The sequence below is a fragment of the Megalops cyprinoides genome, chromosome 22 (assembly GCF_013368585.1).
Source record: "Megalops cyprinoides isolate fMegCyp1 chromosome 22, fMegCyp1.pri, whole genome shotgun sequence".
NCBI classification, from domain to species: Eukaryota; Metazoa; Chordata; class Actinopteri; order Elopiformes; family Megalopidae; genus Megalops; species Megalops cyprinoides.
This window is the reverse complement of record NC_050604.1, coordinates 20,431,134-20,574,765: the sequence shown is the minus strand read 5'-3', so window position 1 is coordinate 20,574,765 and position 143,632 is coordinate 20,431,134. Positions and strand designations below refer to the sequence as shown.

The window sequence follows — 143,632 nt, the reverse complement described above, 5'->3', positions numbered from 1 at the left end:
CTTCTTGGATAGGCAGTTCATCCCAGGCGTTATTACGACATGCCAAATCCCAGTTTTTGGCGGATCACTGCTGGGCATGTTACACCACGTAACATACAGTATTATGCGCCCTCGTGACGTCGGGTTGGCTGAGAGCGTGTGCAATCGTCAGGAGCCATCTGCAACGTTTCAGGCATTCATTGTCTTCCAAAAAGCATGCCTCTGCACTAATTATGAACAATGTGGCTCTACATTTCAGCTACACATCCCCTGGCTTGACAAATGTTACCAATATAAATATGTAAATGTATTCGATATTTGATAAATTGTGATGCATTGCTCGTTTGTTTATGCAGCGCTCTGTACTGAAGCGATTTCACATTAGTGCACTATCATCAGGAATCCAAACACTGCATCTTAACACGTAGTCCTGTGTACTGAAAAGCAATCCAAATAAGAACCAAGCTGGTGTGAATGCACTTGTGTGCTTGCGTGTGTATGTGTGTGTGTGTGTGTGTGTGTGTGTGTCAGTGTGTGTCAGATGTGTTCTAAAGGAAAAGCTTTTAAAAACCCATTTTCCTTTTTATCAGTCGTAATACCAGTGTCATTGATTGTAGCATGTTCTTATTAATCTCCAAGATAACAACTTAACAACCAGCCCCAAGTGAGCACAGACCTCAAAGAAAGTAAAGCACTCCGGCCGTTAAATACAAACTAAAGCTGGCTCACGGAATGCAGTTTATTTTTGATGGTGGAGTTGATGACAGTTTTCATCTGAAGTCTAAGACAGGTCAGAATTTGGCAGAAGCGTGTCAGGGGGCCTTCAGGTCACTATGACTTTAGCTTTAAAGGTTTGGGCTGAAGAACAAAGAGTGGGATGTATTTGTGCTGTTGGTGCACAAAGCATTCAATTCTGGCCCTTCAATTGGTCAGTTATTCGACCCGCAGAGCTCTTGGTTTTGAGTTGTAACTTCCACACTTACATCTGCAGGCCATACATCTACCACAAATTCACACTTTCTTCCTTTCCCTTCATTTCAGACCATTTGCTGTGCTGTGTCTGTAAGTACTCAGGTTCTGTAAATGTAAACACCTCTCTCCCCTTCCTTTTTCTGTGATACATTTTGTGAGTCTCTGTGTACTAACTTTTAAGTATTTGTAATAAATGTTTTACTGCAAGGTGTGCCTACGATAAAAAAGCCGTTGCTGTATGATTGCACACTTGAAGTCTGCCATGATAGCAACTGTCAGGTAGAAACACCACAGCCTGACATATTAAGGAGCTTTTCAAAACATTAGTAAGGCAATTCAAAATAACATCAGAGATGCCAAATAAATACCTGTGCAAGCCACAGAAAAGTGTTTGGAGCATTGTGTGAAATTATCCCATTTTTTTCTATAAACTCTACAAAAACTGACAGCTGTTCTATACATAAAATCCCCTCACAAAAAGAATTCAATAGATTAAATTATGAAGTCTACAATTTAGGAGAATATATTTTCAATCTATGTCAAAATGAAGTGCATTTATTAAAAATTACATAGAAATTATTGCTACATATGCACTTTTATAGGTCCAGTGGCTCAGAACTAAGACATTTGTTCCAACTGTAGGCTGAGCCGTATGACCCAGGCGTGAACCTGGCTAGGTCATCTGCTGACAATGACAGTGGCAAAACAAACTGACTTCGTTCTGCCGGGGATAAGGGTGAGTAGGTCAGCCAAGGTCCCTGCTCTCAGAACCCTGCAACTCACCACAAGACACTTATAGTTTACTCAGGGAGCGTCAGAGAGACGTGCCTATTCTCAGTTTGGTGTCTGCTTCCTGTGGAACTGGTAGTCTGTGAAATACTGACAAGAGATGTATGTGTGTGTCAGAGGATTGCATTTGCCTTGCCCCATGCTCTGACACAAGTGCAAAGATGAAAAAGCTACGAAAATTGAAAAAAAATGCATGAATTATTGTGCATACATTGTTTTATATGTGTATACTGGAAAATACACTAATTATATACTGTACACTGTAAAATTCCAGCATAGTGTACGATGTACTAGTATACTGTCTGATTATATTGTACTGTTTCAAGGATTTATATTTTTTATAAAATGTCATACATGTTTTGCATATGTTGGAAAAAGCGGCCTCCATACATTTTGGACTACGTATTGCATCACATTCTAATATCACATTTATTATACATCTAAGTTACATCTACTGCACCACATGAAAAAATCCTTAATCTTTCAGGGGTGTCCTTTCCCATGGTTCCTGTCCCTGTTTAGCATTAGCTGGTGAGAGAACACTGCACAGTGATTGAAATTCAGCGAGGATGTTACCTTTCCCCCCACCCTCCCCATCAGCACCCCCCCCCCAGCCCTTTAAAGTTTAGATCAAAACTGGATTAACCTTTGATATGACAACATGCGAAAACAAGTGGAGAAAATAAGAGTGCCGTGTGGGTCCGCATATGAGAGGAAGCAGAAGTGCAAGGTGGAATCCAAACCCTTACGATGAGTCACGCGCACTACAACGTGACAGCCGACATCTGACAAACTAAAAATATGTGGAAATATATTAACTAGTGGTGCTTATTCATATATGCATTTATATACTTGTATAATGAATAGAAACTTGTAGAAAGGTATATTAATACAATATATTCTCGTGACTGGATAAATGAAGGTGGAAATAAGTGAAATGTTTTTCATTATATGGACTTTTTTAGGACATATTAAAAACATATTATACAACATATGCAGATTTCAAGATGCCTAGACAGATAAAAGTATAGATTTCTGGAAAGATAGACAGGCCTAACATATACTGTATTGGCCTATATAAACTCCACAATCTGTTACTCAAATTTGGCTCTCCAGAGATGCATCACAATTGAGAAGTCAGACAGTTGGAGCTTCTTCAACTCCCTTGGTGCTTTTCTCATCCTTTCAAGTTCAAAAACCTAAAAGCTTCAGAATTGGAGTAAGTTTCAAGAGTGGCAAGAATCCTTTCAAATATGTTTGAAGTCACAGCGACCATTTGCGGCGGCAAAGGTGAAACTTAAATTTTTCATTGTGAGGTTCATTCAAAATTAAGTCAAAGCCCGGAACCTCGCTATGTTGAAATAGAAGCCTGTAAAAGCTGTTGTTTACCGCATTCATCTTCCCCGTCGAAAACAGCCCACTTCACTGAGGCATTGCATCTGCAAAGGTCACGCTCATTTCAAAGAGCCGCTGGAGAAGCAGCTTGTTTTCACAGAGGGCTTATTTGGGAGTTAGTGAACTCCTGCAGGTGGGACTCATTAAAGGCTGTGCGGAGAGCATCAAGGTTATCTGCGACCAGGATGGGAGCGCTGATGACATCAACACCCTGGGGTCACGACCCCGGCACAGGCACCGAGCACTTTGAGCCGGCAAACCATCCCTATTGAAAAACCGCCGAGAGAAAATAAAGACTTTCCTTTGACAGACATGCAAAGAGGTGGGGGTGGGAGGTGGATGTGGGGAGGGGGGGGGGGGAGATTGAGGAGACCAAGGGCACACAGAGATAGCTTTGTATTTAAATTACTGCGCGTTTGACCTTTCTGGAAGCGGCTCTTTTTCCACGCTGCTCCCTCGTTCCGCCCGCTGAATTAAGTTTTAGATTTATGACGGTTCGCGCCGTGGCGGCGAGGTGCCGATCGGCGTCGTTCGCCGGCCCCCTCTCCAGCGCCGCAGAGGTCTGTCCGGGCCTGATTAGCTCCCATTGTGCTGGTCCCCTTGTTCTGGGAGCCATCTGCCGAGACCTGGAGCGTGACCAGGACGCCCCCTGTGCCATTGCAGGTATCCCGCCCCGCTCGCCCCCCTGTCTGGCAACCCATCTGCTCCTGTCATGATTGGGCGCTTTCCCAGGAAGTGGGAAACACCCACGGGCCTGCGCTCTCTGTCCCAGAACACATGGCCCTCTCTCTTTTTTTTTTTTTCCAGTATGTACATGGATTCTAGTGACCGCCAGCGCATTGCGGATGCCATTGTTGTGCTCCCAGCTACCCTCCCGCACCAAGCAGTTCTGAATTCCTGTGGGCAGCGTGTGAGAATCCACCATGGACAGCAGGGTGTGCATTCAAGCGCTCAAAGTCCATGGCACTGCCAACGCTGGAACGCACCCCATCACCGCCCCCCAGCCCTGTTACCCAACACACACACACACACACACACACACACACACACACACGACCACACACACACACACACACACAACCACACACACACACACAACCACACACACACACACACACACACAACCACACACACACACACACACACACAACAACACACACACACACACACACACACACACACAACCACACACACACACAACCACACACACACACACACACGACCACACACACACACACACACACAACCACACACACACACACACACACACACAACCATACACACACACACACACACACACACAACCACACACACACACACACACACACACACACACACACACACACACACACACACACACACACAACCACACACACACACACGACCACAAAAGGACACCGGGCACAGTGTTGGGGCTCATGCACTTTCACAAGGGGACGTGCAGAAGTGTGGTATGAACCCAAAAGGAACCCCGACTCCTAATTCGCGTCCAAACGAAGTCACGACTGATTTCACTCGCAGCCTTTTGAAGTGCAGAAGACTGCCACCAGCGTGGGGAGAATTTCATTGATGTTCAGGCTGCGTATTGGTGAGATCATGATAATAATGAATTGGGTGCTTAATGTAGCCGTGTTTCCCTTTGCTTTTCACAAAACCTCACCTCGTTATCTCTACAGAAAATTCTACTTCTTTTCTCCATGTATCGTATTTTATTTCTAATGGCTCAATTTGTGTCAATTTTCTGCTTTGCCAGCCCCAATGTAATGTAGAACTACACAAGTTAATATATGAAAACCATGACAACCAAAATCTAGTACAAAAAGAAATGTTTTTAAAGTGTAGTCTGTCACAATACACTGTAAATTTCAAAATATATGAAATTGCCCTACTTTCATATATTCAATATTAAATTACATACATTTAATAATTTATCTATTATAAACAAAATATATTTACAATATATCTACAACTGTGCCATGGCATGTTGCACAGTATACATATATACATACATATATATATATATATATGTGTGTGTGTGTATGTAAAATATTTTTTATATGGAGGTGTCAGTTATTTACATATTTTCACATGCATGAGAAAATAACTTTTTGATAATATTTAGGCTTTCCTGGTTTCACATATATTTGTCATTGTGTCATTCACTGTTCAAATATCTATAACAGATAACAGAAACAATATTAAAACTTTAAACAATATTATATATTTTAGCAAAATTATCGTTATAACAATCTAATATTACGGTGTGGAACTGGAGGCAGGACTCCTGACAGTAAGCGGTGCTGCTGTTACTTATTTGAAAGCTTGCCTTCAGCATTCAAATCTCACACAAAGGGAAATGGGCCGATGAGAATGAGATGCCCTTGCCACTCATAAATCGCTTACTCCTCTGTTGTTGATGGAAAGCTGGTCAAACCCTGGGTGGGTCACTGGCTTGAAACTTGCCCTCGAGTTAGTATCCACTTGTCCTACTTAGATGTTTCTCCCTCGCCTCAGTGACAGTTAGATAGTTCATCTGTCCCTCTCTCAGCAACGGCTATAATTTATTTTCACAGCTGTGAGAGTCACTTATTGATTGTCGTTGTTGCTGTCATCTGAACAGTAAGCCTCCTCCCCTGTTCCCATCACCCCTCAGTGCGGGCTCGCACATTGAAACTTTTTTTTTTTTTTTTTTTTGGTGGAGCTCTCCTTTCGCATGACAGACGCATGATGGGAAATCAGGAAAAGCCGTTGACACCGTGCACATGGCCTCAAGACGAATGGGGAGAGAGGGAGCAGGAAACGCATTATGCAGACGGGCGGAATGATGTCGACGCAATTAGGAGCCTCCAGGACGCGTGTGACAGGACACCGACCGGGCAGCTAACTGCAGCATCTCCCAGAGGGCTTCCCATTCGCCGCCGGTGACAGAGGAACGGGGGGGGGGGGGTTCAAACCAAGGGTAACTCCCAGCGCTTATCGTCTTCCTATTGTGTCGAGGAGAAAACGCAGAGGGGAACGGCACATTTCCTCTGAGTGACGCTGACATGTGATGGCGCGATCGGTTTGGATATTCCTGAAAGGATTTCAAGCACACCCAGTGGTCTGCAAGTCATTACATGATCCGGGGGGGTGGGGTGGGGGGGGGGGGGGGGCAAATTCTTCTGACTTCTTGAAGACAAAAAAATATAAACACACACTGCGTGCTTCAACCAAAAGCAGTCTTATTTCCAACAAAATTAATGCGGAAAGTCTTGAGCATGACTTTAAAGAGGACGTTACTTTTTTTTCTTGTTATTGTTTTACACCATTGCATTGCTATTCCTGGCGCAAGTTCACTCAGAATCCACAGAAAGACATCATTCAGGACACCAAGGCAGGATGTTTCCAGCTTGAGCAGCCATCTACCTCCCCCCTCCCCTGTAGCTGGATCACAAACTAATCCTATTATCACGCTTAAAAAAAAAAGTTCTTATTTTTGTTCCACTCACAGATATGCAAATTCTAATCTAAATGTCAAAAGCCCCAGGGCGCAAAGGTTAGATAATGCATTGCACTCATTCTGATCAGGTTCCATTGTTGTCCGTTGTGATAAGCGGAGCAACCTTGACACTCAGTGACCGAGGAGGGGATGTGAGAGAAGGTTTTGGGTGGCGGTGTGTAGTGTGTGTAGTGGTTAAGGATTTGTGACCAAAAGGTTGCGGGTTTCTTCCCCAGTTGATATGCTACAGTAAACATCTAAATGTAGAGATGGCTAATATGTAAAATATATAAAAAGAAAAGCAAGCTAGGCCAGCTGCCCTGGATAAGAGTATCATAAATAAATAATGTTTGAGATTGTGGACGCTATGCAGAGGAAGATGACCAAGTTGCCACATGTTTAGGTGTGGGAGGTGGGGTGTGGTGCCCCCTATGGCTCAGACAGAGAGCAGCAGGTTGATGTAGGAGAGGAATGAGGTTGGGGGAGGGGGGTGCTATGTCTGATTCCTACAGACAAATTTAACATTCTGATTGGAACATTATGCGAGCAGCTCTCACTGTGGCAGGGCAAACCGTTTCTCTGGGCAGGGAGTGAGAGGGAGCACCGCAAGGGACCCGGGGCCTGTAATTAGCCCGACCAGATAAAAAGAACAAGGCAAGACCCGGGACAGGAAACGGGCGAGGTGTGGAAGCACCAGCTCAGGCCTTTTATTATTCGCCCGTGGTCGCCACACGCCAAACCTTTCTGCCTCAGCCAGGGCCTTATTTTCCCTTCCTCTTTTCTCCTCCTTCTCCTCCATTTTCCGTCAGATCCGAGAGAGCCGAGGCACCCGCTTCAGGCAGATGAATTGCTCCCCCGTCCCCCCGGTTATTCTGTCATAGCTGGAATTCCAAATTAGAATATGATGGTGTCCAGACAGGTCCTTCATCTAACGGGGGCGAAATGTGTCTATTACGTTTTGGCAGGACATTAAAGCGACATTAACGTTGGAAATCCATCTTTGCGAGCCAAGTGCTCTCGGCTGCTGGAAGACAGCCGGTGATCCCACTTCCTGCCGTTAACGGCGGAAAAAAAAACCTTATTGAAACAAAGACAAAGGATGTTAAAAACACATTTAGACTCGAGCGTTGATGCCTGAATGTGAAACGCATATTTCTTGACCTTGCACCCCTGGGTTCTTTCAAGCTCGTAAACGCTGTCAGTTCAACACGTATAAGCACGAGGACTTGTACTGAACCAGCCAGATATTCTTGATCACACCTTACAAAGCAGTTCCTGCTCACCAAACAGCAATTAGACTTTAAAAACACATCCTTGACCCTGAAAATAAAGGGGACACTACTGGTAAGCACATTGAAATGCTTGAGTTGTTCCCTGGCACTTTAGCGGTCAGGTTTCAATCTTTAACTGGCGGCTCAAAGAAGACAGGAATTGCAAGGGAGTGGGGAGGAGTGATACCCCTGGGTGCTCCTCAGGTTTGAGAAGTCGATGTATTGATGAGCTTTAAGGAAACACCAAGGGTAAATCCTCTTCTGAGACAGCAAGCAAAGGGGGAGGAGAGAGAGACACTGTATTTGTTTTCCCTTCCCTCTTTTGAAATGTTAGCGGTTTTTGTCCACTGCCCCATGAATAATAAATGCTCAGCCATCATCAAGCAAAACCTCCTTTTCTGTCAAGGCTGATCGAACGGTTCCCAGCTGCAGCTCGAGCCTGGCCGTATTCTCTGGCGCTGGCATTGTCACGGCAGGTATTCTCCCTTCTCCGGTTTAAGCCCCAATTTCACTCCAGATGAACAGTGTGCAGATAATATTGGTGTATCAGTGTGGGACCTCCAAGGATATCCACATAGTCTGCTATCAAACTACAGAATGGATCGGCCTCGATATTAAGGAATAAGCATGGTGGGAGAGTAAGAGATTAACCCCTTTTAACCTTGACTTCAATTATGTGCGTGTAATGCGCAGTTCAGTGTATTTCAGTGTTTTAATGCCAAAGATTGAGAAAAAATGTGACATTTAATCGGCACAGTTTAGAACTGAACAATTGATATTATTGTAATTTTGACCTTCCGAGTTTTAATTTCACATGCCCAATATTCACAGTGCCTTTTAATACGGCATGCAGAAATATGCGCAGCCACAATGACCACGTGATGACAGCTGGCGAATGAGCCCTTGCATTCGCTTTCAGCAGGAGTTCTCATTATAGGCAATACGTTTGTTCTCCTCTATATGAAGCGCGCTCATTTTCGGGACGGAATCGCAATCATCAGAATCGCATGGTTCAAACGCGCAAAAGCTGGCGATGTATAACTGCGGAGTCCAATGCAAAAACAGCAACTGGCGCAAAATGAAGTTCATTCCAACACACAAAAGGTTTGAAGCAGCAGTATTCTGTAACTCTGTAACCTTGCACCAACGCGTCTCTGACATTAGCTCATATGTGATATTGAGAGCTTTAGCTCAAGGGTAGAGCACAGAAACGGACACTGCAAAGCTGTGATTTAAAACACACGGAGACCTGCAAATCCTTCAGGAACACAAACTTAAGAGAGCCACACTGACACAGTGCTGGGAGTAAAATGACACCTTGGGGCACGCAGGCACAAACACAGTCAAAGGGCCTCGTTTCAATTCCACACAGTTGTGAGAGCAGAGAAAGTGTGTTTAAACATGATAACGTGCAACTCCACGTTTGCCAGATCGCCTCTTTGCACATTTTGCAGACAAGAAAAAAAGTAGACAGCTAGACAGTAGACAGACAGTTGCAGACAGCATATATAGATATACTTTTTTGCATGTTTTTGTGGGGGGGGGGGGGGGGGTGGTACGCACTTTTCATCAAAAGGAAAAATAGCACAGTTTTACATGGACACTCGCTGCTCGGTATCTCTTTCTCCTGTGCCTTCAAAGAGTCCAACACAATGCATACTGCCAAAGCTCTGACTGCTTGAGTAACAACACACGTTGCATGCACAGAACACTTAATGTTAAAATGAGATGGACACGGTTCTTACCACCTACCAAAAAAGAAAAAAAAAAACAGGTAGAGCCCAGGTGATGGGCAAGGCACCGGGCACAAGACCCACTTCTCAAGAGGTAGAGCATGTGTGTGTGTGTGCGTGTGTGTACTGCACGACGGACGAGGCGGCCCTGACGAGCTCCCCTCTCCGGGCTGTTCTGTTTGTGTGTTCGCCTCACAAGATGCACGCTCCTGCTCCCTCTGTTCTCCCAGATCCCCCCCGAGGGAGACCCTGGTTGGATGGAAGCTCGGTGGGAGGCCTTCGGGTGGCAGGCTGAGCTGGAGGAAACTGGTATCTCTGCTTTTTTTCCAAAGTCCCCTGCTTTCTGAGTGTCTGCTGTGTGGCGATGAGTGTCGGGTGAGTGTGGGATCGCTGTGGAGTGCTGTTCACAGCACCGTGTACCTACCTCAGAGGGCTGATGCAGGGCTGAAGAGGAGGGCAGGGGACAGATGTTACTAGAAAAGCTAGAAAAAAAAACAATGGGGGTTAATTTACTCTGTTCGCTGTCGTGATTACTCTTGGTAAAATGAAGAATGAAGAATTCTCCCAACTTACCTGTTCCTGAGTATGTGGATGTGTGGTGGCGGGTGGTACTGCAGGGACCTCAGAACTTTTCTTCCAAGGGCTCTCAGTTTTTTCCCTTGGAGTGGACTGGCTGGTTTTAAATATATCACACAGAAAATAACATAATCACACAGAAAATATGTGTTTTCTGTTGAACTGTCTGACAAATAAGGGATTCTGACTTGTTTTAATACCAGTATGTTGGTTAACAACAGAGCTTTCTACAATAACATTCTCACTGGTAAACCCAGCAAGGTGCTAAATCTCGTTTAGGTGCTACTTTTCCTAAAACTCATAGTTAACTATATTGGCAGTGATACATCTAGCTAGCAGGCTAGCAAGCTATCTGAATTGGAAATTATTGTTAAAACTGTTTTTAAAGAACGGTGTTTTAAAGACTTTATCGTTTATTAACGTCATTGTACTATTACCAACATATAGATAATTGTTGATTTTGAAACAAAGAATACAAAAAAATTCACGCTTACTTGTCAGTAAACTTTATCGCTGCAAACAGAACACCATCCTCCACAGGCACGCGATGTCATCACGGTTAAATGGCGGGAGGCAGGCGACTGACCATAATGTGTTTCGTGTCTCGAGACTTTTGGATCTCATCGCGTTATATTCTTTACATTTTTTTCCATGATAAACTCGTTCATAAAATTAATTTACATCCAAGACCCCTCTGCAATTCCCTCGCGTTGGCGTGCCCCACAGTTTTAGAGACTTAAATTTAAATGGGTCGCACCCAGGTGCGCACCCTGTGCTAATTTACAAAGACCAACACTGTTTACCCGTAGTAATGCTGATGCTTTTATAATGTGTTTATAATTTATTAAGATTCTATAATGCACCAACCTATTTTTTCCCATACAATTCCACAAGTTTAGCTCCTGTAATGTGTAACGGCGACCTACGTAGACAATTGGCGTTGTAGAACCGGTTGCGACATTGGTTTGCAGATGCAGAGACGGGCAACTTGACGTCGATTAGCCACAGGACGTGGATTTGCGATGATCATTTCCTACACCCCCATGTCAGCGATGTAATTGGGTCTCATTAGTGCTCTTTGCCTACTCTCTGCGTGACACCTTTCTTTAGATGCCCTTGTATCGGTATATACTTTTGGTAACCGTTTATTGGAACACTACAGTGTGGATTCGGTCTGTTCTACCACAGACTGTCGGAGGATGCCCGGAGGTTTGGACCTGTTTTTAAGACTCATTAGAGCAATGGTTTTGAATATTTTTTTCATAATTCTTTCTATTATTTCCTATGCAAACGCTAGCCAGCATGTTGGAACAATGCTCAGGGTGGACCTTGTTCTTTGGCAAGCTGCAGGTGGATTTGAAATGCAGATTTCATGAATAACACTTTCAAACAATGGAATCATTAAGCACCCTGAGTGGATTGGACTCATTAGCAATTGGATTATAGAGCCCAGCATGGGCTATCCATTATTTAAGTATTTTTCATCTGTCTTATCCAAAGGTTAGTTCTGTGACCATGCAGATATTGCAATCACTGCCTTTTCAGGGTACATTTTGAGGTGACAAAATGTTCAAAACCCTGAAACAAAACACCGGTTTAAAAGGAAATTAAAACACACAGGCCCATGACTGTGGGGAATTTTACCAGTCTGAGCCTATATGAGATATTTTGTTTTGTTTTGTTTTTTTTTTTTTTTGTATTTTAAAGGAGACATTTAACGAGTTCAATTGTCAGAAAGAACCGAAAGGCTTTAAAAAGCACTGTCACAAGCATTTAAAAGAAGATGCAAAAGATTTCCGTTCGTCCTCTCAAGGCTCCTGACGGGCAGAGCGCTCGTCTGCCTCGCCTCATGTTGCATCACCACGAATTTTGACAGAAGCCTTTTTAATTAAAAGGCTTTTAAATAGATCTGTCTAAATGGCAAACTGAGTGATATCTCTGCTGTGGTGGGAGTTTTTTTTCCCCCTCTAGTGGCAAAGCATGCTGGGCAATAATGACCGTTCCGGAGACTGACGCCAGCGAGCGGCGCCTCCCCTTATGCCGTCCTCCCAGTTCATCTTTAATATTCCTCAGGCGGGATCTTCATATCGAAACCGCATTAATGCCATGACCCATGCGAGCAGTATGGGGTATGATGGGACGTTAATTGGTTTCTCAGACTCGTGTCCAATTTCGGCTCTAACGGGGAGATGGGAGGACAGCTGTGAGAGTTAACAAATTTATCGTGGGGCGGGAATGTAACTCGTGACAGGGCTCATGAAGCGAGGTGGGCCGGGGAGGGTTTCCAGCATAGATAAAGGAATGCTAACACCCCCTTCCAAAAGCAGACGTTGTCATTCATGAAACATTAATATATGATTTATCACAGCAAAGGAACAAAATGAGCGCATGAAAGCAAAGCGGGACATGAATGGCTTTGTTCTCAACATGGGTATCAAATTGGAAAGACTGATTTGTGCAAGCACGTGTACATGGCACCCTCCAAATCTTGAATCCTTGGCAGAAGCAAGGCTTTCATGTTCTCCTGCAACACGTGTGGCTGAAAATCGTGATTGGCACCCCTTTGAATTTGAGTTCATTTAGCACACATTAAGTCTCCTTCCACTCGTAGAGCAACATTCTTCTATACTGTGTTCTTCTATTCTTTGTGGTCAAATTTGTGTTCAGTGTGTTATATGACCTTAATTGAACAAAGCTGTTTGATTTTTATCAATTCTGTGATTTGTTTTAAACTCAGCTTCAGTGTGGACAACGTGTTACCTTGCATAGTGTGATGGCAGATAAAGTACCAGTCAAAAGTTTGGACACACCTGAATGGGAAACATGCATTCAAAGACATTTTGACCTAAAGACATGCTTAAATGCTTGACATTTGTTTTTTAGACAAATAGAAGTTGATGCCTATGTGTGAATTTCTTTCTAAGATAGTTTTGATTTGTTTAACACTTGTTGGTCACTATATATTTCCATTTGTGTTATTTCATAGTTTTGATGTTTTTACTATTATTCTAAAATGTGGAAAATAGTAAAAAAAAAAAAATAAATAAATAAATCTTCTTTGAGTAGGTGTGTCCAAAGTTTTGACTGGTACAGTAGGCAACAGATGTATGCATAAGAGGATAGGTGAATAAACTGCTGATCATTTTCACAGAGCAGCCTGAGGTGATCATTAAGTAAGACTAAGCGCAGCTGCTGATGCTTTCTGAAGTCTGATGCCAGGTCTGATTCCTGGGTGGGACATTGCTGTTAGCACCCTTGAGCAAGGCACTTAACCTGAATTGCTAGAGTAAACATCCAGCTGTATAAATGGATACATAACATGAAAGTTGTGTCTGTCACTCTGGACAAGGGAGTCTTCAAAGTAGGATAATGATAATAGTAATTATAGTGCTGATAATGATGGTAATGCTGATGGATTGTATTTACAAAGCACCGTGGATCTCAAAACGCTATGAAGTGACAGTGGAGGGACATAATACAACCTTCATGACTTCACCTGCCGGGATTACTGTATTAGTGAAACTTTGTGGTGTTCTGCGTCAGCACTCCTGTATGACCATCAATTTTGTTTCGATAGTTCTCCCCTCTTAGCACAAGATGTCCAAAGAAGGCTATGTCCAGCCCCCACAGTTGTTTTCTTGCCCTAAGCCATCACTCTTTTTGTTTTAAATGGTAATGTACATGCATGGGGGACCTGGAATTCTGTTTGTGAAGACCAGGTTTAGCTGGACCTAACAACAGTGAGATTGAGGTAGGCAAGTGGTTGACCATTTAGACCAGAAAGTGAGACCTGAGAGAACGATCCCTGTTACAGTTAAAGCGCGGTCGATTAAGTCACATGATCGCATGGGCCCTCTGAGTTAATCTGGCCAAGAAGAACAAAATGAATTCTCCAGTGCAGGAGGATTGGTTTTTAAAATCAGCTCACTGTTGCAGCCTTTTGTTTTTGAATGGTAGGCAAAAACAAATGTAATTACCATTAATTCTAAGATCTTTCATCTCTCACCAAGCACTGTACTTTCCTATTCTGTTCAAACTAATTTTTTTTGTGTTTTGTTGTATAACACAGTGTTCCATCAATTGTTCCTTCCTTCTCATTATTCCAAGAGTGTTTTTCTTTTTCCACAACATAAATGCGTCAGATAAATGAGTCAAATTGGTCTGCTTCTGTTTACTTCCCTCTAAGGTTTGAACACTATTCCCCATCCCCAATATTCACATCATTGGTATTCCTTGTGTCCCTCACATCTCTGATTGGCTTAGGGATTCCTGATTAATGTTCAGGATTCTACGTGGAGAATCTTGGCAGAACGGTTCCCTTTCACATCCAAATACCCTAGTTCCAGTCAGGAACATAAGGGCTGAGGTAACAGGGCTCTTACGTAAACACAGTTATCAATACAGCACACATTGTCTTTCTCTGGTTTGTCTCCTTTCTGAGGGGGGGGAAACACTATTACAGGGGTCATTCCCTCACCGTGACTCTCCCCATCTGTCCCAGAGCAGGTTACAGGAAAATGAGAATGTGCACTGTCCTGTCCTGATATATGCAATCCCTCACACTCCAGAAAAGGTGAGTTCAAAAACGTCCCAGAGCTGGAAGCAGGTTGCACAAATTAATTTACTGCGTCTAACGGGCAAAAGCCACCACACGGGTGATGGCGGACCACGCTCCTCGTAATTGGTTTCCACTGGCTGCTCAAATGAGGCTGGAAACAGCTGCCCCATTCCGAAAAAGTATTCCCATCAGAACCACACCAGGCCGCTGTTCTCCGGTTTTCTCTCTCCCCGACCGGGGCGAATCAGTCTCCCTGAAAGAAGCATTCTGGGTTAACACGTTGCGCCACGAGGGGTGGGGTGGGGGTGGAGTGTTAGGGATTCAGAGCCATCTGCACAGAGCATCGGCCTTTCAATTCATTACATTTAATGCTCCGTGTAGAGGCTTTTGTGATTATTTCTGAAATACTCCTGCTGTTTTCTGGACAGAATCTTATCGAGGGGGATGTGTTTTGGTTAGATAGGAGTAGTGCGCCGGACGATCCCTTTATATTAGGCGCATCCCATTTCAGCGCAGCCACCTAAGGCTGTTCTCATCATTTTCTGAGATTCATATTTTTACCAATTCTCCGGCACAATGAGAATGCATCTGGCATTGGGGCGACAGGGAGAAAATAATAAAAAGGATGATGATGATGGTGATGCCGATAAGCACACAGTAATTGCTCTCCCCTCCCCTTAATGGAAACGCAGAGACAAGAGGCCAAACCTTATCTGCAGCCAAACGAAATCAAACAAGCAGAAATACAAAAAGAGGGGGGTCAGAGGCAGAGCACAAGAGACACAGCAGCTGACAAACCCAGAAGGAGCCAGTCAGAGGAAAGGCAAAAGCAAACATGTCTAAAGGGCAGCTGTTTTTCTGACAATAGTTCACCTCACAGTTATAATTTAGCATGGAGAGCTAATTGGAGCTTAAAATGTGCATTCAAATGAGCACCTTCAGCAAGTATCTGCAACGGAAGCCCAGGGAGTACGTAGCTGCCAGCAGCAAGCACGCACCATGTCCGCAGCCCTTACGAGGAAAATGTAAAGGCTAAACATGTTCCCCGGGTTTTATTTTCTCACATAACTACCTTTGGTGCCAGCGTGCCACACGCCCAACGCACAGCTGGAGAGCAAAATTACCTTTCAGCAGGAGGATTAATCCGGCTTGCCCTTGGAGGCCGGTTTGCATTGTTTCAGCTTGGGTTGATTATGGGGGATAAAAAAAACTTTTTTGCATCAGAGCAGTTTGAGTATAGTGTGAGTGCTGCTGGGGTGGGGAGGGGGGGTCTGACATGGCTGGATATAGCCCCTGCAATGATGAGGAAGCTGTAGGACAGCTCTAGGCAGAGAGGCTCTGCTTTGCCTGAAAAAACAACCAGGGTTTTAAGGCATAGAGGCCATCAAATCAGCAGCCGCGGTAGCGGCTGCAATCTGCCACTTTTAGGCCCACTGCCTGCGACATTAATGCTCGCATCTCCTCAACATCCATCAAGCCAAATGGGGGGGGGGTGTCGATGAATGATTTAGGGCCAGCCAATCTCACAGCAGCCGAAATATAAATCCTCCAAATTCTAATCTACTGACATTATGAATGTATGCGAGGTTTAAAAATATATAATTTTTGAATAATTTAGCCCCCTGCTCTCTAAGACAAATGCGGGAATGCTGTTGCCGTCGTTCTGAGTTTGAAATAAGAAAAAAAAAAAAAAAAAAGGCTGCACTCATGTGTTTCAGCCTTTCTTCTTCAAGGTGTATAAATTGATGCATGTGGTGATGCATTATATGAAGACGTTAGGTCCTTTCAGGCATGCAGACTGCCGACAAAAATAACAGAAATATGGCTTTGAGTCACCCTGGACTCAGGTGAAACTCAACAGTTGAAAATTGGTGGACTTCAGGCTAGCATATGCTACAATCACAGAGTGCGTTAACTAAAATTTAGGTTTTACCACTTTTACTTTTAGATAGCTAGCTAGCCAGCCACATGGCAAATGATCATATTCACAGATTTTCATATTTTCCATTGATCTGTAACATTAAAAAATCCACCACTAGCAAGCTCAGTCTTTGTGGATATTTCAACGTATACTGTCAGTTCACAGTAACCATGTGGTCCGTTAATCAGTCCAGCAATAAAGTAAAGCAATGATTTATATAATTCAGACTCATTTCTCTTAATAATGCAACAAAAATTTTGTCCAGTTTTGTTTTTTTTTTTGGAAAATCAATAGAGCTGTGTTATAAATAGGAAATTGTGGTAATTTTTATGTCACATCCTCATGTCCTTATGTCATGTGGCTCAGGCTGCAGACATTGGGAAACAGTTGAAAGACTCAAAAGTCAAGGTGAATGAATAACTAACATGTAGGGACTTTTAGTTTCCATAGCAATTTTGTTAGAAATAAATAGAAATGTGACATGAACAGCACTGTTTTATATTTTAACAAATATATAGTGCAAACACTGTATAAACTTGAATCTGACCAGACTTGAGACTTGAAACTCAGGACCTGAGTCTAGATTCTGACAGCTTGTGCTTTGACTCGACCTGACCGTTGCAACATGGGAATTTACTTGAGACTCGACCATTGCGACTCTGGACTTGAGTCGAGACTTTTAGGTTAGCTGTTCAGACTCGCGTGGGACTCAAACAAGTGTGACTTGGTGCCGTTTCTGGCAAATAATAACAGCATGTGGCTTTTGACTGTCGGTCGTCCTTTTTTTTTCTTCAAGGCACAGAGGACAGCCACAGAAAATCATGTCCATTTACGTATACTATCTACCAGTAATAATAATAGGACATTTGAAAAAAAAATGCCTGGTTACTTTCTGTCACACCTCATGTCATGTCTGTCTGCCAAATGTCACAGAAATGAGAATAAGCTTTACCCCCTCGTGGAGACAGAGCCTGAACCATGCTCCATTATACACTAAATTCATGATGACTGCAGCCCAGTGGTATTTGACCAAAAAAAAATCTTTTGCTTCTTTAAATTATGTATTTCAAGATACTTATCATTTATAATTCAGACCATCCCATCTTCAGTTTTAATTCTTTAATTAAACTCAATTCAGAGACAGCAGAGGAACTGAACACTTTGCGAAAGTTCCGTGTTAGACTTCTACATGTATATACTGCCCCCATCTGGATGCCTTTAGTACTGTCATGTTGAAAGATACTGATGCATCGAAAATTACAAATGGGGCAGGGGCATAATTCAGTAGTTTCTGCTATACCGGCTTCATTAGAGTCGGTGCAAAATGTGCAATTTATATGAAAAATGGGGACCCTTTGATATTTGCTGTAGATAGGGCATAACACTATGGCCTGGTGTTGCTAAGCGATTGCTGTTTTCGAGCAAATCAAGGCACAGCAACCGGAGCAGGGGGGACATAAAATGTATTATTGTGAGAGGGGAAATTGTTTTTCTTTCATAATTAATGTTGTTTTCCGTTTGGTGGGTTTTAAATTTACCATCGTGCTGGTGTCAGATTTCCCATTACAACGGTAAATCACGCCAGCCTGCCGTGTCCTCCCCCAACAAGTGTGCTGGAAATTGGGAGCCTGAGATGGTGCATGAGGTTCAATGCCTCCCCCCCCTCCATTTTCCCATGGGTATTGTGGGGGCCGCTGCAGCAGGTACGGTCAAACTGTTCTTCGATCAGTGTACCGGATCGGTAAACATCAAAACCAGAAATTTACACGGGCAACACCTCTGCCGGATCATCAGACCACACATAAATCTAGGAAGAAAGAGTTGGAGAGAGAGAGAGAGAGACAGAGAGATACAGACATACAGATAAGTATATTTATTGTCATGGCAATAAGGCAATCTGAATTTAATAGAAAAATTGACAAAGACACAGAGAGAGAGAGAGAGAGAGAGAGAGAGAAAGAGGAGCAGATGGGAGGACAAGGAGAGAAAAAGTGAGAACGAGTAAGAGAGATGGCATGTGAAGTGCAGGAAAAGGTCGAGGGAGACAGGTACTGTATAAAGGAGGAGAGAGAGAGAATGAGAGGGCAGAGGAATAGGGAGGGTAGGTAGGAAAGAAGAGACAGGTATAGGAGGGAGAGACAGAGTAAAATGAGAGAACAGAAAAAGAAGAGACGAGCATAGGAGAGAGACGGAGCAAGACAGAGGAATAGAGAGGGTAGATAGGAAAGCAGGGAGGTATAGGAGGGAGAGACAGAGTAAAACAGGAGAATGGAGAAAGCAGAGACGGGTACAGGAGCGAGAGATGGAGCAAGACAGAGGCAAAGAGAGCAAGTGAGGAGAGGGAGGGAGGGAAGGAGGGAGGGAGGGAGGGAGGGAGAGAGCTGGGATGCAGCGATGCAAGAACAGAAGAGTGCCAAGAGCGATGGAGCTTCACACAGTTGGCACCTGCCTGGGAGTGAACTAACTCAAGAGAGCCCCCCTGAGAGGGCGAGAGTGTGTGAGAGAGGCAGAGGGAGAGAAGGAAAAGGGTGGGGGAAGTGGAAAACCAGAAATTATCAATGATGATTGCAGTCTCTCCCCCCCAAAAAAACATGCAAATACCGCGTTAAACTGCAGGGAGGCATTCTCATCATTACTATAAGATGGCTGAAGGTGGCCATTCTAATGAATGTCTGCGGGGAAACAGTCTCAAGCCAACGCATGCCCCTAGTCTGTATTCAACACTGCCCTGTCTTTTTTTTCCCCTCTGACAAGGAATGCTAATTTAACTGCATGAAAGACGAAGGAAAAAAAAACGGAAGGTCCTTCCGGTCCTGACTCCACAAAGCCCAGCTGTGAGTTTTCATTGTACCGTTCATCGGAACGTTTGGAAAGTGTCATCAAAGTGTTCCCAGTAAAAGAGCAGCGTCGACCTCCCGCAGAGAGCTAATTCGGCGGGAGGGGATGAGCCAGCGCCGAGCAACGAGCTGCAGGTGCGTTTGTTGTTATGTCTGCCATATGCTGCTCCGATTCGCTGCCTGGTTTTGATTAGGCCCGGGTCTCTCAGCATGCTGTTAAGACTGCGGCACATGTTTTAGGATAATTAGATATGCCTGATCACTGTGTATGCGGCTCAGGCGTTTGGTGTGGAGAAGTGATTTGAGAGACGGGGATTTAACCTGTACAAAAAGGTATCATCAATTTTTATTGCTAATTACTGCTGTTACGAATTTGCTTCGCAGACGCTCATCCACGCCCACTGGTATGGTTCACTTTTTATAACATAGGCCTATCTTGATGCACGTCCAAAAGCAATTCAAGTCCACTACTATGACAAATGGTACAACCGCAGTGTCCCATCCTGGACGTAGCCCTTTAACCGTTCTGAGACGTGAGACCACTTCTATTAACGACTTCAAAACACTTGCTTTGCAGAGTTCACTGAAGCGAAGCAGTAGCCTATCCATCATCGAAGGGAGACTTTGAATACGAAGAACACCAAAAGTGCTATTTCAACCCATGTGGCGGGTTTCCTGAATCTTTCTGTATGATGCTCGGACTAGCCAAAAAGACCAACTATGGAGTGCAACATTGGATAAATGTTAGCAAATAAAAAATGAGCTGAATCGGAGAGCACAAGAGCACACATGCATGACCATGATAAACCTACAGGTGGAGAATGGGGGCGAATGATGATGCTGATAATTATTATTATTATTATTATTATTATTATTATTATTGTCGATTTGTGAAAGGCCGTATGTATGAGAATTGAGCATTGTGGTGACCTTAGTCGTCAAAAATGTCCAAAAATGCCCTTGTTCAATTACCTAATGCCTGTTGACTCTTAGTAGAGACTGCACTAAATTGTCATTTTGTTAGCTGTCACATTCATTCCTCAAATCTCTGAAAGGACAACGGTTTGGAAACAGTGCTATGAATGAAATATATCCATCTTTATGTGTTCTCTAATTACCACTTTACTGTCGGGTGTACATAATTATAGTGAATATATTTAACTTTTACATTACATATAATTTGGTATTGCAACGTATACAGCTAATGTTCTCGAAACCTCACATTTTAGAAAATGTCAAAGATAGGAAAAGTAGCAATCACTTGAATGGTTTCTTTTGTACGACTCCTTCAAGTCATTGAATAGTTACAGTTTCTTCGGCATTGAATACCATCCTGTTAAGTGTACAACCCTCCAATGATGCCGTGTTAAACAAAAAGTGAAAACACTTCGGTATTCTGCATTACCCCATTGATTAAAGTTTTAAAAATCATACGGGTTTGGTAGTTGTGACCTTTTTCAGAGGAAACGATGATTCAGTGAAGTGTTGCATTTCTGGAGCCTCGGCGCTCGGAGAATGACGAATCTGTTTTCAAGGGGATGGAAGGAAATTCCATGGCTGTTTGTTTTGCACAAAGAACCTCTTTTGCGCCCTGATGAAAAACTGGCTGAGCTCTCAAATGACGTAGCACTCTCAAATCTGTAGTCAACCGCTAGATTAACAGAAGTAGTCTATTTGCTTGCTGAATATTGGGGTCGACATCAGGGTTGCTACTTGTTCGCTTGCCGCGATGGACTGCTGGACATGCATGCATACACACACACATACATACACACATACATACATACATACATAAAACGGAGCAGACACGTTGAGAGCATGAATAATGTGTATCGCCAATATGTCTATCTCTCTTACATAGCCATCTGCATGAAAAAGCAAATCACCCCCATTTCCCTGATTTAAAATCTTTTCTTGAGTGAATCCCAGCTAATTGTGAAAAGCATGCCACAACCTTACAATATTAAGTAGATATTACAATATAATATAATACAATATAATATAATACAATATTTCAGTTCGATTTTCAACCTGTGTAGCAATATAAATACAGTACTTTTCCAATTTTCATTACGAACGAACGAAGCTAATCGAATTAAGTCTGGAAAACAACACGTGTAGTTTTCTTTTCTCTCTCAAATCCATCTGTCCCTAAATAACTCAGAAAGCAATGGCCAGGTAAGATAATGGCATGAAATTAGACTGTTTTCACATCAGACTGTCACTTGATCAGCTTCAGCATGGACATAATGATAACCGCTGCTATATTCAGAGTAGGCCTACCATGTGTCGGTGCATATCCTCTGGCGTGCGGCACAGTGAATTTAAATGTAATAATCCACATTAATACTGACAAGGTGAAGTGAGGAGACGCTGTCAGACGGCATGCCGAGTCTACGATGTCACTGGCTCCTCTGATCATTCGCATTAATGCAAGGCCACCCTGACAGATCGGAGCGGGTTTAAAGCGACCAGGGGAAGAGAAAGCGGACAGTTCAGTAGACGACGAGTCGCGTCGCCGGGCACGCAGGCTCTGTCAAGTCTTACCCGCGCTTAAACATTTCATACTGCCGGTGTGAGATGGAGGAACACAGGGTGCTTGGAACACATTTCGCCGGAGAGCCTGCCAGAGTCCTGCCATTCAGGAGAAGGATCATCTAAGCTCTTTTAATAACGTCGTGAATGTGTAGTCACATTCTGTCCCTAAAGTATATGACGTTTGGAAGGTAGTGGGGGTAGTCTGTGCTGTTAAAACTATCCAAGTTATAACCCTAAGGAAAAGCTTTTTTTCTGGATGTGCGAAGTGCAGACCAAACCAAGGCCCGATTCTAGTTTACATTTATTCATTTGGCAGACGCTTTTATCCAAAGCGACTTACATAGGTTACAGTTCTTTACAATGTTATCCATTTATACAGCTAGATATTTACTGAGGCAACTGTGGGTTAAGTACCTTGCCCAAGGGTACAGCAGCAGTGTCCCAGCGGGGATTGAACCGGCAACCTTTTTTTTTGGTTACGAGTCCTGCTCCTTAACCACTATGCTACACTGCCACCCAGTTTCATGTTAAGCACCCTAGTTCATGTTAAGCACCTCCTTTGATCCGATCTTCTGAAATGAACACGTCACATAATAAGGCATGGATATACCAGCCAAGTGAGTATTTCCCAAGCAAGGGCAGGAGCGAAGAAGCTCGAGATGGAACGCTCCGCTGGATACACGCAGCGGAATTATTTCCCTGGATTTTCTTTTCTCATACAAGAAGCCTTAAATGTGTCTTGAACTCCAACGGCATTGTGAGTGCTGGCTTGAAACCTCACAAGCCAGCCTGCAGTCACATCTGCAGCCAGTCCCATAGCTAAAACTCCTTGTCCAAATACCAAGCCAGTCCACACGGGGTGGTAATGTGGCCATACGCGTAGGGCGCTGGACCCGTGACCAGGGGATTGCATCTAGAGAATGAATGCAGAGGGGCTACACGGAGTTAGGAACGGCGTTTTCTTCGTATTGCGAAAAGTTCCGCAATGATGACACTATACCGCTGGCATCGCCGGCTTTTTCGTCATTAAGCACAAACCTCACTGCTTCCCTCGCTCACTACAGTGCATAGCACCCAAATCTGCAGAGCAGCACTAATCTTAGTAACTGGACTCTGAACCAGACGACACACCATATATGCTGATTGACGGAAGGAAGAAAGAAAATCAAGGGTTTTATTCTTTCTAATCAATATTCAAAAGCCCGAGGAACCCTGCCTAAAACAGATAATTCAGTATTATTATTAATGATCCTTCCTGACAGTGTCCGTGAATGCAAATCTTTATTTCTTACAGAAAGAAGCGTGGTTTCATTCGTCACTGCGGGGGTGGGCAGTGGGGGGATTAAAATAGCTCATCTGAAACCCATTAAACATTTTAATACCAAATCATTCAAAACGCACAATTGCCAGTATGGTTTTGTTAAGAGCATGCCATATCAAATAAAAATGCGTTTGAGTTATTGATTGACTTCCGCAGTTAATGTAGGTTCATGCGGGTTCATAAAAGTATTTGTGGAATCATTATCAAAGTCTTTAGTGGGGAAAAAGTGATGCCCAAGGAGAATGATAAAAGATGTTTCACAGCTGAGAGGTGTCTAATGGAGCAGGAAGGATTGTCCGACAAGGCAATTTAACAAGGACACACGGAAGACACTATGGGTTGCAGAGAAAATCACATTATTGAATTATTAACCATTTCATGCAAGATCAACAATAGAAATTCTAATTTAATGGTTTAGACACTCCAATTATGAGTCTGAGTAAGCCAATTCCTGAACCGAGAAGTATTAAGTTCTTTCAAAAGTATTATGTTTTGGGGGCAAGAGCTTATGCATTTCTAAATTTATGTTCCACTTGAGGTAGTTATCTTAGAAACTCAAATTCTCTTTGTTTTTTTTTTTTTTTTTGTTTTTTTTGTAAATGATGGAAAAATTCTTTGATTGGAGGACAATATAGTTTTAAGACAAGGTTAATGCCCTTATCAATATAACAGAAGGTCCAATGCATAAATTAATTTTTTTCATATTCCTCTTATAATTAAGTTTATTGCTTTATTTATTTGTGAATGTCACCTAGTAATTTCTGTTCAAAGCCAGGTGCTTTGCTCTGACATTGTCAAGCTGACTATAAAAAACAGCCCATTGAGAGACTAAATATTGGCCATGAATGTCCAATTATTTTAAATGGCTCTCTTCCAAATCTCGCTATTAAAGAGAAAGGTCTGAATTGAAAGTACAAGGACCACACATCCCTATCCCTTTACTATCAGCAAAGCGAATCTTACCCAGTGCGTCTTACAATGTGTAAAGGAGGCCGTTACCTATTTCCACAATCAGTGTATGCTGGTGTCATGGAGAGAAAATATAACTTACAAGTGTGATGGTGAAAGTTCACTGGGGGCTAGCACCTATGACCCTCAGGTGCAGAGTGTAGGGCATTTGCCATTACTCCAAATTGCTACTCCCACAAGGATGCATTTACTTGTTAACTGAGATTTTGGGGAAAAAAGGTCAGTATTCCAGATATTTAAAGCTTATATATGCAGTGATTGCATTTAGTGTATCTGTATTGATTTATGTTACAAAGTTATCCTGCTTAATCCATTTAACAGTAGATTTTGAGCTCATTTTTTATCACCAGTCATGGTCCTTGTTCAGCTCAAAGGGTGTTACACTTCTCTGAGGAGTTTGCAATAAAGGGCTCTCCCTAAAATGTTGTCTAATTAATTTTGTGTGCTGACAGTGTCACAGAATGATTTATTGCCTCCCGTCACTGGTTTCCTGAAAGGGTCGATCCTTGTTAATAAGATCTCATTAGCATAATGATTCATTTTGCAACAGACCTCCATTGAGAGGTTGATCTTTGCAGAACAGGTTAATGGCTCCAATAACAAAACAGAAAGTGTACAAGATGGGTGTTATGTCACGCCATGACTTTGTAAAATACCTGAGAGAGAGGGACCCAGCCGCGCTTTTGAAGTTTAATGCAGAGGAGAGCCAGACAAATAGCTTATGTAAGCTTTCATTCCAGACAAAGGATTCTCTCAGCCAACACTCCCCAATGCTGTTGCTGGGACAAAGTTGCAGTGAACTGATTTCAATTACTGTAATGACATTTCCTCTCTGTTAGCTGCCAGATAATTCCTCTGTGTGAGGAGATGATTTCCGAAAGGCCTTTGTGGAGAATCTCAGAGGTTAGCCCGAGTGCCATCATACGCTTCCAATTAATCCCAGCCTGGAAAATGTCCTTTGGGGATTTGTACTCGGAGACTAAATCAGGACACATTTTAACTTTACAATGATGTTTTAACGTTATGCATCAATTCATGCTGTATGATTGCACCAAATTGGCTGCAAAGTTATGCATGAGGTAAAAGAATTGAAAGTAGTGCAAGATAATTAATAACAATATAACTGAGATTGTGCCTAGCAAAGTGGGGTGATTTACTCTTGAAATAACAGAAAAGGAAGGCTTTCATATTATAAGAAGTGAGCAATTATCTACATATACTGGGCAATGACGTATTTCAGATTGGTGGTATATCAATCTCTGCACATTTTGGTAAGAGACAAATGGTGACAAGATCCGAGAGTAGAGTTCTCAGTCCTCAAAAAAATTCTTAACCACCACTGCAGAAGTGCTGAAAATGAAGGATGCGGATTATCAAGTTTTAACAGTTTGTCAAAGAAAGACTATACTCATCTACACCAACTCAGACAAAACTATGATATCCCCTGTGGTCATTTTCGCATGTCTGCAGTGAGGTTTGAGTTGTCAGTACTAGTCCATGTATCTTCATGGCTTTTGGAGGAGAATGTCTCCAGTCATGTATGTGATACAAAAAGGTTTTTTTTTTTTTTATATATATCTTTGTGGTGCACCCACACTTGTTCCATGAGTCACTGGAGTCACTGTTCTGTTCAGCTCCTTGGTCTCATCAGCTTCTGTATTTGTTTTAAACTGAAGGGGGAAAAACAAATTCTGTCTCATTTGCTGAAGCATTCGGGTCAGAGTGAAAGCCACTAGCTTCCTCATACATGCACATTACCCGACAGGTTTTAGCATTTTCATGTTTTTCAACACACACGATGCTTCTAGAGGGACGAAGCAGGAGGTGTAGCAAGTGCTGAAGCTGTAATTTGCTCGTCGTGGGGAGCAGACATGCCGCCTAGTCAGACAGAAGTCAGGCACCCCCAGCTGAGCCAACAAACAGTTGTTCTTTTTTTTTTTAACCAAATCCCTGTTTGAGTTTAAATAGGCACATGGACCTCCGTCCAGGCCGGCGTGTGCATTTTGAACCGGCATGTTCAGAAACTATGTGTGCATGTGTGTGTGCACGCATGTGCACGTATGTGTATGTGCATGTGCATGTGTGTGTACATGCTTGGGTGTAATGCTTATTTAGTTACACTACAAGCGGGCTGTTACAGATAAACAATCTAAACCAAAGACAACAACAGCAGTTTATACACATTGTGAAACATGCTTGCCAAGTTTCTGAAAGCACAACTGTGAGCAACCAATCCTGTGTTTCTATTTGCAGCTTTATTTAACATACGTTGTGATTCTTGAACATAAAATACAGTATTTGTTAATATGTGCCATTAGGGGTAGGGGCTAAAAGGGGTAGAATATAAGTTATTCATATTTCACATGTTCAAACTAATGGGCTTTCACACGGATAACATTACTTGACCACCAGCCACGACTGGGTGGAAAACAATTACAACCTCCGGACAGGCAGTGGCGTGAGATTACAAGGCAACGCTTCCATCGACTCTTTTGTCCCTCGTCGGTCCCTGTCGTCCAGTGTTATTGTTTTCCGCTGCGGAAGAAATACATAATATTTGAGAAACCTGCTTAATAGAAGTCCACAAGGGCGATAATGAGTGAATATACACACGTCAAATCCACCAAACTTGTCCTCAAAGGCTTAAAGGATAAGACGTAAGTTAGTTTACGAGCTAGCAATGGAATTTTGTCGGCAACAACCAGGCAACCTTACTAGCGGAGAGCTGCTTAAGTGTACCTGAGCTAGCGTTAGTGAGAAACATGTTTCATGAAGCTACCAATGTAAGCTAGCTTTAAATGTATTGTTTAAGGTATAACGTTAATGGTAGCTTGGTTCTATCTGTAGGGCATACATTTAGATCATCTTACTGTGTTCAAAATTTCAGAGACGAGAAGTAAGCTTGTAGCAACGAGCTACAACTAACCAACTGACCTTAGTTAACAGAGCTAGATGGCAAGGTAGTCAGTAGGTTATTAGACTAGCTAAAGAATAGTCAGCTTTGCAATATTATAAATGGTTGCTGACTGTTTCTCGCTGTTTGTAGTGATTAAATTAACCATCGCACAATGTGTTACTTAGCTAGCTAACTGCTGATCTTCTGTTGCTGTAGCTTCCTACGCCACGTGTGGTTTTACTTAGCTAACAAGCGAGCTTCGTGATTATCAGAAAACCCGACGCGAATGAAGCTAATAAACATGTCATTACGATCCATGTAATTGCGATCCAGCTGTACCTGGCTAAAGTCCGGATAAACTGCGCGTAAAAACATTCTAACCAAATGTGAACCCATTCTATTAATTTATAACAGTTTATGCATTACATTACAGTACATTATTGACACTTAGCAGACTTACCCTGAGCAACTTGCATAGGATACAGTTTTTTGACATGTTGTTCATTTATACAGCTGGATATTTACTGAGGCAATTGTGGGTTAAGTAGCTTGCCCAAGGGTACAACAGCAGTACTTCAGCAGGGAATCAAACCGGCAAACTTTCGGTTACTTTGCTTTGTTTTCCTTCTCTCTGTTCACCTTCAGAAAGAGAAAGAAGCACAAAGATAAGAAGAGGAAGAAGGATGATGCAGAAGAAAAGCTTGACATTGTCGGTAAGAGGGTAATCTTTGGCTGCTTGCCTTAACAAATATATAAGAGCAATCATATGGATATGTGGTGAAAAGCAACAAAATATAGTCCATTGTTCTGAAATATGTATGTGTGTCACTTTGTCATGTGTGTTTACATGAACAAGTAGTTCATTTGGGACTGAGGGTAGTTGGCATATTAAATCAAATCACAGTGAGATAAAGCGATCACAATCTGAGTCCCCAGACATTACAGTCGTCTTGGAATCAAACATTTTTTCAATCTGATCGGAAGGTGTATTTTAGTCCCCGTTTTTTTTTTTCCTCCTCCAGGCGGGTGGTGGGCAGTCAGTAATTTTGGAGAAATCACAGGAACAGTTGCCATAGAGATGCACGGCAGTTCCTACGTGCATGCGCTGGACACGGGGCTCTTCACCGTGGGTGCGCCTCACAAAGGTATGGAAGTGGAAGTATGCTTTCTGTAATACGCGAGATTACCATTAGAATGGAGCCTATTGTACTGTACAGCGTATGTGTAGCAGTGTGCCGGGGATGGAAACCTGATTGCGTGTGCCACGTTTACCTGCTTTGGTCTTTAATTTCAAGGTCTTTAATTTCACACAAAGATTTTGACTGCATGTTGGGTATGTAATAAATTACAATGTATTACATCTTCAAGGATGTCTGGATAGACACAATAATGGCAAAAAAATAAATGAACCATTTCTCAAAAATTAGTGTAGAGATTAATCCAAAATGTCATCTTTCAAAAAGATCACTATCTGAGATGGCTGTAATAAGTCCTTTTTTTTACAAGGAACGATCCCTGTTTATGTATGTGAGTGAATGACTGCTGGTGATGAAGCCTTTGAATTCTTTAAAGGAGGGAACAGTTCCATAATCATGTTTTTGAATGGTTTACTTTTTGTGTACCATAAAGAAGATGTCACTGACATGGTATACTATGTGGTTTCCTACTGATTCTTCTTTTATAGGCGTCTACATTCTAATTGATTATTCATTCCATTTTATCTAGTAGGTCTTGTAACTGCTGATAGAATATTTTCAAGGACTTAAGTCTTAAGATTAATATTTCGGCAGTATTAGTATTTTGCACTTGAACTGTAAAAGACGGGCTTTGTCCGCCAGCTTGAATGGTCAGGGCCTTAGGTTCACAGCAGTTGTTTCTCATTATGAAGTCATTCTGTGTTTTTCATGTTGTATTTCTTGTATAATTTTGTATGCTTAAATGAAAATGTTAGATTCATAAAGAGATGTGTGAATATGTATTCAAGTGTGGGTCAGAGTTGCCTAATTAACGATTAGCTCTAAAGCTTTTTTCAAATATGACGTTGTTATGAATTGCTAGAGAGACGTTAATAAGCCACATTTGTGAAAATAAATGTATTTCTGTTCTTTGTTCCCCTTCGTAATTTCTGAAATGCCAGCCTCGCTGTTTTGCAACCATCCATATTAAAAAGCCACTCCTGTTTTTAGAATCAGGTGGTGCTATCAGCACTTCAGCAGGGGGGTATTGGGCCCGGTAATTGTTTGGATTTAATGAGTCCCAAGAACTCAAGGGAACCTTTTTCACATTGCAGCGAGTGAACACCCCCCCCCCCCAAAATCCACTAATGGACGCCTCTCTCTCAAATATAAGGTGACATAGGTTTTCACAGAATGTTAAGCAATTTTTTTTTTTTTTTTGGACTTATTGATTTGAGAGAACCGATTGGTGTAATTGTTTCCTGACTCCATTGTCTGCCATTCGCTGACCTCAGCGGTTGGCTGCACACACCAAGCGGGGATTCGTAATTAGTTTTACGATTGGGTTGAAAACGGGCGCCCAGTGGATGCTTACAGTGGGCGTAATGCATGCGCTGGCATTTCTCTGAATCAATCTGTAATCACAATATAGCAGGATGGATACAGCAAATGGAAAATGACTTGTAGAATGATTAAGTTCCTCCAGAAAAATATTAGAAATCATATCCCGGTGATTTATACGGCTGCAGAATGGAACACGAATGGATCGGTGTTCCCGAAGGCCTTTTTCCATTCTTTTCTTTTCAAGCATGTTATTGAATATTATCAATGACAGCCTGCTCGACAGAGACCCTCAGTGAGTTATAGTGTTTGGCCTTCTTACCTGCAGAAAAAGGCAATGGATTTACTTAGCACCTTGTCCGTTTCAATTACAAAAAAAAGAAAAAGAAAATTGCAGTAGTAGAGGCAGTGTAAGAGAGACAGGTATCTGAGATCTCTGTTCTCACACCAGCAGAGGCCCCGTCTTTGGGATGAATGTTCACCCTTTAATCCAACACTTGTAAAACTTCATGGTTGAAGGGAGGGGTTCATTTGGATCCAGCTTGTCCATTTTTTGTTTCCTCTATGCTGTAGATGCCTAACGATCTGGTGGAAAGGACTGAATTGAAAGAGGCAGAAGGAAGCTTTATGATGGAGTGATGTAGGGATTTGTACATGGTGCTCGCAGCCAAAAGGTTACCGGTTGAAATCCTCAGTGGGATAGTGTTGCTGTACGGTGCATAACCTGTATTGCTTATGAAAGTATACGGCTGTATAAAGGGATAGTAGGTTTTCTGATTCAGTGTAACGGTACAAAGTCCTGGATGGCAGGACATTGCACTGCTGTTTCTTTTTTTTCCACACAGACAGGAGGTTCTTTTCCTCTCTAACAGTGACTCCTTTTGCGTGAGGCCTGTTCTTACCCCTGCGCTCGCGGTATCACTTCTTTGTTCTTCCCCGTGGTGTGAAATATGGTCTTGGAGATTAATGAGCCTGTAACACAGGTGCAAACCCTAAACCTGCAAGGCGAGCGTCCCAGTGCCAAAGCTCTGGGCTGTGCCACTCCTCTTGGCAGATGGTACCAGGTGGGGGGGGGTTTATTAGCCACTTCGGCAGATGCCCTCGCCCAGAGCATAGAAGTGCAAATTATAACACAAAGCAGACAAAATAAAACACAACGTCAACTGTCTCACTCATTTTGCCATTTTGCCTTTTGCAGTAGCAATAGGGTTAAACAAAGTGGTTGGGAAATTCGAGAGATTGAGTAGCCAGTACACAGAAGAAGAGGCAATTCAGTGGCCAGTTTGGAGAATCTGGCTAGTACACAATGTTCAGGATGTGTTGTGAGCCCAAGGGGTCAGGACCTGGGTGTAATGTCTCATCCTGAAGGACAACACCCTGTACAGCACCCAGTCCCCATCGCTGAATTTGAGGCATTGGATTTGCTTGGTCCAGAGGGAACACTGACTTCTACAAGCCCTCCAGCACCACTTCCACCAGCAACCTTGTTTTCCCAGGAGGACTCCAATCCAAATATTTGCCAATATTTGCCAAACCCACTTAGCCTCAGGTTTTTTGACATGAGAAGCCTACAGAGACGTTATGGTTAAAACAAGGCAAAAACACTCTTAGGCTTTGTAAAATTCTGTCAGTCGGGGAGCTGAAAGTGTTTGTTTCAATATGTAGACAATAGTGCTGGGTTAATGCTCCGTGAGCAATACAGGTTTCTAGTCTTGCTGTTTTTCGAAATTCACTGAAGAAAGATTTATGCTAACAGAAGGGTTTTTTTTTTTTGTAAGGGCTTTTTGTTATCTCAAGGACAGATCCTGTATGTAATATCTTGCATTATATTATTGCAAGGAGTAGCATCAGGACTTCTCTTTGTTCACAGATCAGCATAGCTGAAACACGTCTTTTTTTTTGTACTGTGATTCTGTGCAATTGTTCTACCTTATCATCACTTCTTTTTTGTCATCCATTTTCTTGTTATATCAGTTATAATTTTACACTGTCTGTCTGTAATGCGCTCTGTGAAGCTCTTTGTGCCTACTCTTTGGTTAGGAGCACTGTATTAAGTGAAATTTGATTGGATGGAGGGAAGAGAGTGCACAAGGCAGGCGGTTAGATGTGTGGCAGGTGTGTCAGGTGCAGTCGTCGCGGGGGGGTGTTTTTTTTTTTTTTTTTTTTTTTGATGAATCGATGAATTTGGGTTTACAGCTGGGCCGTGCTGTCCCATCTGTACGCTCATAGCTGGGCGCAGTTAGATAATGGCCCCGAGTCGTGGTGGGGTCTGAGGGGTGTGGGGTGTGGGGGTGGTTAACGGGGGCCTCCTCCTGGTGAGGCCGGTATTTCATGAAAGTGAGTGTTTCCAGCCGCACTCTCCCTAGATGAAAACACCAGGATTCTGTTCAGGTTTTTGGCAGGGGGAAAAAAAAGCAGAAGAGTGAAAAAAACAGACACTGAATTTTGTGGTTGAGTGATTGTCGTCTAGAATCATTCAGTTAATCAAGATATGAGAGGGAGAGATAGGAACTAAGATGGAAAGAGACATTATTTTGTCATCTTTGATCTTAATCAAAGAAAATCAATATGCAAGAAAACCAAAAAGCTTCCTAAGTGAAGAGGTATCCCGCATTGTTTTGTGATTAAAGAAACAGGACTAGCCTTTTGCCTGTATAAATGGTTCCGGGCAGCTTAGAAGTACCTCCATGTTTTACTTATTGCATGTGAGTAATGGCCAACAAGGAGTGGTTCAAATGGGGTAGGTTGGACATTTCTTCGTCTGTGGTGGTAGCAGTGGGATGCTTAGCCAGCATCCAGCGTTTGTCCAGTTCTGCTGTCACAACCATAAACATTGGAGGGATGCCTCACACACCGTGGGCCTCTTGTGTAGGGGGAACAGTGCGTTAACACTTGTGGCCAGCAGAGTGTGCTTGGGTCAATGTTATTTGAATGTTAGAAGTAGCCCAACTAAAATGTAAATGTATAATTTTTTTTTGTTGTTTTTTTGTCTTTCTTATTTTGGCATGGTTTTGTGTGTGCGTGTGTTTTGTGTGATTGGATTGATACCTGTTGTCAGGATTTCTCAATGTTACAAGAGTGACAGTAGATTTTATTAAATGATTTATCAATACACAAGTCCTTATTATAGTAATCATAAATAGGCTGTTGCATTTGGCTTATCACCGCATGTTTGGAATGATAATAAAGAAGCTTTTCATCTCTCTGCTCATCCTTGCATGTCCCCCTGTTGAAAGGGGGGAAAAAAAGAACTTTAAAGTGGGTGCCTGTGAAAGCTGAAAGCAGGTTTGGTGGCGGAACGGCCTTTTAAGCTTCTTCTGATCGTGACATGAGTCACCGCTCACGGTGCCAAAACCCCTTTTGAATTTTCAGATGACGAAGGGCCCGACCCTCCAGAGCAGTTCACCGCCATCAAGCTGTCCGACTCCAGGTGAGCCGCGCGTCCTCTGTGTGCTCCTTTCAACTTCTGCTCTTTTAGAAGAGGCTTAAAAATAAAGCGCCGACTTGGTGGGAGTGGCTGGGCAGAGCAGGAAAGGTGTTTGATAATGGAAAAAAAGTTGAAAAGTGTACTGAAGTGCTGAGTGCCGAGACGGGGTCCCCGCTTTTTAGCCGAGGTAAATCGGGAATTTGTGATAGACGTGGCGGGTGGGGTGCAAGAATGAAAGCAGGAGAGAGAAGAAAGCGATGAATGATTGGGAGTTCATCCAGATGTATGGTGTACTCTACTGCCTATACTTTGTAGAAAAGACATGGCAGCCTGGCATTATTCTTGTTTTATAAATAACTGTCTGCCTCTTCACAAGAGCAAAAGGCACCATTTCGGTGACTGTAAATACTTTGATGGGTCATTGAATTAGAATATGCCCGTATGGTGACAGAAAGCATTCACTGTCATTACTCTGGGGGAGCCATGCAGGCGGGTCAGGTGGAGAGTGAGAGAGACAGGCATTGTCAGGGGTGGCTTTTACGTTTGTTTTTCAAAGGGTAATAGCACGATTGAAATGGAAGACCAGCTGCGGTCTGACTCTCTGGTTCTGCACCATGCCCCCTCTGCAGGATAGCCCTGAAGTCGGGCTACGGGAAATACCTGGGGGTGAACTCGGAAGGCGTGGTGGTGGGCCGCTCGGACGCCATTGGCTCCCGGGAACAGTGGGAGCCCGTGTTCCAGGACGTGAGTGGCTGTCAGTCAAACCCTTGTTTTGGAGTATTTTAAAATCCGACCTGGGAGAGAGGTCAGCCGTGTCTCTATTGTGCATATATTAAAAGCTCCCCAGAGCTGTTTTCTGAAATAAATAGTAATAATTTACTTCTAGCATTAGTTAACGTGGATATGTAATTCACTGTGAATATGAATTCATATTTAAGAATGAAACTCATGGAAATATTAATGCCTTGAGGAGGTGATTTAGCTTCAGAAATCCCATTGTTTCTAGAGCCAGGTCTCACAAGTGTAGAAGTGTAAAACTTAATGACCATCCTTTATTCAAAATTATAATTATTGTAATGTCAACCTGAACTGACCTGAAAACACTTAAATGTGTGCAAATTGATTCAATCTTTTGTTCTTTTTATGTTTTGCATGTAGGTTGGTTGTCATTACTCCACGTCTGTGAAACTTAATTATCGGTTAATTATCGGGCATAAAATCTTGCATTGATATCGTGAACCACCCCCCGAATCCAGTGAAATGTTTAAAATGTTTTATATGATTTGAGGAAACATTTCTTCTCTTTATGTCCTGCATATATAAGTTGCCGAAGCCTGGTGCTGCATGTCCTCGTCATGGGTTATTACTGTGGAAATGGAGGAGTTGGTGAGGTGAAAAGACTGAATATTTCCCTTGGGTCTCGCTCCCCTTTGCAGGGTAAAATGGCCCTGCTGGCAGCCAACAGCTGTTTCATCTCCTACAGCGACAGCGGGGACATTGCCGCCAAGAGCAAAACAGCGGGGGACGAGGAGATGGTGAAGGTGATGTTTATTCATGGGGCGCTTCCTTAATCCCGGAGTCGGGGGCTGTGTCCGTCCCCCAGCGGGACACGGCTTGGGACTGGATATCCCATCTGAAGGAGGAAATCATTTTTTCCTCTCTCCCTCTTTCTCTCTCCCCCATCTACCATTAAAAGATCCGGACCTGCGCGGAGAGGGAAGCCAAGAAGACCGACGACATTGCTGACGAGGACCGCGGGAACGTGAAGACCTGCGAGCTAAACTATGTGTACGTGTCTCACTTCCAGGGGAACAGGACCCAGAGTGGTCGCGCTTTATCAGCGTTCACATAAACAGACACCGCACCGCAGTGTAGAGGTGGAGAAATGCACTTGTTGCTTTTTATGGTGTGAATTTTAGTACTCTTTATGCGAAGTTGTGAGGTGTTTTTTTTTGTTGTTTATTTCTGAAAACAAGTCAAAAATGACCTGCCAGATTGCGCGGATTCCTTCATTTTTACCGACTCCATCTGCTCTGACATTTGGACAGTTAAATTGCACCCTGAGGGCGCAGCTGATAGGTTCGGTGAGTCTGTCGGTTTAAAACGGAAGGGCTGCTGACTTTTTACGGGCTGCTTGTGAACCCTAAAAGTGCAAGGCTTTCTGCGTGTCACTCATCTGCCTGGAGACACAGAGCGCAGCGACTCTGTCGCCTCACATGGTGGTAGTGAGCACCCCTTATATTCACATTTGTGATGCTCAGTCTTCCCAGAGATGCGCAGTCTGAACCAAGCTGACCCTAATCACACAAGGACTGAGCGTCTGAAATGAGCACACATTCAGCCCTTTGGAGAAGACAAAGGCATTCCACGCGTGTGAAGCAAACAAGATTAAAGCACTTACTCTGGCCACTTTAAACTCATCTTTCTGCTATATTCCCGACACTGGCAAGTGGATCATCTCTGAACAATAACTTGCAGAACAATAACCGCTAATAAGAAAATGGTGTGCAGATATTCTTTTCATATGGAGAATAGAACACATTTTCACGGTAGCTTTCCTACAGTCTCGGTCCTTTTTTCCATATTATCATACAATAGCAAAACTGATTTCCGCTCTCAAAGAACAATGGCAGTAAGCGGTGGGTGTTTGAGTGGGGGTGCACGTCCAGCTAACTGCTATTTTTTTTTTTTTTGATTGACAGAAAAAAGTTCCAGAGCTTCCAGGACCGTAAGCTGAGAGTGAATGAAGATGACAGCTCAGTGTTGAAGAAGGCCAGGGTGGAGGGCAAGTTCCACGAAGCTCTGCTGGATCGGTACGTGAAGCCCATTGTGTTCCACTGACTGTCATTACAGTCCGGAGCGCTACTGTGCTTTCTCATGCTCGGTCTCATCAGAGGAAGAGCCTCACTACACACCATTATTTTAGCCTTAAGCATATTCTTTGAAAAGTTATTTTGCTGTGAAGTCACATTACATTTTTAACAATACCTCATGGTGTAGTTTCTACTGCCGTGGGGCCATTTTGTCTGGAGATCGAGCTCTGTGTTGAAGTGTGTAGATGCACGTATGTTTATATACAGACACAACTGCAAGTCAGTGTAAACTCAGACCAGAACTTCCTGAACTCAGTAGCTGCAACCCAGTTTCAAACAAACACGATTGCTCCTTGAAGAAGGACAAGCCAGTCATTCAGATGAAAGCTGTTGACATACTGTTCTTGCTGTTTTGAATGTGCTTTTAGGCCAGCCACATCCTCTCACAAACCATCTATTCGAAAATCAAATGACTGTTTTCCATGTGAAGTGGAGTAGAATGCTATTAAAAAGAAGTGGAATTATTATATGGAAAGCCATGGCAGGATGAGACTGTTTCATATGAACATGAGAGGCTCAATGCATCTGACAAATTCACTTAGAAACCCCACTGTTGATTACTCATTCTAAATAACCACCCACGTTTGTTTTTGTGTCCACAGGAGAGCTAAGATGAAAGCTGACAGATACTGCAAGTGAGGAAAGTCTTGTAAGGGAAGACTTTGAAGTCCTGAAGCATTTGATAATTTCAAACAGTACCGTGTCTAAAGTGTGCTTTTTTATTATTACTCTTATTAAAAGTACAATATGAAGTTTTAGAACACCCATTTGTTGTGTCCATTTTGATATCTATTTTTTATCTTACTTCCTCAAAAGAAAGTTGTACAATTGAAATTGTAATGTTTTATCGATGATTTGGACATGTAGATACCTGTATATATATATGTACCTGTACCTGTATATATGTTCAATAAGAGTACATATATGAATATATGTACTCTTGTTGTGCCAGCACAATTTTAAATTATTTTCAACTTCAGATTCCATCTGAATATTTCACTTTCAGATTTCACGGACTAAGTAGAAATGTTAATAAGAGTGATGTGTGCATATAGTGATTTATATACTGATAAAAAAATGATCTGAAATCAGTTGAAAGAAATGCAAAGTAAACCATGTAAATCATAGTCTGAAATGAAAAGCTGACACACCGAAAGGGACATTAAACCTCAAAATAAGCATGTCATAATCAGCTTGTTCTTCAACTGACATTTTAGTTTGAATGCAAAGTGGGCCAGGTTACCTGAAGGTCTGAGAGCTCTTCCATTGGTTTCATTTCCACTCACAAGAAGTGAGCAATGAGTGGACACCTGAGGTCAGACTCCCTACAGTCCAATTTGAGCCCTCAAAGCATTTTTAGGTGACAGTCTTGGATCAGTTCATCTCTGTATATTTTTTCAGGAGAGTTGGTAAGGTTAGCTGAAATATTCAGTGATCCTTTAACACTTCTGCTCTCTCATAGTGGGGTTTGAGCCCTCTTCTCTGTGAAATGCATTCTTGGGGTTGTATGAAACTTAAGTTTCATACAAAATTTCTTACAAAAGTACAAAAGAAATCTGCATTTTTAGTGGGCTCATTTTATTGCTTAGTAAAAAAATAAAAGCTCATTGGTTATAGATTGTTGCTGCAGGAAAGGTGAGGAAAGACACATACATATAATAGAAATCTGGAGGAATTATACTTCAAAAGGAACAGTTGTTTACTGAACTCTTCTTTGCTGTGGAAGTGAATGATGTCTGATGGAGAGACTGCAGAGCCGTGTAAAGCTGTGTAAGTTTATGGACAGACTGCGCAGAGCCGTGTAAAGCTGTGTAAGTTTATGGACAGACTGCGCAGAGCCGTGTAAAGCTGTGTAAGTTTATGGACAGACTGCGCAGAGCCGTGTAAAGCTGTGTAAGTTTATAGACAGACTGCGCAGAGCTGTGTAAAGCTGTGTAAGTTTATGGACAGACTGCGCAGAGCCACATGAGCTGACAAGCTGACTGAAGCTGCTTTCTTGTACCACCAGAAGGTCTGCATCTACAGTTGGTACCTGTGTAAATGAAACTCGGACACTGTCAGGAAGGTCCCCGCTTTTGCAGGGTTGCATTTGACTCTCTACGTCTCGAACGACCAACACTTGCACCCCTATTTCGAATAGGGGTTCGGCGCAGGGCGGATGCAAAATCTCAGGAACGTGTGTCTAAGGCAGCGTTTCCCAACCCTGCTCCTGAAGGCACACCGTCCTGCATATCTTCTATCTATCCCTGCTCTACCTACCTGACTGAACTCATCAGTGGCACTTTTGATTAGCTGAGCACACCTGATTTAGTCAAGCAGGAAGGATACATAGAAGATATGCAGGACAGTGTGCCTCCAGGAGCAGGGTTGGGAAACACGGGTCTAAGGAGAACACAGCTGGTGGCTTGCACTGGAGGAAGTTCAACTTCATCCAGGCAGTCAGCTCTTTATCTCAGCATGCTTCCAAGTAGTAATGCCTTCTGATCCACACTAACTGCGCTGCTTTCATCATACATCTGCCTCGGTCTGAGACATAGGAACGATCACTGAATATGAATCGGACGTGTAATCAAATATGTATTAATGTACAAAACGCCCCAAGTAGTTGCATTTTCGGTTTGACTGGATTAAATATCCTGTGATAGAAGCTGCTAGATGCAATAAATTCTGGTCTTTATTCCACTGAAGGTCTTAATAACTGAGTAGGAGCAATTGATCGAAGGGGCTCTTTTCTCACCTGCCGTTCCAAGGTTGAGAGGCATCTATGAAACCAGCTGATCCAAGGTTGGCAGCAGCTGGTCAGTGGAGAACTAGTGTGAGTGTCGTTTGAGGTGTATGGATTGCAGTAAAATTGTGATCCTTACCTTTACTGCATTTCACTTTATGGTTTTGTAATTACACAGGTAACTTTAAATATTATTTGATCTGCTGAAAACAACACCTTTTACATAAAGGTTTGCAGCGCTTAACACTAGCGAACTGGCCAGCAAAATGACTTGTCAGGGGAAAACTTGTGTCAAGTGTAGTTCGATACAGATAGACGTACTCTTTATGTAAACTACCAGCATTTTTGAATCTGCATTGCTGGATAATGAATAAACAATTGTTGGCTGGTGCTCACTTGCAAAATATTAATCCAAATTAATATCTGTGTTATACATGGTTTAAGTCTGGAAGCTTCTCGTTATGCCTGTTTGCATATGTTCTACCCCCGTCGCTCAGTTGCAAGTTATTCAATCGCCCGCAACAAAGAAGTCACATGTACTTCACTTCCTTATTTATTTGAACAGTTATGAACGATCACGTCGGGGGGGATACCGGGTGAGAAGTCCTCATTTGAGTTGTAATGTGCCCTTTAACATCGAATTTACAATATCAAGTTATACTCTTACTCGTATAACAGTACGAGATGTGCATGTATTACTGTATTTTATGGTGAAAAATGACACAGCGAGGTATAAAGGATGTTACGTAACCCCCTTTTGAAAGCGGTACATCCCGTTAGCGTTGAAAGTCACGAGCGAAAATACGCAACAATCACTTCCTTGTTTGTGAGAGCGGCTCAGCGGCGCAGAAGTGATGTTACTCGGCGACCACCTGCACGCAAAGATGGGCTCCGGTCTGCTCTGTTTGTCTGTCCTGGCTTTGCTTTGTACGTCAGTATCGACACAGTTTGTGCCTCCGGTAGGTCAGTTGCAGTAGCTTGCAATTTAATGTCATCGACATTATTGCTTTTACTATGTACGCGGTTGTTAGCTGGCTAGCTTGTTACGTCTCTGTTTTTTAAGTGTTGTTACGCTAGCTAGCTTTAACTACATCAATGGCTAGCTATCTAAATTTAGTTAACGTTACCTAACTAGAGAACTGGTTTTCTGCAGCAGCTTGTCTGTTGCGTTTTGTTTGATAGCTACCCTCTTGCATCAAACAGTTGTAGCTAACCATATGGCTAGGAACGTTATCAAGCTCTCACTTGGGCCAGTAGCAACAACCTCAGCAGAGGTTTACATCACGAAGCTATTGACCTATATCTGGTGTAGGACAGGTGAGATCAGCAAAACTCCTATAACCTGACCAAATTCACTGGTGTAGCGGTCTGAACCTGGAGGTTTAAATCCCTGCCAATACGGTGGCAAATGGTCTATTGTGTCTCACTTGGCAGTATTAGCCTTTACCTGTAGACATTGACCCCGCAAGTCTCTAAATAACATTATCGTTTCTTGCAGTATACCGAGGATTGCCGCACCGGCATGTATCCACCCAAAGGGCCAACGTAGGTGTTGTTTCTTTCTGTTACAGGCTTTCATTTGAGGTGGAGCAGAACTGAGTGATTGTTACCTTTGCCCCACTCCACGTCATGGTTTTGTAATGACATCAGTTACTTGAAAATCACTGCTAGTATTTCATCTGCTGAAAACAACACCCTGTAGATCCAAAGTCTGCAGCACTCTCTTTAACACTTAGCTCGGTGCTGCAGCCAGCATAATGACTGTTGTTCTGAGAATAGTGCTGTGTCATTACCTAGCCAGCTGACTCCTAGCTTAAGAGTATGCAACATGTATTTGTTTTTTATGGATACGGTTAGATAGCTGGGCAGTAGGGGTGGAAACAGTGAACAATTTTGAATGACTGAAGCAGGCTTTTGAGGAAATGTGTGAGAAAGTGACGTTGTGCTGCAGTGATCCAATTCTGTTATCTGTTGGGTCAGTTTCAAAGGTGCTGTCACCTGGTATACAGTGGACCTTGATTTGCCACCCAGCAAAAGGTGGACGGAGGTGATCACTGACAAGAAAGCTGATGTAAGCTACTTTTATTTGTATATACACACGCACTCACACGCACACACACACACACACACATACATCTTGCCCTAGACAAAGGGGCTTGTCCTCTTTGAATGAATGCAGCAGATTCCTTGATCCTTGTCTTCAAATGATCCTTTGTCACCTTCATGACGCATCCTGTTTAGTTTACCCACATTATCAGGCAATCGTCATACTATACAGAACAGTGATCAGGCTGGCTTCAGCCAGAAAGAAACACGTCCAAGAAACATAAAAGTAACCAAATACTCACTTGATTGAATTTCACACTTCCTATGCTTACTGAGTGTTATATTTAATAAATAATATTTTAATATTTTTATTAGGAATCTGCAAATGATACAGTATATTCCTACACATTATCAGCATTGATTCTGTTCATATTTACTCATTACAGAAACTGTCTTCCATTCAAAAGTAGAGTAAGTTATTTGAACAGTAAATTGTTAGTGTTACAGTAACAGTTTTTGTGAATAACTTGTTCCAATTTCATTCAGCTGGTCACCATGATCGCGGCGATTAAAGATTTGGCAGATGCCTTCGTTCCAAGTGGGAAACTAATAAATCTGGTGGATAAAGACTTGGTGAGTGCAAGTTTCATCGTGCAGTTCTTTGCTTTACAAATAATTCAGCAGCTGTCTTAGTAACTGTGGATAACAGCACACATCTGTGCCTTTGGTTTTCATGGCCATAAAATGCTTATTGCGTTGGTAAAACTACGGCATTGCTTTTGGGTGCCTTAATCTGATTTCTCAACATATGGGTGAGGATCCACTGATGAGTCATGGGAGGCAGTGAGGAGAGTCACGAGGTGCATGTGCTAAATTTGCTAGCACACCGTCAGTTGTAATGAAAAGAGGAAGCAAAATTTGAACAAAGTAGCAGTATCAAACATAAGCAATACTATTACATGATTCATAATGCCCAGTAGTTCATTGCTGCCTTTTTGTTCTAGCTTTTAGGTGCTTAATCTTTAAAGAAATCCAACAGCCCTTCAAGGAAGTATTCACCCAGGGGTGGAATTAGCTAGACTTCTACTGCAATTTTTGCTCCAGTGCATGTCCATAAAGGCTCACAGATACTGTGTTGTGGATATTTGTGCTTCTACCTAATTCCAGCTCATATAACCTCTTCTAAATGAGTGACTTTTGTGAACACTTTCAAAAAGCAGCTTGTGAAGCTGCTTAGGCAGTATTTCCTGTTAATTTGATTACCTCATGTTTCCTGCAGCCTCTTATATTGAACACCCTTCCCTACCCTTTCAACGAGGAGATCGTAGGAATCGCCAAGGATTCTGGCGTTCCTCTGGGTAATGGAATGTTCTTGAATTTTTTTTTAAGTTTAGAATATGTGAGAAAAGCAGGTCTGAAATATTGTTTGTTTTTCCCGTCAAATAGGAGAGATCGTGCTGTTCAATATTTTTTACGAGGTGTTCACAGTCTGCACATCAATGGTTGCAGAGGATGAAAACGGTAAGCATTCTCACATCACCAGCCTTAAATGAAAGATGATATCGACAGCAGTATGCTGTAATGGATAAAGAGCCAAATGTAGAACCGGTGAGTTGTAAGTTCACATCCATTGCATGACACTGCTGTTGTACCTTTGAAAAAAGGCACTTAACCTGAAATGCTTTTGTAAATATTCAGCTGTATAAGTGGATAATATGCAAGCTGCTTTGAAGTGCCTTGGATAAGGGGATCCATGTAGCAAATTAAAAATGTGAAAATGTCAAAGATGAAACCATAAAATGCAGTGCTATTTCTCAGTTTCTGGAAAATGTGTGCAAAGGTATTGATATTTAAATCAAAAATCAAGTTCAGATGTGAAGTGATGGTCACTTAGAATCAGAATGGTTTAACTGACATAGAGTTGTGTGATTTTTACGTTACCATTTTCTTTGTTTCAGGCAATTTATACCATGGACGAAATTTAGACTTTGGGTTATTCATGGGGTAAGAATGTCAAGAGTTTACCAGTTTTGCTGAAAAAAGGTGGCACAAAGTTTTATCAAGTCAAAACATGAGCAGAAACGGTACACAAGATTCCATTCTTGCATTGATTATCCAATATACTGCAGTCAAAAGGCTTACTTACATTTATTCAGTCTTCTTATCACAGTTCCACTGGTAGCTTCTTGACCTTTACTGATGCATTTTTGTTGTTGATGTTTCAGATGGGACATGAAAAATAAATCCTGGACAATAACTGAAAAACTCAAACCGCTTGTGGTGAATGTGGACTTCAGGAGGAACAACCACACCGTCTTCAAGTCAACCAACTTCGCTGGATATGTGGGCATGCTCACAGGAATTAGACCGGTAATTATCTTTTTTCTTTTTTTGTATTAATCCTGCACAGATTCACCCGTTTGTGCACTGACTGACAATGGGCAGTGTGAATAGGATGAACTATCCTTGTGATTTTAAGATCAGTGAAATCAAAAAAATACACTGTTCTGTCTTGTGTGAGCATATGCATGTGTGTTGTGTGAATGTATGGGAGGAGGAAATCTTTCCCTGCACACGTGTGGTATATGTTAGTGCAATGATTTTTATGTAAGGAATCAGATGAAGCGATGTAGCATACTGTTGCGGCCACAACTACAATGGGGTAGTTAATTTTGTAAAATTGACACATTAACAGCAAGCATGTTTAACTGAAGCATGTCCTGCCTTTTTCAGCACACCTTCACTCTCACCATGAATGAACGCTTCAGCCTCGATGGAGGATACATTGGTGAGCTACTGGACCAGTTCACATCACTAACATACACCACGGTCGTTAAATCATTTACATTACTATTACATTACATTACACTATTACATTGTGGCATTATACCAATTTTTACAATGTGAGAGTTGGCTTTGTTGTAGGTTGGCCTTTTTTTAACGGCTGTACCAAATTTCATCCAGGGAAAAACATTAAAAAAAAAAAACCTTTATAATGGTATAAATGCCTCCAACAGCAACGTTCTGTTGGGAGGAATTTATGACATATTAAATGTAGCTGATTATGTAATGAAGATCAGTGGTCAGTTAACTGCAAAATCAAAGCAAATTAGCTGTGTGGAGTAAGAAGGAAAAACCCAGACCTCATGGGGATTCGCCTTCTTCCTGCAGGGATCCTGGAGTGGATTTTGGGCAAGAGGGACGGGATGTGGATGAGCTTCCTCACACGCTCTGTCCTGGAGAATGCCACCAGGTACCCCCCCCCAGGCCCACTCCTTCTGCTAGCCCCACTGCAGATTTTAACAAGTCAGGAAGTTAAAATGAAATTGTCAGCTGCTATCTGAAACATATCATCAATCATCAAACCTGACTGGAATGTGTAGCCCTGTAATCGCCCGGGAGTCAGGGTTATCAGGGCTGTGGGTGCGTAGGCATGTCCCTGCATCTCTGCAGTTTCAAAGTGAGGCTGAATGAGATTTGAAAGTCACTCATCCGGGGGTAATTGATAGCCAACATCAGCAGGTTAGTAGACCGTTAACTAAGATACTGTTTCAAATGGAAGTTTATTCAGTGTCAGTTGAGTTTGGAATGAATAATCACGCATCTGCATTGGATTTGAAATGCAACTGAGTCAGTCTGCTGGAACCGCACTATAGCTGTGCATTAAAATATTTCATCTGTGCTGCTGATGGAAATTAATTCACACCCTTTCAACCAATCAGAATCCATTATGTATCCAAGCTGTCTTAAAAGAATGTATAATGCATTCGACCCTGTTTTACATACGTGGCAGGAACCAAGAGCATAATGTTTGAGGTTAGGGTCCTTCTATGGTACAGCAAGGATGTATCTGTCTGTCTGAAAGGAGAATTTTAAAACAGGGTCAGATGCAGCAAGGGGCAGCTGTACATTTAGAAACCGTTGAAACTGGCTAAAACTGCTTTACCTTTGTTCCTTCCCACCTCCAGCTATGAGGATGCCAAGAACCAGCTGGCCCAAACCGAACTGCTGGCTCCAGCCTACTTCATTCTGGGGGGTAACCAGACCGGGCAGGGCTGTGTGATCACCAGGTCCAGACTGCTCAGTCTGGATGTCTGGGAGTGAGTACCTCACCCTCACCCTCACCCTCACCCACAGGGTGCTGTCATCCTCTCATCTGACCTATAGATGCTCTCAGTGGAGATAAGGTTGCTTTCTTGGACACAGCTGCCTCTTAGGACTGTAATCAGCACCTATGCCTGGATTTAAGTGATACACTATATGGCCAAACGTATGTGGACACCTGACCATCACACTTATATGAGCTTATTGGACCTTGGACATGATTTTATGCACCTGTTAACAATCGGTGTGGTTGAAACACCTGAACTCAATAATTAGGAGGGATGTCCACATACTTTTGGCCATATAGTGTATCTGTGTGGTCTGTTCCCAGTTACACAATACCAATGACTAGGCAAGTGGCTGAATATCGATGCTTGTGTGAGATTGAATTTAATTTTTTTTCCAGCACATAATGAATGATAATTTGTATACAATAAGATGTTAACTTAGAATTTGAAGTTTACCCTTAAAGGTCAAGGCCCGCCAGAAAGCCCTCCAAAACTAATGTCATTAGTAAGGTTGGCCCTTCGGTTGGAGATGACTGCAATGCCGATCTGTGTGTTCTTTTGAAGGCTTGACCTCAAGCTGGGCAGGTGGTACGTGCTGGAGACCAACTATGACCACTGGAAGGAGCCCCTCTTCCTGGACGACCGCAGAACCCCTGCCATGAAGTGCATGAACGAGACCATGCAGGCTGTGAGTACACGACCAGCCTCAAATGGCTTCTGTATCAGAGGGCACAGAGCAACCATAGGCCTCACACGGGCCCTGCATCAGTGTAAACAGAGCAACTCTCAACTTCATACAGCCCTATGCAGGGGTTTCAAAATTGAGTTAGTACCACTTTCCCTTGTGTTACAAGAACATATTAACTTTGTTTGAAAACTTGAAAATATGTTCTGCCTCCAGTAAGAGATGTTAATGATTTTTAAGATGAATCTAGACATATTTGAACATTTAGGAACTAATTATACATGTTCATTTCGTAGTCAAGTGTGAGAAGCAAACTAGTTGTCATTTAAATATATTTTGTGTCCATAGAATATTTCAGTGAAGACCATGTACGATGTTCTTTCAACAAAGCCAGTCCTGAACAAGGTAAGCCGTGGGGTCCCTAAGTGACCCTCACTTAAGCTGCTTCTAAAGCAGTACTCTCAAGAATGGGAACCTTTTGTCCTGAAAGTTTGTTTACTTTGCTGTAATGTTGCATTTCCGTGTTGTGGCTTATGAGGCATTCCTCTGTTTCACGCGTCACCGCAGTTGACCACGTACACCACCCTGATGGAGGTGTCCAAGGGTCGACTGGAGTCCTACATCCGGGACTGCCCTAATCCCTGCATGCCCTGGTGAACCTCCATCCCCCCTATGGAGACTCCCAGCACTGACCCTGGAACTGCTTCTGCCTTTTGCACAAAATAGTACAGTACTTGGGGGTTAAGTTGAGGGGTTTTTGGGCCACGCAGGAAGTTTGCAGGAGAGGCTTCCCATGTTTAACACCCCCCCCCCCCCCCCCCCCCTCCCTTGGCACTTGTACCCCACTTCAAGAACAAGCTTGGGGATTAGATTCTTGCAACCGTTTGTGTGTTGATCCGTTTAGCTGCTGTGCATTCAGAAAACCCTGAGGTGTAGACTCTGCACAGGTGCATTTAGTTGGCGCTGTGTAATTTACTAACATGGCTGAATTTAGAGATTTACATTCTGCATAAAAACAGACAAGTTACATGGCAACTGTCTTGAGCTCCAGTGTACTTAAGCAGTTGTAAATTTAAAAAGTTTTCATAATAATAGTATAACTTGTTTTTAAATGACTTTGAAAAGTTAATTTACTGAAACGTATCATACCATTAGCTCAAAAGTTAAACTGGGGGCTGGGGAATATTTTCTGCTCAAAAACTTCAACTCATGCAACCATTTTCCCCAAGGCAGAGTAATACCCACCCTGTGAATGACAGTTCTGAAGTGATTCATGGAAATATGCAGGTTCTCACTATATCCCTGTGTATGCACCTCAAATTGGGTATAAGTTCTCACATCACCCAAGCTTTTCCAGGGTGTTATTGGAATTAACGTAGGCACTGTACTTTAATCCCTCTTTTTTTTAAATGAACATACAGAATCAATAACTGTAGATTGTATTTAATGCACAGTATTTTTGGTTGGATAATTATGTGGATGGATATAGATGATCAATGTTTGTGGGGATGAGGTAATCTTTCTATCTGTATCTGTGAAGTCAGGGTGACAGGCTACTTCTATGACCCACTTCATTTTTGTGTTGAATGCCAAAGATGCCTTTGTTTACTGGGTAACTTCAAGCAACCCTAGTGCTTTAACCACTATTAAGAGATTGCATTGTGCACGTTTCCCACGAGGTAATGGAACATGAGAATAAAGAATGACCAAATAATTGTCTCCATGTTGCATGTTCTTGCATAGTTCTTAATGCAGTAGAACTGACACACACCGTAGTGCAGTACACTTCTTACAGTAAGGTATGCATTTTACATCCAAGTTACAGCTATGCCACAAATAGTTAAGTTTTGAAAATGGCTACCATATCAGTTGTATTCCAGAAGAGGGAAATTTTAGCCCCAGGAGCAGAAGTCCTTGAAGCTGCTCATTCTTTTGAGCACACTGCAATTAGCAGAGCTGTGATTAAATGGCCATCAGGAAAAGTGATTTCTTGCACAATTACATACATAGCCAAGCGAAGAGAGAGACCCATAATAAGACCCGTGATTCAGCTGTTGAAATCACATTAGTTCCCTTACAGCAACTTAACCGCAAATGTCAGGTGTAAGGTTTGGCCTTTTGACAAGAACAGATAAGAGGTCCGTAGCCTGAAAAATGTCAGTTATGTCATTTATTTAACTTGATAGTAAAACACAAAAAAAAGACCAAGGGAATTTAAGCCACAAAAATGTAAACATGCCTAAAAGCTACAATAAAAATCTAAAAGATTACAGACAATAAAAACAGTGCATTGAAGGCGAGATTCAAACCCCCAGAAGAGGAAAAGAGCACTAAAGTGAGAATCCTAGCCAGGAAGGAAGTAGCCTGGGTTCAGTCCTGGGGGCTAAAATGCAGAACTTCTTACATCTGGGACTGTAACCGCAACGGTGTAGAACATAAGTGCCAGAAGACACAGCAAACATACAAAATGCAGACACGGGGCAGTCCTGGATATGATCTAATGGCACCCCAAATTGAGGCAAATCAGTTGGTCAGAAACAAACTTCACACTTCAAAAAAAAAAAAAAAAAAAAGTACATTTTGCAGCTACAACTGGTCTGTTTGGACAGTGAGAATATAAATGGAAAAAGCTCATCTTAGATGCTTCCCCTGTTCACCACTGCACTTCAACTGCCAGGCCTTGAGGAGTTCTAAAGCAGGTATCAGTCATTTACGATTAATTACATTTTCAGTGTTAAAATGAGTGGCTGCGTTAGATGTCAATGCACAATTAACCCAGTTCAATCAGACCGTAATGCCCTTTCTCCTTAAGTTTGAGTAGCAATGTCAAGTGTTCAGTTCTTTACATTTCACAACTGAGTGTTAAGGTCATTGAAATAAAATTAATCATAATAATAATAATAATAATAATGATAAAAAAAAGAATGTTCAAAAAATTACAAGGCTTACTTATATCCACAACTCAAAATTGGAGTCAGGATACATTGCGGTTTGACTGGAGAAAGGCCTTAGTCATACACACAGCACAACGAGGAGAAGATCTTCACGCGCTTTGCGCTCCCACTGTTTCTGCAGGAAGAGAGGCACACAGTGAAAATTTGTGACTACACAAAAAAAAACGTATCATCCATCATCATAGCGGTAACACGGTTATCAGACACCATCAGCTGAAGCCAACCACACGCACACTTTCACCTGGAAATGTAAAATTAATGACAGAAGTCAAAACGCAGAGAGGTGACCATCGTACGGCCTTACCTGGTTCTTTTAGGGTTAAGGAGTTTCCGAGAAGCCCTGCCAGTCCGTCGACATTTCCATTCAGGATCTCCGCTGACAGGTCGTTGCTCTGCTGTTCTTTTGTAATTCTCTTCTGAAGTTCCTCCTTTGGTTGATTAAAAGGAGGATCAGTTTACAAATCACACACAATGGCTTCACAAAAGGCTAAACATGTTACAGTATTTACTATGGAGTACTTTACGAGTTACGGCCAGTAATTTACATAAAACAAAAACTGATTTATTAAAAGTTGTTGGTGAAAATTTGACAAGTTCCCGCAAATTCCACGCATTTTGAATCCCTCCTCACAGATGTTTTTACCCTTGAATAAGCCATACCTGACAAAGGGCAGACAGCTGTAGAGGTAAACCTTCCACTTTCACAAAGTCCTCTTCATCTGACTTTTGGCTCAAATTTCCAGACCCAACTTCCTGCAAGATCAGATTTTTAGAAGTTATGTTCAAACTGTAACATTCACGGCTCATAAAACAGCAATGATTAACCAGCTTTGTACTCTCGAGCAGCTCAGTCGGCTAAGGCACTCGAGATGGGTTTGAATCTGAGCAACATGATTCAAACATGACCAAGAATCCAGTCTACTGGCCCTTAAAGCAGAAACCCTGTCTCACAAGACGAACCATACACCATCCAATAATTAATATATCAACCGTCTGATCAATACTGTAAATGTCAAATCACCAGATAAAGTAATCGCTGAACTAAAGGTCACAGTAAGATAAATTTCACATAACTTCCCGAATAAACTTAAGTCATCTTCAAGGGGAAGTCAGCTGGTCAGCAGCAGCAAGAGACGCAGAAAAACACGAAGTTTCACAAACCAACATCTGACCTGTCTCAACCCAATACAGTGCTCAATATTTTGTACTGCCTGCATTCAATACATAACTAACACAGTGTGATCGTTGAGATGGAAGTGTACAGAGTCATTACAGGATGTAACGGCTGCAGGCAGGAAGGAGCGTGCAAATAGCTGGGCGTAGCCTTGCAGCGGAGCGGAGGCGGTGCAGCTCATTAGGTGGGGCGTGGGTAGACGCTGCCCTGCCAGAGAAGGTCACAGAGTGCCGGCTGAGGTCACTCACGTCTTCGTTGACGATGACGGGGGAGTCCGTGTCGGGGCTGCAGGCCGCGGAGCCTTCTCGGGACACGCAGACCGACTCCGTCTCGGCGGGTGCTGCGGGGTCGCCCCCGCTCTGCCCCGAGGGGACCCCGGGCTCACAGGACACCTCGTCCTTCTCGGTGGGCTCTGCCATCTCCACGTACTCAGACTGGGCTGTTATACAAAAGGAATGAAATAAAATCATCCAACGTTACCCAATATGATGGCATCAAAACAAAAAAGGTAGGAACTCTGGAGTTCTCCTGCCTGGTTCTGTCAAGCTGTTCCAAAAGAATAAAAAAAAATTCTGAAATCGACTGTCTGACACCATGAATTCTGCACCCCATATCCACTCTAAGACTGAACCAGCAGTGGAAGGAAATCTAATCTTGGTTCAGTTTGGGATGGTGCCCCTGTCTACCTGAACCTTGTCATTAACCCGAACTGTGTGATTTGCTTCAGTGTTATGACTGTCACCAAGTTAGGTACCAAACATTTAGGTGCGTACCATCCAAGTGCTCCACGGGTTCAGGGCTGGACTTTGAAACTTGGCATCCATTTTCAGAGACTCTGCTTGTCGCCTGGAAAAGCAGCAGGCAAATAACTGTCATTAAATCATTAAAATAACTAGCACAGCACCCCAACACTAAAGCCAAGGAACACCAGCCCTGGGAGGGCCATTTTCGCAAAACATAAATAGAAGAAAAAAAAAAAAAAAAAAAAAAAAGAGACCCAAGTTTAATGGACTCCCTCCAAGGCACTCCACATGTTAATTCTTCACAACTTTCTCTGTTAAGTGTCTTAATGACAGCCTTCCATAGAGCACACCCAATTACACAGAGAGGGGTCGTCTGAGTGAGTCAGGTGTCTGAGGTACCTGGCGGCCTCACCTGCTCGGGCTCGTGTGCAGCAGCACCGCTGGCCTGCGGGGACGTGGGGGCGTCCGCGAGCCCAGTCCCAACGTCCCCCGGCCTCTCCTCCTCTCCACTGCCACCGCTGGTCACAGCTGAGGAGTCTGCTTTCGACAGGCCTTCAGCAGATAGGAGAGGGGGGTGATGATGAGAAATTGCGTAAGAAACACACAGGGGGCACAGTGCTAATTCACCCCCTAAAACACAACAAACCGACTCCAAGCAGGCCAAATCCAATCCCTGCCCTTACACAGGACTTAAAAAGGACACCTTGGGAACATGAAATGCATGTCCTACCCCCAGGCTGGGGCGTTGGGCGTCACAGTTGTAGTGAGTCAGCAGCATGAAACATTCATTCTCATTCACAGAGCGACTACAACATGTTCTGAGCTGTAGAGCTCCTAGTGCTTCTGCACTGAGCTTCTCAGACTCGTCCTACTTACTTCCGGACAGAGGCTGTCCCCCTCCGTCCCTGTCCTCGCCCCCCCTCTCGGAAGCCTCTCCATCCTGAAGCGCAGGTTCCTGCTCGGTTTCATCCTTATCCTGCGGAGCAGAGCATCTCGGAGTGAGACTCGCGCAATGCCCACTGAAGCCGTATATAAAAATGCACTCATCACTGCTCGAGTGCGTGGTCCACGCGACGCATGTGAAGGCTAAGGTTATTACAGGCGCAGCACTGTCCTCTGGAGCATTTCCTCCTCCCAATGCTGTTGCTAAGGACCGTCTTTAACGATCGCATGAGTGTGCAAGCTATTTTCAGTGTGTTCATAAACAGTTCTGTCCTTGGAACACAAACGGCTCTGCTCTCCTTCACTCTGGAGGTTTTATAACCAGGAGACCTTCTCCTCAAGGTAGTTTACCGTACAGCCGTAAGATCTCTGCTGTTCCCGAACAATAAAAAGCAACGACCCACGGTTCCAACAGCGAGAGTTCCCCGTTTGGTTTGGTTTTGCACAGACTGTTACTTACTTTATCTTCATCGCTGTAAGCTGCGGAAAATGACTCGCCCCCTTCCACAGACTTCCTCTCCTGGAAACAAAGACGAATAGCACACGTCACATGGTTTGTAATAGTTTTAATGTAATTGCCCTTTAGGTGATGCACCGCGCGACAGGCAGGAAGCAGGCCCACACCTCTGCGTTTGGCTGTTCGGGGGCCGGGCAGTCGGCCCTCCCCGCGGCTCTGTGCTTGGGGGCGGCTTTGCCGTGCTCCTGCATCAGGCTGAAGAAGGCCAGCTCGTTGAAGAGGATCTCAGAGATCATGACCAGCAGGTCCTCCCCACACTCTTTCAGTGTCCTCCCGGCGAACTTGCTCAGGTTCTCCTGGAGACGCACCCAACACACCACCGTCAACCCAACCCGTGAACCCAGACCTGAGACCCACAAATCAGCTGCATTTTTTTTTTTTTTTTTTAAACTTTCACTGGTGACAAGGAGAACTAGATATGGTCATCTTTTCTACTGGAATCACATGGAAGAATTTATTTGAACTCAGTACAATTTGCTTAATTACAGTTTGTATTCTGCACTATAACCTAATGCTCTGCGAGTCTCCCTTGATAACGCTGTTTTTGAAATAAATATCCTGTATACGGTTAAATCATCATGCTAATGGCAATGAATGTAATTAACACTCGTTAATTACAAATTCTAACAGTAACAGTTACTGATTTTAACACATAATGCCGCATTGTCCTTATATAACGAAAAGAACTGCTCCTTTGTTGAAAATGCGATGAGTACGTTCCAAATAGATAATAAATTCCCAAACAATAACACTGACAGTAATAACAAGGGCGGTAAGGGACCTTGAGGATGTGGTCGAGCTGCCGGTGCAGGAAGCGGAAGCAGCCCTTGCTGTCAGAGCGCTGGGTGAGAGACAGCACCATTCTCCTGACTGAGCTCAGGAGCTGCAGAGAACACACCTCCTCCATGTGCTCCTGTGGGACCACAACCACACACACACACGCTGGATCACCATCTGCCCCGAGGGGGTGGGGATTCAAGCTAACAAACCCGCTGGAACACCATCTGCCCCGAGGGGGTGGGGATTCAAGATAACAAACCCGCTGGAACACCATCTGCCCCGAGGGGGTGGGATTCAATCTAACAAACCCGCTGGACCACTATCTGTGCTGAGGGGGTGGGATTCAATCCAACAAACCTGCTGGATTGCCAACTGCTTTGAGGGGGGAAATGCCGCTCAGTTTCCTCAAAATGAGCATCAGCGCTAAACACGAGCGCTAATTATTCACACTCTGAATGCAAAACACTCAGTCTACTTCCTGTCACCAATCTGCTTTGGAGTTGCACAGTGACCCAGACCTGGGTCATTTTGAAAATGACACAGGAAGTAAACGCTTCACTACCAGGGCAGTTTTCCCCACCTTCAGGAAGGGAATGACCTCTGTCATAATGGCTTTGATCTGCTGGTCCAGCTGCTCGATGTCGATCTGCGGACAGTGGCCGTCTCCAGAAGCGCGTGCCAGCTCACTGGAGCCATCACCTGCACCTCGGATGCGAAAGTCATGCAGACGAAATTCAGAACGACTTACATCGAAACAGAAACACTGCATCAACACCAAAGACCAGGTACCATCATACTATTATAGAACCTGTTTATACCTTCAGAGCACATACATACAGAGCAGATACATTAGTACCAATTACTTGCTCTGCAAAAACATAGGCTGGCAATGAATACGTTAACAACCAAATAAAGAGCTGTTAAGGAATTAAACTGGTTTGAAACTCTGGTATGTTCAGATTTGCCATGTACACTCACTATTAACACCTTCATTTGTTGCCTTTTCTACTTCCTAACAATGTTACACAGCTCAGAAGAAAATGGAAATTTAGCTTTCGAACAGTACAGACGGGGTACAGGGTGACCCAGTGGAGCAGAAAGCTTGCCGCTTAAGGCAGTAAGTGGCGGAGGCCCGGTACCTTCCTCCTGCCTGGCCGCGGCGTGGTCACCAGGCGGAAGCTCGGCGGCAGCAGTGACGCTGCGGTGGCCCTCTGCTCTCTGCTTCATATTCTCGTACTCCCTCTTCCTGGCCGCCGCTCTGTCCAAGTGGATCACCGTGTCACCTGTAGGACGAGACAGCGCACAAACGTCACCGAGGGAGCACACAGCGAGGGCGCTGCACACACAGGCACCAGGCAGCCCAAAGGCTTCGTTTGTACCTACCCAAATCGTCGCTGGCGAAGGGTTCGAAGTTTGCGGAGACAGACAGGGCGCTCTCGTTGTCCACGGCATCTGCATTGTTGGGCTTTTTTCTTAGGCCGAGTCTGGTCCTCATGTTCTTCTCGGACACGTCCTGAAAACGTCACACTGCAGTGTGAAACGGGTTTGCATCGGCGTCCTCCACCCAAGTCAGTCACAGAAGGATGATCGCTCCCATTCTGAATACAGGGCTGCCATTCCAATCATTTTCTCACTGTTTAGCATATGCGCTCATGTAGAGCGACTTACAGAGCCTCTACAGAAGCAGTCTGGGTACACTGCCTTGCTCAGGGGTAAAACAGGCATTAATCTTGCAGCCTTCTAGCTGTGTGCTCGATACCTTAACCAGTACATCGCACCGCTGCCCTTCATGGTCTCCCGCTAGCAGTCTGTAAAGCTAAGCTATCTATGCAGTGTTCCAGAGCAGCAGGTCTTCACAGTGTAAATGCTGCTATAGTAGCGTGCCAACTCTCACCGCATCACTGGTGGGCAGGCTCGTGGGCTCACTGGGCGTGAGCTCCGAGTTTGAAGCAGTCACCCAGGCCACCGGGCCCAGGGAGCCGGGCTGCCCGTCCGCAGTGTCCCTCTCCGTGAGGTGCCTGGTCACAACGTCCTGCGTCACCAGCGAGAGGACAGGGATTGCACATCACCGGAACACACAGTGCAACTGCACGATCAAAATTACATCCAAATCCAACTGACTACATGTGCCTATTCCTGCTGTTTCCGAGCTAACGTTTTAAACTTTAAAATGGTGTCATACCATCCAAGTGTCCTTCCATCTCTAGTTATAAATCACACCGTTTCTGGTATTACACAATGAAACAACAGTTACACACCTAAACAGATTCCGTACCGGGCAGAACTAACTAGCTTTGCTGCTTGCCAGTTAGCGTATGTTTGCAGCACTAAGTGTGCTTTAATGCTGCAAACATAATTGCTGCATTCTGCTTACATCTATCAGTCTTTGCAGTGCTGTTTACAGATCTCTGTATCACTGTGCATGAAGAAACACGGCACTGGCTGAACAAATATGAGGAAACACAGGTTAAAGACCACAAGGTCAGGTGAGTGTAGAGCTACACAAGACCAAAAAGTGTAGGAGTGTCTCTAAACCAGTTTCAGTAATCCCAGTTTCAAATATTTCTTGGGGGGAGTCAGCACCTCTGTACTGCTGGTGCTGCAGTACGCTAGCAAGTACAACAGGCTATACAGCCATTTGATTTTAGAGAAGGCTTCAGAGCGTCGTGGCTCTGCACGCGTTACCTGCAGGGAGTAGAGTGCCCTCTGACGCAGGTAATCCGTGTTGAGCAGCTGAAGCTCGTGGAAAAGCTCGATGAGGAAATGTGGTCTGGATTCATTCTGGGATATAAGAGCTGCCACCTCTGAATAGATGGTCTCTCGCAAGGCCTCGAACAGTGAGAAGTCGCTGCTCGTATCTGCCAATAGAAAACGGAGCATTTTAAAAGAATGGAAAAAGTGTCTGACGATAACCAGTGTCTAAATAAATATTTTTAAAAATCCTATCACAAGATAAAGAGAGTCTGGGATGCTCTGAAGATTTTATCTGCCGTGCTGTGCACTTCCATACGAGTGTTCTTCATATGAAGTTTCATTTAGCTTTCCAGTTAGAGCAGGTTTACATACAGCCTAATGTGTGAACCTAACTTCACCTGGCACAGTGCAGCAATGTTTAAGAACTGGGCTAGGAACCAAAGAGCTGCTGGTGCACTTCCCAATCAGGCCATGGTATCCTTGATCAAAACCTGAAATGACCCTCCATACCAAACCTCTGACACTAAACTGGACTGCTTCAGTCAATATACAGCTGTATGAATGCAAAATACAGCAAAGGAACCATCAACTCTAAACACCTGTGGACAAAGTCAACTAAACACTAAATAACCAGCGTGTCACTTGAGGTCTGTTCGAGCATACAGCTAAGGGCTTTCTGCTCTGTCCAGGAGCACATGAGAGCTTTCATTTCCCTACAACATCTCAGTAAACACGCAGTGTTCTCACACTCCCACTGAGGATAAGGACGCATTTCTGTCTGCTAATAAGCACCTGAGCGAGTCTGCTGACAGAAACACTACTGACAGAAGTGAAAACAGGCAGAGGGAGAAAAGGCGGTTAAAAATACACAGAGGCCGAGGCCTGGGTTCTGATTGGCTAAGGGGGGAAAGCGCCGGGTGTCGTGTTACCTGGTGCTTCAGTGCATGCGTTTCTGTTAGAGTGGAGGGGTGCGCTCCAACCACACGCTGTGAGGAATCGGACAAATAAAAAATGACAAACACAAAACCCAACCAAAAACGTGGACACACACATGCAGGGGTGACAAAAAAAGAAGAAAAAAAAAACCCCATAATTTCCAAAGTCGTCCCTGCATTCCTCCTCTGACTCTTACTGTTCTGCAGTATTGTGCCCCCACCTCAGAAATTAAGAAATTAATGACAGAAACCTTCAGATTAAAAATTAAAGTGATGGGATACTGGGGTGAGGAAAAGATGAACAAGTCATTAAGTGCAACAGGAAGCTTTTCTGCCTGGCCTTGTGATCTGCGGCTGCTCTATCAGGGTTAGCGCGGGTCAGAGGCTCACCTGAGGACAGCTCGTTGTTCTGCCTGGTTTTGATCTTGCTGTCCAGCTTCTCCTGGGTCAGCCGGTCCAGCAGGCGGTTCTGCTCCCTCTGCTTGCTGTGTGGAGCCGGGTCCCGGCCGTACTCGCTGGCGCTGGACACGCTGTCCGTCCCCTGCCCTGAGGACCGGGACGAGACCCCACCGTCAGTGTCCGCTCCTGCACACTGCGTCACTGAATTTCACACTCACACTCACACCTCCAACATGGCTTCAGATGCCTTCACCCGCATCACAGACCCGCCTTTAGGAGAGGGCTGTAGGTGTGACTGTGCCCATAACCAAAGCAATTAACCTGAACATGCTCTGTTACATATCCAGAAGTAAAATAAATTTACGTACAACTCTGAGCAATTTCAGCTGGATCAGACTTGCTTAGGAAGCCTGCTAAGCACGAACCCAGCAAACCCATACACTACAACTAGTCCAGCTGCAGTCTGTGCTGCCAGCTATCGAACATTTACATCCCTAGCACAGAGATCATTTATTTTTTCATTCCCATTTGTATGCATGACACTTATGTTTTGCACACACAGACACAATCACCCAACGGTAAGGCCGACCTGCGTTTTTGGCGCGTGGCTTACTTCTCCTCCTCTTGGCATTGGGCGTCTTGTCTCTGGAGGCTAGGCTGTCCTGGGCCGACGCCTTCCTGCCTGGGCGGAAGGTTCTGGTGAGGGTTGTGGGGTCGGCGGGGTCCGGCAGGCTGCTCAGGCTCTCCAGGGACTCCCGGTGGAAGGGTCGGCTCCGGATGCCCTGCTCCAGGGTCCTCCTGAAGGCCCCGCCCTGCTGCTCCGCCCCCTCTCCCTCCTTCTGCGTCCTGCCATTCAGACACACAAACCCCAGCAAACATACCTCAGTATAGGAATGGGGCGGCAATGTAGCACAGTGGTAAGGAGCAGGGCTTCTAACTGAAAAGGTTGCCGGTTCAATTCCCCGCCAGGGCACTGCTGCTGTACTCTTGGGCAAGATACTTAACTGAGAATTGCTTCAGTAAATAACCAGCTGTATAAATGGATAACGTGAAAACTGTAACCTATGTAAGTCAATCTGGATAAGAGTGTCTGCTAAATGACAATAATAATGTAATGCTCTTATTTGTCCCCACTTTGCACTGTAAGATTATGTAGAGCTCAGCTGGCAAAGCTTACTACAAAGCTCCACAAAGAAAGGTCAAATAGAACAAGATAATGTGTTTAACAAGACAAAGCACAAAAAAATAACAGGCACAGTAGGCCATACACAGATCATCTGCACAGCATGCTCCACTCAAGACAACACCAATCACAATATTACAGTACTGATGTGTTTATCAGAACATCGTATTGAAAGGAGGCGCTTTGCCCGAGACTGTCTGCTCTACTTCCGCCACATGCTCTACTTTTCCACTCCGGCTCAAAGCTCTGCCTGGAGAGTGACCTTCCCTTGTATGCAAGGCAGTGGCAAATGTCAGCACCAACGCTACACTGCCAATGTCAGACCTGAATACGTTCACAGACGGCCACAGATCCCGGGCCTGAAACATCCTGGCTGCAGCTCCAAAGCAGCCCAGTGTGGGAGTAAGCGTATGCATGGTGTGCACTGCGCTTGTGAGCGGAGGCCCGGTACCTTGTGTCCGCCCCGCTGGCGGGGGGTCTCTCCTGGGGCGCGGCCGGGGGGAAGCTCATGTACTCCGTCCTCACAGAGGAGTTGTGGTCCGCCTGCTGCTGCTGCTGCGGGGTGCTGGCCGGGCCGGCTGCGGGGGGCGTGAACTCTCCCAACCCCGGGGGGAAGGGTGCACTGAAGCCAAAGCCTGGCGGCAAGGCAGGGAGAACATCTTACAAAACAGCACACAACTCACAGCGTTAAACCAGCTCTCCCAAAACTAGGTGAGGGGCAGACGCTACGGGGAAATATTTCTTAGTTTTCAAAAAATGTTTACAAGGAGGAAACACTGGCAGATACGGAGTACATAAGCATGAACACCACTAGTTAAGGCCAAACTACATACATGAAATACAGAGTTGCTGTGACAATAATTATTTTAAAAAAGTTATTTGCAAAAGACAGCCTGTAACAGAAACTTTAAGTCTTTCGTTCCACTGAAATTTGTCCTGTTGTAGGTCCTAACAGCTTTGTGGAGCCCACTTTGTGGACGTCATGATGAAGGAGGGCCGTTACCAGAGGGAATGGGGAAGCCAGCCAGTCCGGGCACGCTCAGAGCGCCGGGGGGGAAGGTGAAGGGGGGAGGGAAGAGGCCGGGAGACGCGGGGCGGGCGGCGCTGTCCTGGGAAGAGCTCTGCTGCGGGGTCTGAGGCTGCTGCTGGCGGAGCAGGTCATTCAGCAGCTGCTTCAGTCTGCAAAGCGAGGAGCACCGCGTTACCCCGACAGCTCTGGGCTCTCATTCACACATCTACATTAATTCATTTTGCAGACGCTTTTATCCAATGTGACTTACAAGTGAAGCAAAAATACAACACAAACAAAAAACCACATAGAGAGTCAATATTAGAAGCACATCATGACCACGTTTCAGCAGCTGACCAGACAAAGTACAGCCTGGCTGATGGAGATAAAAGTGCATGAACCCACAGAGTAACTCTTTTATACTAAACAAAGTTTACAATATAAGAAACTGAGGCACAGGGCAGCTCTGTCTTCAGAGCACACAGTGCTGTCATATTGCAGGTGCTGAAAAACATCCACAGGATGCACAATGCCTGGGCCTGCCACTGACACGAGACTTTACCTTTAAACTTAAAAAACTTTAAAACTTTTTACCTTTGCACGTTATTCTGCTGCCATGCCAACTGCGTATAGCACTGGTTGAGCTGGTGCATGATGAGGTGCACCTGGGGCGAGCCGACATTATTCGGGATCAAGCTGTAGGGGCTGGAGAGCAGAGACTGCAGGAGACAGGACAGACTCTACAGAGAGAGGAAGAGAGGGAGAGACAGGGAGGAAGACGGAAAGGAGAGAGCGAGAGCGAGAGCGCGAGAGCGAGCCAGGCACAGTGAAGGAGAGGGAGAGAGAACAGACAGAGGGGGATGAAAGAGAAAAACAATGTCAGTTATAAAAAGCGCCAAACTACAAGGGGAAACGGCGCTCAGATCCGTGAAAGACGAAAGCAGCGGGCGGGGGAGGCGCAGACAGACCTGCTGGTCCTGCAGGAGAGTCTGGCACATGTTGGTGCTGAACTCCAGCTGTGCCTGCAGCTGGTTCACCTGTTCCTGCCAGCGCCGCGTCCCCTCCAGGGAGGGCCTGTCCGGGCCCCGGCGCACGTTCTCCTGCCGCCCCGCCCCGCGGGCTCCCTGCCGCTGCCGGGACCGCGCCTTGGAGGAGGGCCGCGCCCCCTCGTCCGCCGGGCGCGGGTACGACCACTTCGGGCAGCTGGGCGGGAGGGAAGAGAGACGCCGTTTCACCCGAGGCGGATTCTGAGAAAGCGCCCCGACGCTCCTGAAAATGACCGCCTTACAAATAACACCCTGGCTACGGGGCTGTAAACGGCCACTTGAAATCCATTTAAAATATAATGGCAATGAGGGTTAGAAAATGAACCCTGCGGAAAGCAGACACACTGGGAGCACACCAATGCCAACGCTCCTTAAAAGGTCTTTATGAATAGGGGGAGTTTGTTTGGCTGTTATTTTCCTCATAGGATGCCTTTTAGAAGCAGTGGAATGACACATTTTAGAGCCAAGCACTTAAAAAAAGGAGAAAATGCAGCTTTGCAACTCCACAAGAATTAGCCAGTGTCTCATGCTCTGAGGAATGCTTTAATGGTGCGGTAATCACAGACCTCTCCTTCAGCTTCCTGCCCCCGTGGGACCTGTGCTTTCGGCTGGGGTACATGGCCAGGTCCTCGCTGGAGCTGGAGTTTGCCTCCTCCTCCTCCAGCTCCTCTTCCTCGCCACCCATCTCTGAGGGGTAGCCATCCTCATCCTCGTCCAGCTGGCACGGCGTGGACCCTCCCCACGTGGCCATCGTCCTGTTGAGGGACCCGCAAACACTTTCACGCCAATACCCACCTCCCCTCTGACTGACAAAGAGCGAATTACATTCTCTGTACATGACCAGGTGAGCCCATGTGGATGCAAACACACACACACACACACACACACACACACCTTGCAATAAAGACCCATCTCTAGTAGGTCAGTGCTTCTATAGGGTAACCAATGAAATAATGTTTTTCAGTGAATACAGGAAGTCTCACATGTCCACAGGGTCCATTCTTATAATTAATGTATTTGCTCAACAGACCCCTTCATCTTCCACACTTCAGATTTTCCATCCAGCCCATTCATAAAATCACTAATTAACATAACGTTAACAATAACAACAGCTCCAACCTGGACCACTACACATTAACTGTAACAATCACAGCACAGAGCGCGCTCACCTCTCGTCCCTGCTCAGTGGCACCGGGGTGTGCAGAGGGGGTGGCTCTGCCCCGTCCTTCCCGCAGGGGGCGTCGCTGAGCACGGTCCGCCTGTGATGCTCCGCCATCAGAGACTCCAGCTGCTTCCTCCTCTGCCTCAGCTCCTCCCGCAGGATCTGGTGTCTCCGCATCTCCGACCACAGCTGAAACCGGGACACGGCTGTAACACACGCTACGCTAGGCCCACAGCTGAAACCGGGACACGGCTGTAACACATCCTACGCTAGGCCCACAGCTGAAACCGGGACACGGCTGTAACACACGCTACGCTAGGCCCACAGCTGAAACCGGGACACGGCTGTAATGTACGCTATGTTAGCCCCCAGCTAAAACCAGGACAGGCCTGTAACATACACTACACTAGGCCCCGAGCAGCTGTACAATACTATTACACCAACATGTGAAACAAAGCACTCTCCAGCAGTAATCCTGGCGTAATGCTCAGTTCAGTAATGCTGACATTGTGCTGAGCTCTCTCTCATTACCGGGGCCTGCGGTTCCTGTAAAACTTACATTTATTTAGCAGACGCTCTTATCCAGAGTGACTTCCAGCACAAATATTTATCCATTTAGGTTGAATGAACAACAGTGTCAGAGCAGGCTAACACTCCCAGACCAGTGAGCGTGAGTGTAACACTTAGCATGTTCAGGTACCCAGTAACGGTTCAGTGTACTGAGCGCTACCTCATTATCGGGGCCTGTGGCTGCGGTGGCCTCCGGCGTGGGGTTGAGCGCCGCCCCGCTGGCGCCGAGGCCGGGCGTCGACGCTGCGGCGGGAATCCTCCGCGGGCCCTGCTGACTCACCGCGCTGGACACGGACGACTGAAAGAGGCAGGAAACCCGCAATTAGCGCGCAGCGGACCGGCAGGAAAATTACAGTTTACTGGAGGCGCACTTACGGGTCCCTACGGGGCAGGACAAAGAGCATCCAAAAAGCCAGCCCTGTTCAATGACGGCAGTGAGACAGGAACAGTCACAACCCTGCACTTACACCACTGGCAGCTCCTGGCAGCAGGTACGTTAGAGGTGCCCTGGGTACCTCGCAGCTAATATTTTGTGGTTGCAGCTTTTAAAAAAAAAAAAAAGCTAAATAAACATTTCACATCAAGTGCACTGGCTGCAATTCACTAGTTAATGGCTTTTCCGCTTGCTTGCTGTAATTGATCAGTAATGCGGGGGCTAACGGGTGCTGCTGTACCTGGAGGTCGGGGCAGGCCCACTGCAGGTCCTGGATCTTTCCCTGGATCTCTGCCAGACGCTGCCTCTCCTCCTGCAGCCTCTGCAGCTCCCGCTGCTGCTGCTTCAGCTTGGCCGAGTAGAACTTCTCCCTGCCGTCGCACAACACCGCCCTTGAACACGCAGGCCTCAACCCGCAGCGCAACACCGCGGGAGGCGGTCGCGATGCGAGGTGCTCGCGCCGTAAGACACCCATGCATTAAAAACCTCATTACTTAAACAGCAAGGCCAGCTGAAGAGAGTCTTGTTGGGGAGGGACATTACTTGAAATGGACCATAGATAAAGTACGCAGTTGGAAAAGTACCAAGCAGATCTCAAGTTAATGGCCCTGACACAGAGGATATATAAAAGCTTGGTGTACCAAGGCGAACACTTTTCCTGGATTTTATGGCCTCCCAGTTGGAAAAGCCGGAGGGCAATGCTGTACTGTAGAAGGCTGTGTGTAACAAGGACAGAACTGCACATCAGCCAGAGACTGAATAGGGCACACACAAAGGGCCCTCTGCTCAGAGCATGACGACAGCTCCAGATAAGAGCCCTGGCTCCAGCCCAGGGCTGTGGCAGTGTCCTACCTGGCGGCCTCGGTGACAGACAGGTCCCTCTGCGGTTTGGGGACAGACGCTCGGGTGTTGTTGGGCTGCTGGTTCAGCCCGTCCTCCTCATTGGCTGTGGTCCCGTCAGTGTCGTCACTCTGGGGGGGGGGGGGGATTGGGTTAAATTCACTACAATGCACAATAAAAACCACCTGGATAGGAGTGCAAGTTCAAACATCAGATGCTGAGATCCCCCTAGAGGAAGATCCTCAACCTAAATTGCATCAGTACATACCCAGCAACATAAATGGAAACTATGTAGGTCAGTCTAGCGATAAGACTTGTCAAAGAAGAAAAACAAAGCTGATATACAAGCCCCCGATGAATGAACTTAATAATCCCTGTTCACATAACAATTTTAAATCAAGGGTACATCCCTTTTTCCACGAACATAAGCATCAACTCTGCCGTACAATCTTGCTCCTACTCGTTTGAACCTTGGCACATGCACTTCCCTTATATCGCTGTGGCACTCGTGATCTGATTGGAGGAATGAGTCGCGGTAGCCCCGCCTCACCTGCACCATGGCGACGAGCTCCTGCAGCTGCCTCAGCTTCTGCTTGGCATTCTGGAGCCGGCGCACCTTCTGCTCCAGCTCGGGGTCCTCCCCCAGACTGCTCCTGCGGCTGGAGCCGGAAGCCTCGCTCCCCGCACCCCTCTCCCGCTCCTCCTCCTCGTCCACCAGGCCCTCCCCCTCCTCCTCCTCTTCCTCATTGGCATCCTTGATTTCGTTGTAGGGGCGGTACCGGTTGTACTGGCACTCTGTCTCAAACACAGCACCAGCATGAGCGATAACAGCCTCTTTCCTCAACAAGGAAACGCTATGCTCATTATTCCTTTGCTCTGAGCACTGCTGGACTATCTTACAGGCTACTAAATTACAGGTAGGGAGTTCTGGCCATTTGGCATCTCCTGACAGCCACATGGCAGGTGCTACATGTGTTTCCATGGAAACGCACAGGCTCACCTATGGCGGACGGGATGTTCAAGCTCCTCAGGTTAGCAGCAGAGCGGTTGTTGATCTCACAGTCCGTGTTCAGCCTCCCGTCTCGGTTGTTGGAGCCGTGGGCATTGGTCAGGCCACTGGTGTCCATCCAGTTCCCAGCACGCTGTGGGTTTCTGTCAGAGGAGGTGAATTTTCCCTTCATACAGTGTGTCTGGTGCTCCAGTTTTACATTTCTATATTCGTTGGCTGAGACTCGGTGGACAGAATCACATGGTGAAATACAGGGACTCTGAGCACTTGCCTTATGTTTGTGACACGTTCTTGGGTTTCCTGCTCAGAGTCAAACATGGCCTCAAACAAGGAGCCCTCCTCAGTCTCCTCGTCCTCGTCTTTGACGTTCTCGTTGACGGTGTCCGCCATCATGTCGGAGGTCTGCTCGTAGTACTGCACCAGCTCTCGCAGCTCGTTCAGCCTCTTGTGAACCTCCTTCAGTTTCCTGCCAGAGAAAAACAAGGAACTGGATAACCCACACAAAAACACATCCAGAGGCTGTCTGGGGTTAACTCACACAAGCTCAGAAGCAGAATAATCAACATGAAGTCTGACACACTTTGAACGCCCACATAAAACCAGAGAAATGGAAAAGGATAACCCACAAAGACACTAACAAGGAACCTCTGCTGAGCTAAACAAGCAAAAGACAAAAAGACAGACATTAAGGGATTTCCTAAGAATGACACCATAATGCAGGATGTCCTCAGGTAAACTGACAACTCCCACTAATTTAGGGACATTGAAAAGCATAGAGAACTATCGCCCAAACAGTTTCTCATTAGTGAATGAATGTTTTGTTTCATACAAACAAATTGTACCCCGTTAAGAGAGCGGATTACACCATTTCCACTTCTGTCTTCTAAAAGTCAGCGATGGAATGAAAGCTGTATAAAAACATCTCAAGATGACGGCCACGTGTTCTAGAAAAGTGGGCTGCCTAAAATTAAAGAATAAGTGGGTCATGTGCCTCCCAGAACGGAACTCTCTGATCCAGGGCACAGTGAGAACGCAGAGTGCTTACTTTCCTCCCTCACCGATGGAAGGTCTCCTCCTGAGTCAAACGCCACGCTGACACAAGTCTACCAGCACCACAAAAGCAATTCTGCCCCATCACTTTTCAAAATGGACTTCTGCAAAGCTTGGAAATGCATTTCCGCTGGAGCTCTGTTTCTCCAAAAAAGCTGGTGAAGTGAGTGACAGGTTTGACAGCCTGACAGCCTGACTGAATGAGCACGAACCTGAGTTTATCCGGGGGATTGCCGTTGTCCTCCAGCTGGGGTTCGTGGTGGACGGTGGAGGGGTCCAGTCTGGTGACCACGCCCATACGGCCATTGGCCTCTCGGTTGAGAGCTGAGCAGCGCTCCCCGGACACCCCAGTAACCGCACCCCTGTGGTCTGCACCGCGCTCACAGAATGCCCCTCCATCTGAGAGATACCATGGAAAAAGTGCAAATTTGAAAAGGGACTCCATCATAAATGCTACACCCTAATGCAAGAGGAACGATTACTTCAGCAATCAGAGATGACCCAAACTTTCAGCACAGATGGCCAAAATGGTATCTACCTCAGTAAGCAAAACACCACTCTTTCCCAAATATTAACTTTATTATTTCAACGCTGTTCTACCCCTCATGCCTCTCTGTGATAAAAGCTGCTGTTCGGGGTGTGGTCTCTCCCTGTCAGAACGAGGGCCTGCACTCACAGGAGCTGTTGTTCAGAGTGTGGTCTCTGAGCGTGTGCAGCTCCTGCAGGATCTTATCCATGGTGTCCTTCTTGTCCTGGAGCTCCTGGAGCTTGGTGAGCCGAGCGCTAGCCGCGGTGGCAGAGTGCTGGGGACGAGGCGGGGGCGGGGGCGGGGGCTGGGCCGGCACACGGCCTCTGGACAGGCTCTCCGCTTGTCTCCTGTTATCTGGAACCGCCTTCGTCTGGATCACAAGCAGTGACAAAGACTATAATTATCATCGCAACAGAACTATATTATAGCTGAAAAAATAAATTTAAAAATAACACCGGGTAAAAATGGGACAATTGATAAAAATGCACCGTAGATGGTACTAAGAGATTTTAAAACCTTGGGGAAATATCTGGTAGCCCGTCTCAATTCATTTGTAAAATCAGCCAATCAAGGTCAATAGTACCTCTGGCAAATGGATGGATGCGTTTTTTTTTTTTTTGGAAAAGTGTGTAGCCAATTATCCCCAGTATTCTCTTAAGTTAACATTCTGATATGCTTTGCATATTAAGCTGTGCTGAATTAACTGCTTATTTTTTAGAGAATGACCCTGGCTACCCAACAAAAGAGGAACGGTTGCAACTATTCACAAAAAACAGTGTTAGAAATATGACGCTCTCAACCAGTATTAATATTGCCACTGCAGGTTTAAATTCTCTAAACATCCAGATTTATTACCCAAAATGACATCATCTGTAATACCACCTGTATTACAGCAACTGAAAGTAACCTATCAAGAAAATCAAAACTGTGACACCACCAAGATATGAGCCCTTCGTTGCACTCAGAAAGGCCCCACCTTACCTGCGTGTCATGAAGCTGGTTATGAAAACGCTGGATTAATTCATTCAACTCTTCATTCAGCTCTGAGGTGATGCTGAGTCCAGAAACACTGCCTGTGTTTTCTGTTATTACTGCACGCAAAAAGACAAACAAGACAATACTCGACAATCAATACAACAAACTTCCATATCACAAAATTTTCCTACACTGCCATGGCTGGAGCCAAATGGTAACACACTGGTTCTCTCTCATAGGAAAAAATCAAGACTGTTCTTATTTGGGACAACAACAGAACGTAAGAATGATTTACTCTAAAAAATTCCTAAGCAGCAGACATTGTTAAAACAGCATTTCCCTTCGTGCATTTAATTCTGCCACTGAAAATTAACCTTTTATACCAACTTTTAAATAAGCCTAAAATTGAGAGAATAAGAAACCGCAGCACTAGTCTTCATCTGTAGGTGGCGATAGCGGGCATGTGTTGTATCTGAGTGTGCCATTTTTCAGGGGGCCTCACCGGTGTCGTCCATGCCGGTGCCAGCCCGCTGGCCGCTGCTGTGCAGGGCCATGAGCGCCTCCTGCCGGCCACGCAAGGCCTTCAGCTGCTCCTGCTGGTCCAGCATCTTCTTCAGCAGCTCCTGCTGCCGGCGCAGGTTCTCCAGCTCCTCCTCCTCCTCCTTCACCCCTGCTCGCCCATCTCTGCCCTGGGAGGACCAAGAAGCACCTCGATGGAGGGGTGTCCAAGAACCCCCACCCCCCCGGTACCAAATGCCACCTTCGTCACTTCTAATCAAAGTGATTTGTCATATTCTCTCAAATTCTATACTGTTGATTGCCAAACAGAACTTTTCAAAAGCTAGAATTCACAGATTAATAGTTAATGCAGACATCACATCCACATGCAGACGAAAGAGCCATTAAATTTTAGTAAGCTCTCTACTTTCATTTTAAGCTACAAATTCTGTGAATTCTTCTGAGGTTCTTTTTTTGTTATAACATCAGCCTACATCATCATGAGCTTCTCCTGAAATGAATTAAACTTTGTGCAAGTTTAAGTAAAAGAAATGCTTAGTCATTGTTAAAAAAAGGCAATGAAAGCAGGACACAAGCTTTTAAAAACTTTAACCCCCCTCGTGCCAAAACTGCAGGCAGAGAACGCAACAGGCAGATAAGCAGCATAAGCAGAGCCATGCCTTTGAAACAGAGCCAGGACAGGTCAAGCACAGCGCAAGCACAGCTCCAGCACAACCATGCCTCTGAAACACAGGGCCAGGACAATTTTAGCACAGCCATGCCTCAGACGGCCCCAGCAGAGTTCAAGTATAGCTATGCCTGTGAAGCGGAGTGCAGGCACAACCAAAGACAGGGTAGTGGAGACGGGAGAGCACAGGCTTGAGAGTACCTTTGTTGGATGCTGGCTATAAGTCCTATCGGGCCACACTCCCAAGCCACTGAGGCCACGTGCTTCAGTGGCGTCCCAGACCAAGCCCTGTCCTTGGCTCGCCGACCGCCCTAGATTGTCCTCGATGCGGGGCCGGCTTCTCGAAACCCGAGAGCTCTCCTTCAGCAAGTTTAATCAAGCGAATTACCATTAGATCATCTGGCACCAAACAGACCGAGCACAGCCAAAATCCTGCACTGCAATGAAATGCATTCCTCTTCAAACACACCGCTTCCTACAGCAAAAGGTCACGCTCTGTGCAGTGCTAAGACGGGTTCTGGCTGAAACAGGATGAAACAATCCACCATTTTGGACTGAGGGCAGCAACAATTCTAGAGACCCTTGTGACCACACACCTCTAAAAAGTACTGGGAAACGTGTTGCCAAACACATCCACTGCTTTTAAACTCCATGCTTGATCACAGACTTGAATAAAACAAATGTGTCTGTATCTGCATCTCTCCTCTGGGGTACTTGTACGATACGGTGTGCCGCTGGTAAAAACACCTGGCTGAAATGCGGGGCTCTTCCAGCTTTACTCACAACGGCGTTGGAACCGTCTGACCGCAGCTCGATGTTCAGCGAGGCGCTCTCGGCCACAGACTCCGACCCCACCGCGGAATCCATGGTGCGAACCTCGTCTTCCTCGTTCTCTCCGGCCTGCGGGGGTTCACAGGAGAGCGACAGGAGGGCCGTTTCAACGCTGGCGTCTGCACAGGGCTCCAGCCACCTCCGAAAGCTCGCTCCGCTCACATGCTCGCGCGGTGTACGGACAACAAGGAACTTAAGCAAGACCCGGCTAAAAACATACAGCTAGGGGGGAATATGACACTGACAAGGGCATATTCCACAGACAAAGGAAGGACGGGACAAACAGGGCCGGGATGTGTCACTGCAGGCTTTGGCTGCCACATAGGGACATTAGAGCATAACCAGAATGCAATTTGCGATCAGCGTGAAAAACAAAACCATTTCAACAATGTTATGTTCAGAAGGTTCAGAAGAGCCACTAAAAAAAAAAAAAAAAAACTGGGTTAGTAGCCCCATGCAAAGTAGAAAAATCTGAGCATACTAACCAACATCTTTTGGAGATATTTCAAGTAGGATTTTTCCTGCTCCTTTAGGTGTACTATTAGGTGCGATAAACGCTCAACATTGGCAGGGATATCGTTTTTCTCCACCAGGTCGTCTCTTATGGTGCTGGCCTTGCCAATATACTCCCTAATCTGAACAAGCTTGCTGACGACCTGAGGGGAGCATACAGCAGAACACATTCTATAACAAGCATGCAGTAAACAGGACCGGGGTGGGTCAAAGCTGCAAGAATCAACAAATCACCAATCCTTAAAATCAGTGGAATATGTCATACAGAAGGATCTACGAAATCTACAAGCCATAAAGCAGACTAAGAGCTCAGTAAATCTGGCCAGCATTTCCTGTACTACTAACCCATCAAAAACAAGCCCACTCCATTGCTCCATAACCATTCTGTAACCCATTCCTGTTGCAGCTTTAACAGAAAACCAGATGAATTTCAACCACTAATACACAGACAGTTGTTGTCTGAGACATGAGACTATCCAAATGTTCACAATGAAATCTGGGTTACGAAAGGGTCAAATACCTTTGCATAATACATCTTTTAATCCTGTATATTCTTTCAAAATGTCCTTAGAAAAAGGCAGGGATAAATTACAACAAATAAGGAGCAAAGGTCCGAAGGGAAACCGATTTGAAGGAAAAGGTCAAAGGTTACCTGGCTGCTGTCGATCCCTGGCTCTCCTCTCCCATCTTCCCCGGCTCCTCGCTGTGGCTCGGAGGCTTCCTTGCTCAGGGGGGAGGCCGCCGCGTCCTTCCCCGGGGACTGCTTTTTAGGACCCCTGCTGGTGGACGGAGAGACGGTGGCGACAGTGGCGGCAGCGGCCGGCTCCTTGCCTTTGTTTGTGTTCACGTGGAGCGGTAAAAAGTTGAAGGCCTTTTTGTTCTCAGCCAGTTGTCTTTGGTTGTTTGCAGCTGTGACCCGCCCCTGAGAGTCACTCCCAATGCTCCTCTGTAAGAGATTTTGGGAAAATTCCCCATATTTTTAATAGAAAAATATGTCATACAACCAGAAAAGACATTAATTTCATGCACTTACTGGATAACATGGTATATCTATCCAGGAGTGAATGATGTTTATCCCTTATTTTACAATAACTTAGGCAGACACAGTACTGCTGAAAAAATACTGTAATATAAACCTAGAAATGTCATTTTTAGGCATATCAGATAGTCACAAATCCAATGAACATTAAACACACTTTACTATATGTCAAGCATATAAAAAAGGAATTTGAATCAGATTTTACAGAATTTCAGACAAACGTGGTTTATATACCCGATTTTATAGTACAGGAGGCAACAGGTGTGCCCAGTAAAGTACAGCTGTTGCAACCCACCTCGTCCAGATCAGTGAAGTTGATTCGCTGTCTCAGTCTCTCCAGCTCCGCCTGGTCTGGGACAGACATCTGCGTGGCGTACTTCACGTGGGAGAAGGAGTGGGGCGTGCGAGCCCGCCTCCGGCCCGCCCCCGGCGACGACTCTGGAGAGATCTGATTGGTCAGCCTGCTCTCGACCGCCGCGCCACACTTCTTTTTGTTCTTCTCAGAGGACCTGTTGGCTTTCTTCTGCTGCACACCCCAGTCCTGCAAAAAAAACGAGCTTTCCTCTACTGCCGAAGTCCACATTCAAATCTACACATCAGTCATTAGTGTTTCTTGTAAACACATGTCAGTTAGTGATCAACCTCAGAAATTTCCAACAGAGAGAAAATTTAAGAAACAGCTAAAAATCTATCCACTGCCATGACAATACTACTAGGTCAATAAAATCAAACAAGTACACAGTCTTGAAACTGTGCTTTATTCTGCAGCAATCTTAATAAGTTTAAAATTACCATATTGTTTAATCTGTCTTCCAGACTGCCGTTGCTGGCAGTCCAGTTGGGCAGATCTCGGTCGTCTGTGCAGTGATCAAAAGGCGTGCCACCAGTTGCCATCCCGAAAACCGAGCACCTGTCGGGAACAAAATCCCCATTCACCAGTCACAAGTGTTCTGCCGCGCATGCCGGCACTGGGCATGCGCCAGGATCATTTCATAGCAACAACATTCATGAGTTTGTTGGTAATACAATAGCTAGGAGCTCAACTGATCTACATTTTTTTACTGCAATGCCCCACACCCACGGTTTACATAACTTACTTTAGCCTTTGACAAACCACGGTAAGCACAATCATAAAATCATGCACTCGTGCACTAGCTCGCTAGATGTATCGTATCAGAGAGCATAAAACACGACCTGAAAAAATATGAAAAACTGTAATTGTACATGCGCTCAACATCAAGCTAGTTACTTAGCTACCGTTGCCTGAAGTTATTTTCGAAAACAAGAGCACTACTGACACTAATAATGTTGTGGGCAGCACACTGTATGCCAGAACACGGGCGTAACTGAGAAATCCATTAGTAAATCCATGAGACAGCAAAATGCCCACAGAGCTGAAGTCAACGAAATCTGGGTCAACAAACGCGGAGCTAGATAACTGCATTCAGCCATCTTCTCTCTCCAACAATCAACCAGCTACCAACGCGATGATTAAAACTGAAACAGCGAGCTGCGTATCCGCAATTCTCCAGTTATACAGACAAGAACACGATTCCCACATTCCACCATAGGCTGCTGACCTGTGACACGACTCAACCACAAAAATAATTCAGACCGCTTCCAGTATGTCTGAAGTGTGCAGCTAGTGAACATCAGATATAACTGGTAGGAAAAAAGTCTTGATCCCAGTCAGTAATCTGGATAACATACCTTGGGTAGTTGCCTTAACCAGTTTGCCAAAGTCAAACCTGCTGCGCTCCAGCACAAGACAAACAGCTAGTCTCCCTCCTTCCCAATAAGACAAGCAAAATAGCAACCGACTGTGTTTACATATGGGGAGCTGGCCGCAACCGATCCGCGAAAACCCGCTAGTTTTCCCGGCAAAAAACCGTCACCTCTCCCCCCCTCCCCAAAATCACAACCCCGACAGTTAACGACATGAGCTATTGAATCCCACTTTCCTTACTAACAATAGCGCGGCCTCCCACTGCGAACTTGAATTGAAATGAGCTCCAACGGCAGACAACTTGCTATCTAGGAAGGACCAAAGTGTTATAAGCAGACGTTTCTTCAAAAGGCCATTTGGACCGCTAACACTAACAGCAAACGAAGCCTACTTGGACTGCTAATAATATGAATTAATAATTTTGCACGTCGTTTTGTTTTGGAGGCATACATGTCACCAATATCACTTATTCCAGACTAACTCGCAAGATAACATTAGCGTCACTAGGTAGCATAGCGAGCTAACTTAGTTGCCCAAGTGTGTGTGTGGGAACACGACTTAGTTTCATAATGTTAATCGAGTTACGGCCAAGTATTTTCTTCAAATTCGGTGCCGAGCGACAACACCATTTTAGCAGTTGTTTGAAATGGCCACATCGGAAAGAGAAACAACTTTATCCAGCGGGGTGACCGTAGTGATTTTACTTCACTAGCACACAATGCAACTTGAAAAAGTTCCAGGGATCGGGGTCTTTGTCACCATGGTAACCCTTGCGCGGCCAGTCGAAAACTTCTGTTAGCTTAGCCAGCTAACCAGTCGACACTGCGTTAAAACGTCTAGCTCGCCAGCTAGCTAACTTGTCAGCTACATAAACACTGTGTCATACGGATTAGCGAACACAACTACAACATCTAGCTACATTTAGTAAATAACGCAGGTCGATGTTCTAGACTAGCCCTTATGGAGTGAAGGCCGTAGTTAGCTACCTAGCTTAGTGACACAGACAAGTCAGTCACTGACGGCCAACGTTACAACTAGCAAGCAATACAGCTAATGTATAAACCGCAGTTTCTCCACATAAAGGAACAGCGTCTAAGTGGTAAATGCCAACCAGTTCTCCAACAGAAAGGCTTAAAATATGGGTCAGGAGACTAGTGTGCCAGTAAAGTGCAACTAGCCGCGTCCTACTAGCTACCAACAAGCATCCGTCTATATGGAAACAAATCAATCATAGCTAGCTAACGTTATCTAGCGAGCAAGCTTGCTATTTAGTCAACACGCCAGCTGGTGTGCTACCATTAGTTTCGTTTTGCCTTACAGATATTTAACACTATCTATAGATAACAAAACGGAATAGCAATTTGATTCGGTAATACAATAATTAACCGAAACAATAAAAGAAAATGTGCCCAGCAAGTGCAGATACACCACACTGCATGTCCCGAAAAAAGCACAGCTACCTTGCTGGCTAATGTTCGCTAGCTACCTAGCTAATAGATAAAGTAATGATGTGAAATATATTACCTTAATGATTCTGTAACCAAATAACGTTAACACTGCAGCTCTGGACCATCAAATTACTCTTTGTGGTCAGACAATTATTTATTTTTCTATTTCTTTTACCTAGCTTCTACTGAATACCAGTACTCTAACTCGACCGCCATCTTTAAGTACAAGCAAGCGGAAAGATATCCTGTTACCAATAGTTACTGGCTTGCTAACACTAAGTATAAGACATAAATGTTTCCATTTTATTAAACGCGTTGTATAAGGAAATGTAATATCTTTAAGAATATACATTTATTCCAGAATTGTCTCTTAGAAAGTAATAAGTACTGGCGACAACTTCGAACTATTTATTATCTCGGATGCTTATAAGAGGTTGTGGGGCAGCCTAGAAAAGAATTCCAACCTAAATGTGCCAAGAGGAGAAGTTGAGTTCTCTGATTTATAGGCAGAATTCAGATCAACAACTCAAGGTGATTATCATTATTATTAAGGTCTCTAAAAATGAAGAATATCCAAAAATGTTTAAAACAGAATTGATCTTATACATAGTTGGCTTTCTGTTGTGAAAGAGTACGTCAATTCTGAGATGTCCTCACTGTTCCACTTTGATCTAATGTGTGTGAAGTACCTTCATTTCAGAGGTCTCAGGCCTGAAGATATTGCTCATAGTAATAAAAACAATAATGATAATAACTCGTATTAAGAATGTAGCACTATTTCCTTTCCCGCTCATGCGTCTGTACTAAGAAGTCTGTAATTTCTGTAATAATGTAATAATCTGTACTAAGAAAGGAAAACAGTAAGGACTGGGTACTCTGTCCATAGACAGGTCTGTGTCTTGTAGGATAACATAATGGGAAAGAGGGAGGCATCCAGGCTGCTTGTCGTTGGAATGTTCTTCTTTGTAGACTGCTGCAACACGATAAGAAAATCACCTGGTTTTGTCTTTGCATACCTCATGCTAATGGATATAAATGTTTTCATTCAGCTGCATGGCCGTTAAATGGAAAAGGATTTGGAAATTAAGCATTAACTCTTCAGAACTGGAAGTCTTTTGTAGAGGCGAGACATTTTCAATTCTTGTATCTTTTTCAACGTGAGGTAAAACCATTGTTAAGTAAACCAGATGTACCTTTTGGTGATTTAAAGAGTGACCTAAGAACAATTTTAGTCCTGCAGGCATGTCTCCTGCCAGATCAGCTGACAGTCCATCTGATTAGCAACTGAGGCACGATGATATATTTCAATTTTGTGTATGCGTATGGTGTATGTGTGCATATTTGCATGACGTGTTCATGGTGTATGCATACATGATATGCCTTTGTGAATATGTGTGTCTCCATCTCTTTGTCTGTGTGCTGTGGGTGGGTGTGTGTGTATGCATATATTTGTATCTCTGTGGGCAGTGTCAGCTTGGAACTCTGGAGCATGGAGTCATGAGAATGCAGAAGCTGACCCAGCATGTCCACAGCAACTAGTCAATAAAACCTGCCAACCAAGATACTTTGATCAACTCAGAGGAACACGCAGACTGCACAGGTCGAGACACCTCCCTTTGATGTAAATGTTCTCTGTGAAGCTTCCTGCTTCATGGCTGTCCCCTGTGCTGACACAGTTAACCCCACAGTGAATAAAGATCCTCTCAGGGGAGACTAAAATCCATGTAGACACTCCACAGGAGCCTTTTGATTTATTACTAAGGTCTGGAAAGGGCAATTAATTCGTGGAAGCTGCTAAGATTTTCAGGCACTTGGCAGATGCTCTTATCTGGAGCAAATGGATTCAGAAAAATAATTCCCCTGTGCATTTTGATGGGGCAGGGATAGAGAATGGGCAAGAAGTGAGATTGATTTGAAAATCTGCAGATCCAGTGTATCAGATTGCAATTATATATCTTAATAGCATTGCACAAAGGAAAGTGATGTCCAGAAAACAGGAGCATCACATTTTTTCATATTTATTCACACCTGCCTGTCTTGGAGTGAAGAGTAAAGTAGTCTTGGAAATAAAATTAAACAAAAGCAACAGTGTACAAGAGTGTCTTTACTCTTAGTAAAGACACACATGGCAAAGACACACGCAAACACATGGCAAAGACACACATGCACACACACACACACACACACTCCTAGTGTTAAAGAGTTATTCATATTATCACCTCATTTTCCACAGTGAAATATTTTTAGCATCTGAAAAATTGTTTGCACTGAAATAGAGGACAATATGTTTAATTAGCCATTGGGCACAAAGTGTGTGAATGTTAATGTCAACTTCTCTCCTGAAGGATATTACATGCTAACAATATATATGGAGGACTTGAGGGTGACCAATGTTTTGCTGATTATAGAAGTTTCAAAGCTGCAGATGAAAATTTTGCACACATGACTTTTTTTTGCTGTTGAAAAAGTATGTAATGCTCTATGTTAAATATATGTATGTATGCATGCATGTGCATGGAGCAACTGTTATTCCCACATCACCACATTCTTTCCTACATCAAGATGAATTGGGAAGTTCATGGGAAAAAATAAGCAAAGTATTGATTCCATTTTAAAGCTGTCCGATTAACATGTTATGCAATTAATCTGGCCAAAGAACAGTCTTTCTTCAGCTAAGAATTCTCACTAAAGAAAAAAAAATCTAAGAAGCTAAACCAGCCTGGGTCAAAACAGCGTTCTGCACTGCATGAAAATTGGAAAATCGAGCACTTTTCCATTATTGATCTACAGGCAGTGTAAGCATGATTGTCTAGGTCCTTCCTTATGCCATTATTTAGCCTGAGGATTTTGACTTTGGGGAGCTACATTCTTGAGGCAAGTGCTGACTTTGAATGGCTTCACTGAGTTTCCAGCTGCATCAATAGACAGTATGTAAAGCCACCCTTGATGAAGCTGTCTCCTGAACAAATGAACATTGTTAATGTCTTCCTCTGGGCAAGAGGGGACTAACACTTGGAACTACTATCGCTTAAAGCAATGTTTCCAGAGCACATTTATCTCAGTCAGTTCCTGTGTACGTGTGTGTGCAGTGAATTGTAAATGCTGTCGTATTGCTCTTGTTTGGATTTGTATCAGTGACAGTTCAGTGAATATAAAGGGACTGCTGGGGACTCACTGTCTGGGAGCTACTGAAGCTACTGAACACTGAAGTCCAGTAGTGGGCCAGTCACAAAGAGATGAAGTTCAGCACATACTAGTGCTGTGATACAGTGAACATAACCAGAGCAGCCTTTCTTTGAAAAGATTGAAGGATTTTCTACTTTTTTTGAAACACACACACACACACGCACACACAATAAATCTGTAACCGCACATGTCAATCGCTTTGCTAACATTCTAAATGGCTATAGTGATAATGGAAATGCTAAAATAACAGCATTATTTGTAGTACGTTGTAAGAAAGCATACATCCGCAAACTTGCAAGTAAACTTTCCTGATGCAAGGTATTACAGTTGTATGCAGTTGTTTGAATGGATAATATACAAATATAAAACGTCAACGTCCACCAGAACAGAGCATCTGCCAAGCAAATAAACGATAGTAAAACATCACTTTTTGCTTTCGTTTCTATAAATATGATCCGTTTCACGCAGTTGTCCACAGTAACGGTTGACACACACATATAAAATTGTGAAGTCGTTCTCTTTTTGTCCACTAGATGTCACTCTGCTCATCTGAATGGTTACGATTACAGCGGCCTGTACGGTGGTGAATCTGACGACGGAGTCATCAGGTACAGCTGGCGTATTCCCTGAAACTGGTGGTAATGAAGCTCAGACCTTTGAACCACACAGTGTGTAAATATTGAGACAAAAAGCTTCATTACATCTTCCAGAAAGCATGAACATGTAAATAGAATTTTTAATAATGTCAAATTTGCATGTGTATTGGCATACACACCACTCAGGATCACCACTCAGCAGCTCCTTGTGCTATAGTTGTTTTTTCAGACCTCACGACTCAGCTCACACGACAGATTCCGCTCTGCTTTTGTATGTATGCTCACCAAACTTCAGTGACCTGAATAAAAGATTAACAAATGGCAAATCTCCATTCCCATCTCTCTAAGAAACTGCCTATAATAGATGCCCAATCAACACTAATCCTGTCAATAAAAGGCTTTGCATTTGATTGTTTTCAGAAGTATGACATATTACTACTACTAGGCACAGAGAGCAGAAGATGACATTATCACATGTTTTTCAGGGTATACAGCTACAGATATATAGCTTTGAATGACAACAGAGAACACCATCCTTCAATTTGACATTTGTAACTTGTATAAACTGGTGAGCGTTGAAATTATCGAGGTTCTTGCCAGAAATATTTGGCTGCCATTCCTAAATTTGCTTGCCTGGAGATGACCTATAACTCAGATTCCAAAGCTAAATATTCATAGCTGCTGGGTGTTTTGGATCATTCAAATATTTATCCATTGAGATCACAAATGTAAAGCGGCTTTGGAAAGCATTCAGACCCCTTCACTTTTTGCAAACCTTTTTTGTGTCATAGACTTAATCTAAAACAGATGAAATATATTCTTTTGGCTGTTAATCTCAGCATAACATCCCATAATGACAAAGCAAAACATTTTTTAGGAATTTTTGTGAATTTATTAACAATCAAAAACTGAAATATCTCATATACATGAAGTATTCATAAGTATTCATTTCAGATTGAGTCTATAACACAACAAAGTGTGCAAAAAGTAAAGAAGTCTGAATACTTTCCGAAGCCAATGTATTATTTGGGCACAGGTTCAAATGCCTTTTAAGTAACAAAAATGAGAAATCCAGAGATATACTCTTTCTTATACACATTATAGGGCCACAGCTGTGCTGAATGCATCTTAGAGACCATCCATACTGAGGTTCCATCTGCTTGCAATGTCTCTGACATGAGGAGACACTGTGAGACAAAAAGCCAGGTATTCTCAGATAACACAGATTCTCAATGTGTTTGCTTCCAGCGTAACAACACTCAGAGCTCAGATCTACCAGTGATTATATCCAGTGAAGAAAGCTGTTGCGTCTTTATCTGTTTGACGTAGCCATAACGTTAATCTTTTTTTTTTTTCCCTGTGGGTCTGCTTATCTTCGTAAGAGTTATATTGCTCTTGGCAAAGGCAAAAGTTGTATCACTTCTGTCATTTCTTTTCTGTTTCCCCCAGAATGTTGATCATGCCATGGTAAAGGAAGTCTTTAACTGCTGTTGTTTCACCTCATCCAAATCATGATCACTCCAGTGCTACACCAGTTTGCTAAGTTATAGTCTCATTTCTTTAACTAAAAGAAAAGAGGATTCAAGGAAGATCTGCTCAAATTCAAGTTCAAGGAGCATGGTAGTCTAATTTAAATTAATATGGTACTCTAGTGACCCCCAGTGGACATCTCAGGCATATAACGTATTACTTGCTTTATACTGGTTTCAGTTATTTTAGGATCTTGTGTTTCTTATGTCCTGTGCTGCAATGTTTGGGCCTTCTCAGTTCTGGATAATTTTTTGTATGGATACAGAACAAAAGAAATATATGTATAATAGTCTTACAATGACTGAGGACCATCTACGCTACAGTTTTTTGCACTAATGAGATAGCATTGTCAATGAGAGGAACACACTCGTAGGCAGGCAGCATACAGCATGCCAGACAAGAGAGGGTTTTAGGTATTTGTGGCTCCAACAACTGATCTAGAATCAGCTTTCCCATTTGCAATTCTAATATACATTGCCTTGTGTAAAAATTTCAGGGTTACTATTTTGCCAGTAAAATATGTATAGAGCAAGAAGATGCAGGGGATTGAACATCAATCAAGTATAGAACAACAGAACAATTTCATAAATTTTTTGTGCTTTGGTTTCAGAACGTTTTTTCAAGAGGATGTGGGTGCATTGGCAACAGTTCATTGTTGAATAAATGAAGGCATCTCAAGCAAAGCATGTCTTTGTAATGAAGCTCTCTCGGCTTTTGTTTACACAGTTTGAACATTCCCCAAAAAGGAATCTGCAAACAGTTAACAGTCTTTCCAGAACTCAGTGTTTGAACTGTAAGTACTTGACCATGTTTTGTAACATGTATCAAACACAGACATTTCAAAGGTCATCCCCGCATAACCAGGAACCATAGCACTTTTAGATAGTTAGGGGCTTTTTATGATGCCAGAGTCAATACAAAAAAGTTTGTGTTAAGATGAAAACTGTGCTCTTGTGAGGATATGGAAATGAGGATTAAGATTTAAATGACCATAACACAGTGCTGAAACATTGCACAGGCCCGTTCAAGATGTTTAGACGACTCTCAGTGGGGAACACGGTTAAAATGGCCTAAAGTGATCATGTTGCTTTGTTGGTTAAAAAAATCTGCTGGTTTCATGACCATTTTAAATGAGTTCAGACTGTTAAAACTTTACACATAGTTACATGATACCATAATACATGATACCATAAGTACACATTAATCACATTATTGACACTTTGATGCTTAAATGTTATCAGGTGTAACTGGCTCAGTGTAACTAAGTGACATCTGAACATGGCTACTGTTTGTCCCTGGATATCAAACCTTAGTATATCAACATTTATTTTTGCTTCTGGATTTGCTATTAAGAGGAACCCACAGAAACAACCAGGAATTTTAAGAAACAAGTATCCTTTGAAATCCCTTAACGGGCCCTTTCTGTTTTATTTTCCCCTTTTGTTTAAAATATTGCTTTTCAACACTTCATTTAGAAAATACACTGAACAAATGAAATGATTGTAACATCACCCAATTTTTTTTCCAATTTGGCATTGGATGGCACAGACAGACAAAGAGCATATTAAAACAGAAATATCAAACATATTTATTTTTTAGTAGACAAAAATGCATTTAATGCTGAAATGAGTTGTTGGTGCAACAGATCATTAAAGGAGAGCATGTGTTAACTAAAATGTACTCAGATTCTTAAAGGTGGTATAATATTACACAGAGTACAAGTGTCACTGAAGTAAAAAATTCATATATATACATAATTTATATATATAATTTAGCAAGCAGAAAAGTAACATTTTAACATCACATTTCTTCAGTTTCTACACACACATTTAATATTTTCAATGAATATGTGTTAGCAACATACATTCCTTCTCTGACAGAGTTAGAGAGAGATAATAAAAATAATGTAAATGATAATGCCCCTTTTACAAGTGAAAAATTATACATATCTCTACATCAGAAAAATTTAATCATACTTCAGACATAATCAAAATGGTCAGCCATATTGTTTTATTGACTTCATAACACAGGGACTGAAAGTCTTGTGTTTGGTTGTTAGTCCTGAGAACAGAGTGAAGCATATTTCATATTTGCATATTTCATAAGAGCAAATGATGAAAATGATTGTTTTTGACAAAAAATGCTAAAACAAAACTTTTTTTTACTGTAAAAGCTTACTTTTCACTTTACCTTTTTATGGTTAAAATATTTCAAACAAAGCTTTATTACTATAAAAATGTAATACAGTCTATACAGCAGTGAACATTTCATTGCTATTATATAAAATGATTCCAAATACCCACTTGTTGGCACAAGATAAGTTAATTCTAAATACAACCTTGTACATATTGTAAAAAAAAAACAGTGCTGAATTTGATTCAGTGCTGTTTATACTTAAAAAAATAAGGTCAAAGTTGGCGAGGAAGAATCATAGATGCCAGACCTGCTTTGGGGCAATTGACTATTTGAAAGAATTTCAGTATGTTCTATATTCTATATTCTATATTCTATACGGTCAATCATACAAATTAGGAACAATTCAATGTTTTAATCAATTGAGTGTCTTTTTCCCTGAAGCTTAAATGATTTATTTAATCATTTATCATTTATTTTACCCATGGGGATTATTTATAAACACTTTTATATCTCATTAATAGAGATACATGTGTGCTTAACATTCTAAAGTTGAATTCAGTCTCCACAGGCTTGGTGAAGACAACTACTGCCATGTAGGACATTGCTAGAGAAAAGAAAATTATATTCAGTTTCTAATAAATTTAAAATTTTTACAGTTTTCTCCAATATAAAAACTTCCCATTATTGTGCTCAACATGTATTTATTTGCATATGAATGTGTATAAAAAAATCTCACTATGTTTGACTACCTTCTATATGGACAAATTACAGTGGAAAAATAGAGGCAGTGGCCACATGCGTATAGTATTAGTAGTATAATGTACCTTTGTTAATGAAGATATCCCTGAGTGCAAAGCGAAGGATGACAGAGTGCAGGTGCTCAGCGGCTGGAGTCAGACCACAGTCTCTCTGCCCCAGGTGAAGTCCCGGGGGTTGATACAGCAGTAGGAGGTGTAGGGGGCACTGTCCCTGCGGGAGTACACCACGATGCTGTCCCGGGGCATGTACACCACGCTGCCGTGCCCCGCACCGTAAGCCATGCTCTCCCTGGGGGCGCACAGCCGGTCCAGGGCGCAGTAGTCGGAGATGTCCCTTGCGGCCGCGAAGGCGCTAGCGGGGTAGCAGGCCCGCAGGTAGCGTAGCACCTCGTCCTGCTCCACGCTTCGGATCAGCCGGCAGGACTCCCCCACCGTGGTGACGGTGGACACCGAGTCGTCCCCGCCTCGGGCCGGCCTGTCCGGGCCCTCGCCCCGGTCCCAGGGCTCCTGCGCCTCCTTCCCTTCCGGGGGTTCCCTCCCTCTCCGGGGCCACCTGCACCGGTAGGGCCACTTGGTGCAGCCCTGGGTCTTGTTGGCCAGCACGATGGCGGCCACGCCCGGCAGGCATATGGCCGGGCCGATGGCCAGGAGGGGCACCTTGCCCAGCTTCTCGCCCTTTATGCCCGACACGGTGAACATGAACCCGAACACCAGGAAGACGCTGCAGCCGGCCACCACCATCCCCGTGCGTGGGTTAATGCCGTCCGCCCTCATGATCCACGCATCCACACAGCGCCTCGGCCTGGGAGCTCAGCTGGCCTTCTCTGAAACCTCGGTCCCAATATGCGATATTCACAGGGCAAAAGCGCTGGTAAAAAGAGGCTCTCCTTAACACTTTAAGTCCAGTAAATGTCTGCTATTCTCAGCACAAGCTGCTTGGAGTGAGTTACATCGCTGTGGAGACAGGGAGAGCGAGGGAGGGCCGTGCAAGGGTCTGCTTTTATAGTGACCATGCCACTTCCTGCTAAATACATGCCTAGAAATATGAGAAGCAAGGCAAAGGCAGCAGGAAGCCCCTCACTTGTCGGCTATAAGGCATTGAGACCAGACTTCAGATCAAAAGTTTGGCTGGACTGTGCTGAAGTCATTCACGGCTCGTTCCTAATGCATTGAGTACTCAAATTTATGTCAAATGAATACATGGATGGATGAACATGTGCTAGTCAACTTAACTGTCTAATTCCATTTTTGTTGTAAACCAAACCACCGTCTGACAAGATGGAGCTCCTCCCTGGCATATTCCATGAGCAGAAACTCCATTACGGTGAAATGAACAGAGCAGGATGGTTCGTTAAGTGAAGACAACCTCTCATTTTCAACCAGACTTGAGGGCGAGATTCGGTTGTTGGTGTGCTGCAGCATTTTAAGCTATCTCTCCAGTTTTAGGTCGGGCTCACCGGGTGCCCAGACCTGATTTGATGGGGCCTGGGTTTCAACTGGCAGAATTACTGCCATGCTAAACACTTCCGCTGGCTGGTTCAGCCAGAAGACACCGTGTGCTCTACCCAAACCGCCGACAAATTTAGAGGGGAGCATCTCTGTGGACCTACCCTCTCTACCGAGAATAGAGATACCTTCTAGGAATTCCATTCAGGTCTTCTGAAGTGCTGTGGGCGTTGCGTGGTCTGTAGTGGCAGGTGTCTGAGGGGATCGTATCTCTTACGTTAACCCTTGGCCGACCTGCCGCCATTGCAGAGAGAGATACCCCAACCTGCCACCGCCACGCTTGAAGCTGGTCACGGAAGCCAGTCCTCAAGGGCCGGGGCGTGTACACATGAAGATGATATTCTGTTAATGATCTCAAACTTGACTGACACTCGATATGCTGTTGGTTGTTAAACTAGTTCCTTGTTGTAAATCAAAACTGGACTCACTACTGACTTGATTGCAAGCATCATTACCAAAGTGCCCTTAAAGTCTACGAGGATTTCTCATATATGTGGGTTCAGTATGTACTGAGGACAATGCAGTCTTTGGACTAGTTCACCTGTTCCATGTGATATATTATTTTTGATCATAAAAGGACACTCCAAAAAGCAGCACTTATTGCTATACAACACCAGGAAGGTCATTTACATGTCAGAGAGCCTCTGCAAAAAAAAAAAAGTTCTCTCATCTTGGTATTTATTAGATTTAAGCCCAAGGATGTCACAGACAGAGAGTGCAATTCTATCATTCTGTGATTGGTCATTATTAAGATTTGCACAATGCACTGCAGTTATTTAGGAACGATTGATTCTGTCACATTCAACAGCATCTTTGCAGTCTCGGCATGCAGTCCAGCTCCTGTCAAGGAAAACGACTAAGATGTTCTCCTTCATTTTACAAGATGAATGTCTGTGTCAGAGAGGGACACCCCGATAGGGCATGGTGATATGAATGAGTGTGGGTGCTCGGCAGTCCTCAGAGATGGGAACCCGATGCGGGGTGCTATCTATTTTGGCAGCCGCAGGCCACACTCGTCCTCTGGGGTTGCCAGTTAGCTGCTCTTTGGAATTCATTTACAGCCTTCGACATTTCCTGTGCGGAATGGCTCTCCGGGATAAGGTTGCTCCTCCAACAGTAAAAATCCTGGGGAGGAATCCCGGGCCGCGGGTCGGGTTCCTGGGCACAGTGTGTTCCTGGGGTTCTTCCCGGGTCCGTTTATGTCGGCTCGTGGTGACAATCCCCAGCAGATCTCACCGGATCAGTGCGCTATGTCTTGGGGTGGCTATGTTAATTATTCTGACTGAAATGAGTCGTAAGTGAGAAAGATTTAAGTCGAATTAAGACACGAGCTACACAGCTTTATTCTGAAAGCCGACAAGATATACTGCCATCACCCTGACGCTTGTGCAATCAGCACAGGCTCTGTTTACAGGGTGAAGGTGGTAGAAGGTGGTAGTTATGCCCGGTGTGCCAAGACAGAAATATTTAATGGCTGTGTGAGTTTATTCAAGGACATGCTTTTGAAAGAGTTGTTCCAGCACAGACAGAGTGATCCAATCTCAGATGCTTGTTCCTGGGCGGGGCCCACCACATGCTTGCATACCACTTACACATCACTGACAGAGTGGTTAAATCATATAAAACTGCAAAGCCAAGATGCACCCTGTATTTGGTCTGCTGCTGTGCTTTGAATACATCCCAGATATAGAAAGGGCAATGAATGTCAAAGGATATTCAGACACATCAGAGGTATTTTCAGGATGTTGTTATCAAAGTATGAAATTCACAAGGCTGATAGTCAATGACAATGTTTGATACATTGATACATACATTTTAACACTCATACAACTACATCTTAAGTGAACATATGAATTACTCTCACTTGAAACACTCCTACTTGACCTGTATCATAATAATTCCTACACAAAATAGCACTTTACTGTACATCCATAAATGGCTTCATTTTGAACAAAATGTGTCCACCACTTAGCATGTTAGGGGATGGGTTGTTCAAGATTTAATATTTTCTCAAACAGTCTAAAACTGTATCTTCAGAGGAGTGCCGGCACCTAAACCATTAATTAAGTAATTAAATATACCATGTAAACTGAGATTGAGCTAGTACGTTTAACATACACTTTAAATTAAAACAATTCTTTAATAAGTCAGACTCGTACTTTTATGCTATGAGGGTATGAAAATAGTCCTCATTAATGGAGGTACACAATGGTAGCTATGGGTAAGGTTGCACACATCACCACCAATGACTTACACAGGCACACTGTATTTATATTGGGCTTGGAGTTAAGTGACAACCACCCCTGCCAGTTTTATAGTAGTGACAGAGATCATTTTCCACAACAACAGCAATTTAAATAATAATTTATGATTAACCATCCCAAAATATTTTCAGAATAATGTTGTGCTGTAATTTCGATCTATGAGGTAGTAATGTCCCCTGGCTGGTAAGTAGGAATGAGACAACTTCCTGCATTGCATATCTTGCAGTTGATGTTATGACACAGGAAGACACAAACTTCATTGAACTATGAAGAAAATGTTTTTGTTCAATTTACTTGTCACCTCCAAGGACCTATGTATTGTTTAAATACACTGTAATGTATATATGAAATATGAGTTTGTTGTATAGATTTGATTATGTAAGTCTGAAAACAATCATTTAACCCAAACCATGCTGATTTTTTCAATGTACTTGATTTAATATGGTTTACATAAGCATCACTGTAGCCTCTGGAGCCTTTTCCATAACCTAAAAATTATTGTTAAAAAGCTTGAAAATGTGTGATGTGTTAAGTTAGGCTGTATGGTATCCTGTACTTCTGACTTACATTGAAGCCAGGTGAGATCCAGTTTGGTATCAGGTTTTTCCAACATACATTCAAGATATCGTCTTCTTAAACCGTAAAACATGAAAACTGGGATGCTCATTCCCTCAAGCCAAGATAGGCAATAGGACAATGGACCACAAACATTGATATGTTTGGGAACCATGCAGACTAGTCCAAGGAAAATCCTACACGTTTTTAGCCTTTCAGAAATTCTCTTTCACTATGAGACACAGAAACCACATCAGAAATAAAAGGCATAAATATAATGTAACTCAGTATACAGGATGTTATCCGTTACTTTATTTCAATAACCAATACAAACATCCCATAAAAATTTGAGCAACATCCCACATTACCATTTTCTGACAGTCTTCAATGCAATATGAAAGCCTGCCACTGTGGCAGAGCTGAAGCGAGAAGCTCGTGTAAGCCCTGTGTAAAGCCTTACTCGCTCACTCACTGACCCACGTACGCCCGTTACACCACTTCACAAAAAAAACATAAGAAGCTTTGATATGTGTCATTAAAATGAGTTTTAAACGACCCTCGTGCAGATACAAATGTCCTGCATTGAGACCCGAAGTAAGTGCCTCCCCTCAGACCGAAATGGATGTAAGTGGAGCTAGTGGTAAACACAGGCATGATAGAGTCCTAACAGAAGTGGATAGCTATGAGCGTCGATGACAAGTGCTTACTCAGTGAGGCACGTGGGACAGCCTTTCAAGGACGACCCGCTGATGCAAGATGCAGAAACGAATCTTACATAACAATGTCGGCTATATGAGCTTCACAGATAGGCATCACCATGGCTCTGTTATTCTGGCCTGGATTTAGACGTACCTCAGCACGGCCAGGTCGTGTTTCAGCTGCTTCCAATGATGCCTCAGCTCGAGCCAGAACCAGGCGCTTTCAGCTCATTTTCTGATATGCAAGTTAAAACAGATAAAAAGGGGACCATTTTGAAGGGCTCAGAACCAATACAGTATGGTCCAGATACAGCCATCTTATGTCCCAAAGTATTTTCAACATATGTACAAACCCATATTGCATATTTTTAAATCTCATGTCAAAGCTTCCAGACACTTGTGTGCATAAAAATAAATCTATCTGTTTTGACCTTTGTAATTTACCTCTTGATTCATCACTTTATAAATAGGTTGATGGTTCATATTTTTGCGCTTGCTTTCCTCCTGTGGTGTCTTTTGCCCGGTTGTGTGATGATGTGCCCAGACGAATGCACTTCTGCCTCCACCTCATATGAGACAGACTTGGCAGGGCATTTAAAGCTCTGAATATCCACATGGCTGGTGAGTTATTATGAAAGTGGCTCAATAGAGCAAACCATGCCTATCTGTTAGAGAAACATCCCTATTCATAGTTATGAAAAGGTGTACAATGATGCAATATCGTAAGACCTGGATAAAAATGTTTTCTTTTTGGCACAAGAATACATTAATTAAAGATAGAAGTGGAACAGAAGCTCCCGGAATGGCCTGTGCACTGACTCGGCTGTAGCACATTGCCCCAAGGGACTGTGGTTGAAAACAGTTTCCATCACACCAACCCATTTCACTAACCACTCTGCAACAGCGGATAACTACCACAAATACATATGAGGGGCATCTTCAAAGCGTATATTTTTACGGCAAAAGTACAAACACAAAACGCAGCGAATGTCGTTCGAGATTAAAAACAAACGCACGAACACAATCTACAACGGCAAATTGTATCGGTACATAGAAAACACTCTCCGCCCATGAACAGCGCAAAGTAAATTTAAGGCAGATTGAAACGATGCCAATGTTTTCTCCTGCAGTTTTCAAACTTCTGTTTTTTTTCCCACTGCGTTACACTGTAAAAGTGAAAAACGTCCCCTTCGTTTTGGGACGAAAAGAGCGACTTGAAATATATGGTGATTATCACCCTCCGTGCCACTAGATGTCGATGTTAATGAAGTAGAGAACCCAACGCTGAAATCCGTGACTTCATCTCGCAGCGACTTGACTCGATACCTGTGTCCTCCATGGTCTGTTTCTAAGGTTGAAATTTAGACTTCGATATTCTGCTTGGTTTAAGTATGTCTGGATACACTCCGGACGAAAAGCTCCGTGTGGAGCAGTTGACGAAGCTGAGAAGGCAATGGCTGAAGGATCAGGAGCTCAGTCCCCGGGAGCCGTTGGTCCAACCCAAACCCCTCGGACCTGTGGCAAAATTCTGGGCAGGCTTTTTGGAGCCGAAAAGCTTATGGAGGCTTTACGTGAGTTTACCATAACATCATATCTTTTAAGCTCTTGCAGCACCAGACACAATGTATTCTGAATTAAGCCGTTTTATAATGATCTGCGTAATAACATCAACGTAGCAAGCCGAGTACAAGGCCTCCCTGCACCGAAATACGGTTTTGTTATCGTATTGTTAACGGAAATCCCACATAATACTGTCAGCCATCTGGAAAAAAATACGTACAGTGATATGTTTTGGATTTGTAGCCATTTAGCTAGCTAGCAACGTTAGCTGACAGGCATAGCACACTATCTAAAAGTGATACCCCACAGAAGTAAATGTACTGTGATTAATGATTACACGTGTATCTGTTAAGGTGTTAATGCAGTTTACTTTCTTCTCAGACTTATAAAGTGTACAATGCTGGAGTGTTCACTGTGACACGGCTGTTGATTCCATTCTGGATTGTGCACTATTGTGTGAAGTACCACATTGCAGTAAGTTCTTTTTCCAGACCCTGTCTTGTCTTTTGTGTGAGGGGGGGGAAAAATTGTAGTTACGTAAGCGGAGACAGTAAAAGCGCACACACGTCGGGGCATTTATTTTTTTCCTGCATTATGAACAACTCTTCTGTAAAACAGATTTGTGTCCTGACATATGCGGGAAATAAAAGGTTAAAGCTTTGTGTGATTGCTTTTCAGCGGGAATAAACCGGTGAAATAAAAGCTTGTTTAAAATCTGATAGAATAGAATCCTTGGAATTTTAACAAAGGATATGTTTCACTTTCAAATAACAATGTATCCATTTTTACTTGCAGGAAAGACCCTATGGTATTGTAGAGTTGAAACCCAGGCTGTTTCCTGTAAGTACTTCTCTGATGTGGTAAAGCACAGACATACAAATTCGCATACGCACACAAAACTAATGCTCAAATTTTGTATTTTTAAAAAAGTTGCTTTGCTTCTGTAGTCCTGATCAGTGGTACATTCTTGTTTGCAGGGAGACACAGTTCTGGAAACTGGAGAGGTGATCCCTCCTCTGCCCGAGGAAGAGCACCATGGGCATCATTGAAGACATGGATGAAAGCAGTCTAAAGCATGCTTATGTGTCTGTCTGTTGTAAAAAAAATCATTTATTTATCATTAAAAAATGTCTTTACATTAACTGTTGTCAATGAATTTCAGCCGTCCATTGGATATGTCTTTGTTGCTATTACAAAACTCAACCCGTATACCCAGAATCATAGTAAAATATTTCCACAAACTCAATATTTTTGCCATTTCTGTCAATATTACCTATGTAGTAGATGTTGTAACCAAATAGTGCATACAGTACTTGAATAGTAGCAAACATCTAATGGATACTAACAAAACCTTTAATGCTAATTTAAACATTGTCCTGGCATAAAAAATCTTAAATTAAGCAGTGAAGTTGCTAGGTTGTTTGAGGGCATGTTGCATATCTTAAATATGAACAGACAGCTGCCTGTGATTGGTCCCAAGTGTCATTGAGTATAAACCAATCAGAGGAGAGCTCCCAGCTGGTATTAAAAGAGGGGCAGCAGCTAACTTAATATCTGGCATTGCTGAAGCATAACCACTTTGTTGGTAATGGAAAAATGGATAATAGGTTAATGAATATTTCCCCTATTGTTTCAGATTTCATCATGACCACTAACTGATCCATTACAGCCCAAGGCACCATGAAATGTTTGTATGATTATAAAGGATAGGATCATTCAATATAAAATTCTGTACATTTACATTCATTAATTTAGCAGATGCTTTTATCCAAAGCAATGTACAAAAATACATATAGTGGGCAAACAACAGGCACAAGGGCAAGATGTGTACATGTCATGCAATGCAGATAGTGCTGAAGCAGAGCGCAAGCTCAGTGTGGCGAGACAGAACTAATCTGATCTAAGGTTACATATATTGAATACAGTCACTGGGACAATAAAGTGCTTCTATACTACCTAGGCAAAAACGTGCTGTAAATATAATGCTGTGTTTTCTAGGGTAGCTAGTTGGAAAGCCCTGGACATCTATAAACATCTGCAAGCTGTATATTTAAATTGTAGTGATAAGATGTATTAACAGCTACTTGTCTTTATCAATTAAACTAATTTGCCACCGTAATTACATTGCACGAGTCAGAAATGACCGAATGTCACATATCCGCATATTGGATATTACGCACTGGATATTATGAAGTGGCATTATGGTATAAATATCGCTCCATAGGTAGTGGCTACTTTGTACCATGAGAGGGAGCCACAGTAATCCCTGGGATTTTAAGCAGCTCCTGAACAGCAGTCCTCCACTATACCACAGTTCCTTCGGCGCGTTTCTGCAACTTTATGGTATCGATGTGTCATAACCATAATAAGCCCACTAGTAAGCTAGCTAGCTCCCAGAAGGTTGGTTAGTGTCCGTAAAAGGTATATCCGGGATACCTATAAAGTTTATTATACATTTTTCACTATTAGAGATTACCACCCATAACAATCGTATTTTGTACAAAGTCAAATTTTGTGATGTTCGGTTGTTGTTCATCACAATAATGCTAGCTAGCTAGCTAGCTAGCTAACCTTAGTAGTGGTTGGCAGCTAAAGTTAGCTAGCTAGCTAGCTGGCCGCTATCTAGCTAAAAACAGAGGAAGAATCTCCGCTTTTCATCTCATTACAGGTAGGAGAGACAGTTACATTTTCATGTGTTTTCATGTTTAGTTTAGCGGAGTTTGTCAGTATATATTTAACACATAACTAGCTGTATGATGTATTGCTAAGTTAAAAATAAGGTAATAAGCCAACGCCAGGTATTCAGTGTTAAGACAACAGTAAGAGGCAGCGTGCCCGGGCTCGCTATATAGCTAGCTAACTCCATTCACAGTTTCGGAGTTAGTGCTGAGCGAGATGTTCATTTTTGTCACAATTGTACTAAGTAGCAATTGCCAAAGGTTGTACATCCGTGTTTTGCTAGGTATTGTTAGAGTAGGTACTGAGTCAGCAATGTGGGGTTCCTGGGAAGCAAGGCCATTTTAGCTTACTGTTTAGCTAATTATCCAATATAGGCAGGTCTAGGTGCAGTAATTGAAATGTATTCGTTGACTTTCTGCTCTACAGTGCTCTACATTGTATGCAAACTATGAATAACACAGCAGACTATTTCGCCAGCTCTGGCGACATTTTAACCCTGTCCGAAGAAAGTAGATAGTTGTTTCTTTAAGTTACCGCTTGATGCTGACGTTATGACCAAACCAGTAGTTACAGACCAGTAATTAAATGTAGACAGTTGACATTGCGGAGGTGCAACATATAACGCTTACAAAGTAAGATTACATGTGAGGTAGCACTATAAAGTAGTTTGTCGTATGATCTGAAATCATTAAAGTTGCCTGTGACCCAAAACTACCTTTTTACTTTATTCTAGCAATCAGGACAATTGTTACAGTATGGAAACCTTCCATGAAAAAATATAGACTGTATGTTTAAACCTAAATAGTTAGAACAACTGAGTGAATTGCTGCTGTAAATTATAAAGACAATCTTAATGTACAGATTGTGTGTATATATAACAGGCCTGGCATTATGGGGGTGCTTAGGGGTGCATTGCATCCCCAGACGGACCTCAGTGCACCCCCAGTTGTCTTCCTTATATCCTGATTTCTACATAGTATCTACGACTTTTTGCACCCCCATGGATTGCAATTGCACCCCTCTGTATTTTCTTCAAGCGCCAAGCCTGTTATGTAAATATATGTAAGTTTTGGGACAAATTATGAGAAATCAATCTAACTTTTAACTTTGTTTAAGATGATGGAGTCAGCAAAGATGAAACTGCGGCTGCGGAAGAGGAGCAGCTCGGGGAAGGCCTCTCAGGCCGTGACCACGGAGGCCTCTCCCGACTCCAAGTGCCCCATCTGCCTGGACCGCTTCAACAACATGGCCTACCTGGACCGGTGCCTGCACAAGTTCTGCTTCCGCTGCATCCACGAGTGGTCCAAGAACAAGGCCGAGTGTCCGCTGTGCAAGCAGGCCTTCAACTCCATCTTCCACACCATCAAGGCGGAGAATGACTTCAAGGAGTTTGTGCTGCGGCCCACGGAGAACGGCTCGTTTGGCAGCCCCGGCGGGCACCGGTTCCGGTACCGCACCACACTGACGAGGGAGCGGCGGGAGGCGCAGCAGCAGCAAGAGCAGCGGCGGGGGGGGAGGAGGACGTCGCCGCCGCCGGACAACGGCGTGATCTTCGAGGGGCTGGGCGGGACGGCCCTGTCCCCGCAGCCGGACCGCGGGCTGCGGCGGATGGTGCAGCGGCTGGCGGCGCGGCGGCGGGCGCAGAGTGAGGGCCGGACACTGCGGCAGCTGCGGGAGCAGGAGGTGGTGCGCTTCCGCCGGGCGCTGTACCGCAACGGCGTGCGCGTGCGGAGCGTGCGCGACGGCGGCCGCTACCGCGACACCTCTGCCGAGTTCTACCGCCGCAACCCGGCCTGCCTCCACCGGCTGGTGCCCTGGCTGAAGCGGGAGCTGACGGTGCTGTACGGCGCCCACGGCTCGCTGGTCAACATCGTGCAGCACATCATCATGACCTGGATCACTCGCTACGACATGGAGGACAGCGCCATGCAGGAGGAGCTGCGGCCCTTCCTGCTGGCGCGCACCGACCACTTCCTGCACGAGTTCATCAGCTTCGCCCGCTCGCCGTTCAACATGGAGGCCTACGACCAGCACGCCGTCTATGACTGCCCCGCGCCCTCCTCGCTGGAGGACAGCAGCTCTGACGCCTCGGTCATTGCCATCTCCGAGGACGAGGACGATGGGGCGGACTCTGCGGGGCTGGAGCGGGGGCCGGGGTCCGCGTCAGGCGCCGGGCTGGGCCAGATGCCGTGGGACGACGAGACCCCCGGGCCTTCGTACTCGACGACGGAGCAGGTGACGCCGCTGCCGCTGGTTGTCAGCGAGTCTGAGTCAGAGAGCAGCGCCGAGGAGGTGGGGGAGCCCCGAGCCACGGCCCCGCCCCACCAGGGTGCCCAAGTGAAGACGGACCTGTTTGCAAACAAAAGCGAGGATGTCTCTTCCAGTGAGGAGGACTGTGTCATCGTCGGCTATGTGAAGCCCATGGCTGAGCGGACGCCAGAGCTCGTCCAGCTGTCGTCGGACTCAGAGGAGTCTGTCCACGATAAAAGCCCAGAGATCCCCAAACAGCCCCAGCACATCCGCTTCCCCAGCCTCAGTCCCCGGTCCTCCACGGGGTCCTTGGCGTCCAAACACAAGTCCCCACCGAGACAGGAGCACTCCAACAGGTCAGAGGTAAACGACAGGGATCAGATCTCTGCTGCGGATAAGGACAGACGCCCACCTTCGCCCTGGGGTTCCCCTCCCCCAGACAGACACGGAACCTCCAGATCAACGGACAAAAGAAGGGGCAAACACTCAAAGAGTGACAAGCGCACTTATAGTGATAGTGACAGCAGGAGGCATCGGACACGGGACGGATCCAGGGAAAGGTCGAGAAGCAGAGAGCGCGCTTGTGACAGAAGGAGACGGCGGTCGAGAAGCACCGATCGGAGCCGGTCCGCGAGAAGCCCGACGATATCCGTAAACAGCGACAGTACCGTGTCCAGAAGCAGGGGGCGCTCAAGGTCGCGGAGCAGGGACCGATGGCCCTCGAGAGACGAGGTGCGAGAGAAGAGGTGGGACAGAGACAGTCGCTCTGGACGCAGCTGTGAGAATTACTCACATTCTTACCACCGGGTCTCCTACAGCTATTATAGCCGAGAGAGGGAGAGCGGCTACACCGTGCACAATCAGAGTAGATCCCACTACACGAGTCACTATGGGATCTCCAACCATTGGACCCCGTCTCGGTCTCGCTCCCGCTCCCGGAGCCGGACCCCCGCCCGGTCCCACCACAGAGAAAGGAGGCGGTCCCGGAGCCCTTCCAGCACCAGCTCTGTCTCCGCCCACCAGAGACCCCGGCACGAGAAGCCCAGCGGGAAGAGGAAGTACAAGACCCGGCACCTGGAGGGCTCTTCCAAAGACCGCTCCCCCCCTGCCGCTGCCTCCTCCTCCTCCGCCCCCTGCCCCAAGGAGAAGAGGCGAGAGAGGCATCACAAGACGTCCCGGAGGAAGAGCCGGAGCCCCAGCGTGGAGATTGTGTACGAGGGCCAGGCCTCGGGGGAGGGCAGGAGGCACCACAAGAAGAAGAAGAAGAAGCACAAAAAGAAGAGCCGGAGGCGGAAGAGCAGGGAGGGGGCGGAGCGGCGATCGCCCACTGTCATCACCATCACCATCAACAGCGACAGCGAGCATGGGCCTGACCCCGAGGGTCCTGCTGACCATGAGACACACGCCGACCTCGAGGCACCCACCGACCTCGAGCCACCAGCCAACCCCGAGACGCCCTCCAACCCCGAGACGCCCTCCAACCCCGAGACGCCCTCCAACCCCGAGACGCCCGCCAACCCCGAGGTGTCCAACCCTACCAGCACCGGCCTGCTGGACTCCATCCTGCACGACTGGGAAGGGCAGATTCCGCCTGTCCGTCAGGATGGCCGTGCCGACACTCTGAACACTGAGGCGGCATCTGCTGCGGATGTTTCCGACAAAAAGGGTGACGTGCCACACGGCGAGAGTGGACAGACTCCTGTGTCTTCTAAGCAGAAGACAAACACTGGCAGCCCCCCCAAAAAAACAGTGAGTGGGGTGAATTGTCTCCCAGACAACGGCAGCAATGGAGTCATGGGCTGACTTAGAAAGTCATTCCACCACATGCACATTTAAATTTATTTTACTATAGTAATATTATTTACTGAACTGCCAAATGAAATCATGCAATATTTTCAGAGTGCTGTTTCATTAACCTTTCCTCTTAATTAGGGAATATGTCCATTTTGCTGTATCGTACTCAGGGAGAAGATTGACATGTAGCTACCCTAGTTGATTTTACCACCTTGTCTCAAAAAGCCTGTCCACCAAGGTTTGTGGAGCCTTGCAGGGATTACAGACAGTACATCTGCCAACATGTAGTGCATATGACAAAATGCAAAGGATTGGGGTGGGGTGGAGTTAACTTCACCCCTTGGATTTGTTTTGTCAAATGTAAAATGCAATAAATGTTTAAAATCTGAATCCACCCTAAATAACTCCTGGACAGTGATACTATGTATGCTGTGATGTTGCTCATAGATTTTGCTGTTAAAACAGGATGTTTAGAGTAATTGGTCATGGCAGCTGGTAACACACTTGTCATGCAAAACACAGACTGCAATAGAGCAATGCTATCATGTCATTCTTATATTGCCTGAAAGCTTGACAACCTGTTTGGTGCTATAAATATTTTCTCAGAAATGGATTACACTGTAATTAGTTGCATATATATGTACAGTTCCCTCCAAAGTTATTCATAGCCCTAATGAAATGGGAATAAAAATCATGATGTAACAGAAAAAAAACTATGGGTAATAGATCTTTATTTCACCAAAAAAAATATAAATTGTCATATTGTGCTCTTCATAACTTTGCTCAGAGTACAGTCATATTGTCCAAAAAATGAGAACTTAAGGTCACAGTAACAGAACCTAACAGAATCTAACCTCTCAGACAAAAATGCTTTGTCTCATCAGTGTGTAATGAAGTACATTCAAAGCAAGTCATTTTTATAGTGTGGAAATTGATGTGTCGTGTGATTGATGTGTAAAGAAGCCTTCTTCTGAGAAGACAATTTTTGACTGTTCAGATCAGGCGTAAGAGCTGTTGAGAAAACTTGATGTGACATGTGGGCAGAAGAAGAGTCACTGCATTGTCAGGAGGGCTTCCTTGACAGCAGCACACAGCCCATCCATGGTAAGATCTATGTGATGCACCATGTGTGCCCATCCAGGGAGACAGGTTCAGGCTGTCACCTGCTGGGTAGGTGCCAAGTGGTCATAGGCATTTATGTCAGCCATTACATTACATTATTGGCATTTAGCAGACCCTCTTATCCAGAGTGAATTTACTGAGGCAACTGGGGGTTAAGTACCTTGCCCAAAGGTACAGCAGCAGTGCCCTAGTGGGGAATCGAACTGGCAACCTTTCAGTGACGAGTCCTGCTCTTTAACCTCTTTATACTACACTGCCACCCAGTCAAGACAGCGGGAAAGTCATGAGGTACCCCCTCTGCATGCCCCCCCAGTGCCTGCCTACCACAGGAGGAGTGCTGAAACTGAGAGTCAATGTAGGGAGTAGGAATTAAGGCAACAGACAGGTAGCATCAACCCCAGGCAGAGGACCTGGATTCAGGAAACGTAATTATCTGGCTCATTTGATTAAAAATTAAGGAGATCCACAATGCAGAAACAGGATGCACGTCTACCGCAGGCATCAGTCGCCTCTCTCCCGGAGGTCGCTGAAAAGACTGGCTGGCTCTTCCGCCGAATTCGCTGCAGCCTTAAAGACAGCTTGCTGCTGCGTGTGCCCCTCCTGTATAGCAGGAAGGAAGTAGGGAGCTGGCGTGCAAATTTCTGTGTCGATTTGTCTGAAGAAATGGCTGCTGGCGTGCAGGTGAAGGTAATATCAATTTGAAACCCTTGCATTAACCCCCTCATTTTCAATCGGAACGGCGACTATGACAAAAACGCCCGATTTCCTACACGCGTAGCTAGTAAGATAGATGTATTGAGATTACTTTTACAGTATGTTGTGTTTGATGCACATTTCGTAAAGGCAGCAAAAATAAACCTCAGTGAGCACTGCAAAACACCATCCGATAGCGCTGCTACTTAAGTAACGTTTGCTCGGACACCAGACAAAGTGGTGTTTTCGTTTCGATTAGTATCTAGCGGACCATATAATTCTTTGTTGACTGCAAGGAAGCACACGTGTTCAATACAGTTGCGGTGACGGAAACAGAAATACCATTCACCGACTGTAGCTATGATCACACCTTAATGGCGTTAAAAGAAATCGTTGTTTTGGTAATTTACTATGCTCACGTTAGGTACGTAGCTCTTGTAAGAAATGAAGAATGACGCGCACTTCCATTGCCTCTGCTACTAGCATGTAGCCAGCAAGCGACTGAGAGTCATTCACAGACTCGCATGTGAAAACTTGTCAAGTTACTCAAACAAGCTAGGCCGCATCGCATGTACATTAGCGAATTTCCAGCAAAACATAACCAGACGCGCCATTTTCCATTTGGGTAAAACACGTTTAAATATCCAGCTAAAGTGCAACTTTGTTCATTTAGTGCCTTGCAGATGAATGGACGCCCGTAATCCTCAACGTCACAGTGTTATTTTGGATGTGCAGGCCTAGCTATCGCCACTGAATTCGTGGCGCGGCACATTTCTGGACCTTTAATTTTGCTGGTTTAGTCTGGTTTGATTTTGCCACACACTTAATGGCGTGCATTATGTTCTAATGCGATAACGGGTTCTTCACCCATACCGTAAAATTACATCTCTTTATTTGAAACTTCAGCGAGGCGATTTATCGTTCGACTGTGCACCTGTCTTGAGGCAATTTCAGCATATGTCTGCACTATCCTTTGAATTAAATACAACAAACTATTACCTTGATTTAGTGTAGCTGCTATTTGAACGGTGTCTGAATATTAAGCATTTCGCAACTATGTGACCATACCTATATCCGCTTTTATAATTCTTCCTGCTGGCTGTCATTCAAAAGGAAAAGCATGCAGAAACCTCCCAGTTTGTGGGAAATTATATTTTTTTTGTAGCGAGCAGTAGCGCCGTAGAGATGTAGTATTCCACAGCCCATTAACACCTCGTGTATAGACGTCTCTGGGTGCTAGATTTAAAGTACTTTAATTACACAACTGTGCTGCCCTCAAGCAATAATACCTGATGTATCAAGATTGCTATCTAGAGTGATTCCCGATTTAATTGTAATGATACACCATCAGAAATACCGCACCTATCAAATACAGAGATCTCCCAAATGTTTCGCTCCACACAAGCCTAATGATCCTGCGTAAGAAGTTTTTTTTTTGGAAGTGTTAATAAATGGTTTTCTGAAATTAATAACTAAATAACCCATCGCTTTCCCCATGTTGCAGCAACCACAGTAAAACTGCACTGAAAGTGAACAAAAGACAAGCATTATTGTCTTTTATTGTTGAATATTGCTGTCATTCGTGAGGAACCAAGAGTGGGGGTTCTTGTGATGGTGTTCGTATGATTGTACTGTCTGCACACTTAGGACTTTGATAGATCTCAGGGTTTACAGTTGACAGACTGATTTTTTTCTGGATTAAGATATTGTTTGTTGCACACTTACATTTAAATGCAAAGAAAATCACTTCAGAAATTACGCATGTCATTTATTTGAGAGCAAATATGTTATCAGTGGTCTGGCATCTTTAGTGGCTGATACGCCTTGGAAAAATAAAGTTTTTAAAAATAAGGTTTTACATCACAGTTAGCAAGAACCACCTCCTGATTGTGAGCAGAGATTGACTTCAGCATCCCCCTCTGTCCTTCTGTCTTTTTAGATTGGAATCATTGGAGGGTCTGGTCTTGATGATCCAGACATCTTGGAAGGGAGGAGTGAAAAATATGTGGACACACCATACGGAAAGGTTCGTTGCCTTTAACCGACACACGGAAAAACAGGGTTTGACAGCTTGTAACTGGCGGAATGCAGTCAAGGCAGTGATTACAATACAGAGTTGGCCATGATACCTGTATGCTAATTACAGACAGGTGTGTAACCTTACATTGAAGGATCTTTTTCTTATTGTCACTGTGATTAGCAATAACCTCACCTCAAGCCTGTTGATGTAGTCAGGCATTCTTAACCAAGCGAGTAAGAGGGTATGTGCCGTTAAGTAATATTCTGGCCAGTATTTATTGCCGTCAAACCAGTTCCTACTTGGTTAACAGAGTAAACATGACTAACAGGACAACAATAGCCTGTCACACTGGAACAAGGATTAAATGTAAAACAATCTTTTAACTTTTCTCTTTTTTTGTCCCCCACCCAGCCCTCTGATGCACTTATAGTGGGGAAGATTAAGAATGTCGAATGTGTCCTTCTTGCGAGGTAATGTGAGACATTTCAAACAATGCTGTTTGTTGAGATAGCTGTACAGCCAACGCAAATCAACTGAATAGCTTGCTATTTGCTGTGTGGCAGCGCCCTCTAGTGGCCGCAGTGCTTTGTGAGCTGAACTCTTTCCTGTGTACAAATGAGGACCAATGTTCAGATGGCCTTTTTGTTGCCATTTTAGTTTCTGTTTCCCCCCCCCCCAACTCTCACATCCTGCAATAGGCACGGCAGACAGCACACAATTATGCCAACAAACGTCAACTACCGGGCTAACATCTGGGCTCTGAAGGAGGAGGGCTGCACGCACATTTTGGTCACCACAGCCTGCGGCTCCCTGCGGGAGGAGATTCAGCCCGGGGACATCGTCATCATCGACCAGTTCATCGACAGGTAGGGCGGGAGGGTCACGCTTTTCCCCAATCACCTCACGATCCCTGTCAGACCCCTGGCCTGCGACAGCAAATGGCAGCGGTAACAATGTTCACCCAAACACGCTTTCAAAAACAGGGCAACTGGATTCAGAGTAATATTTTTACTAACACAAGCAAAGTGATCTGAAGGTAACCACCTCTTCCTAATTCTTTGGTTTTAGCTATAATGTATGTATATATATATATATTATTTAGAAGGCACTGTAATCTTGGCTTGTTAATGAATTCTTTTTATTATTATTGGTGTAAGGATTTTCCTGCAAAATCCATTACTCATTTTACTTGCTACCATATTGTTGCATTATGGTTAGAGCTGCCTACATTCATTACAACTAATGAAATGTTTTATGTAAATTATTTTGAGAGGCCTTGTTCTCTCCTAAGTCACAGCTGTCAGAGTACTGAGGTTTTTTAAGCATGTTCATCTCAAGAAATTTGTAGATACACAGTGTTTCAGGCTCTTGCTGTGTGCCTTATTCAGCCCTTGCTGTGTGCCTTATTGGCATCATCAGCATCATCAACTTGTACAAGCTCAGGCTGTACTGGGCTCACTTCCTGTGATGCCACAACCTTGCGAAAGTTGCGAAAACATGAAAACATGGTTACCTCAGTATCGTCAATGGGGACGTGGGCTCATCAAATGGCTGCCAGGAAAATGTATAGAACTCCTCTGCTGCCATTTGCTGTTTCATCAGCAATGTATGTAGAATTGTTTGATCGTGGAGGCAGCACTGGATGTAGCACTTACACGATGAGTGTGACTTCCCATTTAACTTCATGAGTTCCACAATGTGCCAGGAACAATTTAAGTATGCATAAAAATTTACGTGAATAGTGATTGCAATCACTTGATTGACTGGAACTGAGACTGCAAATCACATCGCAGACAAAGGCTTTTGTTCTAAGTTCACCTAGAGGCATTTTTTTCTGTTGGTTTAGAGTAAATGGCAGCTGAAATTATTTTAGCGAGCGCACAAAGACCTGTTGGAGGTAATCTTTGCCCTGTGTGTTTGTGCTGAATACTGTAGAAGGCTATGGATATGTGTGTATGGAGTGGATTCATTTCTCGCTGCATCACGTTCTCATTTAATGAGCCATGGTTACCAAACAGGTTTAACTAACACAGTACATTCAAAGTGTGGTGTACTGTCTTTAATGGCCTTCATATTTGAAGACTGTAATGTTTGACCTTGGAGGGAATGATTTTACAGAAACCAGCCCGATGGAGCAATGATCTGTGCAATTCTTTCAAAGAAAGCAGATTTTTCTTTTTTTTTCTCCGAAGATTACAACAAGGGGCCGTGCGTAAATTGCACAACTTCTGTGTTTCCTCTCTGGGCACAGCAACGTTGCACAACGCTTTCAGATTTTATTTAGTTGTATTCGAATGCCTTCCTTCCTTGGTGGTTTGCGTGAAGCTGATTGGTAGAAGGATGAGAGTGCTACGCAGAGCAAGGGGAAAGAGGTATGGGGGTTGTCAGCAGTGTCACGAGGAAGCGCTAAGCAAAGAGCACAATATGTCATTGTACATGCTGGGGGCAGTCCATACCTCCATTTCTGCCACTTACTCAAGCATTAGTATATATACTGTTAGGTTGCCAGGGAAGGGCAGTTATGTTCTTACTTTCTCTGTCTCAGCAGCTACTGGCCGTTTTTATTTTATTTTATTTTTTTTTTTGTTTCATTTTGTTTTGTTTTCAAAAGCATTGGGAAATTACCATATGGAATATTACCTGTGACCATATAGTTTGTTTTCTGGATGGAATTGTCTCGTGAAATTTGTCCCATGCACGTGTCATTTCCATATTGCTTCTCATTTGATCAGGCGACCCTAGCATGAAAGGGACCGCAGGGCGACCTTTGTTAGCTGGAAAAATGCAGGACAGTGAGGACTGTTAGATGGCATTGGTATTTCATTATGGATCTACTCGACCATTTCTGATATCAAGGATGGAACGTGGACGAAGACGCGTGCGACCATAGCAGCAGATTCAGTTGGAATGCTTCAAAATGATAAGGTTTTTTAAAAAAAAAAAAAAAAAAACAGTACAACACTGTATGCTTTGTTCCTACAGTTTGGATAAAGCATTTGCATGTACCTGCCATGGTGGTGTGGTCTCAGAGAGCCGTGGATAGACTGAACAGAGGGGTAGGTCTGGATAACAGTCAGGCTGTGTGTCATCCAGCAAGACCAGAGATACCCAGGGAGCTTACTCTCCATTAGTGCCAAACCACCTATTTCCAAAACCACAAATGGAAGTTTATCATTGTTACCATGCTATGCTCAGTCCAATTGATGCAGGATGCTCCAACACAGAGCCGGTGGTGTTCCCTGTGCTTGAAGCATGACTCCATCACAGAGCTGGAGTGTTGAGGTCATTTTTGGGGGCGTTCAGAGCGCCCTAGTTTGTGTTCAGTGAATGCTGCAGTACTGTGTGTCAGCGTCTAGAGAGCGGTAATGCTGCTATCCTGTTTGGGGCCAGGGCAGTGCTCCTGAGGGGGGCTGGCTGTCAGCTGAGCCTTGCAGGCCCACATGTCAATGTGTCCTTTCCCCACACTCCGGGGCGGACGGGGTGATTCAGAGTCACACATGCGATGGTTCAGAAACTTAAAATGACGGTACGCATTGTGTTTCTGTAGTGACCCACGAGGCAATGTTGCATCTCATTTCACAATAAGGATTCACTCACAGGACCCTGGAGTGGTGAAAGAGAAGCAGATAAAAGCCGTCTTCTGATGTCAAGGTTATCATTTCCCTCCTCCCTTATATTTTCGTTTGCACAACTTATTGGTCTTTTATTGGTGTAATATTCTAACCATTTTCCCTTACCATAGGATATTCCCCATGTTGTTTTACAGTACGCAAACAGCTGGAAAGCACTGAAGACCTTTGGCCTGCTGGGTAATGTGAGCGATTATGTGGTGAATCGCAACCATCCCCTGGGTTTCTGTTTCATTTACAGCAGATAAAAAACTAAAACAAAAGTCATCTGGGGCCAATCTGCTCTTATCTGTATAGTCTTATCTAGAGCATTTACGTGCCACAGGTTGTATGGAATGCTGTTGAAATAACATTTCCAGTCTGGCCAGTGATCGTGCCACCGGTGTCAGTGCATTTAAGGTAATAACATATGAACGTGCTGACCTGAAACCACATCTAGGGGCAGCCACATTCAATAGCAAGCATTCAATAGCAAGTCATAGGCCTGCATTTAATTCTCAATCAATCAAGTTGAATAAGTTCTATTTGATATCAATCAGAACTACCCACACTGACGGGTGAGACCATTAACTGGAGCGATTTATGTTTTGAGAATGATTGATTTTTTTATTTTTAAAATTAGTTTAAGGGAGGCATCTGTATGTCATTTTCAAAGAGAAGGGTGTTGCAAAGTAATTTTCCCGCAGTGAGCAAAATTGTATTTCAGTGCTTTTGGTGCTCAGAATGATCTCACTCAGAGGTTAGAGGTGAAGAGGTGGATTATATTTACCAGCTTTCCTGTTTTCTTCCCTTCTTTTCCCCCTTTCTTCTTTACATGTTCCTGTGATGATATGTTGTTATTTGTTTTCAGTGTTTTTTTTTCTACTCTCAAAGGTAAAGCAGTCTGTTGACAGGAAAGGAGAATTAAATTCTGCATATTTGTCCTCTTCCTGAAGGATCTTGATTTCATCGGTAGCTGAAAAGAACGGAATATTATTTTTAGTAGCTAATGCAGGCGTGTCTGCGGACAGATTTATTTATCAAACAGCATCACTTGGGTTGTTATTGTGTGGCAGTATGTTGTATTACATTACATGACAGTATTGTCATTTAGCAGATGCCAGAGCAACTTAGTAACTGTAACATAGGTTACAGTTTTTTGACGTTATCCATTTGTACAGCTGGAGGCAGTTGTGGGTTAAGTAGATTGCACGAGGGTACAACGGCAGTGCCCCAGCGGGGAATCGAACCAGCAACCTTTCCAGCCCTGCCTCCTTACCTGCTATGCTACACCGTATGTTGGGTGACAGTGGAGTCACATACCCAGAATTGTGACCTGTGAGCCATAGGCTCAGGCTCTGATACTGCTGCATTGCCCTTGATATAGGCAGCTGATCCTGTATTGTCATGAATGTAAATGCCGTCTTAATACCTAAGGCCTTCTGCCAGGCACGTGTCCCATGGACACCCCATCCCCTCTGGATTAGCCTGCGTGTGTGTACTGTACACCCTCTAAAACAATTTAGTGAAATTTACTGAAACCTAATTTGTTTAACAGGTCTGTCCTGTTTGTGTTCCCTGTGCAGCCTGGATAGTGACAAACCTGACAAACCACAGACATTACCAACATTATAATTATTATACCTCATCATTATTTTTATTAGTACTATTATTGATGTTGTTTGTAATGGTATTATGTGACTGTCCTCAGGGTAACATACAGAACCTTACATTAGGTGTAACATAACACTAAATCAAAATAAAGGTACAAGCTCAAAAACTACAAAATACATAAGTACCTTAAGATTTTAAGGTCAGTAGAGACCAGAACATAACTTAATGTTACACAGGTATGCCAACCAGCCAGGTGAAGCATTGGTCTGGTAGGCCCTATGCCTATATAAAAACACCAAGTGCAGCAAATCCAATATGAATCAGAATTACTCGTTGTCAGTGGTAACCACAGGCTCAGCAGTACATTAAAACCAATCAACAGTTAAAAAAAAAAAAAAAAAAATCATGAGCTGCTTACAGTCGACAAAGGGTTATCTGTAAACACTGAAGCTCTTCGGTGCTTTGTGCAGTGACTGACCCGCTTGCGCTGGGTTTGAGCGTAAGCTGCTATTTCGGGAAGGGGCAGGTTTTACACCGGTGGTGCAGGGAGCTGCATGTCGGGGCTTGTTCAGTCTTGTCCTGAAGCATGTGACTGCATTTTTCTGAAGGGTTAGAGGATGGTGTGATTGCGTGGCAGTCTCGTTTCTTTATAGATTAACATTCTGCTGAGTCTGTACAGAGCATCAACAGATTAGAAGCCATAAAAAGCTATTTTAAAGGTCGGCGTTTCCATGCACACAATGGCCTGGTTGGGGATTTGTTTTGTAGTTTAACAGCTGATGTTTAAAGGGGCTGTGCACTTGCACATGATGATCACAGTTTTCCAAACTATCCTTTGCAGGGTTTATGGTGGAAGGCTTGCCCAGATGGTATCATTTTTATAAGGATAATGTTTTGCGGTGGAACTGATCACTTCATTGACAAACGTCAAACAAAGTCTGTTTTCAGACAGAAAATCATGAATTGTAATTTGACACCAGGTCCAGTGAGGAGTCAGTCTTGTGTCTCATATGCAACGCAAACCAGCACTCTCTCAGATGATCTTGTGAGGTGTGTGTGTGTTGCTAGTTCTATGAGCTCTGTGTGTGTGTGTGTATGTGTGTGTCTTGCTGTTGTTTCTGAAAGCATAACCTTTGCCACTTTCTGTAGCAGTGTTTCCCGGCAACACTGTTCCTTAGATATGGGTTGTTTTGCTTGTACTTGATAGGAGACATTTCTGCTGCACTCCTCCATCAGAGCTCGAGTAGAGCAGAGGCAACCCTGTAGACAAGGAACGGTTTTAAAATCTATTCATTTAAAGAGCAGGCCATTCAGGCATCATTAGTTTTCTTTTTTCATTTAACCCTGACCTGCTGGTTTGGTTCAGCATGCATCAGCACTGTATGCAGTACTGCTGGATCTCGTAAAATGGAAAAAAAAAGGAAAAAAATTATCCCTATTTTGCCATACAAGGAGCACCCAGAACAACTCGTGTGTGGCTAAGTGAACACTGGTTATTTTGTGATCGTTTTAATGAAACCACAGCGGGACATCAAAGCTACTTACCCGCAACACCTAATTAACTGTGGACTGTGATGCAACAGTGAAATTCCCGTTCCAATAAGTAAATGTGTAAGTAAGTTTAGCTATTCCTGCTTCCCCCCCCCCCCAGAGCTTTCCACCCTCATACAGCTTCAGGTGCCATTTGCTCCTCTCGCAGACAGAAAGCAAAGCTTGTCAGTGTCTGTGTTAGAGAGGAAAAGATTACTGGTGGACACGAACTGTAGGGGGCTAAAGTGGGATTGTGGGCCAGCGCGTATAAAGCTCAGTGTCTTTGAAAGTCGTCAGAGCATAACATTGATCTCACAACTGTCCCAGACACAGTTTGCTGGTGCAGGGGTGTAGTACGCACTGAGAACTATGCACTGAGAACTTCCAGACCTACATGCTAGAAAAATCTGACAGAAATGACTGCCGTGGTTGTAGGGAGGCGTGACGTGGGACATGAGCGTGGGGGGGGGGGGGGGGGGGGTGCAAGAGTTCATGCTGAGGTCAGCACGGTCCATCGCAGCAGAGTCTCTTTGGGTGATCTTCTGTGCTTGGCCCTTTGTTTATGTCTGTTAGTAAGTAACAGTATGGTATTACTTCACATGTCTATGTTTACAGTTTTTGATTAAGGAATGTCAAGAATTAACTGGCTCACAGGAAAGGATGACATTAGCGATGAACACAACAATTAATGCAAAATTTTCTCACCAAACATCAAACTAAATGGTGCGTACTCCAGGTTACACGGATTAAAATCATAAATATTTGGTAATGCCGATCACATTCTGTCAGGTATGGTGATCCCAGTACATCCATCCCTCGCACATACTTTTCACTTTGTGCGCTCTCTGGACCGAACAGAGGCAGACCTGCTGATAACGGTCATTTCCCCTGGTAGGGGGGGGGGGGGGGGGGGTACATCTAGCCAGTCAGAGCACTGCCCTCTGAGAGCCAGTGCTGAAAAAGACCAATTTGGTTGCTGTACTCCATGGTGATAACTGCGCTTTTTTTGTGCTCAACAGAATGTGTACGACAGTTAGGTATAGGACGACTTCTGAGAGACTCGAAATGGAGATTACATTACACTACATTACATCATTTAGCAGATGCTCTTAACCAGAGCGACCTCCAAATAAGTGCATCACTATGCTAAGAGTGGTTATCAAGATTTCTTCCTTAGGTAGAATGATCTGCTATACAGACCCTTTGTGTCGAAACTGTGTCCACTAATGGGGGCTTGTTCTGGTGCCAGTCTCTCAGTCAGCAGCCTGCCAGCATGTGGAATATACTTAATAATAAAGACCAGTAGTGACATACTGTAACTTGCTACTCATACTGATTGCAGTGACAGAGTTTGTATTTCTATTTGTGTACTATTGGACTTTTTGTGTTCATGTTTTGACACACAGAAAAGCCCCATAAGAAAGCAGTTTTGCTGTAGTATAAGCTGGCGTCTAAAATTATATCTAAAATTTCTTCTCTGTATCAGTCAAAAGTTTGGACACACATACTCATAGTGGGGTTTTTCTATTTTTACTATTTTCCACTTTTTAGAATAATAGTAAAGACATCAACACTATGACATAACACAAATGGAATTATGCAGTGAACAAAAAAAGTGTTGAACAAATCAAAACTGTTTTATATTTTAAATTTTAAAAATATTTTTTTGGAAAGAAACTCACACTTAAGCATCAGTTTCACTATTTATATTTGTCTACGAAACAAATTGCAAGCATTTAAGCATGCCTTTAGATTGAAATGTCTTTGAATGCATGATGAATGCATGCCATTTTCTTAATCAGGTGTTTTTCCTGGTACTCTGTTTGTGTGTGTGTGTGTGTGTGTGTCTATATCTATATGTATATGTATATGTATATGTAATGATCAATTTCAGAAACATTAGCATATTAGCATCAAACATAATAGTATGGCTGAATTTGTGATTTAGTTCCTCTTTAATATTAACCTGTGTCAGGGAATTGTGTCCAAAGTGGTTTCAGTTCCTTTTTTACTTAAGCTATTTCAGATAATACTGTTATGTAAAGAAATAATCTGTCTTTATACCTAGCAGGTTAATTGCTTTCAATGAAGTGAACTTTATTCTCCAGGACAGTGCAGCTTTAAACTGTTTAAAAGATTTTTAGTACTGATCTCAACTTTTATTGTCGGTAATGTAGATAAATTGATTTATCTTTAGTTTAATTGGTTGAAACATATGGTTTTAATTGTTTTATCATTGTTTATTATTTTATTCTTCTTGCGTGTGTTGAAACTGTACGTCATTTCAGAAAAGGGTCAAGCAGAAATTGCAGCACTAAAACTGAAAGAACCTACATACACCTGACTTGGAACAATATACTCTGTTGTAAAAGTAATTGGATTACGTGCCATGAATCATAAAGGCACAGAACGTGTCAGTACACATCATCAATGTTTAAAAAAACAGGGTGTCATGTGTTTTATGAGGAAGTACATTTTACTTCCTTTTGATTGATTGTATAACATAAAACTGGTTTTGACAGTATGGAAACACCCATCTGAAATGGTCCTAATTTCAACTGAAATGTGTCTGACCACTTGTGTGTGTGTGTGTGTGTGTATATGGGTGATCTCGAGTGCTTGTGGTGTGTGTGTGTGTGTGTGTGTGTGTGTGTGTGTTTGCGAGCGGTTGTGTTCGTTCACACGTGCAAAACGAAGCCGACAGCCACAGCACAGAAGAAGTGCTTGCGATCCTCTGCTGACTCGTGTGGATCGGTTCTCGCTGCTGCCAGCACGGAGCTCGTCACAGTTGTTCCTGTCCCTCACTTTCTGTCTCTTTGGCCTGTATTCTACAGCCTCCGCACCAGGAGCCACACAACGGCTCTATTCTCTTTTCGTGGGGCTCCTAGTGACGCAGCTCTTCATTAAGCATACAGTATGAGACAGCAGGGTCATCAATCGCTAAAGCACTGTCACCAAAGGATCCGAGGTCTGTGTCTCTTTGTACGGAAAACGTCACACGTGTTTAGTTGTCAGTATGGTACCATTCTCAGTCCCATAGATTGGGGACGGATAATAAATAAAAATGTGTGCAGAAAAGAAAAGGGCTGTTTGAATTCTCTGTATAGTCTGGCATTTACTTTCACAAAAAAAGTATTAGGGGATTTAGTGTCTGGTCATTTTTATCAAAGATGGATAATTTATTTTATATATTATTACATACATTTGTTGTTTTTGCTCCCAGCAGAGCAGCAGTTTAATTTAATATAAGTTGTTCACAAGAAATGACAGCCCCCTCATTGTTAGATGTACGGGAAAAACGCATCTTGATTGGCAACATTTTTACTCTGTGTTTATGCTGGCACGGTCCCAGAGAAAGGGAAGTGCTGCTTTCATGTGGTGCCCTCCGATGACAGCGCTGAAATGTTCTGGATCTCGGGTGGCGCGGCTGCACGTCCGACATCATTCCTTTCATACTGGCGCCGAGGTATGCCCGCCCGTGGCATCACACTCAGCCAGTTCCCCAGATGCAGCACACAGGGCACCTCCCTGTAGCTCCTTTCAATAGCCTGGGTTTTGTGTATTGATTTGTGCCGCCACACCTCAGTGCCAGTTTGACTGGTTGTATTGTTATGAGGAAGAAGAAAAAAAAAAAACAAAAGTGGTTTATAGAATCAATGTAAAAAATGAAACTTGGGTGTTTCTGCTGGGTGTTTCTGAAGGGGCGAGATGCCCTGTGGGGGGCAGGGCCAAAACGGGTGACCCCCACGCCGGTCTCCTGGGAAGGTGACCCTCGGAGTGGGTGTGGGTGCGCGGTGTCAGGTGAAGGCTGGCGAGCGGAGGCAGAAAGGGAGGACTTGTGGGTGGGGCTCGTGTGTAGGGGCCTGTGGAACACTTTGACACGCAGAAACCATTCGTCTTTCATTCACTTCTATTCAAAAAATGGATAAAAGGCAAATAAATCATTTTGTTTTCCAGTAACGGAGGAAATTCATCTGGGCGCATTGCCGCTCGTTCCCCCCCGGGTTCAAGTTTGGTTGACCTCGGAATCCAGAGCACTGCCGTCACCATGGCTGCGTGACTCAGTGTTTTGCCTATCATTTACGGGCAGAATTGCTAAGTGGGCGGGGCCACCACTGAAGCGTCCTCACACAGACCTATCACAGACCTGGCTGAGCTTGGGTTGCATCAGGCAAAATCAGCCAGCCGCAAGGGAGCTAGCAGGCTGTATACAGAGAGAGGCATGGCAGTCCACAGGGAGTGAGGTCACTCCTACTGCTCACACGTTGTCTTCACTTTGTGCTCAGTCACGTCTTCGGAGCTACTGCCGTTGATGATCAGAATGCAGATACGTCTTCCATTGTCTGGCCTCTGTCTGGAAGCTGCTCTCGCGAAACTGACGGTGGAAAGCATACCTTACATGTTATTGCTTCCGTGTCACCCTTCTGCTTACGGTTTTCATTTTATTTGAATATAATCAACTAAATACATAAGAGCGGCCTTATCTCGTCATGTAACCAAATGGTTTGGTGAACCTACACTTGAGCTACCGCTGCTGTCTGCTCAGAGGCAGTGGTATGTCATATGCTGACAGCCAGTGCATGCTGCATTTAACGTGGGTCACTCCCATGTAACACAGTCTGGTTTATCTGGTGGGCACGTTCACATTCCATTGCTGGCCGCCACATTTTTCCAAGGATATTGTTTTTTGTTATGGTATTTTAAGGACAGGACATTTTTCTGAATAATAATAATAATTTAAATTCTTATGAGTGCATTTACTCGTCGGTTCGTTGTCTTATTGGCTAATAAAAATAGTCAGCCAGCTAACGTCACCCTCAGAATGTGACCTAGTTAAACATTAAAGTGCCATATGCCTGGCTGGCTGGCATGGGATCATCTTTATCATGTTGTAAACATTCTCAAAAAGCACAAGGTACCAGGGATTGGAAAGACTGGAGCCATGCGCAGCTGGCTTGAAAAATGTAGTTATGCCACTGGTCACCACATAACTCGGCAACTAGTAGCTTATCAGTTTGTTGGTACCAGTATGGGAAACCATATAAACACACCACTTTGCCAACATAAACGAATCACCACAACAACCTACTGTACCAAAATTCTGCGTGCAATGTTAAGTACATCTGCATCTAACCTCTTAATGCACGTAATACTACGTATGCTCACTATGATATTTAAATTACATTACGTTACATTACTGGCATTTAGCAGACGCTCTTATCCAGAGCGACTTACATCGATTACAGTTTTTTTACAATGTTATCCATTTACACAGCTGGATATTTACTGAGGCAAATTGTGGGTTAAGTACCTCGCCCAAGGGCACAACAGCAGTGCCCCAGCGGGGAACTGAACCGGCAACCTTTCGGTCACAAGTCCTGTTCCTTAACCTGTGCTACACTGCTGTCAGCAGCATATTTGTTGAACATGATGGTTTTATTTAAGACCTGGTGCAAAACCTCTTGGAGGTTAAACCCCAAAGGTATTAAGCTTTTTTGAAGCGAGGCAGTGAGCGCCGCATCCCTCCTGCCTTTGTTTGCTCTTTCTTTCTCTGTCTCTCTTTGGCGTGTTAATGTTTTTGTAGTTGAGCCGTGTGCTGGGCACAGGTCGATGGGTGTCCTTACTGTGGTTTTTTCGCCCCTTGCAGAACCACTAAGAGGGCGCAGACGTTCTATGACGGGAGCCCCACCAGCCCCCCCGGAGTGTGCCACATCCCCATGGCCGAGCCCTTCTGCGGCAGGACCAGAGAGGTCAGTGACGCTGCACGCTGCATGTCGGTCAGTATTACTGTTCTGTCCTGTGTCCATGTTGCCAGTTGCACAAAAGTTTTCGCTATGAAGTGCAAAGAACAACAGAAAAAAAGGTATAATAATACAAACTTAAGGTTGCTTTTGTAATTGCAACAAAATCTGTACGATGTAAAAAAAAATAGTAATCCCCTTCAAAAAAAGAGGCAGGGCATAAAGCAGCATCCCCTCACTGTGGGACGCTCACTCTCCCGTCACTGTGGGACGCTCACTCCACTCTCACTATGGACACTCACTCTCCCATCACTGTGGGACACTCCACTCTTCCATCGCTGTGGGACACCACTCTCACTGTGGACACTCACTCTCCCGTCACTGTGGGACACTCACTCTACTCTCACCGTGGGACACTCACTCTACCCTCACTGCGGTACAGGTCCTGCTGGAGGTGGCACGGAGCCTGGGGGTGAAGTGCCACACGAGGGGCACCATGATGACCATTGAGGGCCCCCGCTTCTCCTCCAGGGCCGAGAGCCTCATGTTCCGGCAGTGGGGCGCTGACGTCATTAACATGACTACCGTGCCGGAGGTGGTGCTGGCCAAGGAGGCCGGCCTGTGCTACGCCAGCATCGCCATGGCAACCGACTACGACTGCTGGAAGGAGCATGAGGAGGCGGTGAGTGGGATGTGAGGTGGTGCTTGAGAATGAGGGCTCTCCTGCTCTTACATCCTGTGGTAGAATTTAATCTTGCAAACCCGCTGGCTGTGCCGTTGCGAAATATCATTCTTTATACCTTCTACCACCTCCAATTTCCCTTTCTTTACCCTCCACTACTCTCAGATTAACCGTGATTAATTTTATAACAAAGGGATACAGCAGATATTGCATTACATTCATTTAGCAGAAGCTCTTCTCCAGAGCGACTTCCAGCACAAAAGAACAGAAGTGTATCCATTCAAGTTAAATGAGCAACAGTGTCAGACCAGGCCAACAACACTCCCAGACCAGTGAGTGAGAGCATTCGTGGGGGATGGGGGATGTGGTGGGGGGATAGGGGGTTTGGAGCACGAGCAGGGGGCGAAAACGAGAGAGACCGCGGGAGGCAGGAGAGGGCAGCGGGCGAGGAGCCAGATCCTTTCATGTGCTGCCGTGACGCACTCGGCTGGGTGGAGTGCCCCGGGACGGGGCTCAAACCCGCTGATGTAACAGGCTTTTCCAGGAGCGGTGACTGATGCTGTGACTCAGCGTACTGGGTTGCCCTCCGATCCCCCCCACCCCCTGGCTCTATCGCCTCAGCTCCGGCTGCGGGGAGACATCGCGTTGCATTACATTGCATTACGTTACATTACATTGCATTACGTTACATTACATTGCATTACGTTACAGTTATTTAGCAGACGCTCTTATCCAGCACGACTTCCGTAGGTTACCGTTTTTAAATGTTATCTGTTTTTACGGCTGGATATTTACTGAAGCTTTTCTGGGTACACTGGGAGCGGCAGTGTAGCACAGTGGTAAGGTGCAGGGCTCATAACCACAAGGTTGCTGGTTTCATTCCCCACTGGGGCACTGCTGCTGTACCCTTGGGCAAGGTACTTTACCCGCAGTAAATATCCCGCTGTACAAATGTGTAACATAAGAACTGTAACATATGTAAGTCGCTCTGGATAAGAGCATCTGCTAAAAGACAATAATGTAATGTAGTGTAACAGGTCAAGTATACCTTGCCCAAGGGTATAGCAGCAGTGCCCCAGCAGGGAATTGAACCAGCAACCTTAATATTACGTGCCCTGCCCCCTACCACTTTGCTAAACTTTCATCCAGGTCAGGATGCCAGAGTGAGCTCCTCAGAGGCCCAAGGCCTCCCCCTTTTTCTATAATACTATTTTCTTTCTCCTGTTATGCAAGCTTCTGATTTGCTGGGTGGTGGATTGTAAAAGTGACGATGAGTTTCATCGTGCTGTTTTTAGAATGGCGTCGTATGTCAGTGCCACCTGCTTTGTGCCTGGCATGTCAAGGACAGTCCGCACAATAAGAGCAATGGCAGACGAATAATTTCAAATACAGCCACCGGGAATGGCTACCCTCACCATGAGCTACACAAGAGTTACAGCAGAGAGGGGGAAAGAGAGACCCAGCCACTGCGCAACTCCGCCAGGGCATTATCTCACTAAGATCCAGATGTGACCTTTTCACAGGTTACCGCAAATAGTTGCCGTTCTCTTTCTCTTTTAAAAGGGAAAAGCAGTGACAAATTTCCCATTATCCATAAAGAAAAAAAGGATATTATTTTTATCCAAGTGTGCTTGTCACTCTTTCCTGTCAGCAGTTTATGAGGTGCTGTTCACAGTGCAAAAACTGAAGTAGCTCCCATGTAGCCACAGCAACAAACTGGCATTCCACACACAGCGGCTGCACATGAATGCCCCGGCAGGTGGATAAGTTTTGTGTGTGTGTGTGTGTGTGTGTGTAGGGGGGGGTTTATTTTGCCTTCTTCAGATTCCCTTTCACACTTCCTGCAGCTGATTCCTGGCCCTCCCTCCCTCTCTCTCCCTGCTGCATGCCCCACATCCTTCCGCCCGCCGGGCGGCGGGGGCAGAGCGGAGACGGAGTCGCTCTCTGGGGCGGCTGGCTGTCAGACGTGGGACCTGCCACCTGCTCGGGGGCCTAACACACTCTCACTCCCTGTCAGCCAGTCTTCCGGGAGGCTCCCCCGCACACCGGGGGAAAATGACGCACAAATGCGTGTATGAAACCTTTCACAGTGCACTAGGGAAAAGCGGCAAAACCGCTGTTATCTGGGTGCTAGTCTCGTGTGGTCCGTTGTTGTTGTAATGAGTAAGATGAGTGGACATCAGGAACGGAAATAAAGAGAAGTAAAGCAGAGCAGATGATGATGGTGTCACTTCTTCAGCTGATACAGCGACTCGTGGCTAAACCCAGTGGGAAGAGGGAAAGTCCAGTGCAGAGTTTGTTTGTGTGCTTTGTGATTAATCTGGCTTGTCAGTGTGATTCATTCTCATGACATGCGCAACACATAAAAATGCATCCACCTCACCTCTGACCACAGTAAATGAATGTGAGTCTTTCCTACTCTGTTGCAAGTGCAGATGCCATGAACATGGTGCAGAATTGCTGAAAATTAAATGCCAGCAGAATGCCAGCATTGGTGGCTCCTAAAACTTGCATAAAAACAATGGCAGCAAATTGCTGAAACCTGGTGTTATGCGAGGTTTTGCGTTATAAAAACAAAAAGAGCACTTATAGACCTTATAGACCCTTATACACCCTACCAGTGGACACCACCAGAGACTAGCCTGTCGATAGATCAGATAGATCTGGTACAGCAGTGTAGCATAGTGGTAGAAGAGCAGGACTTGTAACCCTTGGGTAACAAGGGTTTAACCTTACTTTTGGGTAAGGTGTTTAACCCACAACTGCCTCAGTCAATATCCAGCTGTGCAAATGGGTAATATGTGAATCTGTAATGTATGTAAGTCACTCTGAAGAAGAGCGTCTGCTAAATGAAAATAATGTAATGTAATGTAGATCCACCCCATGCCTGTGCTGGCCACTCCCTTTGGAAACATGAGCAAACGCTTATAGATGCGTGATGCTCTGAATGAATCTCCCTCTCTCTGTGGCTCTGAAACTGGACTCTGTTCAGATGTTCAGGCATTCTTTTACATTTGACTTCCCTATGAACCTACAGGCTCTCATGGTTTCGGCCATCAACAACTGATATGGCAGTAATAATTAGGCCCCAATAAATAGTTAAGTGGTGATTATATCAGCTTGTTGCCATCATTACATTATCGCTGATGCCATTAATGGTGGTAATCAATTGTGAGGAAAAAACACCACAGTGCTGTCATGTGGGCTTCTACAGAATGATGGCTGATGATTCAGCATTCAGGTTTACCACAGACAAGCTTGTCAGTAAAAAGTAAATGGCATATGTGACCTTTTTCATCTCACTTCTGTAGTGTGGAGATACCTCTGACAGTTACGACATTGACTGTACATTCCGTATATTTTCATGTTTACAGAGGTTTTCGGTTTGATTCACGAGCATTTCAGTCTGTGATCCCTCATTACTGTCCAGGTTTTGACAGTTTGGAGCACGGGCACTGTTGCCGGGAGACAGCAAGTGTACACCACTCAAAGGGAAAGTGAAAGCGTGAAGCCCGAACACGAAAAACTGGAAATGATAATCCATCTGTGACACACTGTGCTTTCGAGATGGGTTCACGTCAGGCGGTTTGTCAGTTGAGCTTTGTGGCAGGTCTGGAAAAAAAATAAGTACAAATCTCTTGTGGGAACATTAAGTACACATACCTGTATGTGAGGACTACCAGTTGTTTCAACAAAGCATTGTTCATTGTTATGAAAGTTGTCTCATAGGGAAGGGTTTATCCTACAAACACGCCAATTGAACCATTTAAGGTAACAATGAGTGTGTCACATGGGTGGCTAAATACCCAGAAATATTTTATGAGAATACCCTGGGAAGTGTGAATGGACAGTTGAGGCTTTTTAAACTGTACCAGCTCACACACAATCAAATACTGGTATATATAGCAGGAATAGCAGTGGGTAATTATGCTTAATATTTATAAAGGGTGTTTGTAGTTGTCCTTGAACGATAGCGAATGCTTTAATGCGCTCACTTTGAAAACCTGACTTCAGGTCTTAAGGCTTTTGCTGTGGCTTCTCCCCCCGTTTCAGGTCTGCGTCGACAACGTGTTGAAGACAATGAAGGAGAACGCAAACAAGGCAAGCAGCATTTTGCTCACCGCCATACCCCAGATCTGCCAGATGGACTGGAGTCAGACGATAAAGTGCCTGAAAGTAAGTGGCATAGCCAGGGAATCTGTCACTATCACTCGCTGCCAGTATTTGGTCAGCTGGGTGGTGCTCTGCGCATGAATAGAGAAGGTCTTTCCCACAATGTAGTCACAGCATGCTGAGAGCTGCTGCTATTATTATTACCATTAAGTCACTCTGCAAACACAGTTTTCCAAGGCAGCTAACAACGTGTAACAATTTAATTACAATAACACATACATTACCCAATGGAGAATTCGATGGAACATCGCTTCTTAATAAAATTTCAGGAATCAAATATTAGATCAGATTTTTATTATTAGATTATTAGAATATTAGATTTGATAAAAGAATTAAAAGAATCTGGGATATAGTGAATCCTAAGGAAAGTGAAATATGGTTTAATAAAAGAAATGTTAAATAAATTGGAGACTTCAGGTGATGTGAATAGTAGGAAACCTGGTTTGGGAGAGAAAAGGTAAGTAAAGCCTGCAAGCAAACCACAAGGCTTTCAAGATAAGTGGCTTATGAGCTTTCCTCACCAGTACATCTAGCAAAAGTGCTTGAGAAATATGCCTAGTTATTAGCCGGATGAATGATTACTGAAAAATGTGTATGCAAATCTTATTTATAACATGCAGTTGTGCACAGATGCCCTAAATTATGCATGAGAAATATCAGTAGCTTTTACTGTATTTGGCATGGCCAGAGACCTGGAGTTGTAACAGCTGTCTGGACACACCTAGATAATGATGAATGTGCCAAATATGAGAAGAGTTGGTAAATACTCGCAATAGCTATTCGTTATGTGTGGAAAAAACCATTTGATGGCGATAGTGGCCGTGGGGTACGACCACGGGCAGTGAATCATTAAACAACAACTACGCCAGCGTTAAGCCTGATTAAGCAAAGCTGCGAAAAGTTACGGGAAAATCGTGTTTTTCCGTCCGTATCAGGCGTGGCTGGGTGTGGCCGGGGACCAAGCGCCACAACAAACAGTGGGCTTGGGTGTAGGCCACGGCTGGTAAACGTGCCAAGCGTGAGATGAATGAGAAGCTGCTGATGTCATTGATATGCGGTGAAGGCTGTACTGGGAGCGGCCTTGGACCCCAGGCACTGAAGTGGTTCTCTGAGGTGGAGGTGCCCAGTACAGCAGCTGTGTTGCAGATGTGGAGATCTCCCCCGCTGACTGTGAACTGGGGCAGAGTCACTGCGCAGCTGAACGCTAAGCAGGAGGTGTGCAGCCTCACACAGTCAAGGAAACGCCGTTCGCTGAAGTATTTATGTAACTACTTCATATCAAACACGGATTTAAACGCCTTTCAAACAACTGTTATTACCTTCAGGCTACACTCATATGCTAATGATTAAATACGATTATACATTATTTCACTGCTTCCGACTGCAAGGCCAGAAGTGTGCAGTGGGACTGGGAGAGGAGCAGTGCCATTGTTTTGCCTGAGAGAGTAGCTGACCTTTGACACTGCTGGGAAGGGTCAAGATTCAGGTGCACCTGCTTAAATTTAAGAAAAATGCAAATCTGTATTATGGATGGCCTGAATCTGACCCGATACTGTCTGTCTGCACCTGACTGAATGTGGTCAGTAAAAATAATAAGGCGTTTGTCATTTGACCCCATGCTGTTACAATGGATGTGAATGAGCTACACCAGACTCTGCTGGGGGCGGTTTCGCAGAGCAAGATAAAACCGCCAGCCAAGTAGTGGCAAGGCCCTCTGAGGTGTTTACAATGCTGAAATGGGCAGCCACATAGGTTGGGCAGCAGAAGCAGATGACTGCTCTCAAGCACGCGCTTCCCTATTTTTATTGGTGCCAGTTCAATATCCCCCCCCCCCCCCGCACAATGTTCCAGTTCCCTGAGAGGTACCGGAAAATCACCAGCTGGCAGATCCTTATCCCGGTGAGCCCTAATCAGCAGCCGGCCGTCACGTCTCTCTGGATGGGCATTACCGTGCCAATCCCCCCGCTTTACGACGTGATCGGATTCATGTGACTGAAGCCTCTCTCACCTCCTCTTTACACGTCGGCCCTTTTTTCAGAGACAGTGTACATTCGACAGGGTCTCTTTCAGCACAGCCCTCAGTGAATGCCCTATTATTGCTTTATCAGTGAATGCAGCTTTTGCTGACTCTTCCCCAGTCTCTGATATACAGTTCTGTTTGTGACACTTCCAATACACGGGTAAAATTTTTTTTTTATTTTTTTTTTTTTTTTACAAAGAATGTGTACCTCGGTGTCTCCATTCTAAACCGAGAATGACGCAGCATGTCCTCTGAGTTTATGTGAAAGGAATCCTGTTTTGTTTTTTTTTTTTGTTTTTTTTTGCATGGCCCAATTCATTGAAATGGAGAACTGAAACAACAGAATGCAAGGACTCGAATAAAGACTGCATTCACAATGGCCTATGCCAGGGTTTCAACTAGGTGTCAACTTGTCAATACCCTTGGCTGTGCAATTGTCATCTAACAACCTGCACACAAAAAACATCTCACACTATACTGCAGTGTTCTCCTAGAGAAATGCAAAGCTGCTATTTGGCAATGATATCCCCATAACCCTCTTTGCTTTAAAATTAATCTAAATATTTTGTTATTTTGCAGGTTATGTCACAGTCTTCCGTAATGCTACCCAAACATTGAAGACTTTCCTTCACTTGTCTTTCGACCTACGTTGCCGGGGAAACGACAGAAGAAGCAAACCTGATGAATGTAGACGACAGGAAATGAAGTCTGACCATACTAGGCTTATCAGTGAGAAACGTGCCTGATATGTTTGTTTTGCATTCACGTCCTACTGCAGACAATTTTTATGTCTTTTTTTTCTTTCCAAACATTTCATGTCATACGTCTCAGCCATTTGTACCCCATATTATCTAGTCCTTACCATCATAGAGTAAATATCATTTGTGTCATATACTTCACATGTTAAAATTATGTTATATGTGATGATATTGTACAATCTGAAATTCCACACAAGCAACTTGGTACCTCGGGTTTCTAAAAATAAACATAAAATCATGCCCATTGTGTTTATATATGTATTTGTGCTTACCATGTATTCTCTCTGAAAGAAACTGGACACTGTCACCAGTCTTATAATCTTGTATGTATTTCCAGTATTATTGTTTGAGAGCTCCCTGTATGTACTATGCAGTCTCATAAGAAGGACACGGGAAGTACAGGACCTCCAACAAAAACACGTTCTTCAATTTTCAAATACGTATTGAATGTTTACAAAAGAATTGTCAGCGTATTTGGATGTGGTCATCTGTATGTATGTACGAAATGTTAACAAACAGGGCCTTTATGATGAGCTGTACGCCCTTCATAAACAGCTGTGTGTGCAATGGAAGAGCTCAGCTGGCGAAGGGAGAAATTTCCCAGTCAAATTCTCCATCTGCTTCCATCCCCATTTGTCTGTTAGCAGTTCCAGTTAGTCACGTGACGGTCGGTACTTCTGTGGCACCCTCTATGAGACACTTCCTCCTTCTGGAGTGTGTGCTGACCTCGTTTCAAAGATGGCGTCGCTGTAAACATGTGTATTTATGCTGCTGCTGCTAACGGAGGACCACCTGGCTCTTGACTTTGCTCTGCGGGAAAGTGTGATGTGGTAATTTGTGTTGTCGTTTTGAACAGCTACGCACTTGAGATGTTTGAGTGTAACCTCACTGAACAAAGTAACAATGCTTTCATTTTTTAAAAAAATCTGTATGCCCTTCTAATACACTGCCTGTTCTAATACACTGCCTGAAAGGTACAGTGAGTATTTCACATGCCATATGAAATAACAGTTGCTGTCTGAAACTGTGGTTTGCTAAGAGATTAAATGAGTCCCATCTTTTGTACTGTATGACTGAAATAAAATGTCCTGTAGACTAGAATCAGGCTCATTATGTGAAATTTGGATACCTCTGAATGCACAACATCATGAGTGCCTCCCCCAAATCCAACAATATCCTCACAACCACACTTGTGTAAGTGTGTTTCCCGTCTCTCTGTTGAAAACCGTGAACTGTTCATGTTGTATTTCGAGCACGTACTAACCAGAGCATTGATTGTATGACATGAAAAGCTTCTGATAACTGGATAGATGTGCCTAAGAAATACGAATTGCTTAGTATCCTTTGAGGTCTTCTCTATTAAAAACATGGACAACAACAATGAATGGAATTTATGGAGAATTGAAAAGGGTGAAAGCATGGTTACTGGTTAGGGAACTTTATCAGCTGTATAAATGCAAATACATATGCAAATAAATGTAAATGTGAGAAACTCCAGACAAGAGTTTCAGATAATCAAACAGGAATACAACAAACAGGAATAAAACAAAAGGAATATAATAACAATGGAAATTATGTGTCATAAACCCTAGTGCAAGCCAGATGTCTAATTAATCTCTTTCTTTTAACAGGTAAATCTTAACCACATATTGTGCCTCCTCGTGACCCTGAGTATTTACCCATAAGTTTGTTCAGGTGGTTTTATCGACAAACATTATTGTTTTGTTGAAACACTTGGAGAAAAAAACTTGAATTTAAAGTTTACATGGCTTTTTTCCTGCCCTTTGAGCATGAAATATCCAAGTTCAGACGAAATTACAGTACAGTATATATGATTGTACCTACATTTTAAAGCCTAAAGTATATCTAATTATCTATTAATTTCTGAATTGTTGTCTCATAAAATGATGCTACGTATAAGGATATTTAAATAAAAGGCACATTTGTCAGGCTTATTTATTTCCTTAACAACATGCAGATATTAGTTCACCCGAGATGAAAGCCCATCGATACCGGTTACACGAGCAGTTCCGATGCACGGAACTGCTACTTCCTTATTTTCTATGGGTTTGTTTTCTCGGTTTCCTCCCATGCAGCTCGTGTTTGCAGCACCGTCCCGAAGTTATTTGTGGCAGCAGGCCGGCCTGCTGCTAAGTGATAAGGCTGGATGCATGGGCGTCACGCTTCATCGTCCGTGTCAGTTTTCTTAATGCTTTTCAACTACATACGGCATTTAAAAGGATACACTTCCATTTCTAAACACATTTCACTACGTGACACGTGAAATCATTGCGGTGTGAGTGACATGAGATTTGTTGTGATACTAGCTGTGACCGCGGAAATGATATAAAAGGAAAAAGGTTTCATGTTCGGGGAAATCTACTACGTTTCATTTGAACCGGAATTTTGCGTCGTTGACGGCGAAATGCGAGAGTTTCAATGAGACACGCCTTCCATTATCTTCGGTTGTCTGTCTGTAGAATACAGCCGTAGCAGCTAAGCAATTCAGTTGAGCTGAGGGACTGTCTCAGCCCAGAGTCTGTCGTTCGGGTTGTTGAGAATTCTTTACTAACTTTAATTGCAATTCGAATTTATCCTTTTAAAATACAATACACAATATGTTTTTGTACTATTTAGATTACTTCCAAATGCAATAATTGCAAGTTCTGAATGCAAGTGCGTCTCTCGCACGCAAACCTACTTTTTAGGCGCTCAACCCAAACTGTAGATGAATTTGATGGAAAGAATGTTATAATCTGAAAGAAAAATCGAGTTGGCAGTTATGAACCAAGAATATACTGTCGTCCGCCGCACCAAAAATAGATTATTTATTCTATTATTTATACCAATACTAGGCTTGCGCATGGCTTAAATGTGGTGGTCAATCAAAATATATACAAATAAGCCCGAGCCACGAAGTGCACGAATAACGTAATGAATATTTTAAATAGTCTATGTCCTTGCCATTAATGTCTAATTTAAGGGAAAAATCCTATGTCAATCAACCCAACCCAAGTCCACGTAATTTGCCGACGACTATTATTCCTCTTCGCAGGAAAACATTGCAAATTTTCATAAATGCAACAGAAAAGATGAGGTGTATCCACTTGACAGCTTAAAACATAATTCTTCAGGAAATGCTTTTATTTGATTGACTGTCGCGTTCGTATGCCAGCAATGAAGCCAAAAAGATTTTGTTTTTTTAAGGCAAACATTATTAGCCTTCCCGTAGTCTACCAGAAGCCATGGAGGATACTCTTAAGCGTTGTTTTCATGGCCATATTTTATAAATTATTACATTTCCTCTGAAAAGCAGACAGCAAAGTATAACAAATGATCACATCATTCATACTTTATCTTATCTTGGACACATGGCTTTATTTGCAGACGTGGTTCATCAGAATTACAGCGTGTGGAAACTGAGTACAACAATTAACGAAACAATTTAAATTGACGTCTACAGTTGCTGCAACTTACAACCGACCACCTATTTTGGTAAATCCATTACGCATTTTTGTTCTCTTTTAGTTAAACAGTGCGTCACTATTGAAGCTGTTTCTATTTTCTGTCATAACTAACAATTATTTCAATGTCCAATATTGTCAAGGGTGTCTGTGACTGACATTTCAAAATAACGTTGGAATGTACATTATCACAGTAATACGCATTGTCACGTGGTTCTAAACCGGACAGTGTATTATGGGGGAGGCTATGGAAACGATGGGGCTATAGCTCTCTTTTCGTGAAATAGATTGATTCAGAAAACTAGTTTGTATGAAAAAAAAATCTATTTCTATTCATACAACACACTTTTCTCGTTTATTTAGGCTGTTTAGTGCAACAAATAAGGCTGTTTTCAAGATTATAAACGCCTGAAAAGTAGTCTAATAGGTATTTTGCGGATATAAGATTTCACATTTTCATTTTCAACCATATTTATCAATTCGTTATTGATTAACACAAAACAAACGCCTTTCAACTATGTCTGTGAACTTACTAAATTTTAGTTCACATTTAGTATCCTACAACACTTAAATATAAAAGTGCAGCGATAAAGAAATACAGTAGGCTACACGTAATATTATGATAAACAATATATTATATTTAAATTCCAATTAGCCTATTCTCTATGCCTCAGCTGTGATACTGATTTTTTTTATGATTGCGTGTATTCATTGCGTGCTAATCAAATGGAAGACAAATCAACACTCTGTCAGTATTTAAATATTGCCCATGCCATGATAAATCTTCCACTTCGTCCGTGGCTCTGTGAGCTAATAAAACCGTTGATTAAATTAGAAAACATGTAACTAAACTAACCTTCACATTGCAACGAATAAATAAATGTCTGTTTCACAGACTACAACAAAAAATCTTTTTAGCTCTAACACTCTATACATTACTTAACTATAAATTAAAACAGCCTGCAGACAAACGTCATTTATGCCAGTCAAAAAACGTATTACACTGTGCTGTATTTACAAAGATTCCAGATAAGACACAACCTCCAGGTGTCCGTTCTCTCGAGCTACATCAATAGGTCGGTAGTTTCTATTGTCCGTGGCATTTTTGTCGGCGTGGAACTGGATTAGGATCTCCACCGTCTCCAGAAAGCCCTCTCTTGCAGCATCATGGAGCGGAGTAGCGCCGGTGTGGCAGTCAGAAACGTTGGGATTTGCTCCGTGTCTGAGCAGTAAATGAGCCACTGCAGTGCTACCCATCATCATCACCTACAAAAACGAAAATTTAAAATTAATGTATATCTATTCCAAATTTCTTGTTAGACTTCACGGCGACTCATACGAAATGTATAAAAACTCCCATAAATGAGTTTCACACAGCCTATCAAACAAATTAGCTGCGTTCTGAGTTTATCATGAACAGATAAACTATGTTTTCACAGGAATCAAAATATTTACTACATGTATTATTTCCATTTGATAGAAATACATTTGATTCTTTTTTGTTCATCTCGAAATATCCTAAGATGCCCGTAACATGTATATGAAATATATGTGAACATACACTGTTAGCCTTTCCATGGGACCGAACTAATGCTGTTTCATAGGTTAAACTGAAGTTAATCTCTGTCATGAAAACAGTAACAATAAATAATGATAATAAAAATAAATATATAAATAAATTGAAACCATTCGGCATTCTGTTTGCAGGTGCTGTTAACGCAAACGCCTCAATATAACATTTCAAATGAAACAGTCTTTCCGGCTAACGCAGTTTAGTGCATATTCTAAAATTATTAGCATTTTCCGCATTTCAGGGAGTTTGAAACTTATTTAAATGTGGGGCCTATTTATTTATAAGAATTTAACCATGCTCATTCGGTAAAAGCGCAACTGTGTACAATATGGGTGTGACCTGATAAAAAAAAACTTCTTTATGTTAACATCTCATAAACAAGCCTACACTTACTTCCACTTCTCATACAGTTAATATTCGTGATGTACACAAGAAGCAAAATAGCTTCTCATCGTCGAACGAATATAACTGTTCAGTAGGAGCAGTTGACAATGATATATTAAGTTTCTAAAATAACAGTTAACGCATCAACTATAGCTGGTTGTTATGGCGTGCATGCGCGAGTGTTTAACAACAGACAATGAACATGAATTTCAGGACGTTGACCACAGCTCCAATTCCTACAAGTAAAGGCATACTACAAAGCGCTGACGGCAGATGCTAAAACGACAAAGCATCGTTTATTTGAATATAAACGCTAGTTTAAAATGCAAAAATACAAAACTATATTTTCAGCCGTTTTTATTTTAATGTGGATGCTGTCAATTTCTCTGATGCCCACTGCAGGCTGCCCCCAAATCAGCTAAATGAGGGTTTATTTAATATATATCTGGAAATAGGCTAATCCCAACAGGCTAACCAAAATACGAGCGGATATGACTGAGAACCAACCTGCAGAGGTGTTCGTCCAAAGCAATTTACTGCGTTGACATCAACTCCATCTTGCAGTAAAATTCCCACGCGCTCAGTGTTTCCAGTCGCCGCTGCTGATGCTAACTCATCCTCCGGAGCCGCCGTGGATACCAACATTTTTGTTAACAACCAGTACTTGATTCCACTTGACAGGTACAATGTCAACAATGCAAACCCATCGCGAGCTCTGTAAATTTAAAACACACAACTAACTGTCACGTTACGTCTGTCGGCTGGTTGCAGGTCGGGTTCATATGAAACAGGCAATCACCATGTCGTGGCTGCGCGCATTCAGGATATTCCTCTGCGTATGATCATAGGGACCACGCATAAGATATATGTTCAGACTTGCCTGTTTCAAATTTGCCAAACGTCACTTGCGTTGCTGCAGTACCGTTCTGCGCACGCTCAGTGGCCAACACCAGGAAGAGGACGGTCTGGTGGGTTTGTGTTCACAACAAGACAGCCCGAGCGTCACACCGCAACCATGTTACCAAAACAATGTCATCGCACCCCCACCACAATTACTATTTTTCTTTGACGATCAGACTATATGTTAACAACAGATACATATGCATCTTGGCAATGACCATGTCTGCCGCTTTTATTGACGCGTCCTTATTTTATTACGGAGATGCATGTTTCTGGACGCGCCGATAGTGCAACCTGCTGGTCACACCCGTACCATGTAACAAGTGATAGTAGTATCTCTGTGCTATTGGTTGTCGCGGCTAACAAGTTAACCACTGCATGTAACTTGTACCGTAACTGTTTGTTTGCTTGCTTGCTGTGGAGTGTTCATCGCCCGTTATCCAAACGGTGTTTTTTTCCACGATAGAAAGAAAAATGATCTAGATTCAAAGGATTTAGGATTTTTTTTGTAGGCAATGCAAGTAGGCATGCATTCACATGACCTCACCGGTTCGTATTCAATTCAAACAACAATCAGCATGTTGTAATCTTTCCATGCAAAAAAAATCCCTTCTATTCCTTTCATATGCCATCATGAAGTTACATTTAACTGTTAATACGTAAGAATATATTGTATTAACAAATACACAAAATCCTCACATGCATTTACTTTCACGTTAAAACCAATGACCACTTTCTCTAGACCTTTTCTCATGGGCTCTCTTGGCATCTACAAATATATGGTCATTTTTCTTGGAAGCTGGAACCCTGCTTGACTCATATCAATATGAATATACTCATTATAGAATCATTTACATCAGCACACAGCAGTAGCCAATAATGCACCTTTTCTCAGGTCACATGGGTTGCTGACCATTTTGGATATGAATTCAACTTGATATAATGTTAACCACTGAGTAATCAGCAAATTTTGATCTATTTGACTATGTTAGTGACTTCTTTACATGTGCTTATCCTGCTTGTTATTCACTGGGCTTCTGCTGTGGTTTCAGGTTGTTGCTGCTTAGAGCTATCCCTTTTACGTTTATTCTAGACAAAACCCATTAAACCACAAGGGAGATTTATTGCACAATTAAAGACAACATTGGTTGCTTAGATAATACATAATTTTTAATGAGCCGCAATCAAAACTCACAATGTTTCAGCCATAAACTATCAAACCATTTAGCAAAAATTCATAGGCAAATGTTTCTTGAGACTAATGCTGCGTTTAACTGGAGAGCATTTGAAGATACTTATGCAGGATTTGGATTTTGCCTAATCTTCATGACTAATAATACTGTATAAAGGGTATGTACAGCTCAATTTCTTCAGCAGGCTTGGCCATATCCCCCCTCCCTTGCATCCTGGTCACATCCCCTGTTTGTCTTGGCCCCTACTTGGTTGAAAAAGCTGCCTGTTGAGGTCAGTACACCAGATGGGCTCGACACCTTCTGTTGCAGGTTTGGGACCCACCATTTTTCCAAATGGGTCTAATTATGTATCTGAAGGTGTATGTCAGGGTTTTGTGTAATTATTCAGGTGGAGGTTTACTTAAGTGTGTATGCATTGTATTTTGAATGGTATAGTCCATTTGCCATTTATAAGGCACTGCACTTAAATATTAACCTAGGCATACACTTGCAATCTCAGTATGGTGTTTGACAGGAATGGGATGTCAGGGAACAGTTTCCTACCATTTGCTGAATGTTATCTCTGGAGCTGCAAGTCCTCTAGATGTATTCCTATTGATCTTGTGATGTTGATTGTCTGTGACGCTCTTTCTCTTAAATGTCCGTATTAAAAGATATTAGGAACTTGTTTGTGAGAATGATCTTAGAGCTACAACAGAAGGTGTAGCATATCCTAGAGCAGTGCTTTGTATTCCTTTACTCACTAGGGTAAGATGGTTCCCGAATAACCCCAGAAGTATTGCCACAGAGGAAAAGGAAGTGACCCATGGGGAATGGAAGACCTGAATGTTTAGAGTCCAGGGGATTGCTCAGAAACAGAAAATTATCATCACTTAGACAGGGTTCAGTGGCCATAGGGACCAGAGGCCATAGTTTACAGCTGAAAGCAGAACATAATGCAGTATACAAATTCCCATTCCTGGAAAAGGGAGGTGTTCATCTTTCTACAGCAAAAACGAAGGGATCTGACTCAGAGTTCTTAGCATGGATTTGAATTACATTTCATCAATTTTCCAGGAATATCCTCCTGGCGTCAGTGCTAAAGACATTACTTTAGACTGTAAAATGGGGCTGTTGGGCTGGGTGCTTTGCATTTTAGAAAAGGTAGTAGTGAGGGGGAGCTAATTACCCATAGATTGCTAAATACTGTATATTACAATATATGTTATTATATATTATATGTTATGACAATATAACATATGTACGGTTAGTGGCAAATATATGACACGCTAACATTTCATGAGTGCATCCATTAATTCAGTATAAACTAGTCACAGTCCAATGGAATGGCTTGGCTTGTTTTAGCCAATCTTGTTATAAATGGGGTAAATAATGCTATAAGTAATATTAAATGATCATGATATAATTAGATATTAAAAAGATCAAGATAACTGGAAACTTACATTTCTGTTAGATGTACTGTGAGTAACGTGCTGATGCAAGGAGGATTTTTTTTAAAATACCCATGCAACAGTGTGTGTTTAATGTACTGAAATTAACAAAACATGTGGTGTGAGAGTCAAACTTAATAAAGCTTGCTTAACTAAATTACTCAATAAAGTGAGTTTGCTTAGACCGAACAGACTCACAGCACAGCAAGTTCGCCATCATGATAGTGACCAGAGGCTTGATGGTGCAGATTCTAACTCTCAAGCAAACATATTACTTTGGTCTACTTAATTTTACAAGGATTTTCACAAAATCAGCTCTGTTCAGTTTCAGATAGGAACTACCCAATAAAGTAAGGTAACTTGTATTTTCTTCCACGTACAGCTAAGTAATCTACTGTATTCCGATAATACACAATAATTCAACAATGACAAGGTCAAAGTGTCTAAAGTTGTGATTACCACTGTGAAGCAGGAACCCTCAAGACCGGCTTTTTGTGTTAAATAAATGTATCCCAGCAACAAATAATATAGTATAAAAAAACAGCTGCATCAGAAATAATCATGCTTACAGGAAATGGTTCAGTGAGTCCTCTGTTTGTGCAAATTCATTTATAAGGAGTTGACGCTCAGACATATAAATAGCATCATGGAGGCCAAGGAAAGGGCAAAGGTGTGGTGCCATTTTCCAGACTGAAAATAATTTCTATAAATGCGCACAGCCAGGGATTCACATTCAAACAGGAACACAGAAGTTTCTTTCACCTCTTGACTGAGGGAATGGCTTGAGAGTTCATAGCACTCTGAAAGCATGAAATTTCTTTTGTCGTTTTCAACAAACTGCAACGAAATAGTAACAGTGCCCTGCTTCTTGTTAATCTGGGTAAGAGCTAGAGCACCATCATATTCTCGGTTTGAAGGTTGAACGGTTTGAAAGACGTCGACCTTTGAGTTCTGAATTGAAAAATGCAAGCTGTAACCATCACCAAGGTCAAAATGTAAGGTACACTAGCTATTATCTTATATTCAACTGAATCAAAAATCCATACAGTTGAAGCATAAAGTTTGTGACATGGTTATAGTCTGGAGTCCAATGTTGGTATTGCACCTAGCTATGGGCAGAGGTTGTTGACCCCCCCCCCCCCCCCCCCAACCCCCCGTTTTGACATCATAAACAAGGAAATGATGGGATGATGGCATTATGGGAAATGATGGGATGCCGTAAACTGCTGACGTGGAAAGTAAGTAGTAAGTGGGATTTTTATTGTCAATGGGAACATCTAGTTTTGGTTAATTGTACAGGGATTGCCTGCAAATTCTACTCCCAAAACTTCAGTTATATCATTGGGTGTGTGTTTTTGTTTGCTGTTTAATGTTTTTAGATCTTTTAAAATGAATTTTATTTTTTATTTAACTCCAATGCTATGTATTCTGGGTTTTTAGAAAATAAGCGCATTCTTATTATTAATATTCATCTTCCTCCTTTTCTGCTTCTTGTTTTTAGGAGATCAAGTTTTAGACTTCACCCCTTATCTCATTCAGATCAATTTTTTTGATAAATAATCAGTCACAGCACATCATTTTATCATGGTAAAAGGACATTTATTTGAATGTGAATCCCAGTGGCGTAAGAGCAGACTGGCCCACAGACCACAGTGAGTCAAACTCAGACACATTCTGGTTTATTTTAAAATTATGTATCTTGAATCATAATCAGAAAGGGAAATTTACTGCATACCTTTCATAGCCGTCTAAAAACAATTCCGTATCAATGGAAGTTAAATTAAGGAGGACACAGGAATGTAAGCAATGTTTAACTCTGTGGTTCCTCTGGGTCTCATGGAGGCTAAAAGGAAAGCTGGTGTGTGACGTGGATGTGGTTTAGTGTAATGAAGATGTTCATATTTCAAATGGGGCAGAAAGACCCATCAAAAATTCCTTGTTAGTACTAAACGACAATTGCAATTTTCAATGATCTCATGTATTATTTTGCTATGTTCTCACTGTTCTTATAGAGTGTATTTCAAGCAGAGGGTTAATTTTTTGAGTGCTCCATGCATTCACCTCACAGTGGACTCTTACCAAACAGCAGTTCCACTGATACAGTGACCTTTAGTGGAGGGCAAATATGATCCCCTGTTGACTGACAGATGGGAAGCATTCAAACTTCCTTCTGCAAAAAAAACAAAAAAAAAACAAAAACGCTTATCGAGTGATGCAATAACTGACAACTATTCCATGTTCAAATGCGGAAGTGTGCAGCATACAGCTGTGTGTAGCAGTGTGGGGAAGTGTAGAGCAGTGTGGAGCTGTGAATAACAGTGTGGGGTAGTGTTCAGCAGTGTAGAGCTGTGAATAGCAGTGTGGGGTAGTGTTCAGCAGTGTGGAGGGGATAGCAGTTTGGAGGAGGGGGTGGGTGGTGTGGTGCCCCCCCCTACAGAAAACCAACAAACATAAAAGTGTAGATCAGAGAAAATCTTGTATTAACCAGTGCCAAATTAGCACAGAGGGGTGGATAAAGACCAGCGAACGAGGCCGCCTCAGTTTATTTTGAAATCGGAAAGGGAACCAGCGCTGCCTTGATCTCATTACATCATATACACATGATATGACCGAGCACAAAGGACCCCTTTGTGAGCGGATCAGAGACAGCAAGCCACAGCTGTTCTGCTTCTGAAACAAACCTTCTACACGCGGGCCTCCTCTGGAGTCACATGCGCACTGATCAACAGCCGTTCAGCCGTGATGCCCTCGAGTCATTTACCTTGCCCTCGCGTTCAACTTCACTGACACAACTCCACTGCTTCTCTTTACAGCTGTATTCATGTTTATTCATGAACCCTTATATGTTTCTGTTTTTTTTGGGTGGGGGGGGGGTACTTTTTGTTCCATGGTATTGAATGGAATATGGACAGCAGTATTTACCATGTGGTTGCCGTCACCCACACAAATTCTTTGTCGTAAGAGTTTTTAGAAGTGCCCTACCTGGCACTATTGAGAAGGAAATGAGTGGGCTTGGCATTTTGTGTACCACAATTGTACCACATTTCCAGTCATTCCATTCCAGTCCAGAGGGAAACACAGCCCTTTGACAATAATGTGGAAGTGGGTGGAACTTCCAAGTTAGGAATGCTTTGAATTATAGCTGCTGGAGTTTCCCGGGAGGCAGCTGTGCAGTATATATTCCTCAATGGCTGTATGTCAGCACCATGGACAGAACCTGTTGGCACTGCAGTGATGGTGAACTTCACTTCTGTGTTTGACATGTCAGAAAAGAATAAATTATGCTTCCTGAATCTCAGTCTCAAATGAATTAAAGAATCACACAAGCTTTTCACGTCTTTAGCTTTTGATGGAAGTTTGGATAATCTGAGACACAACTTCCTTTTTCCTCATGATGCTGTATTTGGTCCTAAGAGTCAAGCAGGAGAGTGATAATGGTGAATGTTAAAAAAAATCCATACTGGTAAACAGTGATATGGATGTGCACAATATCATAAAATATCATTATGTCAGTAATATTATGACATTTCATACTATGACATTTTAAGTACATAAAAAAGCCACAAGCCAGACTCCACAAATCAAATTAAAACAAACTGGTAGCAAGTGTTCAGTATTTGAAGATATTAAAAGTAACATTTGAAGGCATATTATTATTTTAGGAGTAATGCGTCAACTCATGACATCAGAAAGTAAACTTTTATCTAAATATTTTCACATATCAAGATGCATTGCTAACAGCTTGACAGCCTTTAATATCATACTGTAATATTTATTCCATGTTGCTTACCCCTATCAAGTGGGTGTAACATTTCAAGCCTTTTGTCTCATCGGTCCTCATTCTATAAGTGTTACCACTCCATCGGGTGTGTCTGTCTTGCCTTCTCTCCCCACCCACACACCAGTCCATTGAAAAGGTCTTCCTCCCATCTGGAACATAGAGAGAGTATGTGTGTCTGCTGTTGTATACTTATCATGCAAGGCGTAATAATGGATGCCAAGCCCGAGCATGGTCAGCTAGTCATTCATCTACTGCTGCTCATACACAAGTACAGGGTGGCCAGGAGGTTTAACAGATTTCATCAGTACAGGAATTTGTTAAACTTGCTGACCACACTGTATCATATCAGGAAAAGGACACTTAGACAGACTGCCACTGCACAATAAACAAGAGCCGCCTCAGTCCTGACTGATTTGCGAATCCTCTTTTTCATTGCTTGGCATCTGGCATGGTAGGAGACAAGGAGGCAATTGGCGTTCATCGTGAAAACTCGTCGGCTTCTTGTGCACCCGGAGTCGGTGAGCACAGTTGTACTGGTGTTGTGCCATATGGGTGTCCAGGTTTCCAGCTTCTGTCTCGAAGAGAATCCTGATGGCAGCGTTCTGTTGCAGCTATGTGTGTTTCCTACAGTACCGTACAGGTTTGTCAGCTTTGTTTCAAAAATCAAATTTTGCTTTTTGGCCATTTCATCTTTGAGTTCTGAGGCAACACATCTCTTTGTTCATAAAACAAAGCAAGATAAAAAGAAAAAAAAGCTTGAGTTTTCCTTCATGGTGCAGACTCGCAGTATTCAGAGTAAGAGGAAAGAGCGGTATACATTCTGTTGGTTCCTTCCCAGGCTTTTGCCTCCTATTCCAGCCACATGCCCTCCTGGGAGACCTTTCCCTGCATTGGCTCATCCAACATGGCCGCCCACCTCTTTCCCAGCTGCCTCCTTATGGATGCTGACCACCCCGCAGGACTCACAAGGCAGTTTCGCAGCAACATCGTGAAATATCAGCGTTCATACTTAATCACCACGATTGGGAGCTGGTTTCATATATGATGGAGGAGACCCAACCTCTGCGGACACCTCTACTGTTGTTGTAATAGTAATTGATTTAATTTATGTAGCGCCAGGGATTATGAAGCGCTGAGTGAAGGGGAGGTGAGTTAGCTCAACGAGCCTGGATGATACAAGGCGGCCATTTTGTGCCGGAACACTCACCACACAAGCACACAGAGGAACCTCTCGTTCGTAGTGAAAGCAAAAGTTACAGTTCTCTCTTATTCAGCAGCATTAAGGACAAAGGCCAGTCATATGGGCTTGGGAACACTTGCATCACTGCCACCAAATTTGATATGCTTGATTTGCAAATACCTGGACAGTCTCATGTCAAGTCATTGATTTTCAGGGTAGTGAAATATCACAGTAATATTAATGTTTACTGTAGGTGATTAATTGGCACATCATAACACTTTTATTATTATGACCCTCATCATCGTCCTCTGCATCACCATCATCATTGTCATCATCACCATCATTGTCATCATCATGTTCCTCCTCCTTCTCCTCATTATTATCATCATCATTTCCTCATTTCTCAATCTGAAGCAGTATTTCAGACCCACAAAGTGCACAGATTTAAGTCAAATAAACCTTGAGCTGGTTGAAGTTAATGACACCTCCTACTATCAGACTCTTAGCTATACATATGCATCCCTTAAAGGATGATTCCAATGTGAAATGTTACTTTTCCTACAGTTAAAAAAAATATTTCATATTTTAATCCAGTTATGGTATGTCTGTATTCACTTTAATGCTATCATCAGCTTTATTGAAGTCTGAACTGAAAAACAGAAAAAAAGGAACTGAGGATAAATATTATATTGGGAGAAAGATAGGTGCATAGAAATATCGAGAGAAAGAGAAGATCTGCAGATTTCAAAGAGCCTGTTTTGTGTCCAGCATGATTTTTTTTTTCAATGAATTCCTTGTAAATCCATGAGTGCCCTAACTGTAATCAGGGTTTTCACGACAACAGGGGAGGTGCAAGAAGGAGCTGGGTGACTTCCTGCGAAGAGCTGACTCTTCTCTCACATACTTTCCTATTTGACCAGCTCTCCAAGTAGAATGCACTGACCACAGTACCAATGCGTGGGCGGCCTGCCTTCCTCCGCCAGTAGCCAGGAACACGATGCAAGTGCCGCAGCTAAGAGATCCCATTATGCAAGACACGGGGCAGCGGATATTAAATGATAGCAACAAAGAGGAAATTCGTTTAGCAGTCAGGAACAGGATGGAATCAACAATATTTATGGCACAATGGCCCTGTCTGTACGTTCTCATCAAAGCTTAATACCCAACGGTTAAGTAACCGAAGACGTGGATAAAATAATGTAATGTTATTATATTTTTATAATTTAGCAATAATGTAATTATAATATAATAATACTATATTATATATCATAATATATATAATTTTTGATATATTTATGATATATATATTATCATTTACATGATAATACATTCACAATTTTTTTTTTCACTGTTTTCCTTTTTGATCCACTTTTGTGACCTAATTGTATACTAGGCCTGCCTAGCTCATACTCATCTCACTGTGACAACCTTGTGCAGGAGTACAAAGTGATGCAAATGCAACCCTGTAATACACATGCAAGCCAGCACGATTACTATCACACTACGAGTCCCACAATGCATCAGGAAGCGTGCATTTTTGGGATGAAAAGTGCACCTCCCTGATGTCGAGTGTGTGAATGAAGCACAGCTTGCAAGAGTGGAGCAAATTGGAGATCCTGGCTGACATACCCACCCCTGCCCCTGTAGAACATAGCCAATTTGTTCTGCCACTGTGGGCTCCTGGTCACTGTGGGTAGATGATGGAGCTGAGCTTAAACCCCGGGCTCTAAAGCTCAGCCTGTCAGCCTTTGAACCACTTAAGAGCCCAAAGATATATGCTTTTAAATTATTTTAATGGTTTTGGTGCTGTTTTAATTTAAAGATTACTTGTGTCATTATTTGTGAGCAATAAACTATGTTCAGTTTTTCTTTCTATTTAGAATCCTTTGTGTAGAAACATCTATTTTTCTTTTACATTTCACAGAAGCAATGATCTACATGTCAGCGATGAAAGAACAACTATTCAAACTGAAAGAAGAAGGGCGCCAGAGTTTTTGCTCTGGCTTCCCGTCCCTTATCGAGTTTTTATTGAGAAGATCTTCACCTCAGACAAGGAAGTGTAACACATTCTGCTAAGAGCCGATAAGCAAAGAAAGACAGAGGACAGATGAGGACAGACAATGATTGGAAACTAATAAGTTCCGCGTTCATAAGTAGAAGTGAACCTGCAACAGGACCGTAAGTTTCCACATATGCTGTAGAGTGGCACTGGCCTGGGCTTAAAGAAAGGAGCAATTCTCTGTTATTTAAATCACACCTCAGAGACAGTTGATGCTCATACTGTTGAGATCATCCACACAGATTTCTGTTACGGCATGCAATACTGCATGGAGCACCAGACAATTCAGCTGATCTTATTATTATACTATTCCACAGATCCTGAGATTGACAGGTCTTTTATTTACGGGAGCAGCACTTTTAAATGTTTGTCTTTGCTCTCAAGGCCTCTGTTCCCACCTTGGGCAGTTTCCTTTGAGGGGATGTGATTACTTAATCTCCTTGCCAGTGAAACTGGATTGGAATGTTTGTCAGTGTTCCTCTTCCGGCCGGGGAAGGAGGTTTTTTGGTGTTCCGTGGTGGCTGTGTGTTTGAGTTCTGACAGGGTGAGTCACCGGAACATGCGGTTTAACTGTTGGGGGGTGGGGGTGTTGTTTTGAACCAGTGCTGGACAGCTATTCAGAGAAATGGTACCAGATATGAGGTTGGAGGCTTACTGAGAAACGATACATGGTTTGCCTCCTAAACAGTACATTGTGGATGTTCTATCATGAAGTCAATCTTTGGAGAAGTATTCAGCCAGATGCACCAAGAGTTTGTAAACCTCTCTTCTAAAGCCTGCTGGTTTGGAATGATTGAAGACACATTTTCCCAGGGGGTTCATCTTTCAAAGACTGATTTACCTGTTCCAGAAGATACGAAAATTAATTTCAGGGTCCAATTTCATATACATATTAGCTGACAAGGGGAAGGAGAACTATTGATGAGTGGGAGTATAGCCATAAGGTGCCTTTTACCATAGGTCCTATTGTATATCTCTGCACGTACTGCATTCATTTTGAATTTGTATGTCTTATCTGTAATACATGCTTGTGAAATGTGTGAAATGTGAAACATTTGGCCTGGTGTCATTGGAGACTGAGAAGTGTCATGCTGTTAAGGCAAACCAAGGCTTTTACCCACAACACACCATGTGGTATCAGTTAACAGTGACCTTCCACGGGACATTCAAGGAGCATTTTTGGCGTATCTGCAAACTTCAGTTTGTGTGAAAATCGCACGCTACCCAGAGTCTCCCATCCCCTCAAACATTTTTAGCATTTTACTGAAACACTAGCCTCGCTGTCCAGATCACCTCTCTGACAGGTTTCTGTGGGTGATTCCACACTGAGCGTATGCCACGGCAGTGAATCATTCTGTGCGGAGGATGTTAACTCGAGCATAAGGTCATTCATTTGCTGGCGAGGACTGAGTGTGTAAAAGTCACTGTCCTTTGTAGATAATAGCTCTTTTTTTCCTATTCCATCTCAGGCTGTTTCCGTTGGTGTTTTGCATTGCCTAACCACACACTGAGAAGTGCCATTGGTGATTTGTATTGCTGTGGACAGTGTGTTAAGTAAAATTAGACTGATCACTTTATCGATCGATTGATTGACGGGTCGCTTGCTTGATTTATTGATCACACATGCTTGAGGAGCATTTGGATGAAAGGGTATCTGAAGTGAAATCTAGCTTTGTTTCCAAATGTTTTGTTGATGCATGTGAGAGAGCAGAAACTGTCAAAAAAAACAGGCCCAGCTACTGAACGCTGCTACTAGACAAAAAGGCAAAGGTCTGACACTCAGTGCTATTTTAGGATGTGCTTTAAAAACAGCCGATCTGCAGGTTTCCTCACTCTGTATTTTTAATATTGTCCCTCATTTGTGTTGTGTTTGTGTTTTTTTTATTTACGCAATGTGGAAACAGGTAGAACTGATGAAGAGACAGACAGAGAGACTAGAACAGGGCAGAAACTGAATATGTGAATTTGCGAGCGAGCTCCAGCTCCTATATTTAGACAAATTTCATTCAGAAAAACATCTCCCCGGATTAAAAAAAAAAGCTATTTAAAGCTTGACTTTTGAAAACGTTCCACCTTTAAAGAGAGGTTCAGTATGACTAAAACTGATTAATATAACAGACAATGAAAGCAAGGGAAAAGAGAGAGAGGGAAAGACTGCTTCAAATGACTTGTTCTCATGCAAAGGAAGAGAAAATTACTTGTAGCCATAATTGCTAAAAAGATTTTATGGTATATCAATTGCAGAGAGGAATGTATCTCCCCACCAACATGCTACTAAGAGGAAACATTCCTGTCTGATTGTTCACAGTGTGGGCGTTATATGTGTGGTGTCATAAAGCCGTTGACATAACTTGACAATCATGTATATGTTGCTACTCTGAACCTGCCGGATACAGTACGTGATGTGATTTATGATCGGATACTATCCTGTGAGATCTGTGAGGCCTCCTCACATAACCTGCATCTTTCTCTTCTTTCTGCTCCATTCTTTTCTGTATGGCCTAATTTTCTACCCAGTCACTGGGATATTAGCACACCCAAAACGGACACCTACTGAATGTGCCATTTTAAAGTTATTTTGATAAAGTCTGGTTTCGCATGGTGGAGTTAACACCATTTGTAACTTTGTTTTGATATGGATATTGCATGTTGTAATAATGTCATTAGATAGATATGGAAGGTTTAGATTAATAAATGAAGGAACATTTGAAATGGGATCTGTAGCCTTTTGTGTTTTTTTTTTCCCTGTGTGTTTACTTTCATATGAAGATATAGGTATCAGGCATAGATATAATAATCATATTATTGGAGGCCTTGTCTAAGTTGGCAGTGGAGGCCTTGTTGAGTCTACAGATACCTGAATGCCAAAGTGGCCATGAACAATGACATCTTGCTATAATCCGTCTGGAATGAGGCGAGTCTGGAGTTCTGATGTGGAATTCATCAGTGAGAATTTAAATTACAGCATTTTACAGCATTTTACACTATTCGTGTTTAGTCTATCATTTCTGTGCTTTATCTGGTGTTACATCATAGTGTTTGGTGTTTTCATCATAGAAATAACAAAAAGAAACATCAGTTTCCTTTTCAAACTAGGAAAATGTGCATGCGCCTGTGTGTATGTATGTGTGAAAAACAAATGAAATCATCCATTATCTCTTAAGAAAATAATTGTACTTCAGTATGCAGCACATTTGTGCGTTTTGGATTGTGTAGCTCAGGTTTTTAGTCACTGTGAGTAATCCGATGCAAGTTCTCATGAATCATTGTTTGGCACCATGTAAAAAAAATAGAACTTTGGGAGGACAGGAAATTCCTGTATCAATGCCTACCCTCTCCAAACCAGTCCAAAAAGCAAATGAGGTGTATAAATCGTCCGCTAACCTCCTTCCTGTTGCATCAGCTGTTTGCATACCCCGCCTCCTCTGCTCTCTCCGCCTCTTGCTGTCCTCTGTATTTGCAGGCCTCTGTCCTGAGCAATGTTCCGGAGCAGCTGTGTGGCGTAATGGTATGTAGCAGAGCTCATCGTCATCGAAGGGTTGGTGGTTCGATTCCCCACCGGGGTACTACCCTTGGGCGAGGCACTTAACCCACAGCTGCCTCAGTAAATATCCAGCTGTATAAACAGATAAAATTTGTAACGTGTGTGTATGCAAGTCACTCTGGATAAGAGTGTCTGCTAAATAACAATGATGTATTGGAATGTATTCCAGACTGGCTTTGTCCTGGCTTTGACCCTCTCTCTGGCTGGATCTCAGGTTTCGAGCATCCTCATCTCATAACTGGGACCGGTTCCCTCTGCTCCGGGAGGTCCAAATGGGGAGCCTATCAGTGTCACCATACAGCTGCACTGATGTGCTTGCTTCCCCGGAGGAGGGTACTCCAAGTTAAGCCAAAGATCCCAGCAGACCTGCTTCATATTCACTTAATGCTGTACCTTTTCACTGATAAATACCCTTGAATTCACTGAAGTTGTCCTGGAATTTTGTGTCCTACTGAACTATTATTTACGTTAAAGTTGTGTTTTTGGATCATTCTTGTGTTCACTTTAGTGCAGCGTCCTTAATTGTCTTACTGATAATTGTTAGGCACTCTTTTTCCTGGTCTACTTTTATATTTTTTTATATTTTTGCACTAATGTAATTACTATAATGCTGCAGTTTACTGTCTGTACTGGAACCACTGGGCTGAGCTTCAGCATTTGAAGCGATGTTGCAGCTTACTACCACTAGGTGGCAAAAGAAAACCACCGAGTCATTGCAACACTGTGGGTCTGGAGTCAGAAACAGCCACACAAGTTGGCCGCGCATGTTAGCATACGATCAGAATGACACACGGTAAAACATTATATACATGGCTTGATACACTGACATATATTTCTAATTATTTTATACCTGCAACAAATAAAGAATGTCGCTTTAGTCTAGTCAAAGTCCCTGTGTTTTTATATTTTTTATCATATATGAAATGACAGATTCTGTTCCTAAAGAATTCTTTCAGCAGTGTCATTTGATCTGATATCTGCTAGATGTGCACATTCTAAACTCGGTGACAGCACATTAGCGCATATTCCTCTATTCAGCTGTTTGCAATGCACTTAGGGATGTCTGTGGGAATGCAGTCTGCGGTGTCCTCTAACGAGGCATGTGCTGGTGGTAGATGCTGCATGGTAAACCTGCAACAATGCATTCAGCAATGTCCTCTGAGGAGAAGGTGGCTGTGCGGAGGGTGAGCTGCTCATCACAGACAGATAACATCTGTCCCCGTCCCCCAGGGCCACCGGAGACGGCCGGTCATCCAGGAGGCGGAACAGGAGAAGCCACGCAGGCATTTGATCCCAAAAGCGAGCGCACGCACACACACACACACACACACACACGAACACACACACACACACCCTCACGCATACACATACGCACATACACACACACGCACACCCATCCCTGCAGCAGCATTAAAATGTAGCATCAGGAGACCAGTGAAGCATTATGGTGCTCTGTATGGTGTCGGCTTACAGAAGGACATTCACAGGTAACTGATATGCAGTCACACAACACCTAGCCACCCCAGCTTAATCCCGCTGCAAGCATGCTTTCAGACAGAAGCTGCTAGATTAATGAACTTTTCTCTGGCCTCTTTGCTAAAAAAAAAACCCCGGTTTGCTTTTTTGGGTTCACAACTTACCAATATCATCTGCTGAATTCGAAATAAGCAGATCTGGGCATGTTTTTACTACATGTCATTCCAAATAAATGGATTTCAAATGTTCCTTGCAATGACAACATATACATTTCTATAAAAAGATAAATATGATTTGTTGTGACGTGGATCTGGAGCACAGTAGGACTAGAGAATGAGCCCTTTCTGTATTTCTGCAGCACCTGTGTGTCACACAGACACATGATACTCCTACGGCTGTACATTGGGAGGCTCTCACACCGCCATACATATATAATTACACAAAGGGTATTATGTACCAGACTTCCTCTCAGTGACAGTCACGGTGTCCTGCCACGCGATGTGTAGAGAGGAGGTGCAGTAGATGTGTGTGTAGGTGTGGGTCAGCGATGACTCTTAAGCACATTCTAAATCAGGTCACACCAGGTCGGCTGCAGACATTGGGGGGGGGGGGTGGTCTGTGTCCCTGTGCTTCACAGTGTAAATACACATATGAGGAAATAACCGCAGCCCAAGGGCAGAGCCCAGGAAGACACGTTTTGTATCTCACGGGCAGCTGGTGCATACATAACTGTAGGCTTTTGTGGTGTGTGTGTTAATGTGTGTGTGTGTGTGTGTGAGTGTGTGTGTGTGTTCAGGGGAGGCTCTGTCTGCCATTTCCCCTGCTGTTTAGCGCCAGTGCCCTCCTCTCCACTCTTACTCACCTCTCATTTGTCACTCCCTGCCATCGCTCGTGGCCCGGGCGGCACGCCACGCCACCGCAGCACGGGGACACGCAGCCCCCCTGCCTGCTGGGGCCGACCCCGAGCCACACACACACACACACACACACACACACACGCACACACACACACACAGAGCCCACACACTGTGACATTCCCTGAGACCCTCTGTGGGCTCCCTTGTCCCTGAGACTCTTCTGTGCTTACTAAGACCGCAATGAATCATGGGAAGTTAAGCAAGACAAGTAATCATTCTCCTGCAGTTCAGGTTCCTGTCTGTCCACTCACAGAGAATCATTCACAGTAACCTCAAAATAAATAATTTACAGTGAACTCACGTTATCTGAGGATTGTTACAGTATTGTAATGCCAAACATGATGCATTTCAGGATTCATAACAGCTGCACAGTACACATCAGGAGAGTTGCAGAAGCTACTTTATTCACTGTATGCTTAAATATAAATTATTCTTAAAAATAATAGGGTTTTTCTCGCCTATCAAAATTATAACACGCCTTATGACCGAAGGAAGCTTAAGTGGACTCCCAACGTCAGAATGTTAGTCATCCACAGACAACGGTCCGCCACTAGATGGCAAACTCTAGATGGAAATCCGAACGGACTGACCTTCTTCCCTATCTATCTAATTACACATTAGCCCGTAATGTGGCGTTCCACTGCCGTGGATTTCAGATGAACGGCTTTCCCTCCCCCCCCCCGCCCCCCCCCTCGCCTGCCTGCCTGCCTGCCCGCCCCTCCCCCACCCTGACACTGTTCCAGCCAGATTCCCTCAATTACTGTCACAGGCAACCAAACACGCTGTGGAGGATCTGCCATGGCGCGAATAGAGGCTGAATATTGAAAATACATTTTGAGAAGGTGAGATTTCAGCCTTGTCATTACAGTGTGCGTATTAAAGACCGGGGTATACTGTTGGTATTATAAACCACGGGGGTAGAAATGAATTGCCCAGTTCTAGCCAGTTTTAGCTACATTACACGCAGGTATGCATCTTGAGAACACACAAAGGGTTTCTCATCTGTGAAGAAGACCCATTTTTACTCATCCATTTTCCCGGGGTGTTGCTTTTTTATTGCCCGTAGAGTTTTGGAGGGATTTCTAAAATTATTCTGTTATGGTAACCGTGGCTTGTGATTGACATTTACACAACACTGGGGACAGTATTTTTGAGCGCTCGTAAAACATATTCAAGATTGCTTTTGTTGCGCTTCAGATATTATTTTTTAAGTCAAGGTATTAAACACACCAAATTGTTGGTGGTAAAGAATACAGGTGTTTTATTTAACTAGAGCATGCAACAATAAAACCTCATTTAACGGGTTTTTTTATTATTAGCATACATTCTTCATTAATTACCCTTGTCTACCGGTGGTAACTGCTATTGCAATGTTATTGTAATGTAATTACACAGAACAGCTTTTCCACTGTCTAATTTTGTCCTACATGCAGAGTGGTCTCAATGATCATGTATAACATATGAATAAATGACATTAAAAAAATAAATGTTAAAAGATACGTATATACAATATTTCCAGTTTATATATGACATTATGTGTTTGAAAACAGTACAATGTAAAATTAGACATTGCACAATGTGTTCCATAATATATACATAAAATATTAAATGTCAGTATCGATGACTTGAATGTTTCATTGAAATGCATTAATTTGTCACTTATTAAACCTGTGAGATGCCCAGAGGAGGGAATCTTCGGTCAACACTAGGTGGAGTCGGCTCTTGTGTTGCACAAGTCGTGGAATGTCTTCATTACGACCCAAACGGCGAGACGTCCAAGGTGCTTCATTAAGAGCTCATTCCTGCAACCTGACAGAGCCTGGCTGCAAATACTTCATACATGAAATCCCTAATTTCCTGTCGTCAAGTGTGAATAATAGAATCATTTGACACAGCAGATATGTGTCACACGCATCGCTAGAGAACATTCCTCCCAGCGCCATGGAGATGGCCGTCCTTCGACTGAGTCTTGTGGGGCAGCGAATTTGTACCGGCCTGTGTTTTTCGCTGCGCGTTAAGCTGTGAGTTTTCGAACGCCCTGTCCTTTATTATCCGGGGTCACAAGACCAGATCACACAAATGTGCCATCATACATTTCCAATTTTAAAGCGGTCAAGTCATAACATCACTGAAATAAATAACAGAATAACAGATTATGTTACTGTGTTTCTCTTTAGTCCTCAACCCTCATCCCACCCCCTCACCCCTACTTTGCACATTATATTATTAGGACCCATAATCCATCTTGTTCAGACTCCATAATAGCAGCATCTGCATACAACAGTGGCCTGCTCAGAGTTGGGGGGCGGGAGAACAAGGGGCATTGCACCTCCACTAATTGAATAGGCCCGGTTCCCGAATTTCTAATTATTGCCAATGGTCTGGCATCAGGAGGCTTGGCCGGGAGAGTGCTCTTTTGATAGGTAAGTGGCCCTCCGAAGGACAGCTGCTGAAAAAAAAGCCTTGCTCTTACGCGGCACGCTCTATAGCCTTAAGAGCGCATTGTATTAGTGTGAGAGCACGGAAAAAGGGGGGGGGAGTGACCGAGCTGCCTTCCTTCCACCTCACTGGCTAATGTCACAGAGGAGAGGAGGGGGGAGGGAAAAAAAACCCCACGGTGACGTCCGCAGCCGTTGTCTGGGAGCAAATAAACACCTTCAAAGCCTATCATTCTAAAGCAGCCCTTTACGTTTAAAGTATACGTCGGCTGTTTAATTGGCAGGTGTGGGCGACCACTGCGGCATGAATTAGTTGTTCTTCAAGATATTTCATGGAGCATTGCACCTCCGCCGAGGATAACTTCCATTTCCATATATACTTGAACCGCAAATGCTGGATGGCATAGGCAATGTTATTTTGTTTTTACATCAGCGTCATTGATTTGGGGGGAAATGAACCCATTAAAAATTCTTCCCAGTTTTTTCAGGGGTATTTAAACAACAGTACATTTACAG

At 43.6% G+C, this 143,632-nt stretch overlaps 8 protein-coding genes across 8 annotated transcripts; 5 read left to right on the top strand and 3 right to left on the bottom strand.

Moving 5' to 3' along the window:
* The first annotated feature begins 26,844 nt into the window (after window positions 1-26,844).
* Window positions 26,845-36,810, top strand: frg1 (FSHD region gene 1). The gene is made up of 9 exons (XM_036517210.1): window positions 26,845-26,994; window positions 27,879-27,946; window positions 28,256-28,378; window positions 33,122-33,179; window positions 33,806-33,920; window positions 34,613-34,717; window positions 34,873-34,964; window positions 35,879-35,989; window positions 36,652-36,810. The coding sequence occupies exons 1-9, from the start codon at window positions 26,933-26,935 to the stop codon at window positions 36,686-36,688; spliced, it is 771 nt and encodes a 256-aa protein (XP_036373103.1). The 5' UTR covers window positions 26,845-26,932; the 3' UTR covers window positions 36,689-36,810.
* A 2,792-nt stretch (window positions 36,811-39,602) lies between these two features.
* asah1b (N-acylsphingosine amidohydrolase (acid ceramidase) 1b) lies at window positions 39,603-46,420 on the top strand. The gene is made up of 14 exons (XM_036516914.1): window positions 39,603-39,733; window positions 40,273-40,319; window positions 40,755-40,845; window positions 41,367-41,453; window positions 42,100-42,178; window positions 42,267-42,341; window positions 42,779-42,824; window positions 43,046-43,190; window positions 43,554-43,608; window positions 43,992-44,073; window positions 44,789-44,920; window positions 45,497-45,620; window positions 45,966-46,022; window positions 46,185-46,420. Exons 1-14 carry the CDS (start codon window positions 39,629-39,631, stop codon window positions 46,272-46,274), a joined length of 1,215 nt encoding a protein of 404 aa, XP_036372807.1. The 5' UTR covers window positions 39,603-39,628; the 3' UTR covers window positions 46,275-46,420.
* Window positions 46,421-48,541: 2,121 nt separating this feature from the next.
* LOC118769449 (pericentriolar material 1 protein-like) lies at window positions 48,542-73,513 on the bottom strand. Its single transcript, XM_036516551.1, has 41 exons — window positions 73,381-73,513; window positions 70,923-71,040; window positions 70,426-70,671; window positions 69,744-70,037; window positions 69,064-69,234; window positions 68,495-68,647; window positions 67,949-68,107; window positions 67,064-67,250; window positions 66,568-66,677; window positions 65,734-65,956; window positions 65,270-65,456; window positions 64,279-64,473; window positions 63,999-64,150; window positions 63,549-63,793; window positions 63,011-63,129; window positions 62,400-62,529; window positions 61,886-62,023; window positions 61,163-61,344; window positions 60,560-60,748; window positions 59,916-60,150; window positions 59,542-59,687; window positions 58,942-59,117; window positions 58,390-58,573; window positions 57,345-57,601; window positions 56,747-56,902; window positions 56,351-56,407; window positions 55,413-55,585; window positions 54,622-54,759; window positions 54,111-54,240; window positions 53,867-54,010; window positions 53,308-53,426; window positions 52,729-52,860; window positions 52,055-52,243; window positions 51,891-51,950; window positions 51,365-51,464; window positions 50,901-51,040; window positions 50,519-50,591; window positions 49,994-50,184; window positions 49,232-49,324; window positions 48,876-48,999; window positions 48,542-48,686 (listed from the first exon to the last, which is right to left on the bottom strand). Exons 2-41 carry the CDS (start codon window positions 71,022-71,024, stop codon window positions 48,661-48,663), a joined length of 6,225 nt encoding a protein of 2,074 aa, XP_036372444.1. The 5' UTR covers window positions 71,025-71,040; window positions 73,381-73,513; the 3' UTR covers window positions 48,542-48,660.
* A 7,949-nt stretch (window positions 73,514-81,462) lies between these two features.
* LOC118769498 (transmembrane protein 215-like) lies at window positions 81,463-82,461 on the bottom strand. The gene has a single exon (XM_036516625.1). It carries the CDS (start codon window positions 82,282-82,284, stop codon window positions 81,646-81,648), a length of 639 nt encoding a protein of 212 aa, XP_036372518.1. The 5' UTR covers window positions 82,285-82,461; the 3' UTR covers window positions 81,463-81,645.
* A 5,356-nt stretch (window positions 82,462-87,817) lies between these two features.
* Window positions 87,818-89,315, top strand: ndufb6 (NADH:ubiquinone oxidoreductase subunit B). Its single transcript, XM_036517256.1, has 4 exons — window positions 87,818-88,104; window positions 88,475-88,567; window positions 88,889-88,933; window positions 89,071-89,315. Exons 1-4 carry the CDS (start codon window positions 87,925-87,927, stop codon window positions 89,140-89,142), a joined length of 390 nt encoding a protein of 129 aa, XP_036373149.1. The 5' UTR covers window positions 87,818-87,924; the 3' UTR covers window positions 89,143-89,315.
* Window positions 89,316-90,431: 1,116 nt separating this feature from the next.
* Window positions 90,432-95,206, top strand: toporsa (topoisomerase I binding, arginine/serine-rich a). Its single transcript, XM_036516881.1, has 2 exons — window positions 90,432-90,761; window positions 91,889-95,206. Exon 2 carries the CDS (start codon window positions 91,889-91,891, stop codon window positions 94,823-94,825), a length of 2,937 nt encoding a protein of 978 aa, XP_036372774.1. The 5' UTR covers window positions 90,432-90,761; the 3' UTR covers window positions 94,826-95,206.
* A 1,321-nt stretch (window positions 95,207-96,527) lies between these two features.
* Window positions 96,528-119,878, top strand: LOC118770003 (methylthioadenosine phosphorylase). The gene is made up of 8 exons (XM_036517443.1): window positions 96,528-96,625; window positions 98,571-98,657; window positions 99,063-99,121; window positions 99,350-99,517; window positions 111,051-111,153; window positions 111,587-111,826; window positions 115,880-116,002; window positions 118,599-119,878. The coding sequence occupies exons 1-8, from the start codon at window positions 96,602-96,604 to the stop codon at window positions 118,635-118,637; spliced, it is 843 nt and encodes a 280-aa protein (XP_036373336.1). The 5' UTR covers window positions 96,528-96,601; the 3' UTR covers window positions 118,638-119,878.
* A 3,022-nt stretch (window positions 119,879-122,900) lies between these two features.
* On the bottom strand, window positions 122,901-125,132 carry cdkn2a/b (cyclin-dependent kinase inhibitor 2A/B (p15, inhibits CDK4)). Its single transcript, XM_036517125.1, has 2 exons — window positions 124,706-125,132; window positions 122,901-123,507 (listed from the first exon to the last, which is right to left on the bottom strand). Exons 1-2 carry the CDS (start codon window positions 124,841-124,843, stop codon window positions 123,256-123,258), a joined length of 390 nt encoding a protein of 129 aa, XP_036373018.1. The 5' UTR covers window positions 124,844-125,132; the 3' UTR covers window positions 122,901-123,255.
* Window positions 125,133-143,632: the final 18,500 nt, after the last annotated feature.

Coding starts and splice junctions, on each gene's coding strand:
- frg1 (XM_036517210.1), top strand. CDS start 26,933: ATGAGTGAATATACACACGTCAAATCCACCAAACTTGTCCTCAAAGGC. Junction 34,965..35,878: donor ACCTGCGAGCTAAACTATGT/GTACGTGTCTCA, acceptor TTTGATTGACAG/AAAAAAGTTCCAGAGCTTCC. Junction 35,990..36,651: donor CACGAAGCTCTGCTGGATCG/GTACGTGAAGCC, acceptor TTGTGTCCACAG/GAGAGCTAAGATGAAAGCTG.
- asah1b (XM_036516914.1), top strand. CDS start 39,629: ATGTTACTCGGCGACCACCTGCACGCAAAGATGGGCTCCGGTCTGCTC. Junction 43,191..43,553: donor TGCTCACAGGAATTAGACCG/GTAATTATCTTT, acceptor TGCCTTTTTCAG/CACACCTTCACTCTCACCAT. Junction 45,621..45,965: donor TGAACGAGACCATGCAGGCT/GTGAGTACACGA, acceptor TTGTGTCCATAG/AATATTTCAGTGAAGACCAT.
- LOC118769449 (XM_036516551.1), bottom strand. CDS start 71,024: ATGGCAACTGGTGGCACGCCTTTTGATCACTGCACAGACGACCGAGAT. Junction 61,345..61,885: donor CCACAGGCCCCGATAATGAG/GTAGCGCTCAGT, acceptor TCCCGGTTTCAG/CTGTGGTCGGAGATGCGGAG. Junction 59,688..59,915: donor CTCTCCTGCAGGACCAGCAG/GTCTGTCTGCGC, acceptor CTCTCTCTGTAG/AGTCTGTCCTGTCTCCTGCA.
- LOC118769498 (XM_036516625.1), bottom strand. CDS start 82,284: ATGAGGGCGGACGGCATTAACCCACGCACGGGGATGGTGGTGGCCGGC.
- ndufb6 (XM_036517256.1), top strand. CDS start 87,925: ATGTCTGGATACACTCCGGACGAAAAGCTCCGTGTGGAGCAGTTGACG. Junction 88,105..88,474: donor AAAGCTTATGGAGGCTTTAC/GTGAGTTTACCA, acceptor CTTTCTTCTCAG/ACTTATAAAGTGTACAATGC. Junction 88,568..88,888: donor GTGTGAAGTACCACATTGCA/GTAAGTTCTTTT, acceptor TTTTACTTGCAG/GAAAGACCCTATGGTATTGT.
- toporsa (XM_036516881.1), top strand. CDS start 91,889: ATGATGGAGTCAGCAAAGATGAAACTGCGGCTGCGGAAGAGGAGCAGC.
- LOC118770003 (XM_036517443.1), top strand. CDS start 96,602: ATGGCTGCTGGCGTGCAGGTGAAG. Junction 99,122..99,349: donor GAATGTGTCCTTCTTGCGAG/GTAATGTGAGAC, acceptor ATCCTGCAATAG/GCACGGCAGACAGCACACAA. Junction 99,518..111,050: donor ATCGACCAGTTCATCGACAG/GTAGGGCGGGAG, acceptor CGCCCCTTGCAG/AACCACTAAGAGGGCGCAGA.
- cdkn2a/b (XM_036517125.1), bottom strand. CDS start 124,843: ATGTTGGTATCCACGGCGGCTCCGGAGGATGAGTTAGCATCAGCAGCG. Junction 123,508..124,705: donor TTGGACGAACACCTCTGCAG/GTTGGTTCTCAG, acceptor TCGTTTTTGTAG/GTGATGATGATGGGTAGCAC.